The sequence below is a fragment of the Anolis carolinensis genome, unplaced genomic scaffold (assembly GCF_035594765.1).
Source record: "Anolis carolinensis isolate JA03-04 unplaced genomic scaffold, rAnoCar3.1.pri scaffold_10, whole genome shotgun sequence".
NCBI classification, from domain to species: Eukaryota; Metazoa; Chordata; class Lepidosauria; order Squamata; family Dactyloidae; genus Anolis; species Anolis carolinensis.
Window position 1 is genome coordinate 11474793 of NW_026943821.1, and position 144179 is coordinate 11618971.

The 144179-nt window shown below is 44.0% G+C and overlaps 3 protein-coding genes across 6 annotated transcripts; all 3 read left to right on the forward strand.

Moving 5' to 3' along the window:
* The first annotated feature begins 6962 nt into the window (after positions 1-6962).
* On the forward strand, positions 6963-29370 carry ccdc9 (coiled-coil domain containing 9). Of its 2 annotated transcripts, none has more exons than XM_016994793.2 (15): positions 6963-7079; positions 7198-7231; positions 10394-10498; positions 13367-13525; positions 15751-16029; positions 16879-16962; positions 17094-17273; positions 18958-19160; positions 20085-20140; positions 21221-21353; positions 21555-21648; positions 22486-22927; positions 24111-24290; positions 24401-24462; positions 28801-29370. In XM_016994793.2, the coding sequence occupies exons 2-15, from the start codon at positions 7229-7231 to the stop codon at positions 28804-28806; spliced, it is 1986 nt and encodes a 661-aa protein (XP_016850282.1). In that variant the 5' UTR covers positions 6963-7079; positions 7198-7228; the 3' UTR covers positions 28807-29370. The 2 variants fall into 2 exon arrangements, with proteins under 2 accessions (XP_016850282.1, XP_008112006.1); XM_008113799.3 differs by having other exon boundaries at positions 17097-17273.
* Positions 29371-45472: 16102 nt separating this feature from the next.
* c5ar1 (complement C5a receptor 1) lies at positions 45473-49888 on the forward strand. Its single transcript, XM_003222870.3, has one exon. The coding sequence runs from the start codon at positions 46072-46074 to the stop codon at positions 47131-47133; it is 1062 nt and encodes a 353-aa protein (XP_003222918.2). The 5' UTR covers positions 45473-46071; the 3' UTR covers positions 47134-49888.
* A 6793-nt stretch (positions 49889-56681) lies between these two features.
* dhx34 (DExH-box helicase 34) lies at positions 56682-78601 on the forward strand. Of its 3 annotated transcripts, none has more exons than XM_062962235.1 (17): positions 56682-56757; positions 57960-58635; positions 60236-60547; positions 63136-63393; positions 64216-64318; positions 64617-64834; positions 66210-66384; positions 66918-67117; positions 68077-68178; positions 68939-69157; positions 70338-70511; positions 70913-71030; positions 73069-73178; positions 73355-73633; positions 73800-73979; positions 75454-75601; positions 77429-78601. In XM_062962235.1, the coding sequence occupies exons 2-17, from the start codon at positions 58012-58014 to the stop codon at positions 77578-77580; spliced, it is 3372 nt and encodes a 1123-aa protein (XP_062818305.1). In that variant the 5' UTR covers positions 56682-56757; positions 57960-58011; the 3' UTR covers positions 77581-78601. The 3 variants fall into 3 exon arrangements, with proteins under 3 accessions (XP_062818305.1, XP_062818306.1, XP_062818307.1); XM_062962236.1 differs by having other exon boundaries at positions 56740-56757; positions 57166-58635; XM_062962237.1 differs by having other exon boundaries at positions 56743-56763.
* The last annotated feature ends 65578 nt before the right edge of the window (positions 78602-144179 follow it).

The following is a 144179-nucleotide window of genomic DNA, read 5'->3' on the forward strand; positions in this document are numbered from 1 at the left end:
GTCGCCCCAAAGGAGATTTATCAAAGAATGCAAGCTGTTTATGCTGATTGTGTTGATGTGAGTACTGTGCGTTGTAGGGCAAGTAAGTTTAAAGATTTTTAGGTGGGAACATCTGACTTGCGTGACAAACAAAGAGTTGGACGTCCTGTGACAGCAACCACCGAGTTTCACAAGCAAAAGGTGGACAGATTGATTCAGGACAATCGTCGTATCATGCAGAGAGAAATTTCAAGCATAATCGGCATTTCACAAGAACGTGTGGGTCACATTATTGCTTGGCTTGGCTATCGGAAGATCTGTGCACGATGGGTACCCAGGATGCTGACTCCTGAAATGAAAGCACAGAGACTTGAAATTTGCCAGGAACTCCTTTCATGTTACGAGAATCAAGGTGACGCCTTTCTCCTTTGGGGTGACACCTTCTGCTGTCAAGAATTCAATGACTGCACGTTGCTTAAGTCGCATTGACTGACCGTCTGCGCAGGGTTCCATACTTTGCATTTTAACAACACAACCATTCAATGCTAAGGCTTCCCACTAAATGGAACCATAGAGGAGAGTCTACTGAACATGCCAGGACCTGCCGCATACCAGTACTGCCATCTGTTGAGGAGTTACGAAGGTGGAGGCATTATTTTTCATTCAACCCTCATATAAGCTAAGGAAGTGACACTTTTGTTATTGCTGTAACATGCCAAAAATTTGAAGAAACCCTTTCTTCAGAGGTTTGTTCTTGCCTTCCACTTAGGGTTCCTTCGCTTGAGTGGGGATACAAACCCATGTCTCTCACTGCTCAAGTCCAATACAGTGTTCCCTCACTTATCACTGGGGTTAGGTTCCAGGACCACCCGCAATAAGTGAAAATCCAAGAAGTAGGGACACTATATTTATTTTAATATTTATATATTATTTTAGTAGTTATACACTATTTTAAGTCTTTATCAACCAATCGTATGTTGATAAATCACCTCCTTCTCCTCCTGTTGCCACTTGGGCTCCTTTTCTCTCCCTTCAACTTCTCCTTCCTCCCTTCCTTAGGCTGTAAATTGTAATTTTTTAATGATTTATAGTAGTCTTTTAGAGTTTATTGAAAAACCGTGAAACAGTGAATCTGTGAAAAGTGAACCGCGAAGTAGTGAGGGAACACTGTACTCCAACCACTATGGCTCTCAACACTTTTTATGGCTTCAGATTATGAAGAACTCTTTCATCTATCATTTTATTTGAGGAGCCTGTTTTGCTTTGGAAAGCCACATGCTTCTTCGAAGTCTGTTGTGAGACCAAAACAAAAACTGTAGCAATAACTCAACTACTTTATGCATCTCCCCCAAACTCCAGCTTCATATAGTTCCCACTCTATGCTGCAGATGTGCGAACCTATTTTGACCAAAGTTGGTATTTAGGCATCATGGATATCCTGAATATTTCCATGTAAGAAAAGGACCCACTGACAAATGTCAGGTGAGAATTAGCAAGTAAAAAAGATTAAGTTGTTACTGCGTTAGTAAACCATAGAGTTTTCTGAGGCTGAGAGTATATAACTTGCCCAGGGTTTTGAAACCTGGCCTTTAGAATTCTAGTCTGATACTCAAACCACTACTTCAGCATTGGGGATGAGTATTTTATTTCTATGCTTTACATTTATTTCTGTACTTTACATCTTCTGCAGCTCGGTACATGTGTTTGTGTGTCTTTAGTGCAGTGGTTCTCAACTCGTGGGTTCCAAGGTGTTTTGGCCCACAACTCCCAGAAATCCCAGCCAGTTTACCAGCTGTTAGGATTTCTGGGAGTTGAAGGCCAAAACATCTGGGGACCCACAGGTTGAGAACCACTGCTTCAGTGGCAGCGGATGGCTCTCAGGGTAGCATGGCAGTAAATCTGCTCCATATTTTAGGGTGCAATTAGCAGAAAACATCTGAACTGTTGGATGTGCCAAACTTCTTGAAAGTTTTGATCAAACTATGGCATCAATTCCTTGTTCTGATGACATGAAAGCAGTGGATGATAGCCCTCATTCAAGGGTTTGGCTTGCTTCAGAGACACTCTTCAAATTACAGAATTCATTCAAGACCACAGTTCAGCACCTCGGAGAGCTCCTTTAAAGCCTGAATTATAACCTAGAGTAGATTCACTGTCCCAAGGATATGGTGCTGTCATGGCAAGAAAGCCAACACTGGCCCCATCTGCACTGCCATATAATCCAGTTTCTGAATCCGGATTATCTGCTTTGAACTTATATGTAGACTCATATAGTCCAAAAATAATCTAGATTCAAAAACTGGATTATGTGGCAGTGTAGATCCAACCACTGTGGGTATATATCCATTTTTCTCACTCAAACACATACTCCGTGGAAAAAAAAAAGAATCAATACAGGTGTCTTAAATGCAAAGTCACTGCATATCTATGCTTAACCCTGCCTTGGCCAATCACTTCCTATGTGGAAGGAATCCTATTACACTTGAAGGGTGCTTCCAACTCTAGCATCATAAAAGCTCAAAGAAGCAAGTCTAATCAGGAAAGCCTCCAATAATGAGTTCCAATAAACTGCCAACTTTCGTGGTCCACCATGTGTGACTTTACATTGCAATCTGGGCCAATCTGCTGTGGCGCAGCTGGCTAGTAACCAGCTGCTATAAATCACTACTGACCGAGAGGTCATGAGTTCGAAGCCCGGGTCGGGTTAAGCCTCTGACCATAAAAACATTTTTTAAAAAAATAGCCCCGGCTTGCTGTTGACCTAGCAGCCCCGAAAGACAGTTGTATCTGTCAAGTAGGGAAAATTTAGGTACGCTTTATGCGGGAGGCTAATTTAACTAATCTACAACACCATAAAACTGCTCACGAGGAAAAGAATGAGGAAGAACAGCCACCAATGGACGGTGAAGCAACAGCTCCCCCTGTGGCCGGAATCGTGAAGTTGGAAAGATGTTAAAAATGCCTCTGTGTCTGTCTAAAACTGAATGTTGTTTGTCTGTTGGCATTGAATGTTTGCCATATATATGTGTTCATTGTAATCCGCCCTGAGTCCCCTTCGGGGTGAGAAGGGCGGAATATAAATACTGTAAATAAATAATAAATAAAAAGTGGAGAAGAGGACGTGATATTTCCAAAGAAGGTCCTTTGCAGAATCAGGTGGGAGCTATCCTGAGAGATCTTGCTTGTCCTGGAGACTTTTCCACTGCTGTGGTTCTGCAGAAGTCACACTCTGAACAGGACAGGAATTAGTAGCAGGATTTCTGCAGGAGAAAGACAACAACAGGCCATCCAAGTAGTCCATTCCTCTATATACTTATAAACCCATTCCCACAAATTGGTCTCTTGCTTTCCCCCAGAACCCTAGTTCAGGCTTCCTCCTTGCCATCCGATGCTGACATCTCGTGGGAAAGGGGGGCAACTACAGCCTTGAGATTATCTGGAACACATCTCACAACAACCTCCTCAGATCCAAGGGTGCATCTACACCAGGCAAGAGCAAACTTGGGCCCTCCAGGTGTTTTGAAAACTAGGTGAGTGGGGTTTATATATCTCTGGAATAATGTCCAGGGTGGGAGAAAGAATTCTTGCCTGTTGGAGACAAGTGTGAATGTTGCAATTGGCCAGCTTGATTAGTATTGAATAGCCTGGCAGCTTCAAAGCCTGGCTGTTTCCTGCCTGGGAAGAAGCCACTGACATCCACAAGCATGTGGACAGTTTCAACAGAAAGGAAGAAACAATGAAAATGAACAAAATCTGGCTACCAGTATTAAAAAACTATAAATCAGGACAGTAAATAAAGAACAATACTCAGAAAATAGGAATTCCAGGCGGGAAAGAATCAGGGTCAAATAACAACAACAACAACAACAACAACAACAACAACAACAATAAATGTGTCCAGTTTATATACTGCTGGCATCATAAACTGGACACATATGGAACTGGACAATTTGGACAGAAAAACAAGAAAACTCATGACCATTCATCATTCACTGCACCCCCGCAGTGATGTTGACCGGCTATATCTGCCTAGAAGATCAGGGGGCAGAGGACTCTTACAAGTAAAACAAGCAGTCAAAGAAGAAGAACATGCCCTGGCAGAATATGTAAAGCAAAGTGAAGAACCTGCTTTGACTGAAGTCAAAAATCAGAAACTCCTCAAAACACAGCAGACAAAGAATCAGTACAAGAAAATTGCACTACAAACTAGAGCTGACAGCTGGCACAACAAAACATTGCATGGAAAGTTCCTTGACAAAATTGAAGGAAAAGCTGATAAGGAGAAGACCTGGCTCTGGCTCATGAATGGGACCCTGAAGAAGGAGACAGAAGGCCTGATCCTTGCAGCCCAGGAGCAAGCCATCAGAACAAATGCAATTAAGGCCAAGATCGAAAAATGAGCTGATGACCCAAAATGCAGACTGTGCAAGGAAGCTGACGAAACCATTGATCATATCCTCAGCTGCTGTAAGATAATCGGACAGACAAGACTACAAACAGAGGCATAACTATGTGGCCCAAATGATTCATTGGAACTTATGCGTCAAGTACCACCTCCCAGCAGGAGGGATCACAAACCTGCAAAAGTATTGGAAAATGAGTACGCAAAGATACTGTGGGACTTCCGAATCCAGACTGACAAAGTTCTGGAACACAACACACCAGACATCACAGTTGTGGAAAAGAAAAAGGTTTGGATCATTGATGTTGCCATCCCAGGTGACAGTCTCATTGACGAAAAACAACAGGAAAAACTCAGCTGCTATCAGAACCTCAAGATTGAACTTCAAAGACTCTGGCAGAAACCAGTGCAGGTGGTCCCGGTGGTGATGGGCACACTGGGTGCCGTGCCGAAAGATCTCAGCTGGCATTTGGAAACAATAGGCATTGACAAAATTACGATCTGCCAACTGCAAAAGGCCACCCTACTGGGATCTGCACGCATCATCTGAAAATACATCACACAGTCCTAGACCCTTGGGAAGTGTTCGACTTGTGATTTTGTGATACGAAATCCAGCATGTCTATCTTGTTTGCTGTGTCATAATAATAATAATAATAATAATAATAATAATAATAATAATAATAATAATAATAATAAATTCTTATTTATATCCCAATTTTCACCCCAAACAGGACCCAAAGCAGCTCATATTATATAAAAGACAGTACAAAACAATATACATGTAGAACAATAGCTTATAAAAACAAAATCCCAATAAGAAATAAATAAACACATTGGATTGCTGTGAGTCTTTCGGGATGTATGGCCATGTTCCAGAAGCTTTATCTCCTGACGTTTGTCCACATCTGTGGCAGGCATTCTCAGAGGTGTGAGGTATACCTCACACCTCTGAGGATGCCTGCCACAGATGTGGACGAAACATCAGGAAAGAAATCTTCTGGAACATGACCATACAGCCCTAAAGACTCACAGTAATTCAGTGATTCCGGCCATGAAAGCCTTCAACAATACAATAAGCACATTTAAAAACATTAGTCTAATACAGTTATTGCAAGCGACTCAACAAGATAGATGGGGAGCTTAGCACAACTCAATAAAAGTTAGTCTTCCTGCTAAGTGTATTCATCAAAAGCTTGTGCAAACAGGAAGGGCTTTAGCTGTTTTTTAAAAGATGTCAGGGACGGGGCTGTTTTAACCTCCTCAGGGAAGGAGTTCCAAAGAGTTGGAGTGGCCACAGAGAAGGCCATCTCTTTCATCATCGCCAACTGCATTTGTGATGGCGGTGGCAAAGAGAATAGAAGATCTTAATGTTCAGGCAGATTGGTATGAGGAGATGCTGTCAGATAGGTAAGTAGGACCTGAACCATTTAGGGCTTTAAAGGTCAAAACCAGCACCTTGAATCGGGCCCGGAAAGGAATTGGCAGTCAGTGCAAGTGTTTTAGCAGAGGGGTAGTATGATCCCTCGGTCCAGCACCTATTAATAACCTGGCTGCAGACCTTTGAACTAATTGAAGTTTCTGGACACTCTTCAAGAGCAGCCCCACGTAGAGCCCGTTACAGTAGTTTAAATGGGATGTAACCAAGGCATGGACCACCATGGCCAAGTCCAGCTAACATCTCCCAACAAAGGATTCCCCCAGGCAGAAAGCAGCCAGGCTTTGAAGCTGCAAGGCTATTCAATGCTAATCAAGCTGGCCAACATTCACACTGGCCTCAAATAGACAAAGAGTTCTTGGACATTTTTCAGATACCGTTTCCCCTAAAATAAGACATCCCCAGAAAATAAGACTTAGTAGAGGTTTTGCTGAATTGCTAAATATAAGGCCTCCCCTGAAAGTAAGACCTAGAAAAGTTTGTGTTTGTAAGCATGCCTGCCGAACAGAACACCAGAGCATGCAGGATCGGTAAATGTACATACCATAGAGTGTTGTAAATGGAAATAATGGTAGTAACAAGAAATTCTTGATAGGATTCAGTTTGTCTGGTTATGCTGGTTTGTGATGACAACTACTGTACAGTATATAATAAACGTTCATTTTTTTGTTCAACAATAAATGTGAATTCTTCTTTAAGGAAAAATAAGAAATCCCCTGAAAATAAGACCTAGAGCATCTTTGGGAGCAAAAATTAATATAAGACACTATCTTATTTTCATGGAAACACGGTCTATAAACCCCACTTCCATAGTTCCTAACAAACCTCACAACTTCTGAGAATGCCTGACATAGATGTGGCCGAAACATTAGGAGAAAATGCTTCTGGAACATGGCCATACAGCCCGGAAAATTCACGGCCATGAAAGCCTTCGACAGGACAACTTTTCAAATGTTTTTGCGATAGAACCAATGAGGAAATGACAAAAAAGTGTTACATAGTGTTCTATATTAGTCTTCTCTGCAAAACAGGGCAGAGACAACTCCGAAGGTTCCATTGCATGGAGCGTTAGCAATTAAAGCGCGATCAAACTGCATTAATTCGGCAGTGTAGATGCACCCGTGACTTTGATCGCAGTCTCCTCCTCTTCTGTGGGAAAGGAAGCGGAAACGGAGGCCACGTGGGGAGAAGGAGGGAGGATCCAGAGAGGGAGGGGGGACGTTAATCCGGTTTCTGTTTCTCTTGCAGGGCGGGGGGCAGGTAAGGGCTTCCTCCTGGAGAGAAAGGGCAGGGATCGGGGGGCAGTTGGGTCCCCTTTCCCCTCCTTAAGGAAACCCTCCATGCATTGCTTCTGATCCTGCCTCCCTTTGCATTGCAGACCTGGCTGCTCCCTTTCGGGGAGGAAAAAGATGGTAAGGGGGGAAAGGGGCCTCGGTGGGGAATGGGCTTTGCATGGGCTCAGTCATGGCTCAGCTTTGCCCTCCAAAAGGGCTTTGTTTGAGGAGGAGACTTTCCAAGGGAAGGGTGCCCTCTGAGCCTTGCCCTCAAGGCCAAGCCAAGACCTGGGGAATTGCATCCACGCTGCAGGGTTAATGCACTTTGACACCGCGTTAATCAACGCAATGGTATATTGTTAGTATAGCACAGGGGTCTACAACTTTTCAAGTGGAGGGCCAATTCACAGCCCCTCAGACTGTTGGGGGGCCGGACTATGATGAAATAGTCCAAAATTAGGATTGTTGTTGTTGTGTGTCTTCAAGTCATTTCAGACTTAGGTCAATCCTAAGTCTAAAGTTTAGGACAGAGGCCAGGTCAATGACCGTACGGGGCCACATCCGGCCCATGGGCCTTAGTTTGGGGACCCCTGATCTAGACGATCTCATAAGACATAGGTAATCAAAGAGACCTCCAGAGGCCATCTAGATGGTCTCATAAGACCATAGATAAGGAAAGGGATCCTCAAAGACCATCTAGATCAGGGGTCCTCAAACTTTTTAAGTGGAGGGCCGATTCATGGTCCCTCAGATTGTTGAGGGGCCAAATTATCATTTGAAAAAAAAAACCCCGAACCATCATCATCATCATCATCATCATCATCATTTAATTACTTATTAATCGCCCTCCATCCACGATGCTCTAGGCGAACCAATTACTATAATAATAATTTTATTTTTATACCCCGCCCCATCTCCCCGAAGGGACTCGGGGCGGCTTACATGGGGCCAGGCCCGATAAAACAAACAAATAACAGTAACAAAGCAATAAAACAATTATCCCAGTAAAAAACATCAACATCAATAAAAACAATCATTAAAATCAACACGCAGGATACAGTGTTAAAAACAGGAGACTATGCTCACTGCACATGTCTTATTTGTAGTGCAAACCCCCCCCCCCCCCCAGCAACAATTACTTATTTATTTACTACATTTATATCCCACCATCTCTCAGCCCGAAGGGGACTCAGAGCTGCTTACAAGTTGTATGTACATACAATATATTATATTATTAGCATAGCACAATATTAGCATTATATATTACTATATTTTACTATACCATTATACTGTAATATTATTAGTAATATTACATTTAATATATAATATATAATTAATATTATTATATTATACAATATTATTATATTGTATTATTATTATTGGCCGCCCTGAGTCTCCTATTGGGTGAGAAGGGCGGGGTAGAAATACTGTAATAAATAAATAAATATTGTATTGTATTACATTATAATATTATTATCAATATTATATGTATACACAATATATTATATTATTATCATATCATTCATTTGCAATATTGGTAAATGAAAAAACAATACAATATTTAAAAATAAACATAATTTTAACCAACATACTGTAAACTTATTAGGATTTCAGTGGGAAGTGTGGGCCTGCTTCTGGCCAATGACATAATCAAGTAGGATTGTTGTTATTGTGTGCCTTTGTTATTTTCAGACTTTGGGTGAGCCTAAGTCCAAAACTGAGGGTGGGGGCCAGGTCAATGGCCTTGGAGGGCCGCATTCGGCCCCCGGGCCTTAGTTTGGGGACCCCTGATCTAGATGGTTTCATAAGACCATAGGTAAGGAAAGGAGCCCCCAAAGGCCATCAAGATGATCTCATAAAACCATAGGTAAGAAAAGGCACCCTCAAAGGCCATCTAGACGGTCTCATATGACCATAGGTAATGAAAGTGACCTCCAAAAGCCATCTAGATGGTCTCATACTTTTGGAAAGTGACCCCCAAAAGCCATCTAGTTGGCCGTAGCTAAGCAAAGAGACATCCAAAGACCATCTAGATGATCTCATAAGGCTATAAATAAGCAAAGAGACCTCCAAAGACCAGGTAGACTTAGGTCAACCCTAAGGTTTAGGACAGGGGCCAGGGAAATGACCTTGGAGGGCCGCATCTGGCCCCCAGGCCTTAGTTTGGGGACCCCTGGTATAGCACAACATTAGTACTATATTTTATTAATATATTGCAATATTAATAGTCGTATTATATATAATATATTAATATTATTTCAACGTTATTTCTAAATGTTATATTGTATTACATTACAATATTATTATTACTCTTGTATAATATATATGAAATATTATAATATTATTCTATGATATACTGTATTAGGTAAAGGTAAAGGTTTTCCCCTGACATTAAGTCCTGTCGTGTCCGCTCATCTCCATTTCTAAGCCGAAGAGCCAGTGTTTTCCATAGACACCTCCTAAGTCATGTGGCCAGTATGACTACATGGAGCGCCGTTACCTTCCCACAGAAGCAGTACCTATTGATTTACTCACATTTGCATGTTTTCGAACTACTAGGTTGGCAGAAGCTGGGGCTAATAGCGGGAGCACACTGTGCTCCATGGATTCAAACCACCAATCTTTTGGTCAGCAAGCTCAGCAGCTCAGTGGTTTAATCCGCTGCGCTACTGGGGGCTCCGTATACTGTATTATATTACAATATATACAATATATAATTAGTATATTTTACTATTAGGATTATATATTATGGAGCTCCTGGTGGCGTAATGGGTTAAACCTTTGTGCCAGCAGGACTGCTGAAAAAGGTTGGCGGTTCAAATCCAGGGAGCCGGATGAGCTCCTGTCTGACAGCTCTAGCTCTCCGTGCAGGGACATGAGAGAAGCCTCCCATAGGATGAAAAAACATCAAACATCTGGGCGTCCCCTGGGTAATGTCCTTGCAGATGGCCAATTGTCTTATGCCAGAAGTGACTTGCAGTTTCTCAAGTCACTCCTGACATGAAAAAAAAAACCTGCAGTGGAATCCTGGGCTTTGGTAGTTTGAGGATTTTTTGGCAGTGCTAAGCCCTTCTAAGTAATGCAGATAGAACTGCTACATAGTAGCTGAATACAATTCATCTGAATTCTGAAACAACACCATATGGCAGTGCAAATCCAGCCTGAAGCTACCACGCTCAGGATTCCATAGGAGGTAAAGTGGCATCAAACCACATTCATTCCTCAGTGTAGATGTACCTCTGGCTGAGCTTGGGTGTCTGCATGGGTTGCCACGTTTTTTCTTTCTGCCTTCTTCTGCAGTCAGCCTCTTTGGACTTGAAGTCGAAGGAAGAGAAGGATGCGGAGCTGGACAAGCGGATCGAGGCACTGCGGCGCAAGAACCAGGCGCTGATCAAGCGCTATCAGGTGAGCTATGCCAGAAATAAGGATACGAGTGGGAAAGAAACTTCTCATGGAGTCCACCAGGCATTGAGACTCATTGAGACTCTCCAGGTGTTTTGGACTGCAACTCCCACAGTTCCTAACAGCCTCAGACCCCTTCCTTTCCCGCCTCAGCCGCTTAAGGTCTCTTGGTGGGAATCAAACCTTACTCTCCAGAGCCGTTAGTTCAGTGGTTCCCAACCTTTGGGCCTCCAGGTGTTTGGGACTTCAGCTTCCACAGTTCTTAACAGCTGGTAAGCTCGCTGGGATTTCTGGGAGTTGAAGTCCAAAACACCTGGAGATCCAAAGGTTGGGAACCACTGCGTTAGTTCAATGCTCAAACCACTAGACTACACTGATAATATTGTAGCTTAATGCTGCAAAACGTGACCAAAAAAAGTGTTGAGAAAACAACAGGGTGTGTTTGTAGTATGTGCAGATGAAGCCACACCCTTCAACTCGTCATTGGAATCGAGTCATAATCACCACAGAGAGTGTGTGCATTGGAAGGGTCAACAAGTGATTTAGCACAGAATTCATCTTGTATGTATGGTGATGCAGTACATGTAAGCTGGGTGTACAAAAATGTTTTTGTGACTATGTCTAACTGCCATGATATTTTTATTTAAAAATAATAAATGTCTGTAGATACGCTGCACAAAAAAATTATAGTTATTTTGATGCCATGCCTTCTGGTGGTGTCACTTGGTTGATGCCACTGCTTCAGGACGAAGGGGCATGATTTGGGCTCTGGAATAGTGCGGCTTCTGCTGCTGAAGGCCAGCCTCATATCTAATGAGAGACTAGGACATGAGGCAATGGCTTCAAATTGCAGGAAAAGAAATTCAACTTAGCAAGAACTTCCTGATGATAGGAGCTCATTGACGGTGGGATGTGCTGCCTTACAGTTAGATGGAGTCTCCTTCTTTGGAGGTTTTTAAACAGTTTGGATGACTATCTGTCAGGAGTGCTTTGATAGTGTGTTCCTGCTTGGTGGAATGGGGTTGGACTGAGTGGCCCTTGCGGTTTCGTCCAATTCTAGGATTCTCTGAGTTCTGTAATGGGGCATCTGGTTGTTCTTTGGACCCTATGAATCAGAATACGCTTTGCTGGCTTGTGTGTCTGTTGGGAGTGTGTGCACGGCAAAGAAGATGAGACTCCTTAAGCTAATTAGTGTGGCACGTTGACAGGCACGTCCGCAGGCGCCGTGGCCAAAGGGGCAGCTTGTGCTGGACTGCCCCGTGACCTGGATCCCCTGCAGGCAGGAAAAGAAAGGCAAACCTACCAAAACCTGAACCTGGGTCAGAGTTGGGCCACCCAGACTTCTATATACAGTATTCCCTCACTACTTCGTGGTTCACTTTTCGCTCCCTCACTGTTTTGCGGGTTTTCAATTAATATTAATGTACACATTTATTGCAGTATTTTTGCTGCTTCACAGGTTTTTGCAGTATGCAAAGGGTTTGGGAAGGGAGGGGAAGGGAGAAATAAAGGGAGAGGGAGGAGGGTAGGGAAGGGTTGGAAGTAAAAAAGGATTATTTAGCTTCCATTCTTCTTCTCTGCCGGTGTACTGTATATTGTAATTTCTAAAATAAAGTACAGACTGCATTGTAGTAAGTGGTCTGTGATTTGCTCTCCTCCACACATAGAATAAATATAGTGTCCCTACTTCGTGGATTTTCACTTATTGCGAGTGGTCCTGGAACGTAACCCCCACGATAAGTGATGGAACACTGTAGTCAGGTTTTCCAGGCAGAACCAGACAGACGTTTTAGGAAATGATGCCATGCCCAGTTATATTATGCTGTTGTTGATATTTCCTTGGAATAGTAAAGGCTGACTAGAATCCCCCCGGTGTGTGCACTGATTCAGGAGTATGTGATATAGAGTACATGGATGACACCTTTTAAAAAAGCAGTGTTTTATTCCATATGATGATGATGATCTTGATGATGATAATGATTATTACAGTAGAATCTCACTTATCCAAGCTAAACGGGCAGGCAGAACCTTGGATAAGCGAATATCTTGGATAATAAGGAGGGATTAAGGAAAAGCCTATTAAACATCAAATTAGGTCATGATTTTACAAACTAAGCACCAAAACATCATGTTATACAACAAATTTGACAGAAAAAGTAGTTCAATATGCAGTAATGTTATATCGTAATTACTGTACGAATTTAGCACCAAAATATCACGATATATTGAAAACATTGACTACAAAAATGCATTGGATAATCCAGAACCTTGGATAAGTGAGTCTTGGGTAAGTGAGACTCTACTGTATTATTATTTTATTTCTTACCTGCCTCTCCTCGTGGCTTGAGGCAGATCACAGTACATTGCAAAAATGGTAAAACTACACATATTAAAATGTAGTTCTCCAATGGCAAAGAAGCAAGATTTTGTGATATAAAACTACATTGCTACATTCTACCTATTACTGCTAACTATAAGCCTACACCAAAACACAACATACAGCTGCACACATAAGCTAAATGAACTAACAAACAAACAAGAAAACAATCCTGCAAATCTCACATTCACTATCTGATGATTTTTATCCCTTATTATTATGAATTGCGTAACATGCATGGCAGTTTCCAGTTTCCATACCGCATGAGCATACATACTAATGGTAGGGGATATCTGTAAACCTGTAAATAGGGCCTGTGAAGAGTCAAAATGTTTGCCAATGTTGAGGGTCCCTCAACTGAAAATGTTGGATGAGAAGAAGGCTTTGATGGGTGGAACTATGACTGGGGACATGGATGTTCTTGTGAAAGGGTTAGGGTTTTCGATGAAGAGAAGCTTGGTTATGACATGCTTGATTCCTTTCACTACTAATAGGAGATTGAAGAAGACCGGAAGAAAGCTGAGCAGGAAGGCATTGCTGTGACTGGAGGGCGAAGACCTCGGGCTGCTGAAGGGGATGCCATCGTGCTGGAGAGGAGGCGAGGGGAGCTGGACTCCCCGACTCTGACTGTCCAGGTCTTGCTATCTCAGGAGGTGAGCGGTCCACTGTTTGCAGTGGAGGCAAAGCTAGTGCAACACTATTCTTTGACCACAGCGTATGTACAGTGGCTGTAGGACTGCAGTGGTTGCTTTAACGTAACATGGTGTCTGCTCATTGCCTTCCTCTAAGGCAGTGGTTCTCAACCTGGAGTCCCAAGATATGCATTGTTTAGCCATGGTTGCACTGGGGTTGGATCCTGGTCTTCCTAAATCCTAGCCCTACATTTAAAGCCACCACATTATGTTGCTTTGCAGTGTATAATTCATGTGTTGCAAAAGTTTTAGTTGCTATCAATCCATTTCTGGGTGCAATTCAATCCTGGTAGTAGTAGTAATAATAATATTTTTGGAAAATGGCATTCACAACCATTTGAAGATCATAACCTTTTGGAAAAGTTTGATCTTTCAGAGAAGAGCCAAAAACCCGTTTGAGTAGAATCTTCTCATATGATATACAACAAAGTGCAATATGCAAGACAATATCTTCACTTGTTAGACTGAACCTATTGTCTCTGATCTGTTAGGAAAACAGACAATATGCTAGTGCATAAAAACAGCAGAGTTTCAGAAGTGTTTTTCAGTGCCCAAAATATATATCTACCCTCCCATAAAACAACTGGTTTTATATCATGCACTGAAGAGACAAAAATGAAGTAGGCTTTGGTAGAGTAACATATTTGGTTTACTCACAACTTCATGTGTTCAGCGTGACACAGGTACCTAGCGTACCAGTACAGTTTCAGATATGTTTGAGATAATCTCTGTGCAGATGCACAGGGCATCATTTTTATAATCATCAATAAGTGTTTACTCATAGCAGTCCCAAGTCTATGAAGAAACTAAAATGGAGTCTGAGGTCTGAGCAGTCTCTGATCAGATCCCGTGGTCTGCAGCTCCTCCCACAACCTTTCAGGAAACATAGAGCAAAAGAAGCTGCATACCAGAACATACATACAAAACAGTAAGCAAACAGAATCACATGTTAACAAACTACTTGGAAAAGCTTACGCGATATGAGGATTTAAAGATCAAGCTGCAAAGACTCTGGCACAAGCCAGTAAAAGTGGTCCCAGTGGTGATCGGCACACTGGGTGCAGTGCCTAAAGAGTGGGCAGCACTTAAAAACAATTGGTGCTGACAAAATTACCATCTGTCAGCTGCAAAAGGCCACCCTCCCTGGATCTGCATGTATTATTTGCCGATACATCACATAGTCCTAGACACTTGAGAAGTGTCCGGCGTTTGATCCAATACAACAGCCAGCATAGTGATCTTGTTTGCTGTGTACTAATCTTGTTGTGTATCAAATAATAACAGCAGCAACAACAACAACAACAATAAGGCTTGTTACCTGTCTTTCCTCAACAGCTCAGGGCGGGATGCAGCACAATTAAAACACACTGCCATAAAATTAGTAACGTTAAATGGATACATTAGAATACATCATCACAAAATACATATACAGTAGAGTCTCACTTATCCAAGCTAAACCGGCCGGCAGAAGCTTGGATAAGCGAATATCTTGGATTACAAGGAGGGATTAAGGAAAAGCCTATTAAACATCAAATTAGGTTATGATTTTACAAATTTAGCACCAAAACTTCATGTTATACAACAAATTTGACAGAAAAGGTAGTTCAATATGCAGTAATGTTATGTTGTAATTACTGTATTTACGAATTTAGCACCAAAATATCATGATATATTGAAAACATTGACTACAAAAATGGCTTGGATTATCCAGAGGCTTGGATAAGTGAGGCTTGGATTAGTGAGACTCTACTGTATTAAAATATGTAGTACAAAGATTAAAATAAACAAACATATATTAAAAACTATCTTGTACATTAGTCGTAGGCCTTTACCCATAGATCTGTTCATATCCAAATGTAGGATATGAACAGATCCCATGTTTCTGTGAGGTTGTCTTTTTGCTATTTCGCCCCTTGTCATTTGAGCTTCTATTGTCAGCTTGTCAGCTGGAGCAGCCCAGCAAAACCTGTCCAGCCAGCATTGGAGAGATAATCCTTTGCATTTTCAAAGTCTTGCTATGTTGACACTAACAGCTCCAGTCCTAACTGACAACAAATCTTTATGTGTCAGGCTTGCATTTCCCCCGTCAGAAATTGGATAATATCGACAAAAGGTTCTGCCTTATTATTTAGAAGGTTAATCTAAAAACCTTTTACCTCCCCCCCCCCCACCTGTCCTTTTTCCAGGAAAAGCATGTGGTCAGCAACGAGAGGAAGCACCCAGCTTCCGCCAAGCCCCCCCGCAGTAGCCCCCATGGCCAGGGTTCCCTCCGTGGGGTGTTCTATTCGGGCAGCCGCTCGCCGAGAGGGGAATACCCCCCTGAACAACCAGAATGGGAAGAGGGGAGCACAGCTGGGCCTGGGGCCGGCAAGCGAGGAGGAGGCAGAGGCGGGGGACGTGGACGAAGGCCCTGTGGGGGACATGGGGGCCCCGGAGGAGACGCCGGGCCCGACAGAAGATCCAAGGTGAGGAGCCTATGGGTGCAAAGGTATGACTGATACAGGCAGCTCCTAAGTTACAAACATCTGGCTTACAAATGACTTCTAGTTAAGAACGGGGTTGAGACAACAGAAAGTGGGAGAAATCTACCCCTTGGAAGGGAAATTCACTCCTGGAAGAGTTGTTATCATGGGGGAAAAGTGTCTCCACTGAAACTTTCTCACCAATCCTTGTTTCAAAATCCAATTATCACTGGGACACAAAGTGAGGTGAAATCTGAACAGGCGCATAGACAGCACAGGCCACATGACCTTGAGGTATCTATGGACAATGCCTGGAATACTGTGTCAAATTCTAGGCACCACAATTTAAGGAAGACATTGACAAGCTGGAATGTGTCCAGAGGAGGGTGAATAAAATGATTAAGTGGAGAACAAGCCCTACGAGGAGCGGCTTAAAGATCTGGGCATGTTTAGCCTGCAGAAAAGAAGGCTGAGAGGAGACATGATGATGGCCATGTATAAAGATGTGAGGGGAAGTCATAGGGTGGAGGGAGCAAGCTTGTTTTCTGCTGCCCTGGAGACTAGGACGCAGAACAATGGCTTCAAACTACAGTAAAGGTGATTCCACCTGAACATTAGGAAGAATTTCCTCACTGTGAGAGCTGTTCAACAGTGGAACTCTCTGCCCTGGAGTGTGGTGGAGGCTCCTTTGGAGGCTTTTAAGCGGAGGCTGGATGTCCATCTGTTGGGGCTGCTTTGAATGCGATTTTCCTGCTTCTTGGCCGAATGGAGTTGGACTGGATGGCCCATGAGGTCTCTTCCAACTCTATGATTCAATCAGTCACAGGTACCTTACCTCTCTCTTCCATTCAGGAGTGGGAGGAGCGCCGGAAGCAGAACATTGAGAAGATGAATGAGGAGATGGAGAAGATCGCTGAGTACGAGCGTAGCCAGCGAGTGAGTACTGGAACATCTCATGCCTTATGCCCTGCCGTGCCCCATGTGGGATGAGGCCTGACCCACACCCTGAGTTCCATGCTCATCTGCTCTTCTTGAATTTGACGGTGACTATTGATCTCTCTTCTCAGCAGGATGGGGCACAAGAGAAGAATCCGGTCCGCAACTTTCTCGATGATCCGCGACGCAGCGGCTCCTTTGCTGAGACAGACAGACGAGAAGGGAGCCGCCGCCACATCCGCAATTGGGGAGGCCCCGATTTTGACAAAGTCAAGACCGGGATTGAGCAGGGCAAGGAGTGGCCCTCTCCTGTACGTATATATATTTGTGTGAGGTGTATATGAATGTAGGAAACTTCAGCTGATGTGGAAAGGCGTTTGTTGTCTCTTTCGCACCTCACAGTTCTAGCTCCTTATCTGTCGGAGCTCCTTCCTATTGAATCTTGGGATTTGTAGTTCAGGGAAGCCCTAGAGTTGTCCGGAGAGAATTGTAAATATTTTACAAAGCTACAAAGCCCAGGATTCCACAGCAGTTAAAATGGGATGATAAAATTCTGCATCTGAAGCTGTAATGGTGGAATGACATTGTTGACAGTTTACCATGCTGCTAAATTAAGACTTGTTTAATATGTTGTCAAAGGCTTTCATGGCCAGAATCACTGGGTTGTTGTGAGTTTTCCAGGTTGTATGGCCATGTTCCAGAAGCTTTATCTGCTGAGAATAGTAATAACAACAACAACAACAACAACAACTGCAAAAGGCTACCCTACTGGGATCTGCGCGCATCATCTAAAAATGCATCACACAGTCCTAAACGCTTGTGAAGTGTTCAACTTGTGATTTTGTGATACGAAATCCAGCATATCTTTCTTGCTTGCTGTGTCATACTATGTCATTGTGTCAATAATAATAACAACAACGTTATTCTTGTACCCCGCCTCCATCTCCCTGAAGGGACTCAGGGTGGGTCACATGAGAAAACAACATACCACAATGAAAATTAACATATCATTTAAAACATAACATCATCTTTATAAAACAACACAACATAATGCAATTTAAAAACCAAGACAACAATTGCTACGTATAGAAGGTGATTTGTACAAAAACTCTTAATAAGGTCCATGAAAAATAGTTGAGGATGAACGAGGAGGACACAGAACCAGCCACATTAAAATTCTAAAACCTGTAAAATGGGGAACAGTGATGAAGTGCAGATCAGTTTTGTAAACAAGTACATGTCTAGATAAAGGACTGGTGGCCTCTTCACTCAAAAGCGCACTGAAACATCCATGTTTTTAAATTCTGATGGAAGATGGACAGTGAAGGAGCCAGTCTAATTTCCCTGGGAAGTGAGTTCCAGAGTCAGGGGCCACCACTGAGAAGGCCCTCTGTCCCGTCCCCACTTGAGACAGAAGTGGGAGCGAGGAGGGCCTCCCCGGAGGATCAGGGTGGCCAATGGCAACATCCACACTTGCTGCAAACAGACAAGGGTTCTTTCTCCCACTCTGGACCTTACATGGATATATAATCCCACTTGCCTAGTTTCCAACAGACCTCACAATCTCTGAGGATGCCTGCCAGGAGAGAATGCTTCTGGAACATGGCCATACAGCCCGGAAAACTCACAGCAACCCTAACACTTGTTTCACAATAAGGGTTCTCAGTATGCATTGTGATATATTGCGCATTTGTCACGTTGCTGGCTCTGCTTGTGTATGTTTCAGTGGTGTAGGTATATATCTGCTTCTTTTTATAAAGTTCAAATTATTTAACTTTTTACAATTTACAGTGGTGTAACTTCTGAACAGAATGCTTATCGTAGTGCTGGAATTGTGTAGCATGAACTAAATATTGCTCTGGGTTGCACCAAAGGGACCTGCAGTGGTGTAGTTTTGCATGCTCACGTATGCATCTCATGGTTCTTGGGGTGTCTGCACTTTCCACTGAAGCTGGCAAATGACTACCTTTGGGTCTATGCACCTTTTCCCATCAGGGTCGCGGCGGCTCCCGACGCAGAGGAGGCCCACCACCCGCAGCATCTCTGGACATGACACTCTGCATGACAGGCCGGGAGCGTGCGGAATATATCCGCTGGAAGCAAGAGCGAGAACAGATTGACCAGGAGCGGCTGGCACGACATCGCCAGCCTACGGGCGAGTGGCGCCGAGAATGGGATGCAGAGAAGATGGATGCAGCGTAAGTGCCAGGAACGTAGTATATGCATGTGGGAGATGGTGTTCCAAGTGGTTGTACTGTAGGTGTAGGTAGATATATCAGAAGACCTGTGATCATGGGTTATGTCAGTGGCAAGTGGCTCCCATGCTGGTTGGGCGGTGAATCTCCTCCAGGCTTTAGCCCATTCGATTAAGCTGTAATCCAAATTGGTAGGCTTCTACTCTTAATCAGACCAAAACCCTGGATCCACCAGCTCTATTGATGCAGAATAGATTTATGTATGTGCAATTGCACACAAATAATTCAACCCTATTTTTAGTTGCCTATGTGTTTTGTTTATCATTTAATCATTAACTCAATGTATTGTTGTCAGCTTTCATGGCCGGAATCACTAGAGTGTTGTGTGGTTTCCAGACTGTATGGCCATGTTCAAGCAGCATTTTCTCCTGATGTTTTGCCTGCATCTGTGGCTGGTATCTTCAGAGGATCCTCATCAGGTGAAAATGCTTCTAGAACATGGTCACATAACCCAGAAATCAAATAAGACTCAAATCATTACTTCAGTGGGACTTACTAGATACCAGCCAGAATAGTTGTGCAGTTTTGAAATAACTGTTAAGGAAGGGAAACTTTATACATTAGGATTTATTAAGAACTTAAACCAAAAATGTTGATCAGTAATCCTGGTGGAAACAGGAGAAGCCCAGTTTTGCAGTTTCTAGTTTGCACAACATATTTAATGAGGCAGAAAGAGAGGCCTAAGTATTGCTGTCATGGCTTTAAGTATTTACTGACTTTGTGTATTTGGAGGAGTGTAGGTCAGGTATGTATGTAGCTATACTGAGGGATCATGGAAGCTGATCTCTTGAAATAATAGAAGAAGAACAAATACTGGAAGAGGTTTTTCTGCAATATCCTCATGTCTGTTTCTCTCACCCTTCCCAGGTTTAAAGAGGGCAGCAAGCCTGGAAGCTCTGGAGGTTCTGGAGGTGGTAAGCATGGTAAGGACCCCCCTGTCTCCCCACCTCTTAGGACCCTTCTAGAAAGGCCCTTTATCCCAGGATCTTATCCCAGGTTTTCTACTTTAAACTGGATTATATGAGTCTGCACTGCCAGATAATCTGGGATAAACAGAAAACCTGGGATCAGATTCTGGGATATAGGGTCTGTCTGGAAGGGTCCTTAGAGGGCAACTTGCCCCTAATCCAACATGGGTGTAAGAGGATACAATACTCCTTTGAATTAAGAGCAAGGGTGGAGGGTAAGGTATTGATTTCTAATAATAACAACAACAACAAAAACAACAACAATAATTGAACTTCAAAGACTCTGGCAGAAACCAGTACAGGTGGTCCCAATGGTGATCGGCACACTGGGTGCCGTGCCAAAAGATCTCAGCCGGCATTTGGAAACAATAGACATTGACAAAATTACAATCTGCCAACTGCAAAAGGCCACCCTACTGGAATCTGTGCGCATCATCCGAAAATACATTACACAGTCCTAAACGCTTGGGAAGTGTTCGACTTGTGATTTTGTGATATGAAATCCAGCATATCTATCTTGTTTGCTGTGTCAGACTATGTCGTTGTGTCAATAATAATAATAATAATAAATCTTTATTTATATCCTGCTTTTATTCCTCGTGGGACCCAAAGCGGCTTATAACATATTAAAATCATGTAAACAACAATCCAAATACATCGATAATAAGTATAAAACCTCATAAAATAAACGGTTAAAACAACAATAATATACATTCACATTTTTGTGGCATGTGCACACTTTGTTCCAGTCCATAAACATTCTGTTGTTTCTTATCACTCCACCTTTGTTTCCTTCACTAAAGGCCTGCCTAAATAGGAAAGTTTTTAATTGGTTCTTGAAACCAGTGTCTTGTAGACATCAAGATGGTAGATTGTGTGCTTGGGTTGGGGGTTATATCCAATGGCCCATGAAGACCCTTGATACAGACGTTGGTTCACCTTCGGTGGGGATCATAAGAGCTTGCAACTCAGATTGTGAATGGAGGCAGTGTTTGGCAGCCCTGACTACATCCACCTCCCCTTTGTCTCTCCTAGGTGAGTCCAAGCGGCCCCCAAAACTGCCCACATTTGGAGAGTTCCTGTCTGAGCAGCAACCAGATCGGCGCAGGAGGGGCAGAGGAAGGGGCCGTGGGCGCCCACGGGGCAGTGGGCCCTCCAAACCCTACAGGTGAGGCCCTGGCAGATCTTAGTAGGTAGCACTAGCTTTAGATCTGCATTGGGGACTGTTTCGTCTTTTATTTTAGCTCTTGGGGTGGGCCCAAATGAGTGACCAAGGAAGAAGCTGTGGGCTGGTCCCCTTCCTTGCTTGCTTCTAGGGTTGGAGGAAGGACAGTCCTTGCTGAGGTTGTTTTGGCTTTCCCTTGTGCAGCATGCATGACAATCGCTGGGAGAAGGAAGAGCCGGACCAAGCCACGCCACCAGCGCAGGTGGAAGAAAAGTCAGCCGTTGACACTGTGCAGCAGGTAAGGGACTTACAAAAATCAGATTATCCAGAATGCCTTTGTGGGAATTTGAGAATGTCTGTGTGGCTCTTGGTTATAGAATCATAGTCATAGAGTTGAGAGAGACCACAAGGGCCATCCAATCCAATCACCTACCATGTAGGAAAACACAAAGCGCTCCTGACAGGTAGCCATTCAGGATCTGCTTTAAAAACTCCAGAGAAGGAGACTCCAGAATGCAGAATATTCAACTGCTGAACAGCTCTATCATTGAGAAGCTCTTTCTCATGTTTTTGTGAAATCTTTTCACCTGCAATTTGAATCCATGGCTCTGTGTCCTAGTCTCTTTAGTGTGACATCTTTTCAAATATTTAAACATGGATATCATGTCATGGAGAATCATAGGATCATAGAATAATAGAGTTGGAAGAGGCCACATAGGTCATCCAGTCCAACCCCCGTCATGCAGGAAAAGCACAATCAAAGCACCCCCGACAGATGGCCATCCAGCCTCTGTTTAAAAACCTCCAAGGAAGGAACTTCCACCATACTCCGAAGCAGAAAGTTTCACTGTTGAGAACTGCCCTTTCATTCAGGAAGTTCTTAATGTTCAGGTGGAATCTCCTTTTCTGTCATTTGAACCCATTGCTCGGAGTCCTAGTTTCTAGGACAGCAGAAAACAAGCCTGACAGCCTTTCACATATGCTTATATTGGCTATCATGTCTCCTTTCAATCTTCTCTTCTGAGTCTAAACATACCCAGCTCTTTAAGACGATGTATGTGCCGTTCTGAGCTACAGAAGTCAAGCAGTGGTGGTATTTCTTTTACCCTTATTTACTTTTGGATTTATCCTGCAGGTGGAGAAACCTGCCTCTCCTCAGGTAGTTCTGGAAGAGGAAATGGTGGAAGGGGAAGAGGAAGATCAGTGGGAAGATGTCAGTGGCGGGGAGGAAGAGGAGGAAGAAGAAGAGGTAGAAGCTGGGAGCAACAACAGCCAGGGCTCGGACGCTGAAGAGGAAGAGGAGGGGAAAGAGGAGCAGCAGCCATCACCGCTGCCTCCTTCCACCAGCTCTTCTCAACCTCCTGGGAAGAATGGGCAACTGTCCCTAGCCATGCCTCCGCCTCCAGAAGAAGAGGAGGCTCCAAACACAGACGGAAAGCCCTTGACTCCGTTTTCACCAGCAGAAGGGTATCACCCTGTTTCTGATTGGGGCGAAGAGATGGAGCTGAACTCACCCCGGGCGAACCTAACCAAGAGTCCTTTGGCTGCATCCGAAGTGGGGCCTTCCGCCAGTTCTGGTAAAGTGCAGAGTATGCTGGGTGGGTGTGTCAGTGAGCTCTGAGTTCAAATTTGGAGTAGGCACCAAACTTAAAACCTCTTGGCTTCTAACATTGGCTGGTATCTGTCTGTCTCTTTTTCGATACTTATCACTTCTGAGAACGACACTTGGGAAGGTTGTGTGCGCCGGTGTCATGAATACTTTCTAAGCAAAGGTTTTTTTTATTGCAATTTCAGTATGAGTGGGTATATCAAAACTTTCACACTTTTACACAATGAATGACATTGGACATACAGATTCAATGTAACTACATTGGATTCACAAACCTACTGTTACATTGGCCAACAAACAAACAAACAAAGAGGGGTTTCATTTTTACTCAGCAGTCACATTCACATACATTCATTCATCCTCATGCATCCAAATATTACCATATTCTTTCTCCCTCCTTGGAGAAGCACCTTGTGTTGACTTCCTTCTAAACATAAGGAAACCTTGTAAACATTTCCTTTACTTGAAAGAGCCATTAATGTAAACACGTTGTTTCTCCCAAAGTTAATCAAGTCAGCAAATGTTGACAGTTAGTCATTGTCACTGTTTTTATCAATGTCAGCAGTTCAGCAACTTTTAATTACAGTTTCTGAGTTTAGTTAGTGATTTTTTCATTTCAGGCCTTAACCTTTTAAGAATGGGGCTTCCAAAATTATTTGCTCTCATTCATACACCTTTCATACAGTTCATTCATATCCACACATATTAAATCCACATTTATTAAATCTGCACATCATATTAATATGACACCGGTAGATCCAAATTGGTGCAGTTTATTTGGGGAGGACATGGATTCACATCCCTTCAGGGCTATAACATTTGTCTTGGCTGCTGCTTGTGTCTTAGGCCCCTTCTACACTGCCATATAAAATCCAGATCATCTGCCTTGAACTGGATTATATTGCAGTGTAGACTCATATAATCCGGTTAAAACCAGATAATCCAGATTTTATATGGCAGTGTAGGAGGGGCCTTTCTCTCTGCTTTGAGTCTTTTTTGTGGAGAGAAAAAGTGGAGTGTAGATAAAAAATAATAATGAGAAAGTTTTCCCCAAATTTGGTTGCTCTCCCTATGACAATCCTATATGTCTCCAACCATTCTTCTTGTAAAGGTTGACCTTACGTCTTATTGCTGTCCTACTCTTCCTTTAGGGCCAGCTTCCACTTACTCTCCTTCTGGATCAGGATCCCAACAGTCCACTGTAGAAGTGTCGGAAAAAGAGGCACCTCCTGTGCCTGGAGCCCCAGTGGCTGAGATGAGCAAGGAGCCAGAAGTAGACAATTTGAACAAACAGTCTGTGCAAGGGGAACCAGACAATCAAGATGACAACGGTAAGGGACAGGAGATTTGGCAAGCAGTTCAACAGGGCTATTGGGCCTCCACTTCATAGGTAGGGCATCACCATTCTTCCCTGATTCTGACCTTCATCTTGTCTTCCTAGGAGCTGCAGCAGGGACCTTGGCTACTGTGCCTGTTGAGGGAGAGATTACTGACATCCAGAAGGTGAGCGTCTCTTAGATGTTACCTTCCCCTTATGATGGGCACAGTGCCAGACATGTCTCTTTGCATGACTCTTTTCTACCCCTTTATGTTTACTTGCTGGCCAGCCCTCCTCTCTTTTCCCCTCCTGGATGCCAATGTCTCCTCTTTCTCCTCTTGGACATTTCTGCAAATCTGTTGCAGCTCAGAGAACTTCTCTTTCTGTGTTTTACATCCATTCAGCATATGCTTGTCCATCTCTCTGTCTGTCTTGGAAGGTAGAGGTCACTGTCAGCAATTCCTTTGCATAAACAAGGCAAGGGAGATGGCTCATGTTTGCTCTGGACATATTTTTGTTTCTCCCCTTTTCACCCTTTTTTCAAAAGTGCTTCCATCTCCCTTCCCTTTAGACCAAGGGTCCCCAAACTAAGGCCCGGGGGCCGGATGCGGCCCTCCAAGGTCATTTACCTGGCCACCGCCCTCAGTTTTATAATATAATATTTTTATATCAGTTTTAATAATATAAGATATTGTATATACATATAATATTGATAATATTGTTATACAATATAATACTAATAGTAATACCATATAATAATATTAATTATATGTTATATATTACATATTATATAATAGTATAGTGGTATAGTTCAATATAGTAATATATAATGCTAATATTGTGTTATGCTAATAATATAACATATTGTATGTACATACAGCTGCTCTGAGTCCCCTTTGGGGTGAGAAGGGCGGGATATAAATGTAGTAAATAAATGCAGTAAATAAATAATTAATTTTAGACTTAGGCTCAGCCAAAGTCTGAAATGACTTGAAGGCACACAACAACAACAGTCCTAATTAACTTGACTATCTCATTGGCCAGTAGCAGGCCCACACTTTCCATTGAAATCCTGATAGGTTTATGTTGGTTAAAATTGTTTTCATTTTTAAATATTGTATTGTTTTTTCGTTGTTGTTGTTGTTGCACTACAAATAAGACATGTGCAGTATGCATAGGAATTTGTTTTGTTTATTTCAAATGACAATTCGGCCCCTCAACAGTCTGAAGGATTGTGGACCGGCCCTCTGCTTCAAAAGTTTGGGGACCCTTGCTTTAGACCAATGGTTCCCAACCTTTATTTGACCAGGGACCATTTTGACCAGGGACCACTCTCCAACATCAGTACCAAAAGGGTTACGAAATCAGTTTTTGTTCAACTTTAGATTTGGTTTGGTTATTTGGGGTGCTGATTGAGAAAATTGCATTGGAGAGACCACATCAGCTCTAGTTTATGATACAGAACATATGCCATCCAATAGTCGCCATCTGCTCGCCCACAGAAAACCATATTTAATAATCTAGAGCTGATGTGGTCTATCCAATGCAATTTTCTGAATCAGCACCCCAAATAACCCCATGAACAGGCCTAAAAACAAAAACACCAAGGCGTCCTTGCTTCCAGGTGCCACATGGAACGGCTCAGCTCAGGGAGAGGGAGGGGGAGAAGGAAGCTTGTTGTTGTGCCTTTCTTGGGCACACAACTTCTCCCCTCTGACATCCCTGTTGCCTTGGCACTATAGGAGGGTTTTGTGGGACCAGTTGCTCTCGTTGTAACGGCATAGTAATGGTGAGGCTGTGGACCACATTTTAGTTCACGGGACCTTTAGTGGTCCGTGGACCAGAGGTTGAGAACCACTGCTTTAGACCCTTTGGCACTCTCACATCCTGCAAATGTTTAAAGAAAGCATTTCTTCTCCAGAAGAATTCATCTTGATCAAATGAACTTTCCCCCTTCAATCCCCAATATATGGCAAAAACTGAGCTCAAGGTTGCTGGGTGCCCTTGCTTTTAAGAGATGCCCTAATTTGAGGGCTTGGGAGTATCCCTTATTATACAAAATGTCCACTATTTAAATATTGGAAAGTGTTTGCTTTCATATAGACTGAATGAGATGCCAAAATTCAGAATTCTCAGGGAGTGGGCCTTTTCTAAGAAAGATGTGTGCATTATTTAATTTATGAATGTCGATAATATGTTCATATTTACAGAGAACACAAACTATGCTTTTGGTTGAAAGAAGGGCAGTGCTGCTCTCTGTTGGCACATAGGGACACTCCAGGCCTGGTGCTTTCATGCTTTTTTAGCACTACAGAAATTGGGTTGCTGTGAGTTTTTTGGGCTGTATGACCATGTTCCTGAAGCATTCTCTCCTGACTTGTCACCCATACCTATGGCAGGCATCCTCAGAGGTTGTGAGGTTTGTTGGAAACTATGCAAGTGGGGTTTATATATCTGTGAAATGTTTGAGGCAGGTGTGACTGTTGCAATTGATTAGCACTGAATAGCCTTGCAGCTTCAAAGCTTGGCTGTTTCCTTCCTGGGGGAAACCTTTGTTTGAAGCTGCAAGGCTATTCAATGCTAATCAAGGTGATCAATTGCAACATTCACACTTGCCTTTACCGAACCTGGTAAAAAGGTTGCAAACATAAAAATAACAATAGCACTATGTAACACTATGTTCCTGGGTTATTTATTTATTTACAGTATTTATATTTCGCCCTTCCTACCCCGAAAGGGGCTCAGGGCGGATCACATTGTACACATATAAGGCAAACATTCAATGCCATATAACCTAGAACAGAGACAGATGCAGAGGTTATTTAAACCTTATCCAGCTTCCAGCTTCCTGAGGGTGTGCTTGATTCTGGCCACAGGGGGAGCTGCTGCTTCATCATCCACTGCGACGGCAACTTCCTCATTCCAACAGCGGCTAGGTGATTTTTATGGTGTCGTAAATAAATGTAATTTCCTAATTGGTTCTGTCATAAAAACAGGGGAAAGTTTTATTAAGCTGCCAAAACTTTGTTTTTGCGGGACATCCTGCAGTGCATTTTTCTACAGTTTTTCAATGAATATCTCAAGTCTCAATTCAACATAGTTTGAGGCGGCCACAGAAGCAAAGTTTCTGGAATGTAACAACTACATTCAAAGTTAAGTACTTCACAATTCAACAGGAATACCACTTTCGAACCAGGAATAGATTTTTTCCAGATTTTGTTACATATTTTAGTTTTTGTTTGCTGTTTGAAAAGTATGGCTACATTGTAGAATTGTTGCAGTTTGACACCACTGTAACTGCCTTGGCTCAATGCTAAGTAAACAAGGCTGGAGCCTTGCGAAGCTACAAATCCCAGGTTTCCATAGCATTAATAATAAAGGTGGTCCCAAACTGTATTAAATCTTACAGTATAGATGCTACATTGAACATGGAAAGAAAGGGTGAGGAAGGAAGAAGTAGCAGCAGTGGCATAATGAGTTAAAGCCTTGTGCTGCTGAATTGCTGACCTGAAGGTTGGAAGTTTGAATCTATGGGACAGGATGAGCTCCCATTGTTAGCCCTAGCTCCTGCCAACCTAGCAGTTCAAAAACATGTAAATATGAGTAGATAAATAGGTACCGCTTTGGCGGGAACAGGCAAAGTGATGCTCCAAGCAGTCTTGCCAGTCACACAACCAGGAGGCATCTATGGACAATGCAGGCTCCTTGGCTTGGAATCAGAGAAGAGCACCTCCCCCAGAGTCAGGGATGAGCAGCGCCTCCAGAGCCGGAAATGAAAGGAGAAGCCTTTTCCTTTGTCTGTGTATTTATGTCACTGTATGTCACTTTAACAAGGCATTGTATGTTTGCCTGTGTCCATTTATATAATGTAATCCACTCTGAGTCCCGCTGGGGAGAAGGGCAGAATATAAATAAAGTGTTATTATTAATATATTAAGAAGAATGGTAAGAGGCACAGCACAAAGGAAAATAGTGTGAGGAGGGAAGAGGAAAAAGGCACTTTCCCCTAAAGAAGTGAATGCTAAAATTTTTGTTTCTCTTCTGTTTTGATGGCAAGGCACTCTTAAGCTATTCTTGCATGTGATAGGCCCCATCTACACTGACATTTTTATGCAATTTCAAATCATTATTGAAGAAAGTCGGTATGATTATATAGGAAATTCTGGCCTGGATGGTGATTATACAAAACACAGAACACTGAGGCACATTAGTGCAGGCATGGGCAAACTTGGGCCCTCCAGGTGTTTTGGACTTCAACTCCCACAATTCCTAACAGCCTACTGGCTGTTAGGAATTGCGGGAGTTGAAGTCCAAAACACCTGGAGGGCCCAAGTTTGCCCATGCCTGCATTAGGGTCATGCTTTTGTGGTCATTCATTCTGTAGTTGCCACAGTTTGAAGGTAGCTGCAAACTGCATTAAATGGTCAGTGGAGATGGGGCCACAGCCTTGCAACCTGCACAGGTCCCCTTGCATTTCAATCTTCCATTTCTCTGATTGCATGTGGTTCTCTTCCCTCTTCCAGGAGTAGCAGGAGGCCTGAAGCACTGGAGGGAATCTCCTATCTGCTTCCCTTGCCCAGGGTGGCCAAGAAGGAGACTGGCTTCTGGACACATCAGTGACCCTGCCCTGCCGCATCCTGCTTGCTTGTATTGCTCTTGGGCTTCCATATTTAGAGGAAAGCAACCCCTCTCCCAGCACGCCGTAGCCTGCAAAGCCATCTTTTAGTGCAGTGAACACTAAATCCATGTGCAGATGGGGACTGTGGCACCTGCCTGTATGTGATGCTTTTCTGACTGTTATTGTTGGTGGGGTCAGGTGCACTTGTGCATGTGGGAGGGGAAATCTTTTTGTTCATTTATCCACCCTTCTTCGGTACAGTATTTCTTAGAACAAAGGCGTCCTGTAAAATATGCACAAGTCCCCCTTGACACTTTGAGGAGAAAGAAAAGCTTAGAGTTTATCTGCCTTCACTCCTCTGCCCCACATGCTGCTGCTTTTTTCTTTCTTTCTCTGGGGTTGGGTAGGATTTGGCTGCTTCATATCATGTACAAAGGAAAAAGGGATTTTAAAAATAAAGTCATTTTGGTGGCCAGTTGTCTCCCAGGCTCTTCTTTAAAATTGGATGGAGGCAGAGGTGGGAAATGTGGACACGCCAACAATAGCATGTCCGTACTCATTGAAACACAGCACTTCTTCAGTTCTGAGAGACACTTTCCTCCTCATATAACATCTCTAAAAATAAGGTGTGTTGTAGAATCGGGAGTAAAGTGTTTTTTTCTGTTGGTGGTACTGAAATTAGTGTTTCATTTAGCAATATTCATGCCTCGGTTTAACATCATTGGGTATGATGCTGCTGCTGCGCAAAGCTGAAAATAGAGATAAGCACCTCCACGACAAAAGAAAAAGAAAAACATTTTCAACACATTCCAGATGTCAAATGAAATAGGCAGGTCAGTCCAGCATTTTAAACCTACTATTTCAATCCAACAAAGGTAAAGGTTTTCCCCTGATATTAAGTCTAGTCATGTCCAACTCTGGTGGTTTATTTATTTATTATTTATTTACAGCATTTATATTCCGCCCTTCTCACCCCAAAGGGGATTCAGGTCGTATCACATTACACATATAGGCAAACATTCAATGCCTTATAACATAGAACAAAGACAAGACAAACATTGAAAACATTGGCCTCGAACTCATGACCTCCTGGTCAGAGTGATTAATTGCAGTGATTCATTGCAGCTGCTCTCCAGCCTGCGCCACAGCCCGTTGGTGCTCATCTCCATTTCTAAGCTGAAGTGCTGGCATCTGTAGATGCCTCCAAAGTCATGGAGCACCATTACCTTCCCACTATTGGTCTACTCACATTTGCATGTTTTTGAACTGCTAGGTTGGCAGAAACTGGGGCTAACAGCGGGAGCTCACCCCGCTCCTCGGATTCAAACCGCCGACCTTTCATTCATCAAGTTCAGCAGCTTGGCAGTTTAACCTGCTGCGTCACTGGGAGCTTCAACCCACCTGAATACTCTGAAGTCATCAGATCCTGTCTGATTTCAGAAGCTAAGCAAGGTCAGCTCTGGTTAGTACCTGGAGGGAGAGAGCGCCAACAGATATCTGGTCTGATAGGCTGTATTTCAGAGGAAGGGAGACACTTCTGAGTATATTTGTTTTCTAAGAAAACCCCATCAAATGCATGAGATCGTCATGAGTCTGCAAGCAATTTTACAGCACAGACCATTACATATTCCATATCCTACAGTATAGACAGGAATAGGGTGAGCTCTCATCTGTAAGCTCCAGCTCTGATCAACGTAGGAGTTCGAAAACATGCAAATGTGAATAAGTAGATAAATAGGTACTGCTTCAGGCAGGAAAAGGCAAAGCAATCTTGCCATCCTCACAACTAGGCGGTAACAACACAAGCTCTTGGCTTGAAAATGGAGAAAAAAAGCACCTCTCCAGAGCCAGAGATTAAAGCCTCTGCCTTTGTGTTTGTCTATCCCATTGTATATGACTGTAAACGTATTGAATGTTTGCCTATGTATGTAAATGTTGTAATCCGCTCTGTGTTCCCTAGGGGAGAAGGGTGGAATATAAACAAAGTGTATTATTATTATTATTTATTACAGTATTATTTATTTGGGATTTGGGGATGAAGACAAATTATATTCTTTCCTGGGATGTGGGAGGGGATGGTTTGGGGCATCCAACCTTGCTTTAATGTTTGTTTCCCCTTTGGAAGTGTCAGAAAACATTGGAAGCCATTAAATGGAAGCATCACCTCACTTTGAATTGTTGGAGGAAGAAATGAACCTGGGGACTTTAGTGAAGCAGAACAAGGTGGGTTGATCTGCTTATTACCTTGACCTTAAAGCATCTGTTTATGAAAATATGGAGACGGATGCCTTATCCCATTACTGTGCATCTAATCCTAACCCCATTGCGTCTGAAACTACTTGGTTTCTTTCCTTTTGAGGTGAGATTTAAAGATGGGCTTAAAGCCAACCGTAAAAACTGTGGCATAGACACTGAGAACTGGGAAGCCTTGGCCCTTGAGTGCTCTAATTGGAGGTCAGCTGTGACCAGCAGTGCTGCGGAGTTCGGAGATGCACGAATGGAGGGCTTAAGGGAGAAACGTGCCAAGAGGAAGGAGCGCCAAGCCAACCCTGACTGGGACCGCCTTCCACCTGGAAACCGATGTCCTCACTGTGGTAGAACATGCAGATCAAGAATAGGTCTCTTCAGCCATCTACGGACACGCCCCCAAGACCCCACAGATGGAAGACAATAATCCTCGAACTACGAGGGATCGCCTAAGTAAGTAAGTAAGTAAAAGTTTCCAGGACAGATACCAAAATGTATGGATGCTCAATCCCCATGATCTATAATGGCATAATAAAGTTGTGTCCCTTATATAAAATGGTAAAATCAAGGTTGTTTTTTCTGATTTATTTTTCACGGTGGAACTCATGGATGCAGAATCTGTGGATACATCATCTTTGGTTCCAAACTTTAGTCCTTGACTTTACTGTTACTGGGGGACAATGACAAGCAAATCTGGCAGCTTAATTCCCTTTCAGAAGTGGTTTTTCAGGGATTTGAAAGGGAAACCTGTTCCAAGTTCAAGAATAAAGGCGTTCAAAAACGGAAGGCAACGGCGCATTTAATGACATGCCAATCCAGACCCCCAGCACTCAAACGGAGCAAATCTGGCACTGATGCAAATGCACATCTTACCATTTATAGCCGGTTTGGAAAATCCATGCAGCAACAGCATACAAGGACCTGAGAGCAAATCACAGGCGGCCACTAGATATATTTCAGCCAATCCTGACACAGCCATTGAGATAGCGGGGAAAATTACTTCACAAGCACCCAGTGAAAACTATTGTTGGACTCTTTCCTTATATTTCCGATGGATCTTGTTGCTAGCAGAAAGTGCCAGTTAGTTGAGGGTAGAGACAGAAGCTTCTGGAAATGCTTAATATGCCCTTCCTTCTGATTCATAAGAGCTTAATAATGCTGCAGCTTTTATAAAATGCCTGTCGCAGTATATCCTCCATCATTTTCCAGATGAAAACAGACACATTTCTGGCCAAGTAACATCAATGTGTAGGTTACAATGGCAAGAATTATTAATGATGAATGCACATAGACTAGGAGGTGATGAAGTAGTTTGCTTTTGTATAAGTCGGCTGGGAAATGCAAGACTTTGTTTATAGTTTGTAGGTTGTGTTTCTTCATCAGCTTCCCAATGCGGTCAGTGGTTTCCTTTTGAACTCTACAATCAGGACAGTAAATAAAGAACAAGACTAGGAAAACAGAGGAATTCCAGACAGAAAATTATCAGGGCCAGCTAATACCTCCAAACAAATGATTCCCCCAGGCAGGAAGCAGCCAGGCTTTGAAGCTGCAAGGCAATTCAGTGCTAATCAAGGTGACCAATTGCAACATTCACACTTGCCTCAAACAAACAAGAGTTCTTTCTTCCACCCTGGACATTCCAGAGATATATAAACCCCCTTTGTCTCGTTTTCAACAGACCTCACAACCTCTGAGGATGCCTGCTGTAGATGTGGGTGAAATATCAAGAGAGAATACTTCTGGAACATGGCCATACAGCAAGGAAAACTCACAATCATCTTAAGACTTGTTTCACAATAAGGGTTCTCAGTGTGCATTGGGATATATTGCACTTTGGCCACATCAACCCAAGGCTTAAGACCTTATGAACTACAATTGCATAATAGACTAGAGCAGGGGTCCCCAAACTAAGGCCCGGGGGCCGGATGCGGCCCATCAAAGCCATTTATCCGGCCCCCTTCTGCACAAGGGCAGAAGGGGGTTGGGCTAAATTACCCAAGAGGTCTCTTCTTCTCTTACAACCATTATTATTATTATTATTATTATTATTATTATTATTATTATTATTATTATTATTATTATTATTATTAACATTTTTCTGGGTGGCCATCTGTCAGGGGTGCTTTGTTTGTGCTTTCGGTGCACAAAGGCAGAGGGGGATTGGACTCAATGGCCCAAAGGGTCTCTTCCAACCCTCTTTTTGTTGTTGTTACTATTATTATTATTATTATTATTATTATTATTATTATTATTATTATTATTATTTATTGCTTGGTGGCCAACTATAGTTTGGCCCTCCAACGGTCCGAAGGATCGTGAACTGGCCCCCTGTTTAAAAAGTTTGGGGACCCCTGGACTAGAGCCTAGCAATTAAAGTGGTGTCAAACTGAATTAACTCTACTATGCAGATGTATCTTGAGTGAATTAAATGCAGATTACTTTCTCCCTTTGAACTCAGTCTGCTGCAATTGAAGGAAACTTGGGACCAAGGGTGGAGAAATGGGAAACGCAGAGACAGTCAACCCACTTTTTCCATTTTAAAAATGGAAAGGGGGGGGGGGGGGCAGAAACAGTGGATCTTTTGGGGGATTTTTCCTGCCAAATTGAGATATTAGAAGTATGCCTGCAGACTATGTGATTCAACTTTAAGTTCCTGCCCAGCTTCCTTTGTACGCTTTTTAGAAATCAGCTTTTCCTGATGAAGAAATGCTTGTTTTCAAAAGCTTGCACGTCAGTTGCTGTGCCTTTTTGAGTGGCACCTCGTAAACGCTGTCTGTGGGGTAACAAATGGACATGATGCCAAATCTATCACTCTATATCACCAGAAAAACTAACACATGAGGGCCTTCAAATCCTAACACATGAGGGTCTTTGCCTGCCAGTTATGAGTGGGACAACTTGGTTGCTTGCACTATATCAGCTATTGTTGCAAGTAATGACCTGTGAATAAAGTGTCAAAATTTGCTTGAGATCATGCTTGCCGTTTTGGGGGGCGGGGGGGGGGGCGTTTAATTTTTGCTTCTCATAGGCTTATCATGGGGATTTGGTTAGCCAGTTAAAATTCATGAGTAAACCAGGTTTTTTTTTCCAAAAATGTCAAGGGAGGGGGGGTTGAACTCCTACCCACTCTTGGCTATAGCCCTACATACATGGCATCATAAAGATGCATATAGTCATGCATTAAGTAATATCTTGTTGCACTGTGCAACTATGTCAGCATAGGTGGCAAAAGGAGAAAAAAGGCCACTAGCCAGAAAGGAAACCAGGGGCTGAACCATCTTGAAAAAGGGCAACCACAGCATTGCACTCTGATGGTATCATGGACATGGTGTCCAGGAAGTGGCTCTCTCATCATAAAAGTACCAAAATGCAGTGAGGTCATTCTATGGGAATGAACAGTGAGTGATTCAAGACAAACTAAAGGACGTTCTTCTCCAGAGTGGATCTGCAGAACTCATTGCCACAAGATCGAGTAAGAGCCACCAACGTGGACGGCTTTATCAAGCCCAGAGTAAACAGCCAGGTGCCCTAATACAAAATTATTGGTGGTGATGAAGGTGTATTGGGAAAATATAATACTTGTATTGGAAACTATATATTGAATGTAATAATATTAGAAATAGGAATAGGGAAAATGTAATCACAAGCAGATTGTGTGCATATAGCCCCAAAATACACTTTGCCTAGCAAGACCAAGCAGAGACCAAAGTTCACCCTAAGTGACAGAGACATATGTCAAGTGTCAACAAGAATAGATAAGCTAATAGACAAAAGACAAATTAAGGCTTTTGGGATGTCACGATAAGACCTGGCGCCATGTAGGAGTGCTAATGACTCTCTGACAAGCTAAGATAGGAATTCCTTAGATAAGAATTCCTTTCAAGACCTCTGATGGAGGGTCAGAGGTCTTGAAAGTAGCCTATATTTTAGGAAAATGCAAAAATAGCTTTCAGTAAAGTGCAAAGTAAGACTTTTTTGACACTAATTGTGATAGATAATGCCTATGTGACATAGATAGAGGAAGGCAAAATTAGTATATAAGGACCTGTGTTTCTTTGTTCTGTACCCTTTTTTCCTGGAGACAGGAGGGTCTATATTCTCTCTGGCCACTGAGAATAAACGTCTCTTTTTCTACAGCCACCAGAACTCTCTTTGTCTCATTACCTCAAACCTTTGTCTGCCATTTCAGTAGGGGGGGGGGGACCTCATCCTCTTACTTGTATTTTTCAGCAAATGTTTCTCGGAATTGCTTATTCTCTAAAAATACGAGGGTTGAATGAAAAGTAATGCCTTCACCTTCGTAACTCCTCAACAGATGGCAGTACTGGTATGCAGCAGGTACTGGCTTGTTCAGTAGACTCTCCTCTACAGTTCCATTTGGCGGGAAGCCTTAGCATTGAACAGTTGTGTTGTTAAAGTGCAAAGTATGGAACCCTGCACAGACAGTCGTTCAATGCGACTTAAGCAACATCATTGAATTCTTGACAGCAGAAGGTGTCACCCCAAAGGAGATTCATCAGAGAATGCAAGCTGTTTATGGTGATTGTGTTGATGTGAGTACTGCGTGTCCTTGGGTGAGTAAGTTTAAAGATGTTGAGGGGGGAACATCTGACTTGCGTGACAAACAAAGAGTTAGACGTCCTGTGACAACAACCACCCAGTTTCACAAGCAAAAGGTTGACAGATTGATTCAGGATGATCTTTGTATCACTCAGAGAGAAATTTCAAGCATAATTGGCATTTCACAAGCTTGGCTATCAGAAGATCTGGGCACGATGGGTCCTGTGAGACGCTGGTTGCGGAAACAGAGTGTCGACTTCTTCCGTGACGACTTCAGAAAACTTGTTCATCATTGGCAGAAATGTATTCAATTGTCTGGTGATTATGTGGAAAAGTGAATAGTGGTAGTTAAAGAGCACATTCTAAGGATTATTTCTGCGTTTGATTTATTAAAATATTCCCATCCAAATCGAAATAGCGAAGGTGGAGGCATTACTTTCCATTCAACCCTCATATGTCTTAGCTCACTCTTTAAATATGCCCACATTGCATGAAATCTGGGCAAGTTATCCCAACTTGAGGCATCTGTTCATCCCTTAAGTCCCAAATTTGCTCCGAGTAATGCACTCATCATTAAGCCAGGAAGTAGTGACAATATATTGAAATCATTAAACTTTTGCAAAACGAAGACAGCTGTATGCTAGATGGACTTTAGATGCTGACTTCTGCTGCACCGATGTCAATAAATGGTACAAACAATGAAGGCTTTTGTAATGCCTTGCTCCATTGCTTCCTTTTTAAAATGATATGTTTATCGACTTACACTAACCCTGTCCTAGAGTTTTATTGGCAAGCTTTATTTATAGCAGTTTTTCCATTGCCTTCCTTTGAGTTGATGGACACACACTCACTTTATGGAGCTCTTGCACCTTGTAGGAAATTGCAAGGAAGAGGTTTCAGAGGGAATTCCAATGGAGAATGTATATTTTCCAACTTTTCATAGATGAAAAGCTGAGCAGCAAGAGAGTACATTCAACACTGCAAAAAGGTATTATTGAAGAGGAACATTTTTTCCCAATTCTGGAGGATCCCTATGTGTGCTGATATTAAAAAGGGAGAAATCGATATTTTTTCCAGGCAGCTCATTATTTTCATGTAAAACAAGATAAAAGTTCCTCTTTTGCCATTTTTTTCTTCCTACAATATAATTCAGAGAGGAATGATGTGTTAGGCAGTCTTTATTACAATATAGTAATATACAACGCTAATATTGTGCTCTGTTAATAATATAATATATTGTAAGTACATATAATATTGATCATAATATTGTAATACAATATAATACTAATAATAATACAATATAATCATATAATAACTATATATATTACATGTAATATTACTAATGATATTACAGTATAGTGGTATAGTACAATATAGTAATATGATATTAATATTGTGCTAGGCTAATAATATAATGGGCCCCTGGTGGTGGTGCAGTGCGTTAAAGCACTGAACTGCTGAACTTGCAGACCGAAAGGTCCCAGGTTCAAATCCCGGGAGTGGAATGAGCGCCCGCTATTAGCCCCAGCTCCTGCCAACCTAGCAGTTCAAAAACATGCAAATGTGAGTAGATCAATAGGTACCGCTCCGGTGGGAACGGCTCTCCATGCAGTCATGCCGGCCACATGATCTTGGAGGTGTCTACGGATAAGAGGTGTCTTCTTTGGCTTAGAAATGGAGATGAGCACCAACCCCCAGAGTCGGTCATGACTAGACTTAATGTCAGAGGAAAACCTTTACCTACCTTTAATAATATAATATATTGTATGTACATATAATATTGATCATTATATTGTAGTACAATATAATAATATAATAATTATATATATTACATGTAATATTACTAATAACATTGCAGTATAGTGGTATAGTACCATATAGCAATATATGATATTAATATTGTGTTATGCTAATCATATAATGTATTGTATGTACACATAACTTGAAAGCCGCTTTGAGAAGGGTGGGATATAAATGTCGTAAATAAATAATTATAGAATGAGCCCCCAGTGTATTAAACCAGGTTAAATCGCCAGTGTATTAAATCGGGTTAAACCGCCACTCTGCTGAACTTGCTGGCCGAAAGGTCGGTGGTTCGAATCCAAGGAGCGGGGTGAGCTCCCACTGCTAGCCCCAGCTTCTGTCAACCTAGCAGTTCGAAAATGTGCAAATGTGAGTAGATCAATAGGTACTGCTCCAGCGGGAAGGTAAACGGCGCTCCATGTGGTCCAAGGCCACATGACCTTGGAGGTGCCTACGGACAACACCGTCTCTTTGGCTTAGAAATTGAGATGAGCACCAACCCACAGAGTCGGACACGGCTAGATTTAATATCAGGGGGAAAACCTTTAACTTTACTATAGAGTGAGATTGAGAAAAAAAGGGTGGGTTTGTCAACTTTGCTCAGCCTGTTCCTCTTTTGTGTTTCTTTGTCTCCTTTGCGCTGGTGGTACTGTGAGAGGCACCAACCGCTGCCTGGCTTTCTTTTTTTCTATCTATCAGGTAAGTTGCTGGCTGTGTGATGCTGAGCGTGATGCTATACATGTTCATATATGTGTGTGCATGTGTCTGGGGTCCTTCTTCCCAATCCTCATGATGTCTAGATGCAAAAAGAGTGGTGAGAAGCGGGAACTGGAGTAAGGGGAGTTGAATAGGGGTGGAGGTGAACTTGGGATCGGCTGGGAGATACTGATCAAGAGATATCAAGGTGAGGCAAGAGATACTGGATATCCGGGAGGTGGGAATGGAGCTGAAAAGGACAAACCAGGTGGAGTGTACTGCTTTGCTTGTGGCAGTATAACACTCACATTTAGTTTGGTGAAGAAGGCTAAAAGCATAGATCTGGGGAAGAAAGAGCACAAGGCTATATGAAAGAAAACACAACCAAAGCCTTGGGTTGTCGAAGGCTTTCATGGCCGGATTCACTGGCTTGCTGTGAGTTTTCCGGGCTGTATGGCCATGTTCCAGAAGCATTTTCTCCCAACGTTTCGCTCACATCTATGGCAGGCATCCTCAGAGGTTGTGAGGTCTGTTGGAAACTAGGCAAGTGATGTTTTTATATCTGTGGAAGGTCCAGGGTGGGAGAAAGAACTCCTGTCTGTTTGAAGTAAGTGTGAATGTTGCAATTGGCCAGCTTGATTAGTATTGAATGGCCTTGCAGCTTTAAAGCCTTGCTGCTTCCTGCCTGGGGGCATCCTTTGTTGGGAGGTGTTAGCTGGCCTTGATTATTTCCAGTCTGGAATTCCCGTTTTCTGAGTGTTGTTCTTTATTTACTGTCCTAGAATCATAGAATTATAGAATCATAGAGTTGGACAAGACCTCATGGGCCATCCAGTCTAACCCCCTGCCAAAAAGCAGGAAAATCACATTCAAAGTCTTGATTTTAGAGTTTTTTTAAAAAATACTGGTAGCCAGATTTTGTTCATTTTCATGGTTTCCTGTTGAAATTGTCTACATGTTTGTGGATTTCGGTGGCTTCTCTGTGTAGTCTGCCATGGTGGTTGTTAATGTGGTGCAGAATTTCTGTGTTCCCAAATAATATGCTGTGTCCAGGTTGGTTCATCAAGTGCTCTGCTATGGCAGACTTCTCTGGTTGAGTTAGTCAGCAGTGCCTTTCATGAAGCCCTCCCAACAGATGGCCTTCTAGCCTCTGCTTACAAACTTACAGAGAAAGAAACTCCACCATACTCCAATGTTGCATACTCCAGTACCAAACAGCACTTACTGTTAAGAAGTTCTTTCTAACATTTAGGTGAAATCTTTTCTCCTGCATTTGAATCCATTGCTCTGTGTCCTAAGTCTCTGGAGCAGCAGAAAATAAGCTTGCTCCCTCCTCAATGGGAAATCCTTTCAAATGTGGCTATAATGTCCCATTTCAGTCTCTCTCTCTCTCTCTCTCTCTCTCTCTCTCTCTCTCTCTCTCTCTCTCTCTCTCTCTCTCTCTCTCTCTCTCTCTCTCTCTCCTCCCCCCCCCCCCCCGAAGTTAAATATACCTAGACCCCTCAGCCATGTTTCATAAGACTTGGTTCCCAAAACATTGATCATTTTGATCATTCTTCACTGGACACTTCATCTTATCCATCTCCTTCTTGAATAATGATGCTCAGAACTGGACACAGTATTCCACATGAATTCTGACCAAAGCAGGATTGAGTGGGACTATGGCTTTTCTCAATCTAGAGACACTACTACTATGGATGCAGCCTAGAATTGCATTGGGTTTTTTAGCTGCCATATCACACTGTTGACTCATTCAGTTTGTGGGTTACAAAGACTCGTAGATCCCTTTCACATACTGTTTTCAAGCCAGGTTTCACCCTAGCACAGGCACGGGCAAACTTGGGCCCTCCAGGTGTTTTGGACTCCAATTCCCACAATTTCTAACAGCCAATAGGGATTTCAGCCCAAATGGTTCAGCAGATTTCCCTAGTTAGCCTACGCATTAAATGTACATGGTTCATTCTGTAAATGGGACATGAGAGAAGCCTCCCAGCAGGATGGTAACACATTTGTGTGTCCCCTGGGCAACGTCTCTGTAGACAGCCAATTCTCTCACACCAGAAGCACCTTACAGTATGTTCTCAAGTCACTTCTGACACAATAAAAAAACTCTGTAAGTACAGTGTGGTGTTTGGAGGAGAAGTTGCGGGTAAAGGTAGTCATCAGCAGCTTGGGGCATTGGTTGCTAAACCATTTGTGTGACGGAAAAATGCAATAGACACCAAAAAACAGTGTCCCATCAAAACAACTTGTGCTTGGTTGAAAACTTCTTGCTAATTCACAGTGGAAAACACTTTGACGTCATCATGATAAAGGAAATAAAAAGAAAGCAGAAGGAAACAGAAATAAACTTCTGCCAATTATGGAAACAATTGTCCTTTGTGGCCGACAAGAACTGACTTAAAGATGGAGCAATGATTCAGGACCTATTACCTGTGAAGAACCTTTGCACAATGATGGTCATTTCAGGTCCTTGTTGAGATCTCCTGCCAAATCAGGAGACATTGACCTCAAAAGTCATCTCAGAAAAAAAAAGCTTAAACCCCCCCCCCTGAATTTTTTTTCTGTCTACGGACCTGGTGTCACCCATCCTATAGCCATAATTTCATTTTTGTCTAAATCACTGTGACTTCTTTAAAAATAGCTTAGATGCAAGTTTGCTATTGCATCTCTCTTCCTATAAAAAAGGAGTTCTGCTCCTACAAGGAGAGGAGCTGCTATGCTAGGGGTATAGCTATGGAAGATGAATGCATTGCCCTTCAAATGGGAAGTCAGGACCCAATGATACCTTATTTATTTACTGCATTTCTATACTGCTCTCTTTCATCCCATATCTTCTCTTTATACCCCAAATTTCTAGCATTCAGTGAGACTTACACTCACCCCCATCTGTTAGTTCAAGTCCCTTCATTCACGTTGTTTGCCCCTTTTCTTTTGAGTGCCTAAATGCTATTTCTAAATATTCACATGAAGGATTAAGTTTTTGCAGTGCTAGAAATTTGGGAATTGAAAAAAAATGTCACTAGAGGCTGGAAAATTCTTCCTGGGCCATATGCTGGCATAGTAGTATTCTAGGGACAAAAATCTCTCTGTCACGCAGGAGAGGACTAAATATCTTGATTACGTGATGCTGCTTTTGCTTTTTTTGCAGAAAGAACAGATTGGGCAATACACACTTTTAATCTTCATTAGTTAAGACAATAAGACTTAATCAACATCTTTTTCTAGCTATCTACATTCATTTTACAGGCAATCTAGCCTAATTAAAAACATTAAATAATACATTATTTCTTCTTTATAATAAGGCACTCCTTCCATCTTTTTAAAACTTGGCTAATATCTTGTTGCATGATCAACTGTTCCAGAATCGCTACCAAAGTTTTATATAAGTCCCATCAATGAAACCTACTAGTTGATCTCAGGCAAGTCATGCTCTTTTTATCTTATGAATTCTTGGGGTTTGTAGTTTACTGAGGCCCCATCTACTCTGCCACATAATAATGATCAGAAGGAGCCATGGTGGCACAATGGGTTAAACTCTTGTGCCAGCTGAACTGCTGACCTGAAGGTTGGCAGTTCAAATCTGCAAGACAAGATGAGCTTCCATTTGTCTGCCCTAGCTTGCGGGGATGTGAGAGAAGCCTCTCAGCAGGATGGTAACACATCCGGGCATCCCCTGGGGAACGTCTCTGTAGATGGCCAATTCTCTCACAGCAGAAGTGACTTGCAGTATGTTCTCAATTCGCTTCTGACATGATAAAAAAAGGTCAGTGTAGACACATATAATGCAGACTGAACCATGTTGAACTGGATTATATGAGTCTACACTGCCATATAATCCAGATCAATGCAGTTTATCAGAACTCTCAATGCCGTTTTTCTTTAAATGTGAAGCTACCAAATCCCATCAGATCTGGGAGGCTAAGTAGGTTCCGGTATGAAGGCAGACTTTAAATATATTTTTGGCCTTGTTAGTACTTGGATGGAAAACTGGCTAGATCTACACTGCCCTGTATCCCAGGATCTGATCCCAGATTATCTTCTTATCCCGGATTATCTGGCAGTGGAGATGAGAGGAGTAGTGAACTAGCCCCTTCTACACTGCAATATAAAATCCAGATTATCTGCTATGAACTGGATTATATGGTAGTGTAGACTTAGATAATCCAGTTCAAAGCAGATAATGTAGTTTATGTGCTTTGATAATATGGATTATATGGCAGTGTATTAGGGGCCTGAGTATCCCTTGCCAAAATATAAGCCTATACAATTAATTAAGTTGACAGGGGGCTTGAAGGCACATATGCACATGCACAAACTGCAAATCTTTGGCTCCTCCAGGATCCAACCATAGCAGTTAAAGTGCAGTCACAGTACTATAATTATGTGAAAGGCCCTAAGAGTCAAAGTATTGTGGATCAGCTGTGCTTCTATTGTGAGTACATCTATGTTGTATAATCAATGCAGTTTGACACCACTTTACCTATCATGGGTCTATGCTATTCAGTCATGAGTGTTGCAGTTTTACATCATTAGCCTTCTCTCTGCCAAAGAGTACTAGTTCCTTATCAAACCACAAATCCCATGATCCCATAGAACTGAGCCATGGCAGTTAAAGTGTTGTCAAAGTGCATTGATTCTACAGTGTAGATGCATCCTGTGTTCAGAGAGCTCTGGGGATCTTGGTAGAGGACAAGGCTAAGAGACAAGAGGCAAGAGAAGTTGCGAGCAGACAAGGAAGCACAAATGAAGGAGCGGGGGGGGGGGGGGGGATTAAAATTCAGGCCTTCGGGGAAGTTTGCAAAGTCAGCTTAGTGAATTCCTTTTATTTGCATGAGTTTGCATAAGTGTTACAAAATGTTTCCAACACACTGCTGCTTTAGATCAAGAGCACCAGGAAAAGCGGGGGTCTCATTTCCTCCTTTTTTTTTCCTTAGAAAGGACAGGGAACTGATGCAAGAACTACTGACACAGCACCCCCTCCTCACCACTTTTGACTGCTCTTGCAAAATCTACCTTGTACACACTAGCACAGGGGTCCCCAAACTAAGGCCCGGGGGCCGGATGCTGCCCTCCAAGGACATTTACCTGGCCCCCGCCCTCAGTTTTAGACTTAGGCTTGCCCAAAGTCTGAAATGACTTGCAGGCACACAACAACAACAACCCTTCTTAACTTGACTATCTCGTTGGGCAGAAGCAGGCCCACACTTCCCATTAAAATCCTGATAGGTTTATGTTGGTTAAAATTGTTTTTATTTTTAAATATTGTATGGTTCATTCATTTACTAATACTGTGCTATGGTAATAATATAATATCTTGTGTATACATATAATATTGAGGTGGCGCAGTGTGTTAAAGCGCTGAGCTGCTGAACTTGCAGACCGAAAGGTCCCAGATTCAAATCCAAGGAGCAGAGTGAGCGCCCACTGTTAGCTCCAGCTTCTGCCAACCTAGCAGTTCGAAAACATGCACATGCGAGTAGATCAATAGGTACAGCTCTGGCGGGAAGGTAACAGCGCTCTATGCAGTCATGCCAGCCACATGACCTTGGAGGTGTCTACGGACAACGCCGGCTCTTCGGCTTAGAAATGGAAATGAGCACCAACCCCCAGAGTCGGTCACGACTGGACTTAATGTCAGGGGAAACCTTTACCTTTACTATAATATTGATAATAATACAGTAGAATCTCACTTATCCAACATAAACGGGCCGGCAGAATGTTGGATAAGCGAATATGTTGGATAATAAGGAGGCATTAAGGAAAAGCCTATAAAATATCAAATTAGGTTATGATTTTACAAATAAAGCACCAAAACATCATGTTAGACAACCAATTTGGCAGAAAAAGTAGTTCAATATGCAGTAATGCTATGTAGTAATTACTGTATTTATGAATTTAGCACCAAAATATCACGATATATTGAAAACATTGACTACAAAAATGCGTTGGATAATCCAGAACGTTGGATAAGCAAGTGTTGGATAAGTGAGACTCTACTGTATTGTAATGTAATACAATATAATATTTATTTATTACAGTATTTCTACCCCGCCCTTCTTACCCAGTATGGGACTCAGGGCGGCTAATAATAATAATACAATGTAATAATATTGTATAATATAATAATATTAATTATATATTATATATTACATATTAAATGTAATATTACTAATATTACATTTAATATATAATATATAATTATTAATAATAATAATATGGTATAGTGGTATAGTACAATATAGTAATATATAATGCTAATATTGTACTATGCTAATAATATAATATATTGTATGTCCGTACAACTTGTAAGCCGCTGAGTCCCCTTCGGGGTGAGAGAGGGTGGAGTATAAATGCAGCAAATAAATAAATAAATAAATAAATAAATAAATGATTGTTGTTTGGGGGGTGGGTTTGCACTACAAATAAGAGATGTGCAGTGTGCATAGGAATTTGTTCATTTTTTTTTTCAAATGATAATTCGGCCCCTCAACAACCTGAGGGACCATGAACCGGCCCTCCACTTTAAAAGTTTGAGGACCCCTGCACTAGCATCATCCTTCAAAGGTGGCATTGTTGTCTTCTGGTACATCCAGAAGGAAGAATGTCACTTCGACAAACACAGTTTCCACTTTTTGCTTATCTTCATTTTTTTTTCCCCTGGAGAACCCAAGCAGCTTCTGCTTGATCCCCTTCCACCTACTTTTTAAATTTTGTCTCTAAAGATAGAAATAAATGTATTGGTGTTTCTCTCTCCTTCCAAATCCAGCCAGGTTCACTGTAAGACTCAATTTTGGAAATCTCATTTCCCTTTTCCTTACGGCAGGCTATGGCACGGTGCAACATAGAAAAATGCTGTATAAAGTCTACCATATTACCCGGGACTATGATTTTACAAGTGGAGCCCCCGGTGGAGCAGTGTATTAAAGTGCTGAGCTGTTGAACTAGCAGACTGAAAGGTCGTAGGTTTGAATCCAGGGAGCGGAGTGAGCGCTCGCTATTAGCCTCAGCTTCTGCCAACCTAGCAGTTCGAAAAAATGTGAGTAGATCAATAGGTCGGGAAAGTAACGGTGCTCCATGCAGTCATGCCGGCCACATGACCTTGGAGGTGTCTACGGACAACGCCGGCTCTTTGGCTTAGAAATGGAGATGAGTACCAACCCCCAGAGTCAGACATGACTGGACTTAACGTCAGGGGAAACCTTTACCTTATGATTTTACAGAAACTGTCCAAAAGGGTTGTTGTGTGTTTTCCGGGCTGTATGGCATTCACTCCTGACATTTCGCCCACATCTATTGCAGGTATCCTCAAAGGTTGTGAAGTATATACTTTATGATTAGGATTGCATGATTTTAAGTTTTAATAACTGATGTTTTAATTGCTGGGATTTCAATTGTATTTGTTTATTTTATGAATTTGTATGTGTATGGCATCAAATCACTGCCTGTTGTAAGGCCGGCCTGAGTCTCTTTTGGGGTGAGAAGGGCAGGGCACAAATGTGGGAAATAAATAAATCAATTCTACCTGTATCATATCACCTGATTTCATCTCCATGTATTCTCCAGTGTTTCAATGGGCAATATCTAATTCTGCTGGCATGTTTCTGTCTGTCTCTTATGCCTGCTGTAGCTGCAGTTATAATGTGTTTGCATTTTTGCCTTGCTGTAAAGATGCTGGGTGGGCTGCTATTTATAATACAGCAAAGGAGTTAACAGTTAGTGCAAACTGGGTTGATGCTTACATTGGATGTAACTCTTTTCCTTTTTGATTTTTTAGAAGCAAGGCCCAAACACTCCAGTTTGGAGGCCTTTAGCTCAAGCATCACGAAGCTTCTCCTCTTGTGTGTCTTTGAAGTTTTTCTTGTCCACGATGGGTGACAATATAATCATGGATGACAATTATGATTATTCAGACTATACTCCTAAAGAATTTGAAGAGGTATTGAGCAATGAAATGAGCTCCATCATCTGGGTAGCACTGGTCCTTTATGCTCTTGTATTCGTGTTGGGCATAATAGGCAACGGGGCGGTGATCTGGGTGATGGGCTTCCAGATGACGCACACAGTAAACACAGTCTGGTTCCTCAATCTCTCCTTTGCTGACCTTCTCTGCTGCCTGTCCCTCCCTTTCCTGGCAGTACCACTGGCATCCAGCAACCACTGGCAGCTAGGTGAGTTCGCCTGCAAGCTCTTGCCCTCTCTGATGATCCTCAATATGTTTGCCAGTGTCCTCCTCCTGATGCTCATCAGCATGGACCGGTGTGCTCTGGTCATGAAGCCCATCTGGTGCCAGAACCATCGCTCAGACCATATTGCTTGGAGCCTATGTGGGGCAGCTTGGATTTTGGCCCTGATCCTCACCCTGCCTTCCTTCTTCATCCGACAGCTCGATCCCAAGTCTTTCAACTTGACCAGCTGTGGTCTCAACTATGCTGTCTTTGGTGGGAATCACCGCAGTGTGGAGATCTCTGTGTCAGTCACTCGCTTCCTCTTTGGCTTCCTGATCCCCTTTGTGGTCATCAGTGTTTGCTACGGCTTGCTGGTCTCCCGGGTGCAAAGCAGCCGCTTCATGCGCTCCAAGAAGACTATCATAGTTGTGCTGGTGGTCATCGTCAGCTTCTTTGTCTGCTGGGCTCCCTACCATGTGGTTGGCCTGATCCTTGCCAATGAGCTCCCGAGTAGTTCTCTTTACAATTCTGCAAGTGAGGCTGATCCACTTGTGGTGGCTCTAGCCTACATCAACAGCTGCATCAACCCCATTATCTATGTCATTGCTGGCCAGGACTTCAAGTCCAAGATTCAACGCTCCCTGAAGGTCTTGCTACGCAACATCTTGAGCGAGGAGGCCATGTTGGCCAATTCCATGACCAAGGGCCAGACACAGGGTGCCGGCACAACCACAGAGGACCGGAGCACAGCTACGACCTTATGATATGAGCAGTGGAGGTGGGCTCGTCCTTTGCAATACAGGTTCAATGGTCACATTTGCTTTCAGCCTGTCACCCAGTTCCATGGTGGGGAGTGATAGAGGCTATGAATCACTTTTACACATACTTGTTACGATGCTTCTCTTGATGGGGTTATTCCTCGCTGCCTTTGTCAAGAGTGGCAACTTGCATATTTTTTAACATGAGAAGACAGTGAAGATGACCAAAAATGACACATCGTTTCCTACAAAGTGTATATGCCAGGGTATATGTTTAGATGGAAAATGTGTAAGGTTGATGTGAATTCTTGTGTAGTTAACTAAGGAGACATTTATATTGTAGAATTCATGCAGTTTGACCCCACTTTAACTCCCATGGCTCAATGCTATATAGGCTGTTAGGAATTGTGGGAGTTGAAGTCCAAAACACCTGAAGGGCCAAAGGTGCCAGAATCCCCATTCAAGTTGCTTAGCCTAGGATCTACACCAGTGGTTCTCAACCTGGAGTCCCCAGATGTTTTTAGCTTACAACTCCCAGAAATTCTAACAGCTGGTAAACTGGCTTGGATTTTTGGGATTTGTAGGCAAAAACATCTGGGAATCTCAGGATGAGAACCACTGATCTACATCCTTTATGTTCCAAAGTGTTGTGAAGAAGGACCATGGGCTAAAATCCAACCATTTCCAGTACTTTGGTCCACAAACGTGAACTTGCAACTTCACATTTTTTCACTGGACATGATGAAAGAATAGATGAGACCTGGAACTGATTGGAGGGAAGACATGGAACGATGGATCACTCTGTGAAATTGGACTCAGATGAAGACTGAAGATAAGACTTTACCAGCAGTGGAAAATTTATCCCTAGTTAAAGCACTTGAGAATAATAATAATAATAATAATAATAATAATAATAATAATATGAAGAGTTTGTCTAAATTATCTTTGCTTGGCTACGGAACAATACCAAGACAGGCCAGTATTAAATAGTGACTTTCAAAATGTTTTGTGATGTACAGTGTTCCCTCACTTATCACTGGGGTTAGGTTCCAGGAACACCCACAATAAGTGAAAATCTGCAAAGTAGGGACACCATATTTATTTTAATATTTATACATTATTTTAGTAGTTATACACTATTTTAAGTCTTTATCAACCACTCATGTGTTGATAAATCGCCTCCTTCTCCTGTTGCCACTTGGGCTCCTTTTCTCTCCCTTTGGTTTCTCCTTCCTCCCTTCCTTAGGCTGTAAATTGTAATTTTTTAATGATTTATAATAGTCTTTTAGAGATTATTGAAAAACCCCGAAACAGCGAATCCGCGAAAAGTGAACCACGAAGTAGTGAGGGAACACTGTATTTCAAAATATTATTTACTGCCCTTATAGTGGTTTCTTTCTATTCAAAAATAAAAAAAGAGAAGTAAGAAAGGGGATAACTGGGTGACTTCCATCTCAGGCTGGCTCTACATAGTTCTATATTCCAGGATCTGATCCCAGATTATCTGCTTTGAACTGGATTATATGAATCTACACTGCCAGATAATCTGGGATAAGAAGCTAATCTGGGATCAGATCCTGGGACATAGAACTATGTAGAACCAGAAACCCAGTTTGAAGTTCCTGTTTGAGTCATCATGTGGATTTCCAGTGAAAGACAGGTGTGATGAGTGGCAACTTCAATCAAGACAAGGGACATACCGTGTTTTCCCGAAAATAAGACAGTGTATTATATTAATTTTTGCTCCCAAAGATGCTCTAGGTCTTATTTTCAGGGGATGTCTTATTTTTCCATAGAAAAGAATTCACATTTATTGTTGAACAAAAAAAAATGAACATTTATTATATACTGCACAGTAGTTGTCATCACAAATCAGCATAACCAGACAAACTGTGAATCCTATCAAGAATTTCTTGTTACTACCATTATTTCCATGTACAACAATCTATGGTACGTACATTTACCGATCCTGCATGCTCTGGTGGTCTGTTCGGCAGGCATGCTTACAAACAAAACCTTTGCTAGGTCTTACTTTCGGGGGAGGCCTTATATTTAGCAATTCAGCAAAACTTCTACTAGGTCTTATTTTCTGGGGATGTCTTATTTTAGGAGAAACAGGGTATGCTATGTTAGCCTGAGCTTTAAGTATTATTGTTGCATATCTTTTAATAATATCTTGGTGTAATCAATAAACAATCTTCTTACTAAACTTGTGACTTTGTGTCTCTTTGATGTTCCAGCTGGAATCTGATTGAATCAGGAGCCCAAAACTACCAACAGCTAAAATTCCCAGGTCATGATTCTCTGAGGGCCCTTCCACACAGCCTTATATCCCAGAATATCAAGACACAAAATCCCACATTATCTGAGTATGGACTCATATATCCCAGTTCAAGGCAGATATTGTGGGATTTTCTCCTGTTTTGTAGCAGATTTCCTATGAAGTGGGTGAGGTGGTAGTGTGATCGAAGGTGACTGATGATTTAAGGAATTAATAGTTTTGACAAGGACATCAGGCTGGATGTCTTGGTTAATTTGCAAAGACCACAATAACAATAACAAGGACTTTTCCCATGTTAGATAGTGTGTACATTTTAATCAAGGCTTATGTCCCACATTTCATATATTTATAGCAGAAGGTACAAAATGTATTACTGGAAACCATATCACAAAATGTATTTGACCTCTTTCACTGTTGCATGTATTACTATGTATCTCTCCTTTCTGATTCTGGGGTTCGGGATTCCCTTCCCTCCCTTTGAGCCCCAAAAGGCGCTCTCTCTCTCTCTCTCTCTCTCTCTCTCTCTCTCTCTCTCTCTCTCTCTCTCTCTCTCTCTCTCTCTCCCCAGCACCCATTCCGGGCTGCACTAACCCTTGGGAAACTATAACTTACCCTCCACCCTGCTTTTTCTTTCAACCAGCTCCATGGACTCCATATCAATTTTTTGGCTTTTTATAAACTTTTACGAACTTTTTATAAACTTTTATGAAGTATCAGGGACCTTCCTTCCCCCTTCTGCCATGCCTGTAACCCCCTCTCCTTGCGTTGTTCCAAGTTTCAGGGTACCCCAACCTGGCCCCTTTGCCTGCCTGGGCTGGAAGGGAAATCCTGGGATACCCTTCTAAAGAAGCTCCCTGGAAACGCGTCCAGGGGTGAAGCCTGGACAAACGGCCATGGAAATCATGTGTTTGTCTCCCCAGCCCCATGGGATGTTGGATTTATCTGGAAATTCTCCCCAGATCTGGGGCTCCCTTGCGTGTCACTATCATAATATTACATTACTATTGTTTCTTATAGCCAATATTATTTCCTTGTGTAATGTCTTTCCCTCCATGTATGCATATATCAAATTGAAGCAAAATGACCTCGCGGTGAACTGGCCAAACATGCCTCGACCTGGCATGTTTGGCTTGCCCCAGGCTCATGCTAATGAAACTGTCTCAAAACAATGCCATCTTCCTCTCCTTGGATTCTGAATATCACTATCTACAGTGCACAATGGATTTCCCCAGACCTCGGAGGACATTAATGTCAGGCCACCTGGGAGAAACCCCTTTGGACATTTTGAAAACTATTCATCTTAAAAAGACTCATCTTCCTGGAAAGGAGAGGCAAGGCTTGAAAAGCCACCGTTTTCCTCGGACCTTGAGTCACAGAAATAATCCCATCACGGATCCTGTTTCCACAAGAGATACAAGCCAGCAAGGGTCAGACTCCCATTCATGGAACTGGCCAAATCAATCAATGGATCCACAAGCATCGTTGAGTCACCTATAATCTTGTTTACTGTTATCCTGTTGCCGCACCTCCACCCCCCCCCCCATTGGCCAGCGAGGGAGTGAGGTCACAGATGGGGCTCATGCCCTCATTGGAGGAGGCTCCTAGTGGCTCCCCCTCTGCTCTAACATCAGAGCCAATCAACACAGAGCTGGCCGGTGGGTAGGTAATTCAAACTAAAACTGTATAAAAGTGTGTGCTTTGCTATGTTATGGATCTCAGCCTATTTTTGGCGAACTATCGCAAGCTGGCATTACTTTCAGCTGAAATTAAATAAAATCCTTTGGTGGCATCTGCTTCAACCTGGTGAGTTATATTCTGGAAATTATTGGCTTCTATTCTCACCAGGCCTAACCCACAGCTTGGATCGTAACAGACTAGAGAGATGGGCCGAAACTAACAAAATGAAGTTCAACAGGGATAAATGCAAGATACTTCATTTCGGAAGAAAAAATGGAATGCAAAGATACAGAATGGGGGACGCCTGGCTAGACAGCAGTACATGTGAAAAAGATCTTGGAATCCTTGTGGACAACAAGTTAAACATGAGCAGGGCCGGCCGGAGATATTTTTTTATGTAAAGCGGGGGTGCTGAAAAGCGCCCCCGCCACCGGCGCCCTGGCCCCGCCCAGCGTGCCCTGGCCCCGCCTCCCACGCTGCGTGGGAGGCGGGGCCAGGGCGAATAGTGAGGGGGCGGGGCCAGAGTTGGCCCCGCCCCCCGTGCCCTGGCCCCGCCTCCCACGCAGCGTGGGAGGCGGGGCCAGGGCACGCTGGGCGGGGGGGCGGGGCCAGAGTTGGCCCCGCCTCCCACGCTACCCCCGCTCGCCCGTCTGGCCTTTTGTAGCAGGCCAGACTCAGTCTGGCCTGCTACACAAGGCCAGACGGGCGAGCGGGGGTAACGTGGGAGGCGGGGCCAGCTCTGACGCCGCTCCCCCCCCCCGCCCAGCGTGCCTTGGCCCTGCCTCCCACGCAACGTGGGAGGCGGGGCCAGGGCACGCTGGGCGGGGGGGGCGGCGTCAGAGCTGGCCCCGCCTCCCACGTTACCCCCGCTCGCCCGTCTGGCCTTGTGTAGCAGGCCAGACTTAGCGGAGGTTTCTCCAGGCCGCGATTGCGGCCTGGAGGAACCTCCGCTAAGTCTGGCCTGCTACACAAGGCCAGACGGGCGAGCGGGGGTAACGTGGGAGGCGGGGCCAGCTCTGACGCCGCTCCCCCCCCCCCGCCCAGCGTGCCTTGGCCCTGCCTCCCACGCAGCGTGGGAGGCGGGGCCAGGGCACGCTGGGCGGGGGGGGGGGGAGCGGCGTCAGAGCTGGCCCCGCCTCCCACGTTACCCCCGCTCGCCCGTCTGGCCTTGTGTAGCAGGCCAGACTGAGTCTGGCCTGCTACAAAAGGCCAGACGGGCGAGCGGGAGTAGCGTGGGAGGCGGGGCCAGCTCTGACGCCGCTCCCCCCCCCCCCGCCCAGCGTGCCTTGGCCCCGCCTCCCACGCTGCGTGGGAGGCAGGGCCAAGGCACGCTGGGCGGGGGGGGGGGGGAGCGGCGTCAGAGCTGGCCCCGCCTCCCACGCTACTCCCGCTCGCCCGTCTGGCCTTTTCTAGCAGGCCAGACGGGCCAGGGCGCACTGGGCGGGAGGCGGGGCACCGTCAGGGCGGTGCCCCGCCTCCCGCCCAGCCTGACGGCGCCCCCCCGGGCCTGCGCCCGAGGCGGCGGCGTCAGCTGCCGCATGAGTGGGGCCGGCCCTGAACATGAGCCAGCAATGTGATGCGGCTGCTAAGAAAGCCAATGGGATTTTGTCCTGCATCAATAGGGGTATAGTGTCTAGATCCAGGGAAGTCCTGCTCCCCCTCTACTCTGCCTTGGTCAGACCACACCTGGAATACTGTGCAATTCAGGGCACCGCAGTTGAAGGGAGATGTTGACAAGCTGGAATGTGTCCAGAGGAGGGAGACTAAAATGATCAAAGGTCTGGAGAACAAGCCCTATGAGGAGAGGCTTAAAGAACTGGGCATGTTTAGCCTGCAGAAGAGAAGGCTGAGAGGAGACATGATAGCCATGTACAAATACGTGAAGTCATAGGGACGAGGGAGCAAGCTTGTTTTCTGCTGCCCTGCAGACTAGGACGCGGAACAACGGCTTCAAACTACAGGAAAGGAGATTCCACCTGAACATCAGGAAGAACTTCCTCACGGTGAGAGCTGTTTGGCTGTGGAACTCTCTGCCCCGGACTGTGGAGGCTTCTTTGGAAGCTTTTAAGCAGAGGCTGAATGGCCATCTGTCAGGGGTGCTTTTGTGATCGAGATGACCACCCTCCCCCCCCCCCCCAGGACTTTGTAAAAGATAGTTCAAAAGTCAAGACTTTATGTTCTATATTCCATATATTTATAGTAGAAGGTGATTGAGACTTTTTACTGGAGTTTACTGTGGATTATCCCTGCACTCTGAGGCAAGAGATAACAACTTCATGAATTGTAAGATCATGCTGCTAAAACTCCACTTTTATGAATTTCCATATTGGGTTCCCCAGATGTTGTGAACTTCGTTCTTATCAAATGTTTTCAATTGTTTATATCATTCATGATTCCCCTTTATGCAATGTAACCCACCTTTATGGATTCTCCCTTATTTCCTCGAAATCTATCTATCTGCCTATATGTGTTTGTACTCTTTGGGATCCCCGGAAAACATGCATTTTTCCCAGCTGGGTTTATATTCCAACTTTATTTTATTTTTCATTTTATTTCATATAATTGCCAAGTCATGAAATCAGATAGGGAATATTTCGAACTCAACTTGAACCTCAGGACCTGCCCCATTTTCTATGACCCAGGCTTACCTTCCCAAAAAGAAAAGGATAATCTGCCACATCTTAACCCAATCTAATTCAGATGGCATGGACAATATAAGGCTTGAGTCACCAAAATTCGGAGTATTGTCCAAAGGTGATTCGCCCCCAAGGCAAACATTGTCATATCTCATCTTAAGGAAATTCCAGGACACCTCAAGAAGGCGCCCTGTGGAGCCTGTCAATTTTGGCTCATCAACACCCATCACCACTTCCCCCTGACACCCCAAGGCATATCTAAAATCAGTGTACATGACAGGAACCCCTGATGGCTGTCATTAATCCCTTTAGAAATCGGCCGGACAGGAATTAATCTGATCTTTCCTGCCCTGTCACTTCATTGTTCCAATAACTCCCGCCTTCCCCTTCCTGATTGGCCCGGGTAGAGACAAAAAGCAGCTTCCTATTGGGCCATGCGGAGCAAGGCGGGAAACGAAAGCCCGCCTCGTTCAACACTCTAGCCTATCCGCGATCAGATGGGCGGGGGAGCGGGGCGGGAAATTCAAGGGGCTGTCAGACTGAAACATTGTATAAATATGGCTTTATTTTGGATATATGGTACGCTAGTTGGCTGAATGATCGCTACTAGTGTCCTTTTCAGCTGAATCGCTCAATAAAGACTCCTTGGCGGATTTTCCTTCAACTTTGGCGGACCTTCTTCATTTCGGCTCCAGGTTGTATTGCGGCTCATATTCTCCTATTGGCTCCGCCAAGGTCCGTTCTCTCAGGACCGGATTGGCTCTCTCCTTAAGGGGCCCGATCCCCCAGAAACGCGGTCGACAACACTTTGAATGCGATTTCCTGCTTCTTGGCAGGGGGTTGGACTGGATGGCCCTTGAAGTTTCTTCCAACTCTACTATTCTATGATTCTATGATCTCACTGTCCAATGCTGCTCTAAATTGCTCTATAACAGTAGTCCTTTGTGATACAATATTTTTTCTCAGTAAAGACTAAAGACTTGCAGTATTTTATAATAATAATTTTATTTCTTAATCACCCCCAACCATGGCTCAAGGCGGGTTTGGATTATATGAGTCTACACTGCCATATAATCCAGTTCAAAGCAGATAATGTGGGGTCAGGTCCAGGGGTATAGGGCAGTATAGATCCAGCCTGACCCTAAGAACTGGGGACCCTAGTTAAAGTATCCAAAATGCAACTAACTTTCTCCTTGTCAAGTACTTCTTTTGTGCAAGAATGGCAACACATGGCAATCCATGTGTGATCCATAGGACAGCGCTTCAAGAAAGCCATGCATGGCCTGTCCTATGTATGCAGCAACCCCTTCCAGAAATACAGAACTGCTAAGATCTGCAGTTGAGAATCAATGCTGAGTGATGGCTTTTAAAGCTCATTTTGTTTAACCTTGGTTGTTAGGGAGGCAGCAGTGACCCAGAATTTGTTGTGGCACAAAAAGCAGGAAGCAACAGCTGATGGTGCAATGTATCTGGCTTTAGATGTTAACCACATCATATAGCAAATGACACGGGTGATTTTGAGTTCTGCAGAAAATAAGAGGCCCTTCCACACAGCCATATAACCCAGAATATCAGGACAGAACATCCCACTATATTTGCTTTGAACTGTGTTATCTGAGTCCACACTGCTATATATTCCAGTTCAAAGCAGAAAATGTGGGATTTTGTTTAACTGTGTGGAAGGGGCCAAGATCAAATAAAATACCAAACAGACCAGGGTATCTAAAAAACAAGGCCTATGCAAGATAAATAGGCATGCAAATGGAGCAATTGTTATCTTCAGCGGGATTATATCGTTATAAAATAAATTCTTCCCAGCTAACAAAAGAGTATTGTGAGGATAAATTATTTTTCTGGAATTAAAGGTTGGCATCCCATTAGGGACCCATGCCAGCATATTTTGGGTTGCGCATAAGGAGTGATTTTGTTAGACAATGCAACCAAAATGTGTCAGAAGCAGATGGGCCCCTATGCATAAAGCAGTGCATTGAAGTGGCAGAGCAACACATTGCTTTAGCACATTGCGATTTCCCATTGGATTGTTAGCCATATTCATAGATAATGGGTCTACATTCAACGTGCTATATTGGTACTCATTAGATTCAGTGCTATAGGACATTAATTAGACTCTCCTACCATCTGGACACACAAATGAAAAGACTGAGATAAAAAGTGGAATTTAGCAATATATTTAAGCTAAAAAGTGCTGCTAAATTCCTTTTCTTCTATTATTTTTCTCTCTCTACGATCAAATAGGATATTATTTTTAATGGACGTTCAGACCCTTTCTACACTGCCATATAAAATCCAGATAATCTGCTTTGAACTATATGGCAGTGTAGACCCATATAATCCAGCTCAAAGTAGATAATGTGGATGATATGCTTTGAAAATCTGATTTATATGGCAGTGTCGATCCAGTCTGAGTCTACACTGCCATATAATCCAGTTCAAAGCAGATAATCTGGGTTGTATATGGAAGTATAGAAGGGGCCTCTATGAGCATCTACACTGTGGAATTAATAGTTTGATTTCACCTTAAATATCATGGCTCAAAACTGTGGAATCATGGGAGTTGTGGTTTTACAAGGTCTCTGGCCTTTTCTGCCCAAGAATGCTGGTGCTTTCCCAAACTACAGTTCTCAAAATTACATGTCATTGAGTCCAGGCAGTTAAAGTGTTTTCAAACTGCATTAATTCTACAGCGTAGATGTCCCCTTTAGCTGCCTGGGCTCAATGCTATGCAATACTAAGAGTTATAGTTTGATAAGGCTCCAACACTCTTTGGCAGAGAAAAGAAGAGCTTGTAAAACTATAGCTCCTAAGATATAGCATGGAGACATGACCATTAAAGTGCAGTTAAATTGCATTCCTTCTTCAGTATAGAACCAATGTTTGGGCGGAAAACGGGCAAATTTTTTCTTTTCGCAGCGTCAGTAACGGAGACTGCGCATGCTCGGCGGAGACCAGCGACGCATGCGCAGTAACAGCAAGGTCTCTTGCCCGGTAGCTCGCAGGCGGGATAGAGAGAAAGAGGTGAGGGTGCGTGTCGTTGGTGAGCGTAACGTGAGAACGCAGACTTGCGGGAGATTGGGGTGTAGGGGAGGAACACCCCAAGGGGCTTCTGTTTCCAGATCTCTTACAAAAGCGAGCTTTTCCAGAGGGTTTCAGTCTTTTCCTTGTTATTATTATTGTTCATTTATATCCCAAATACGTATCTCTATTGTAGAATGAATGCAGTTTGATCGCTATGGTTCTGTGCTGTCTCATAGTATAGTTTCGTGAAGCACCATCATTTCTTTGGCAGAGAAGGCTAAAGGCCTTGCAAAACTATAACTCTCAAAATCCCACAGCATGGAGCTATTTGCAAGTGATGTCAAACTGCATTAATTCTACAGTGTAGATGCATCTCAGGATAGTGATTCCCAATATTTTGTTTTTCAGGTATTTTGGACTTCAATTTCCAGAAACCTCAGCTGTCTGGGCCAATGATCAGGGATTCTGGGAGCTGAAGTCCCAAAATATGGACGACCAACGTTTGTGGCTGCATCTACACTGTAGGATTAATGCAGTTTGACCCCACTTTAACTGCTATGGCTCAGTGGTATGGAGTCGTAGGAGTTGTAGTTTAGTCTTTGTGCTGGTTTGTTAGTTTTGTTCTTTTTTGCACATGTGCGTGTCTTTGTTTGCTTTATTTTTGTGTTTATGTATGTTTGTTACTTGTAGCAGGTATTTAAGAGTAGGGTAATATTAGTAGGAGGGGTCCCCAATGGCACAGCGGGTTAAACCGCTGAGCTGCTGAACTTGTTGACCGAAAGGTTGGAGGTTTGAATCCGAGGAGCGGGGTGAGCTCCTGTCGTTAGCCCTAGCTCCTGCCAACCTAGCAGTTCGAAAACATGCAAATGTGAGTAGATCAATAGGTACCGCTCCGGCGAAAAGGTAACGGCGCTCCAAGCAGCCACGCCGGCCACATGACCTTGGAGGTGTCTATGGAAAACGCCGACTCTTCAGCTTAGAAATGGAGAGGAACATTAACTCCCAGAGTCGGACATGACTAGACTTAATGCCAGGCGAAAATCTTTACCTTTACCTAGTATTAGTAGTTGTTAGAAGTTAGATAAGCAGTTCATTGCCTAGCTCCGCAGTTAGTAACACAGCACTGCACTTTCATCCCATGCCCTTGTTCCTTAGCTACAACTTGCACTATCTTTCGCTCATCTCTACTAATCCTTTCTCAGTTTTGCATCTCTGCCCTTCCTTCCCAACACTGACTTGCTCTATGCTCTGGAGATGGCATCGGAAGAGGAAGAGAGAGGCCAGGCGCACAGCAAATGGGACTGGGGCACCCGGGAGCGCTTAGAAGAGGTTTACCTCAGGGGCCAAAGCCGAGAAGAACGGAGCGAGTTCTGGGCCTTCTTTGAGCGGCTGGAGCGCTACCGCAGCCTCAAGGCCACCCAACGTCCAGCAGAGAAAGGCCACCGGGCACCCAAGTCCGAACTCAGCCCCGTGGCAGGGCTGCCGCAGGAATACGACTCCCGTTACCGCACCAACCTCTGGCTGCCCATAAAAGAGGTGTCCGGCTTGGACCCAGATCAGGTGCGGGCCTTCCGCTTGGCATTGCTCCATTTCCTGGACTTCCGGCAGAAACAAGGCTTCGCCTGCTTGGCCCGGTTGCAGCGGGAGCGGGCCGCTTTACCCATTGCCCGTTACAAGGACCGGTTGCTGAAGGCTGTGGCCACTAACCAAGTGGTGGTGGTGGCTGGGGACACCGGCTGCGGCAAATCCACCCAAGTGCCGCAGTACCTTCTGGATGCCGGCTATGCCCACGTGGCTTGCACTCAGCCCCGGCGCATTGCCTGCATTGCCCTGGCCAAGCGAGTGGCCTATGAGAGCCTGCAGCAATATGGAGACCAGGTGAGGGATTGCAGGAAAGGACTTCTTGGCCTGGAAATGGGGAGAACAAGAGCTCCTGGGAGCATGAACAAATAGCAGTTGTAAAATAGCAATAGCATTACAACAAGTGATCTTTAAATAAAAAATTAAATAATTAAAATATTATTTAAAAACTCCAAAAGCAGGACAGTAAATAAAAAACAACACTCAGAAGACAGAAATTCCAGACAAGAAGCAATCAGGGCTAGTTAACATCTCCCAACAAAGGATTCCCCTAGGCAGGAAACAGCCAGGCTTTGAAGCTGCCAGGCTATTCAATGCTAAACAAGCTGGCCAATTGAAACATTCACACTTGCCTCAGGCAGACAAAGAGTCCTTTCTCCCACTCTGGACATTCCACAGATATATAAACCCCACTTGGACAGTTTTCCCTGCACCTAATATCCGACAATATAAAAAGAGACTGTTAAACAGCAGAGTAATCATAAGATGGGCTGTGAAATCAGACATAAGGAACAAGGGAAGGCAATGCAATTGTATGGGTTCTCCATGTGCTGAGACTGAGTTCCAGACATTCTGAGATATGGAGATTCCACACAAACATTAGAAAGAGCTTCATGATGGGAGTTATTTGACTGTGGAATATGCTGCCTTGAAGAGTAGAGTCTCCTTCACTGGAAGTTTATAAACCAAGGCTGGATGATCATCTGTTGGGAGTACTTTGATGGTGTGTGCCTGCATGACAGAATAGAGTTGGACCAGGTATGGGCAAACTTTGGCCCTCCAGGTATTTTGGACTGCTGGCTGTAGGGAATTGTGGGGGTTGAAGTCCAAAACACCATGCCAAGGTTGGTTTTGTATAGTCCTGATGGTCATAGTACGATTCTATGATTAATAATACAGTAGAGTCTCACTTATCCGACATAAACGGGCCGGCAGAACATTGAATAAGCGAATATGTTGGATAATAAGGAGGGATTAAGGAAAAGCCTATTAAACATCAAATTAGGTTATGATTTTACAAATTAAGCACCAAAACATCATGTTATACAACAAATTTGACAGAAAAATTCAATATGCAGTAATGCTATGTAGTAATTACTGTATTTACGAATTTAGCACCAAAATATCACAATGTATTGAAAACATTGACTACAAAAACATTGACCACTAAAAGACAGATTGTGTTGGACAATCCAGAATGTTGGATAAGTGAATGTTGGATAAGTGAGACTCTAATAATAATAATAATAATAATAATAATAATAATAATAATAATAACAACTTTATTTTTATATCCCGCCCCATCTCCCTGAGGGGACTTGGGGTGGCTCACATGAGGCCAAGCCCAACAACATAATAAAATACAGCAGTATAAAATACACAATATAAAATGCAACAATATAAAATACATAACAATCACAGCAGATTAATATATCAACTCTACAACACAGCTTCAACAGAGTAAAAAACATGGCCATTAAAAAGCGGCGATATCATGGCACTTCAGTATGTATGAGTTTGGGACAGCTGACAACATGTGGGGATGTACGGTATGGTATCTCTGTGTTCTCCACATGAGAAACTCATGTAGAGTTGCTCCTTCCTCCTCCCCATGCAGGTTGGCTACCAGATCCGCTTTGAGAGCACATGCTCATCCGCCACACGGATCGTCTTCCTGACAGAAGGCCTGCTCTTGCGCCAGGCCCAGCGAGAGCCCACTTTGCCCGGCTACCGTGTGCTGATTGCCGATGAGGTCCACGAGCGCCACCTCCATTGCGACTTCCTCCTGGGTGTCCTCCGCCGCCTGTTGCCCGTCCGCCCTGACCTCAAGTTGGTGCTCATGTCGGCCACTATTAACATCCGGCTCTTTGCCGACTACTTTGGTGGCGCTCCAGTGGTACAGGTCCCAGGACGCCTCTTCCCCATCACGGTGAGATGGATCAGTGGGATCAGATCCCTGACTAGGGCATGAGTTGGGGATGCAACTACCTTTAGGGCTGGAGAACAAACAGATTGTGAGTGTATCATTCAGTTCCATAGAGTAGGAGTTCTGTTCTTCATTGCAGCTTCTCTAGCTGTTTCAGTTCTGTGACCTTTTCAGGAAAACTTGAACATTCGAGGAGTGGTGTGTTTAACATTTTTGTTAAGTATTCAGCCACAAAGGCTCTCTGGGGGGCTTACAAATTGCTAATTTGGCAGTTCAAATCGACAGAGGCTTATGATCTAAACAAGGAAAAGGGAATGAGAGTTGGGGCTAGTGAATTCTGCTGGTTCTTCTTTTACTTCAAGACTAGGAAGTGGCAGTTGGGATGGATGGAGGGCCTTTGTATTTTTGAGCCTTGAAGCTTTGTCTGTCCCTTCTTCTCTCCCTCTGAGGCTGGATCTACACTGCAATCCAATGCAGTTTGAAGTGCATTATATGAGTCTGCAGTGACCATATAATGTAGTTCAAATTGCATTATATAGTAGTGTAGATCCAGCCTGAGACCAGAGTAGTGACAGTTGGGATGGAGGGACAACCTTTTATCTACAGTTGTTAGATGAAGAGTTCTCTTCGGTTCTATATAACCACATGTACTTATGCATGGCACTTTGGCGTCTCAGTGGTTAGACTATTTATTGATTTTTCCCCCTGGCGGAGGACAGAGACAGGAGCGAGGAGGAGATGCGGTCATGGGGAATCCCTCCCCTCCTGGATGGGCTTTACCGTCCATGTCCAGCCTTTGGATGATGACTCCCAGATCCACTTTGTTGGGCGTGTAGCCCAGGGAGCGCATGGCCATTCCCAGCTCCTGCTTGGAAATGAAGCCGTTGTTATTACTGTGTGCCTTCAAGTCATTTCCAACTGCTTGAACGCTATCATTGGGTTTCCTTGGCCATATTTTTTTCAGTGTGAGTTTGCCTTTTTCGCTGAGGCTGACAGAGAGTGATTTACCCAAGGTTACCCAATGTCCTTTCATAACCACATGAGGATTTGAACCTTGGTTTCTAGTGCAACATGCTACCACTGCACTATGCTGACTCTCAGGGAGTGTGAGAAGTCTGAATGATGGGGATATTTTTGCTTTTATTTACTTATGGGGTTGGGGTGGGTACAGATCGTGGCAAGAGGTAATTGCTTATGTGTGGGGCATATATTTTTGGATCTTACTGCCGGCTATCCTTCCTCATCCTTTGCTCTACTCGCCATTTTCAGGCTTTCAGCAGCAGCTCTATTATGAACACACATCAATTTCACTTTGACAGTTTTTATAGAAATACTTTGATCTTAAATTAGAAAATAAAAAGCTTAATGGACTTCTGCATGAGTTCATTAAACTAAGAAATACAGATGTTAATTAAAAAAACCTTAGATTTACATTAGGAATGATTGCCCAAGGCCACTGGATGACATTCTCCCCAAAATATTATTTTAATAGCCAATAATGTTGAATTTAGATGGTTAGGACAGTCGTTACTGATTGGCCCAGAGAACGAGTGACAAATTCTTCTACAAAATAGAATTGATAAGAATAAAAAGGAGACCGGTTAAAAGAAAAAACACATCCCTAGGTGAGGTTTGGAAAACATTTTAGCTGTCTCTAAAAGACTCAGTATGTTTTCTTATCTGAGTTGATTCTTTCACTTCAAATGGGCATCTTGTTTTTTTGTCTGTAGGAGGCAAGTGGGAATGTTGCAATTAATCACTTTGATTAGCATTGAAAGGCCTTGCAGCTTCAAGGCCTGGCTGATTTCTGCCTTGGGGGAATCCTTTGTTGGGAGGTGTTAGAGGTTTAACACATTCCCACTTGCCTCCAACAGACAAGAATTATTTTTCCTACCTTGGACCTTCCACAGATATATAAACCTCCCTTGCCTAGTTTCCAATATATAGTACCTCCCAACCTCTGAGGATGCCTGCCATAGATGTGGGCAAAACATCAGGAGAGAATGCTTCTGAAACAGCCTGGAAAACTAACAGCAACCCAGAGATTCTGGCCATGAAAGCCTTCGACAATACTTTCCACATTATTTCTTATTTTGGTACCATTTTTTTAAATTAATGAAGCAATGCCTAAGAACGCACCTACTTTGTTTAATGCTGTAAAGAGGTTGAGTATTCCTTATCTGAAATGCTTGGGACAAGCTGGATGTCAATATTTGCATATTTATACAAATTGTGTTCTTGGAGATAGGATCCAAGTCTAAATTGCATGTTTCATGTAAACCTACATTATACACACAGTCTGAAGGTAATTTTATACATAATATTTTAATAATGTTGGGCATGAAACCAAGCTTGTATGTATGTACTGAACCATCAGAAAGCAAAGGTATCAATACCTCAGCCACCCAATTTTGGCTTGTGGGGTATTTTGGCTTTATGGAGAAGGGGTACTTAGCCTGTACTTGTAAAAAGGACAGAAACATAGCTTAAATAAGTTGTTTTCTTTCTCTAGTGTTGGCAGATTTTAAAGTGAAAGCACAAATCATGTAAATCAAGTATATCAAACCTCTTGTTCTACTTTCTTGGTGCAGGTCTTATACGAGCCCATCCGTCCAGAGGAGAGTGCCAGTGGGCGGAAAGAGCGGCTGGACCCTCGGCCTTACCTGCGTGTCCTCCAGGCCATCGATCACAAGTACCCTCCCGAAGAAAGAGGGGATTTGCTCATCTTCCTTAGCGGCGTGGCTGAGATCGGGGCCGTGATGGAGGCTGCGCAGACTTATGCCACCCACACCCAGCGTTGGGTGGTCCTTCCTCTTCACAGCACCCTTTCTGTGGCTGAGCAAGACAAGGTGGGTCTGTGGCCTGAGTAGCCAGGCTTGGAGTCCCTTCTCACTAACCAATTTCTTAGCTGGAGAGCTCTCATGCCTCCTCTAACTACAAATCCCAAGATCCCATAGCCGGCAGTTGTAGCTTGGAATCATAGAGTTGGAAGAGGCCACATGGGCCATCTAGTCCAACCCCCTGCCATGCAGGAAAGGCACAATCAAAACACCCCAAATAGATGACCATTAAGTCTCTGTTTAAAAGCCTCCAAAGAAGGAGACTCCACCACACTCTGATGCAGAGAGTTCCACTGTTGAACAGCTCTCAAATTCAGGAAGTGGAATCTCCTTTCCTGTAATTTGAACCCATAGCAGTTAAACAGGAATCATCGTGCTATAATTTGATAGTGTGAAAGGGCCCAGGGACAGAAAATTCAGGAATTCATGTCTTGGTACATTTAATTAATCAAAGAAGCATCTCATTCAGGTGCATTTGGAGCATTCCTGGCAGTGTGTAAGCATTCAGCAGGATGAGCCAACACAGTGACTGTGATTCAGGAGAGGGCCACACAAAGACTCTGGGAGACCAGGGTTTGAATCCTTGCTCAGTCATGGCAACCCACTGGGTGACTTAGAGCAAGTCACATACTCTCAGCCTCAAGAGAAGGGAGTGGCAGCTCACCACTGAATAAATCTTGCCAAGAAAACCCCTTGATAGGGGACAGCCTTAGGGTTGCTATATATCAGACTATACGATATAATATATTTTTTCTCTTTCTTTTGATATGGAGTGGGGGATAAATATTTTAGTAACTTATGAGTAAATTCTTCTCTTCCTTTTCCTGGCAGGTGTTTGACTTGCCTCCCCCAGGAGTCCGTAAGTGCATCGTCTCCACCAACATTGCTGAGACATCTGTGACTATCGATGGTGTCCGGTTTGTTGTAGACTCAGGTGAGAGTAAGCCATCATGAGCTTTCTCTGTCTTTTGTCCCAGCCTGCATATGGGTCTGGTGGGTTAGGGGAACATGAATAGGTCAGCAAATTTTCAGCCTGTTTGCAAGGCAGAATTTGGAAATGGTTCAGGGGGAAAGATTATTTTCTTTGAAATGGAGGTGTTACAATTACTTTGCATTAAGCCAGCTTAAGGCTGGATGCTTGCTTGTTATACATTAAATGACATCCCAGGCTCCAACATGGCTCGCAGGTAACCCCTGCCACTGCTTCCTTCTTACATCTCTCTTTCTTGTAGGGAAGGTGAAGGAGCTCAGCTATGACCCCAAAGCCAAGCTGCAGCGGTTGCAGGAGTTCTGGATCAGCTGTGCCAGTGCAGAGCAGCGCAAGGGCCGTGCGGGTCGGACGGGGCCTGGGGTCTGTTACCGGCTCTATGCCGAGTCTGATTATGATGCCTTCGCCCCTTACCCTGTGCCAGAGATCCAGCGGGTGGCACTTGATGCCTTGGTTCTTCAGGTAGGCAAAGAACATTGTGTGAAAAATTGACCCGATTCCTTCTGCATTCACCCACCACTGAGCAGACAGACCCCAATTTAGCCTGCTATAAGGCTTTTTTCAGTGGAGCCCACAGTGGTGCAGCAGATTAAACCACTGAGCTGCTGACTGAAAGGTCAGCGGTTTGAATCTGGGGAGCTGGGTGAGCTCCCGCTGTTAGCCCCAGCTTCTGTCAACCTATCAGTTTGAAAACATGCAAATGTGAGTAGATAAATAGGTACTGCCCCAGCGGGAAGGTAACAGCACTCCATGCAGTCATACCAGCCACATAACCTTGGAGGTGTTTGTGGACAACACCGGCTCTTCGGCTTAGAAATGGAGATGAGCACCAACCCCCAGAGTCGGACACGACTGGACTTAATGTCAGGGGAATCCTTTACCTTTACCGAAGACTTTTTTCATGGCAGGATGTGGACACTTCTCAGAGGGTGGGTTCTTCCCTCCTCTTGGCTGCTGATTTGTTTGTGTGGATGCCACCAAAATGGCGACTGTGCTTCCCTATTTTGCTAGCCTTGCATCAGAATTTCTATACTTTTATTAGAAGGTGGATAAAACCAATCTTATTTATCTTCTACCACCCTACTAGTATATATCTAGTATTCATGCTTTTCTCCCAGTATGGAATCCATAATGGGCAATGACATCATTTAAAACAAGACAGCCAGAAAACGAAAATGTAAGGAACTACAACAGACTATCTTCATGATGAATCATTTAAAATAATATTGGAAATAGAGGTACAATTGTTTCTGGAGAGTGCGGAGTGAGAGGGAGATGGAGCGGGGTAAAACTGATTGAGCTAAGTAGTAGATATGTATGGAAATGGAAAGGTCAAGAGAATAGAATATACCAGAACAAACGAAAATTCAATGCAAAATCGTCTTGTTTATTTCTTCTGACTTTTCAGTGATTGTGAATTGAAATATCCTACATACATAGTCAATGGAAAAATAAAAAACCAAAACAAATAAGATAGCTAAAGTAATACGTCATGCCTAACGTGAAACGCCTTTAAAAAGCAATCCAGCTAAAACATTAGAATAATACAATTAAAAAACATTCAAACAACTGTAAAAAAATACAGTACTCCTTGTTAAAACTATTGAAAGCTGAAGTCCTGTTTAAAGGTTTTTGTCTGCTAGTGAAAAGAGAAGGGGCCAATCAAGTCTCCCTTGGAAGGGAGTTCCATTTCCAAGAAGGTTCTGTCTCATGTTCTCACCAGATGAGCCCAAGAGGAAGATCTCTTCCCAAGATTATAAGACCCAGGTAAGTTCCTATGGGGAGATACAGTTCTTTTGATAGTTTGGATCTGACTATCCCTCCTCTTTGTGCCTAGATGAAGAGCATGGGTCTGGGTGACCCCCGGGCTTTCCCTTTCCTGGAGCCGCCCCCACCAGCCAGCCTGAAGACAGCTGTAGGCTACCTGAAGCACCAAGGTGCCCTGGATGCAGAGGAGAGCCTCACTCCCATCGGGAGCCTCCTGGCTGAGCTGCCAGTTGACGTTGTGATTGGTGAGTCCTTGCTTCTTGGGATGTCAGCTGGGCCATCCCAGGTCTTGTTAGCTTTTCTGGTTTTTGTGTCTGTAGGAATGCAATTTGACCCCTTACTAGAGCTTGAGTAGTGAACCTTTCTCTCACCACAGATCAGCTTATTGCTGACATGCCTCAAAAGGGCAGGCTGTGAACTGTGCTTAGAATCATAAAACTGAGCCCAATGCCAGAGCTTTAGCTAGAGCTTCTCGAGCAGGCAGATGTTGAGGTTCTTTTTGAAGATGTCCCGAGAGACCTTGCCATCTCTGGGCCATTCTTTCCATTGCTAAACTGCTCCTACAGTTGAGATGTTTCTTCTAATGTTCAGCTGAAATCTATCCTCTTGTAACTTCAAGCGGTTGGACTTGGTAAACAGAACAAAGCTGCATCTTATGGCATATGCACTAAAATCTTGTGTGTGTATCTGGCTAGCCCCTCAAATGTTGCTGAGGGAGAGCAGGACAGAGGAAAGGAGTGGTCACTGCATCCTCACTTTTGCTGTTGTCCTTTTGCAGGGAAGATGTTGGTGCTGGGGACCCTCTTTGGCTTGGCGGCACCCACCCTGACAGCTGCTGCGGTGCTCAGTGTGCCCTCCCCTTTCCTGCGTAGCAGCAGTGGACGGAGTGACCCCGACTGTGCCACCGCCCGGCGTCCTCTGGAGAGCCCCTTGGGAGACCCCTTGACCCTGCTCAATGTCTTCGATGCCTGGGTGCAGGTGAGTGGGCATGGTCTGGAGCATTGTGACAGGCCCAAGAAACAGCACAGATCTGTGCCCCACAATGTGGAAGCCCCATTGTTGCAGAGGTGTGGTGTTCCCAGTTGAGATTATTACCCCACAATATAAGATGGGTTCTGTCTCTAAGGACTTCATCCCCAAGTCTTCGGCCTCCGTTTCCATGTGGGAGGGAACGTGGTAAGACATTTATTTATTTATTTATTATTTAATACATTTATATACCACCCTTCTCACCCTGAAGGGGACTCAGAGTGGCTTACAAATTAAATTTGCATACAATATTATATTATTGACATAGCAAAATACTGGCAATAAATTACCATATTGTATTATATCTATATATTGTAATATTATTAAAAATATTACATGTAAAGGTAAAGGTAAGGTTTTCCCTTGACGCTAAGTTCAGTCATGTCTGACTCTGGGGGTTGGTGCTCATCTCCATTTCTAAGCTGAAGAGCCGGCGTTGTCCGTAGAGACCTCCAAGGTCATGTGGCTGGCATGACTGCATGAAGCACCGTTACCTTCCCGCCGGAGCGGTACCTATTGATCTACTCACATTGGCATGTTTTCGAACTGCTAGGTTGGCAGGAGCTGGGGCTAACAGCGGGCGCTCATTCCGCTCCCGGGATTTGAACCTGGGACCTTTCGGTCTGTAAGTTCAGCAGCTCAGCGCTTTAACACATTGCGCCACCACCAGGGGACCAATATTACATGTAATATATAATATATAATTAATATTATTATATTGTATTATTAGTATTATATTGTATTACAAAATATTATTCATATTATATGCATATACAATAATTTATAATAATTTATAATAATTTCCCTTTGCTTCCCTCCGCCCCGCCTCCCGACTGTCTGATGAAGTCCTTTGTGAGTTTTTGCACATGCGCATGCTGATGACATTGTTTGGCTTTCTTTTCTGGTAGGAGAAATCGGACAATCGTGGTGGATCCCGTCGCTGGTGCCGTCGTCGGGGCCTGGAGGAACACCGCCTATACGAAGCAGCAAATCTTCGGCGCCAGTTCCAAGTACATTTGAAATTGGGGGTGGTGTGGGGGTAGTGAGGTGGTTGGGGTCTGCCAGGTTGCATGTGACAATTGCATCAGGGATTATGATAATAATAGTAATAATAATAATAAGAGCCATAATAATTTATTTGTACCCCATCCAAACTCCTTGAGGGGACTCAGGGAAGTTTCCAGCAAAAGTAACAAAATGGCAAACATTCAGTGCCGAAACCAGACAATGATAAATCAAATCAAAACAGTGGATAAAGCAATCTCAAAACAAACTTGTAAAACTAAATAAAAATAATACACAATTGAACTTAAATAAACATAATAAACATAATTAAATAGTATATTTCGCTAAGCTCAGTCATGAGTGATAAGCATGAGCCAGCGAGAAAATTAAGAAAAGTCTCCACAAAAATCGTATTAATAATATTATAATAATAATGTAATAATTAAAAAAATCTGAAAACAAAATAAAAGAGACGAGCCTATTGTTAATGGTGAACCAGAGTATAAATGAGTGGCAGTGGTAATACCTGTGGAGGGATACTAGACCTTATTAGCAAAGGGGCTGGAATGTTTCTTGACTGTATACCATCTGCTACATTGAGTCCCACCAGTAAAGCTCATCTCATAGCAATAAGACATGTCTATGTTTGGCACTGAATGAATTCTTGGGGAAACCTGGAACTAAGCTTATTTCCAGAAACAAAATGTAGGCTTGTCTGATGTTTGGCTAATATATGCCGCTGCCATTTTTTGATTACTCTGCTAGGAACTGCTTCGGGACCATCGGTTGCTGGAACCAGCCAGCCGGCCCAGAGATTCCTACACACGGCAGAGCCGCCACCGCCACCGCCGAGAGCTGCACAAGATCAAGCGGGAACATGAACAGGGAGAAGGACGCCGGCGCAAAGTGCTGCGGCTTCAGGAGGAGGAGGGCGGCTCTTCTTCAGGAGATGAAGGCGATGCCAAACGTGGGCCAGACATCCAGGTAGAACCCCGGGAGAGCCGTGGTGTTCTTAGACTAACACATGGACTGGAAACAAGACTCAAGATCCTCACTGTTATGCAGTGTTGCCTGATCTGAATTCTAAAGGAAACCATTCTCTGATTTGAGGTCCACAAACCATGAAGTCATATTTGAGACCTTGTCTGCCTTGCTTGTGAGATTTCTCACACTGCTGTTTCTCACGGAGTCTCTGTGACTTTCCTAATTTGCTTGCTTCTTCCCTAAGATGAAGCCTGAGATTTCTGCTGACCACAGGCATGTTTTCAGGTGAACTTTCTCACCCATCCAACTCCTAACCTGGTGTTGCTATGAGAAAAGTCTTCGCCAGCCGATGCAAATTCCCTCTCTGAGGCAGTTTCACTTTCAGGCCCATTCTCACAGTCAGGATCCAAACCCCTCCTTTCTCACATTGAAAAACCCAACCACTCTCTCAGGTTATGGAATAACAATCCCCTCATCATCATCAAATGGCTGAACCACAACAGGCAATACATTTTGGGAAGACAAGGGAGAAGGCCTCTTCTGTGGTGGCACCTTGGATCTGGGTTATTTAGATTTCTACGTATCTCCATGTATTAGCCCAATCTTCTGGAGAGGCTGTTTTCTCTGTCCCACCAACTTATCAGGTTCATTCACTGGAAATAAGAGAGATGATCTTCTCACTGGCTGCTCCCAGGATTTGGAACTCCCTTTCCTAGGAAAGCCAAGATAGTCCTATCCTCACTCACCTTCTGTTAGCAAGTTAGAACTTTGTTATGACATCAGACTTTTAGAAAATGATTGGGATGGGCTGTTGGTGCTGTGCAGTGATGTTTTTATGGTTTTTATATTGTTTTCAGTTAATGTTAATGTTTTTCATATAAAAATTGTTCATTTGTTTGTAGATAACTATTATATGTATGCTTTTATTGAATTTTTTGTATAGTTTTAACTGATCCATGGGAAAAGGCATGTTTGAAATCATCACCGTCACCAAACGTATTTATGTTTTTAAATTGTTGTTAGTTCCATTATTGGTAGAAAGCCAGTATGTAAATGAATAAAACAATGATGATAGTGGTGGTGGGAATGGTGATGATGATATTAAGGTTGCAGTCTTAATTTTTCTGGGGAGTTCTACAGCAACCAGCACACATGCCCTTGCCATCTTCTATTTTTGTAGGATGTGAAGTTCCAGCTGCGGCACAATGTGGATGAGCTGCGGTCGGCAGCTTCCCTTGGCCAAGCCCTTTCATCCGGGCAGCTCTCTCTCTTGCAGTTGGTGTTGGGCCGTGGTCTCTACCCACAGCTGGCGGTCCCCGACCCTTACAACAAAACCCGCAAGGATTCAGACCAGGTGAGTGTTTGCCTTCAGGGCATTGCACTCCTATTTCCTTTGTTGAGCTGCTGGTAGAATCAGGGCTGGGAACTACAGTTCTGCTTGTGTCCCTTGGCTTACACCACTAGAAACATTACACAACAGCACAAGTAATACAACTGCATGCCGTATGATTCTGGCATTGATTCTTACACATATGCAAGGGTCTTTCTGAAGATGTTTAATAACTCAATGTAGTTATTGTTATCTGCCTTGAGATTGTTTCCAGCTTATCCTTAAGATGAACCCATCACTAGGGTTTTCTGGGGCTGAGAGGGTGTGATTTCCTAAGGTCAACCATTGGGTTTCCATGACTGATTGATAGATCAAATCTTCCCTACCCTACATTCTGATTCCCTGCCCTGTTCTTTCTTTCACAGATCTTCCACACCAAAGAGAAGGTGGGGGTTGTTCTTCATCCCACCAGTGTCTTTGCCAGTTCTCCTGAGTTGCTCCAGGCCTCTCAGGAAAGGGGCTTTGAGCACCAAGCTCATAGAGGTAAGGGGACACTGTTGAGATTCCTAATAGAGATATTGATCCCCTTTATATTGGTTTTGGTGGGATAATTCAGGGAGCAAGAAAAGGGCAAAAAAAGGGCAGGCTGGAGGCTTGTCTTCAAGAGGAGAAACTGAAGACACTGGGGTCATAAGTCAAACATTTCCTCTTGCCTCAGTCGTGGCTGCTTGTTAAGCTCCCTTTTTCTGTTTGACTCCTGTGGCTTCCTTTTTTGCCCTTTTTTGCTATTGTGGTATGTAGCGCTTTGAGTGACAGAATTTTGGTCATGGAAAACTACTGCGTAAACTTGGGCAAGTCACACTCTCTCAGTCCATACCAAGGAATACTTGTCAAGAAAACCCTAAGATGAGTTTGCCTTAAGATGGTCACAATTAGAAATGACTTGAAGGAAATAACAGAATTGAGAGCAATGCTGTTGACAATCCTTCATTCTCACAGACCTGGGGACTTGTACCAAATTTAGGCCCACTGTCTACAATTTTTTTTTCAAGTATCCAATGAATGAATGAGTTGTACTAGCCATAGGCCATAGCATCAAATAATATACAACTTTTAAAAATACAGTATACACTTTCCATTATAAACATTAAAACTTATTCTGTACACTAGCTCTTTCAAATTACAATAGCAGTGACAATCCACGTAGACATGGTAACAATAACAAAATCTGATTTGTATTATCCCAAACTGTTTCCAAGTCCATATCTGTGGACTTTGCAATTTTTTTTGGACTGCAATTGCAAATATGGCGACCTTCAATGTTATATTTTTGGAATAATCTGCTAACAGGTCACAGATAAAAGCTGACTGTTGCCATGCTGCCCTTTCTTCCAGAAGGGCTCCCAGGAGATTGTTTCTGGGGACATTATAGAAAGTGCAATGTAACAGATAGTGTATTAAATCTTCTCTTTCCTCCGACCCACAAATACAAAGTCTTTGAGCATGCGGAATCCCTCTATATCTCCCCGCTAGCCAGTCTGATGGCATTGTCTGGAAGCGCAGGGCTGTAAATCCTTTTTTGAGGGCTACAGACGTGAAGTCTTGAAGATACTGTTTGCAGTATTGGCCTTGTGCTGTCAGGACTGATGACTTGAAGGTTGGGTTGCTGACCTGAACGTGGCTAGTTTGAATCCAACATGAGGAGAGCGCAGATGAGCTCCCTCTATCAGCTCCAGCTCCATGCGAGGACATGAGATAAGCCACCCACAAGGATGGTAAAAACATCAAAGACATCTAGGCGTCCCCTGGACAAAGTCCTTGCAGATGGCCAAGTCTCTCACACCAGAAGCGACTTGCAATTTGGACTTGGATTATCCAACGCAGTCTGCCTTTTAGTAATCAATGTTTTTGTAGTCAGTGTTTTAAATTCATTGTGATATTTTGGTGGTAAATTTGTAAATACAGTAATTACTACATAGCATTACTACGCACGGAACTACATTTTCTGTCAAATTTGTTGTATAACATGATGTTTTGGTGCTTAATTTGTATAATGATTACCTAATTCCTCTCCCTCTAATTAGGACTTTATTTTTCTTTTCTTTTTGTTGTATCAACCTAGAGGCATGGATGATGGGTTGTATTGTCAAGTTTCGAGGTTGGGGGGCCTGTAGTTTTGTTGTTTTGTCCGCTGCCGTGATTCCATCACTATATATATAGCCTTCTTGTCCAACTGCAATAGTGTTGTTGACTCATCAAAGTATCCAGGAAGAGGCAGGAGATGTCTTGTGGACTTGCACCAGTCCATGGGCCATCCTTTTGAATCACCTGAGATGAACTGGCTGTGCTGCTTTGGTCACTGTAGATTGCCTCCTATACTTCTAGCAAGGATAGGGATGTTGATAAATAATCTACTGCTGTTCTTTCCTGTGAAGGAGGAAGAGGAGGAGAAAGGGGAGGGAGAGAGGGAGGGAGGGAGGGAGGGAGGAAGGGAGGGAGGAAGGAAGAAAGGGGGAAAAAATAAGCAAACAAGCAATTTGGAAAGAGTCTCAGACATTCACCAGCTCTTCTTGCTTCTTAGATGCTGCAAAGGAGGGACTCAGCAGCCGCCACCAGATCCTGGCCTTTGTCTCGCTGTTGGAAACCAACAAGCCCTACTTGGTAAACTGCCTCCGGCTACCAGCGTTGCAGGTAATTGGCCCAGGACTCTGACCCTGGAATGTAATTTTTCTATAACTTGATTTTTGGAAGACTTTTTATCCTTTTATCCGTACTCTCACCTTCCTCTCTCCAAGCTAATGTGCCTTGGTAGGAAGACAAAGAGGCCGGATGCCCACGTTTCCGCTACTTTTCATTTTGCCCTCCAGGCCCTGCTGCTCTTGGCCCGCTCCCTTGACACCAGTGCCGATTGTAATCGCATAGTGGCTGATTCGTGGCTGGAGCTGCGGATCCCTGCAGCAGAAATGGCCCTGCGGCTGCTCAGAGGAACCCTTCGGCTCCGCGCCTCCTGGGAGAAAATCCTGGACCGGCAGCTGGAGAGTAGGGCAGGTCAAGGCAAAGATGAAGAGGAAGCTGAGGAGAGGAGGCCTAGCGCTCGAGAGGTGCACCGGCTCACGCAGGAGCTGCTGGAGTTCCTGAAGACAGAGGTAGGTCTGTGTGGGAGGGAGGGCTTGTTGAGGGAAGATGCTCATGAGGTTGGAGAGGGAGGGGAGATAACAAGGCTTCATAATAGAGCTCCTTCTTTCCATTCAGAAAGCTCAGGCAGTCCCTGCATCGGGATTTATTCACATGATATCTTCTCTGTCTGGTTAGGTGCAATACAGCCTTCGGCGCTTGACTCCCCTGGAACAGCAGAACCTCTATGTGGGGCCTCAGATGGTGGCTGCAGGCAGAGAAGGTCTGTCTCAGCTCTTCCAAGGGGCAGAGATGATCCCGGACGAGGTGAAGGGGGGCTACAGGGTCGGCGACTTCCTCACCTTCAATTGCCTGGCGGTGAGTTATTTTGGGAGGGTTGAGAAGCATTATCGACTGTATGCATGTGTCTTCATGCCTGCACTCCCTTAACTGAGAGACATGAAGATGCCACTAATACTTTTTAAACAAATGTTGTTTTTATTGTAATTTTCAGTGTGAGAGGGTATATCAGAACATTTACACTTTTACACAAAGAACGACAGCAAACATACAAATTCTATGTAACTACATGATTCACAACCTACAGTTACATTGGCTAACAAACAACCAAAGGGGAATCACATTTTCACTCGGCATTCACATTCACACACACATTTAGTCATCCTCATGCATGCAAATATTACTATTTCTCCATTCTTCTTCCATGAAGAACACCTGTTATGCCAGACTGCTTCCTTGCAAATCTGCCAGTGCACCGTTCCAAAACTTCCAGAACTTATCTAAAATGCCAAAACGCATCCTTTTCCTAAGAACAATGCCAAGGATCAGATCCCTTTTTTCCATACAGCAGAATCTGACTCCCTGCAATACATATCATGACTCCAAAATGCACTCCTTTCTCTTCCTTTGAGAAAAGAAGGCCAAGTTTTTTTTTCCCGTGTCAGGAGCAACCTGAGTCACTTCTGGTGTGAGAGAATTGGCCTCTGCAAGGACGTTGCCCAAGGGACGCCCGGATGTTTTTGATGTTTTTACCATCCTTGTGGGAGGCTTCTCTCATTTCCCCGCATGGAGCTGGAGCTGATAGAGGGAGCTTATCCGCGCTCTCCCCGGGTGGGATTCGAACCTGGCAGCCTTCAGGTCAGCAACCCAACCTTCAGGTTACAAGGCTTTAACCCATTTCGCAATTGGAGGCTCCAGAAGGCCAAGTGACCAGACTGCGTTTCATTGCAGATCTGCCATTCACAAATACACCATCTCTCTCAAGCATGGCGGGTGAACCAGACTCCTCCGGTCTGCCATACTTTTTGGATTGTAATAAGGTCTATTATATAGTGATATTTTGCTGATATTGCTCCGAAGTTGCAAATGTATGATAGACGTTTTCCATCTTGAAACATCCTGGCTCCATCTCAGTTTCCTGGCAGATGTTGACTGTCCTTGTTTGGTGTTAGCAAACGCAAGCAGCCTTGTGTTGTCTTCCTTCTTAACATAACATAGTGTAAACAAGTTGTTTTCCCCAAAAGTTCATCAAGTCAGCGAATGTGGACAGTTAATCATTAGTCACAGTTCTTATCAATGTCAGCAGTTCAACAACTTTTAATTACAGTTCCTGAGTGTAGTTAATTATTTTGCCATTGCAGGCCTTAATTCCTTAGAATTGTGTCTTCAAAATTATTTGCTCTCATTCATTCACTTTTTGGGCAGTTCATTCATACTATACATCATATAAAATCCACATTTATCAAATCTGCACATCATATTAATGTGACAAAGACCTTTCTGTCAGCCCTGCTTGGTGGGTTCGGAACTCATCCTGATGGTTGTCTTGCAGGGCGAGGGGGACCTCTACAGTGAATGCCTACGCAGTTTCTGGACATGTTCACGTTGTGGCCTCTACATGCCCTTTACTCCTCTGGAGCGGGTGGCCCATGAAGACACTTGCCAAGTTCCAGGCCCAGAAACCGAGACCAGCCCTGGAGGTGAGGCCCTTGTATTCGGAATTCAGACATTCTTTTAACAGTTGGAAAAAAACCTCTTTGATGGGGATTAAGATCTTGTCAGGAAAGGGATGGAAGGGGAAATCTTCCCAATGTTGGTATTTATGAATGGAGGCAATAGTGAATTGAAGACATGGTGCCAGTCCAGATGTCAGTATTCTGTCTGAGCAATCTGGCACCAAAGGAAGCATATGCTTTACTGTTTATAACAGTTTTGGAAATTTTACCTAACAACGGCATTCAACAATGTATAGGAGGATACCAGAGATATGTTAACCAAGCATGAAACACCAGTCGTTAATCCTTAGTGTAAAATTACCAAGTGAGTCATGAACATTATTTGTCTTGAACCTTTTCCTTACAGTTCAGAACATTATTGATATTAATAGAAAGTGCCAGTTAGTTGGATTCTAAGGTCAAGATGGTCTGGAAATACCTGACCTGCTTTTCCTTGAGATTCTCAAGAGCTTAAGAAAACTGCAGTTTCTAAAGTTTTCCTTGAATCAGAATACTTAGAATTTAGCATGTCTGTCCTTTATTTTGACCTTATGGTCAATCCTTGACTTTCCCCTTCAAGATGTCAAGGGAGCATGCAAATCTCACATTTTGTATACCAATGTGTATGTTACAGTGACAGTTGGAGTTGTTTTGAAAAGCAGCTGATCCCCATTACTTATCACAGTCCCCAAAAGGCAACTGATTGATGTTTCAGTGAGTTAACCTACTACCGTTACCCTACTAACTTGCTATGATGCTCAGTCCTTTTCTGCTGCCTTCCTTTAGATTTTCATGTTATTTAATATTTTTTGTGGGAAGAACCCGAGTGTTAGGAGAAGAGAAATGGGATAAAACATGATAAAATCCAGTTGTGAAGTTTTTAAAAAGGGATTGAAAAGGATCTTTTAAAAGCAATCAGCAAAATATGATTCGTTACCTTGCTATTTGTCTTCCTTTCAAAATATGGTATTGTTTTCATAGAATCAGAGAATAATAGAGTTGGAAGAGACCATGTGGGCCATCTAGTCCAACATGCAGGAAAAGCACAATCAAAGTATCCCTGAAAGAGGGCCAATCAGCCTCTGTTTAAATGCTTCCAAGGAAGGAGCTTCCACCACACTCTGAGGCAGAGAGTTCCACTGCTGAACAGCTCTTATAGTCAGGCAGTTCTTCCTAATGTTCAAGTGGAATCTCATTTCTTATAAATGGAAACCATTGTTCCAAGTCCTAGTTTCAAGGGCAACAGAAAACAAGCCTGCTCCTCTTCCTTATGGCATCCTTTTACATATTTATACATGGCTATCATGTCTCCTTTCAACCTTCTCTTCTGCAGGCTAAACATACCCAGTTCTTTATGATACTCCTCACAGGGATTAATGGTCTCCAGACCTTTAATCATTTTAGTTGCCCTTCCTCTGGATGCCTTCCAGCTTGTCAGTATCTCTTTTGAACTGTGGTGCCCAGAATTGGACACAGTATTCCAGGCAAAGAGGTCTAAGCAAAGCGGAATAGAAAGGCACCATGACTTCCCTCGATCTAGACCCTATATTCCTTTTGATGCAACCCAAAATCCCATTGGCTTTTTAGCTGCATAACATTGCTGGTTCATGTTCAACTTGTTGTCCATGAAGACTCCAAGATCTTTTTCACATGTACTGTTGTTGAGCCAGGCATCACCCACCTGTATTCCTTCCAATAATATGAAAGAAATGAAATGGAAAGTCACTGGTTTCTTCCAAGCTCTATTTTTTTTTCTTGATAGCAGTGGGGAGGCATTTGCTCATCCCGCTTTCCTTCTGTCTCCTCCAACAGACCCTACAGAAGATGCGGCAGTGGCACCTACTCCTGGCGCTTCCTCCGCCTTGCAGCAATCGTACCACTGTGCCGTCTGCCAGCAGAACCTACTTCTCACGCCCACAGAGATCCTGCGGCACCGGAAGCAGCACCAGACGGCACCCTCCTGAGAGCGACAAAGGGAGAGAGACACTGCTATGGAAACCCGGGTGCAGGGTGCTTTTTTCAAACCATCTGGAAGTCACTCCCTGTCTCTTCCCTTTCTCCCAGTACTGGTTGGGGCTGAGACCAATCTGGATTGTTTTGGGAATAGGGCATTGCGAAAATGTGTCAGTGTTATGTGTGCATAGGAATGAATGTCTGAAATTGCCTGCTGTTATCATTCTGGCAGGTCCTTTGATGGGATGCCTCCTGCTGGGGCAAAATATTTAGCTCAGACCTCTTCAATCTGTGGCCCTCCAGATGCTTGAGCCTCATAACTCCCAGAATTCCTGATCATTCAACAAGCTGGGGGTTGGCTTGATTTAGGTGTTTTGAGTCCTCCTGGCTCTCCCACCACCATTCGTGTTGGACCAGTGCCTTGCAGGAGCTCCTTCCTTCAGCTGGGGTTTGTGCCTCTGTTTCTGGCAGTGGCATCTTCTTCTCTCCTGCTGCACTGTCTGATTTTGGACACTGGGTGGCAGGCTTGCCCACATATGGGCTTGGAGACAGCTCCCTGTACTGTCTGCAGATTTCTAGTCTCTATGTTTTGGATGGGAATGAATTCGGGATGTGGAATCTCTATTTTTTTGACCTGCAAGAGCAAAAAATGTGCTTGATTGTAGTGGAGTTTATTCTTGGATCCTTCAATTTGATATGTCCCCAAGTGTAACTCTATGGCAGCTTCTGGGGGAAACGTGCCATAGGGTGCCTGAAGAACGTAACAAATTCCTACAGATGCTATTTTCTTCTCCTCGGTGGCTAAGGAAAACCATGGATATGGATTCTGGGAGGGTTACTGTACTTTAAAACAGTGTTATTCAATGTCAGTGGTCAGTGTACTGATCCTGGTGCTTAACCCATTGGAAAGAAAGAAACAGCTGTAGTCAAACAGCACACATTTAGTGCTGGGACACTGGAAAATAATGGTGAGCGGTCTTTCATGTCAGCCAGCCTGAGAAATACTGCTTTAAAAGAAATTGCACCAATTTACATCGGGTTCCTGTGTTTGAAGTTACTTTCTTTTTCTCTTTTTTGAGTCCCATGGGAAGTAATGGTTGAAAACTCTTGAATTTTGCTGTCAAGGTGTGGATTTTGGTCCTTGCACCGGTCCCACTTTGGTCCTGGAGGTGGCGATGTTGCCAAGCCAGAACCAAAGCATTTCCTTCCACTCGCCCATCCCAAAGTATCCTTCGAAAACAGCCATGGTCATTACGATTATTATCATCGTAATATTTATTTATGTTCCACCATTTCCCCAGCCTGGGGACACAATGGAGCTTGCAAAACCTGAAATGGAGACAGCTCCAACTTTACGTCACACCAAAGTTATAATTAGACCATTAAAAGCGCTTGAAAACCAAACCCATTAAAAAGGATAAAAAATGACAAATATGGCTGTTATAACACATTATTAAAGGCCTTGAGCAATAATTCCTCAAAGACCTGTTTCACGTTGCAAGATGGAATTCTGCCACAGCCGAGCCATGAATGAATGTGAAACAATGTGAGCTAAGGCAGTGAAAGGGATGACTATATTTTTGTATATGGACTATTTCAACAGAAAAGGCTATTTAAAAAAAATTCGTTTTGTTAGCTAGAATAAACCAATGTGGTATATTGGTTTAAGCATTTTACAAGGCTCTGGAGATAGGTTTGAATCCCTACTAAGCCATGAAAGCCTACCTTGGGCAGGTCACACTCTCTCACTCTTAGAGATGTTAGGAATAATGCTTGCCTATAAATCCCTGTGATGTGGTCACCATAAGCCAGAAGCAACTTGAAGGCATACAACAACAAAGTTAGATATAACTACAAAAATGGAAGACTTGTGGTGGAACCCAGGAATGGGCAAACTTTGGCCTTCTAGGCCAGGCATGGGCAAACTAAGGCCCGTGAGAACTCTCAGCCACTGCCTGTCTCACCTTTCTCCTGGCATAATGGCAAGAGGACAGTCCAAGGATTGGGGGAGGAGGATTGGGGCAGTCGAATGGCCCCATTCCTGGCTGGGCCTGCAGTGTGGCCCCAAGGCAAAAAAGTTTGCCCATGCCTGTTCTAGGTGGTTAGGAGTTGTGGGAGTTGAAGTCCAAAACACCTGGAGGGCCAAGGTTTGCCCATTCCTGGTATAACCTCTCAGTTTTTAGAAAATGATGGCTACTGTCCTGATAATTAGCTGTACCCGTCCCTATAAAGAAATGCAGGCCTCCTTCCCTCCCAATCCAGAGAAGCTCCCTGTGATTGCAGAAGAACCCTTGGCTGCAAGAAGGGCTCTGGGGGAACATAAACGAGAATGGATAGTTGTGGAGATTAAGGGCAGGTACATAACTCATCGCCCTGCTCTGTTGCAGTTGACAGGTTTAGAGAGGTGGCAGGATAAATCTCCGCCAAGGAACGCTGCATGTCGAGGGAGGAATCAATAGCGAGCACATCGCTGTTGGTGTCAGAGGGCTGGCACAGGTCCCTTACTGTGAAGAGAGGAAAGGGGTGCAAACACTGATAACGGGTGCCAACATGGCGCCCTAGACCTGGAGCTGGCCTTTACTCAAGGTGATTGGGGTAGAACTGGGTTTGGCATTGCTTTCCAAACATTCCTATAGAGTAGACAAACCATATCCAAAGTCAATATTGGCGGCTGCCTGGTAGGGCTCATGAGCTATTGAATTTGGGTCTCACTGAAGCTCAGGTGCCAGCCAAGCAGCTTGGTGAAACTATGGAGTAGAGGGCCTCTGAATGGGGTGTTTATTCATGTCTGTACTGGCGTTCCTTCTTTTCCAGCATTTCCTCTCCTTGTTGACTTGGCTCTTCTTCAGCTCATTGGGAGAAAAGCAACCAAAATAGCAAACATGCTTCTTCTCTCCAGGAGAATTTCTGGCATCTGCTTGTTGTGTTATTTAAGCATTCAGAATAGCCCCCGCCCTTTTGAAGAAAGCATTCTGCAAGGTGGCATGTGTATGTGGATGCATTCATATACATACCCAAAGGATTAAGCAGTAATAAAAGATCCCGCTGCTTCCAGCGATGCAGGCAAGCTGTTGCGAAAGAGACACACCTCCTAGCACAAGGCTGTTAATTTTTCCCATTCAACCAGGACAGAAGCACCACAAATGGGACAATTCTATTTATGCAAGCAGCTTTGCTGTGGACGAAGGAGTAGACAGCGACAGAATAGAGAAGAATGGATATAAAGAGGAATCATCAGCCTCTGTAGTCAGGGATTCATAAGGAAGCCCCCATTTCTGTTTTACACATGGCATTGAGCACTTCTGCATGTCAGTCTTAAGCAAATGGCAGTTAGCAAGGATCTCTGAATTTTAGGGCGCTTGGAGCGAATCCTGGGGAAATGTGATTGCACAAAGTAAATCAAGTGAGCACTGCCAGCATTTTATGCAGAAGCAGATAGATTGTAAGAAAGGCTGTCATTGAGATCTTAAATCTCTGAGCACAAAAGCTGTGTTCTATCTGAAATGTGAACAAAAATCCATTTTTGTGCAAAGTACTAAATGCCTGACAGTCTGATGTCATCTTGGACATATAATGAGATGGTGTTATTCATTGGAAAAAGTGATAACAGTTAATAAAGTGGAAGGCAGAACAGGAGAAGATCACACAACAGGTGAGCAGATTCAATCATGGAAGCACATGCCATTGGTCTGCAAGATCTGAGCAGCGCTGTTGTTGCTGTTTTTGTGTGTCTTCCAGTTGTTATTGATTTATGGTGACCTTAGTAAAGGTAAAGATTTCCCCCTGACATTAAGTCTAGTTGTGTCCGACTCTGGGGGTTGTTGCTCATCTCTAATTCCAATCTGAAGAGCTGGCGTTGTCACCTTCAAGGTCATGTGGCTGGCACGACTGCATGGAGCACTGTTATCTTCCCACCGGAGAGGTTCCTATTGATCTAATATTTGCCTGTTTTCAAACTGGTAGGTTGGCAGAAGCTAGGGCTAACAAAGGGAGCTCACCCTACTCTGTGGATTCCAACTGCCGGCCTTTCAGTCAGCACGTTCTGCAGCTCAGCGGTTTAACCTGCTGCGCCATTGTGGTCCCTAAGGTGACCCCAATTGACCCGATTTCATCTGTACTGGGAAGCTACACTGGTTAAACCTGACTAGTACTTGGATGGGAGACTGCCAATGTAAACAAAATGCTGTAGGGCGTATTTAAGAAAAAGGAAGTGGCAAAACCACCTCTGAGGATGCCTTTCCTATGAAATTCATGGGGTCACCATAAGTCAGTATGTGACTTGAAGGTACAGGTGCACACTCTTTGAATATCTTTCCAAAATTCATCCACATATTTGAGTAAAGTCAGGCACCTGTAAGGGATCGTTTAAATACTGACAGTCTTTTGGACAAATTGGGCCCAGTAACACACATCCATACAGAGCCTAAGGGAAATTTTATCGAATGCAGAGGAATCAAAACATGCACAGTGATTATATGGGGAAACAGCAATTACCGCAGAGCTTCATAAATGGCAAGTGATAAATGGATAGCACAACGAATAAAACGAACTTGCTTTGGCCTAGAGAAATATTAAACTCAAAGGAGCCGGCTGGCAAGGCAGACGATGCTAAGATTCAGGGTGAAATTGTAAAGGCCCAAGGGCTCAATCTGAGTCACTAGAAGAGGAAGGGTTTAAGACCAAAGCAATACAGGGTTCAAGGGTTAATAAAAAGAGAAGAAAAAAGGTTAGGAAGAGGGAAAGCCATCAAAAATTTTCTCCTAAGACATACATTCATATTAGTGTGGTTAAGAGCCAGCTGATCCATTGCAGTTTTTGTTAGGAGCTGGGTTGCTGTGAGTTTTCTGGGCTGTATGATCGTGTCCCAGAAGCATCATCTCCTGACGTTTCACTTACATTTATGGCAGGCATCCTCAGACAGATGTGGTTGAAACGTCAGGAAAGAATGCTCCTGAAACTTGGCCATACAGCCCAGAAAACTCACAGCAGCCCAGTCATCTGGCCATGGAAGCCTTCGACAACACATTTAAAGGAAATATCCAAAGTTCTGAACTTATTTAAAAAGAGTGCTATCCAAGGTGATGAATATATAAAGGAATAGAGTTCGGTGCCTTGGAGAACTTCTTTAGAGACGTAATTAAAACTTGGAGTAGATTTGCTGTTTTGCTGCCTCTGATTTAGGCCAAATAAGGAGGGAAAGATAGTGGTGCAGCTATCTTGTTCTATAAGGATGGTAAAGGCAGAAAGTATTCTATAAGTGCTAGATATAGATATGGATATATATTCCATTACAGTAGGTCATAGAGTTATAGAATCATAGGCTTTCGTGGCAAGCAGAAATTCCAGGGGAGACGTAAGGCTTTCATGTCTGTTTATTAGGAACTAACGGGCACTCTGATCTTCAGTTCAGGCAATGTGGTTTTCAAGTACAGCCATAGAGTTATAGAATCATAGGCTTGGAAGGGTCTTTGTGGGTCATTCAGTCCAACCCCTTCTCAATTGTAATACAAAGGAACCAGCAGGGTGTCTGGGTGCCCACCTAGCTTTGCCAACAGAGGGCACTTGATTAAACAAAAAGGAGTAATATCTGAACCGATCACCCTGCTGAAAAGTGGCTTTCGTATCAATCTAGCTGTACTACAGATGCAGGGAGGGTATACTGTAATACGAGAATGAGATTTTGTGTGTGTCCACTCTACATAATTGCATCATTTTGGTATCACTTTAACTGCCAATGCTCAATTGTATGGATTTTTTATTTGGTGAGATCGTATGCACATTCCCAAACTGCAATTTTGTCGCTATATGCCTTAAAATTGACTTTAATGTATGGTGACCTTTAGTTTTCTTGGCAAGATTTATTCAGAGGGGGTTTGCCTTTAGGGCTAAAGAAACATGTCTTTTCCAAGATCAACTGTAGGTTTTTATGGCTAAAATTGGATCCGGACTCTGGTCTCTCAGCATCTTGCTCGATATCACTCAAACCCATCCCATTACGGCTTATATTCATCCATCACCAAACTATAAATCCAAGAATCTATTAGATGGAGCCAGGACTGTTGAAGTGGTGTCAAAGTGTAGTAACTGTATAGTGTGGATGCGCTATCTTTTTCAAATTTAATAGCACCATTTAGAGCTATATTTCTACCAATCCTCCCGGGAGGTTTGCAGAATGATAAGAGAAACTTTATTCCCTGCTAACTGCTGGTTTAACCCTTCTCTGTCCTAGATTCCATATCCTCCTTCTGTTCAGCCTAACACTTGTTGAACAAGCTGTTTCCACATAACACACGCTGACGTGCACATAAGTATTTGCAGGGCTGTTATTAAAAAGGCAAATAACTTGGAGGCAGGCCAGATTCAGTGCACAACACCAGCATGAAGCGATAAGGTATTTCAGCGACCTCGCTGTGCCCAAATACTTCTAAATTTCAAGATTGCTTTTCGGAGCACTGCAATCCGTTCTTATTGGCTTTTAAAAATATCTTCTTTTAATTTGTTTCCATCTCATTTTAAATAATTTTAAACATCTCTTGGGCATTGTCTTGCGAGTCCTAGTGGGCTGGTAAAACAATACTTTAAATAACGACATCCTTTAATGGCAGCATAACTCAGAGCGAACTCTTTTCCTACCCTATCCCACCCCAGTGCTGCTCTACATGGTGGGTTCCCCTCCTTTCTCCCCACCTCCCAGCAGCTTTCCCCAATTCTCTTCACCCAAGAGTGACATTTCCCATTTGTCTGATGTGCCATTGCAGTTGGGAGATGTTTTGTACTAGGGTAATGCTCATGCATTTTTAATTAACAAATGGTAAATAATTCACAACAATTGATTTTGTATTAATAAACTCTTGTGAGGTGGATGATCTCCTGCCAGGGGCTGTCGGGGAGGTGGAGGTAGTGGGAGGCATGGAGTTTATGCAAGACAAGCCAGCAATTCCTCTCCCTCCTCCTCCTCCTCCTCCTGCTTTTTCCCCTCCTCCTTTTACTTCCTCTCTTCCTCTGTTTCTTCTTTCCCGCTCTGTTCCACTCCGCTCCTTGTCTTTCCCCTTCCCCTTCTTCTCCTCTTCTCCTTCTTCCCTACTTCCCTTTTCTCCTCCTCTTTTCCCTTTTGCTTGTCTTCCTCTTTCCTCCTTCTCGTGTTCTCTGCCTTTTTCTCATGCAGGCCCAGAAAGTGAAACTATTTTAGATAGAGATACAGGCCCAGACGCAGGCTCTGAGAATGTAATTGCCTCTGAACCTCAAGGCCAGTCATAGAAGTTGGAATCATCCTCTTCATATAAGGAGTCTAGCGAAGACAAATTGATGAGAAACTCCTTGGTGATACTGACCTCGCCAAGGAATAATAATAATAACAACTTTATTTTTATATCCTGCCACCATCTCCCCTCAGGGACTCAGGGCGGCTTACATGGGGCCAAGCCCGACAACACAGTTAAAATAGCATAAACAAAAACATGAGATAATACACAGTGTAAAAACAGATAAAAACAGCATATAGTATAAAACAGATATAATGAGCAATGCTCAATAATATCAACTGAAAACCAGACACAGTTGCTATCATCTTCATGGGTGGGAGGAGTAAAGCAGTAATAGAATAAAATGATGGCTAAAGTACAAAAAAGGTAAGGACCCAATAAAGGGCAGGATAGATTATTAATACCCTCTGGAGCTGGTTATTTAATGACTGTCTCACCAAAAGCCAGGCGGAACATCCAGGTCTTTAATTCTTTTCTGAAGGCGGATAGGGAGGGAGCTAACCTAATCTCCCTGGGGAGGGAGTTTCAGAGTCGGGGGGCCACAGCCGAGAAGGCGCTCTCTCTCGTCCTCACCAGTCATAACTGTGAGGAAGATGGAAGAGAGAGGAGGGCCTCTTCAGAAGATCTTAGAGGAAGCATGTTTGCAGATTTGAGCAGATAGCCAGCTTCGAAGATCAACACAGCTTCGTGGGAAGCAGACATTCCAGGGTAAATGTAACGCTTTCATGTATGTTTATTAGGAACTAACAGGCACTCTGATCTTCAGTTCAGGCAACGTGATTTTCAAGTCCAGCCAGGCCTGGGTTCTCTAGTTCTTGTCTTGGTTTTGGGATTCAAGTATTCTGGGAGTTTTGTTGTGTATCCTTGTTCAAGTTTTGCTTATGGACTGACGCTGCCTTCGGATTTTGGGACTATTCTTGGATTATATTGCTTTTGGATTTTATAAGAGACAATTGATTACTGACTGCTTTGATTCCACACCTTAATCTCTTACCCCTGCTTTTCTATATATAACTTTTATGTGCTTTTTACAATAAACTGCCTTTACTCTGGACACTTGTGTGATACTGTGGTCATAAGTAGCTTCAAGACTGGGGTGCAGAGCCGGCCCTAGGTATTTTTCAAGTGTAGGCGAACAGAATTTTGGCACCCCCCCCCCCCAACCAATCACTGAAAAATAAAAGCATTGGAGAAGCGAAAATGTTTGATAATAAGGAGTGATTAAGGAAAAACCTATTAAACATCAAATTACATTAAGATTTTACAAATTAAGCACTAAAACATCATGTTTTACAACAAATCAACAGAAAAAGCAGTCCAATACCTTGCGGAGGCAGGCTGCAGGAGACAGGAATTGCCTCGATGGCGCCCCCAACAAGATGGTGCCACAGGCAACTGCCTAGTTGGCCTGGTGGTTGAACCGCCTCTGCTGGGGTGCGACACTCCCTGCATCTCTCTCCTTCCCCTTTTCCTTCTTCTCCTTTCTCTCCTTCTTCCCAATTCCACCTTTCCCCTTTGCTTATCTTCCCCTTTTCTCCTTCTCACCTCCTTCCCCTTTCCCCTCCTTCTTTTCATCTTTACTTTTTCTTTCACCTTCTTTTTCCTTTCCCCAGTTGCCTTCTTTGTCCTTCCCCTCCTCCTTTCTTATTTCCCTTTCCTCTCCTTTCACTTTTCCTCTCCTCTTTCACCTTCCCGCTTCCTCCCTTCTGTCCTTCTCAACTTTCCCCTTCTTCCCCACTTTCTTCTTATCTTTCCTTTTGCTTCCCTTCCCCCCATTTCCTTACCCTCCTTCTCTTCCTCCTCCTCTTTTCCTTTCTCTTCCCTTTTCCTTATTACTCCCCTCACTTTTCTCTGCTTCCTCTCTCTTCTTCCCCTCCTTTTCCTTGTTCCACTGTGATAAATCTTTCCTGCAGCTCCTCCAGTCACTTATACTGGTTTTGGGCTGGGATGCCATTAGTGTATCTTTAGCCAAATAGGGGAAGTTTTGAGGAAGCCAGAAAGGACCCTGCCCTCTTTCTTCTCCACCTCCTTCACCGCCACCAGCTCCCCCTTTTCCCCTCCTCACCCGAAGCACCAGTGCTTTGTCCTAAGCTTCAATCTGCCTCTGGCCAGCTCTTTTTCATTCTCTATAGAGAACCTAATTAATTATTATTGAGAGAATGTTGGGATTAATTAATTATCCCACCTGTCTCCCAATTAATTAATTAACCCCACCTGCCTTCAGCCCTATCTCCAGGACTGGAGATAGCTTCCAATTGAAAACTAAAACAAAGCACAGCTCCAAATGAGGCCAGAAAGTTAAAAACAAGCAATCCTCTTAAAGCACCATAACACAAAATGAGATAAAAGCAATAAAAACCCTCATAGATATAAGTCCTTGTAAATATGAATTCCCCCACCCTCTTACAAGAGCTTTCTGCACCACCATATGCCTATTACCCGAGAGCCGACGTCAATTCAGTCTCCAAAAAGGCAGTCAGTGACTTCTTTCATCATTACTGGGCTTCTGAAATTGTTAGGATGTCCATGGTCCCCGAAAGTCGTCTGCTGACCTGGGCTTTGTCTACAACTGGAAATCCCACAAAAGACCCAGTAGGCTCAAGTCCTCCCTCCACATTGCAATGTTGACTTTTCTGGATTTGATTATTCATAGATTTGATTAAAATGTACTTTATAGGAATCTCTAGTCCTCCAGTGCAACTGTATGGTCAACATCTGCCAGAGGTTGATCACAGAGTCATACTACAGGACCTAGCGATTCCAAAAGAGAACACTTTCCTAGGAATCTCCAGGTTGATCAATGTGATGATCCTGGCAGAAACTATGCAGGAGAACCTAGAGATTCCTAGGCGCCATCTACACTGCCATATAATGCAGTTTCAGAATGCAGTTTATTTGCATTCTGAAACTGCATTATATGGCAGTGTCGATGGGAATTTAGAGGGGTGTTTTTTCAGGTTAAAAAAGTAGCAATTTTTAATTCACATTTTTTTTTACCTTTTCTGGTGGTCCTATGTCCCTAATCTGAACAAATGTGGAAGGCCAACTATAGTGCTTCTATGTGCATAAGAATAGTCCATTGGAGAGAAAGCCTAGCCTGGAAAAGCAGCTGGCATCCTGAGACATCCTCCTGAGATCTGTGAACTCAGACCAAAATGGGGGCAATCACAACTTGGCTTTTCAATGGGGGCTTTTTCACTTGGCAAATAAAAACACTTAATTTCAGTAGACAAAGTGGAGAATCAGGGAAAAGCCAACCATCTTCCTCTGTCCCAAAGTGAGCCTCATTTCCATAGAAGGATATTTTGGACCACAGTCAGCTGTAGAAGAGCCCACGTTATTCAGGGTGTTGGCAGCAGTGGCTGAGCAGAGGCGGAAGTCTGTCTGTGTCAGTCCCTGAACTGGCAGAGCGAAACCATCCAGGGCTGCGTCTCTGGCATCAATAATGGACTATATTTTAATTGGCATAATTAAAAGCTACTCTGTTCATCTCATTTACAACTTATTTGTAGCAAAGGATAATTATCCCAATTGCTGCCTGGGGGGACATTAGGAGAGGAAGTTGTGGGAGCAGCTCTCCCAGTGGAAGCCAGCGCTGCGTGGCGTGAAGCGGCTTTTGACTCCTCTCGTGATGCAGACCTCCCCCATTTGCCGCACATGCGCTTGGAGCCATAGGGGCCTTCCATTGTACCTACCTGGTCTTTGTGCTTCAAGGGAGATAGAGGCATTTTCTAAGTTTCTGGTTTGGTCCATGCCATGGAAGAGGCTGTTCGCGTGGCATAACCCTCAGTGCCAAGCGCATATTTGGGAGCATTTCACATCAAGAAGATCCTCTGGCATCAAGAAACATGACCTCGCAAGGGGACCTTTCAAACCCCTTCACAGAAAATATTTTAAAATGCATTACTGGGTTTTAAAAGTATTATTACAAAGGAAAAAAGAAAGCCAAAAAGAGAAGGGATATAAATCATCATCATCATCATCATCATTTAATTACTTATTAATCGCCCTCCATCCAAGATGCTCTAGGCGATTTACAAGATAAAATTGTAAAGGATAAAAACATATATACAAATACTAGCTGTGCCTGGCCACGCTTTGCTGTGGCGTTGTCTGGTGGTGTTTGTATTTTATAGGCAGTGTGGAAGAGGCCTAAGTGAGGCCTAACTTTGCCTGTCCCCTGGGCTGAGTGGCTTGCTAGGAGACCAAGTGGGCAGAGCTTAGCCTTGTAACTGGCAGCAATTGGATAAAAACAATTATTCCTCTCCCTCTAATTAGGACTTTATTTTTCTTTTCTTTTTGTTGTATCAACCTAGAGGCATAGATGATGGGTTGTGTTGTCAAATTTCGAGGTTGGGGGGGCCTGTAGATTTGTTGTTTTGTTGGTCGCCGTGATGCCATCACTCATTTAAATATATAGGTTGATAAAATTATCAAAAGCTCTAGTAAAGAGCCAGATCTTAAGTGCTAGGGTAAAAGGCCCTAACTCACGCATGGCTCTCATGTAGGGCGGCAAGGCATTCCATAAGGCAGGGGCAGAAATAGAAAAAGCTCTGTGTCTGGTCCTTTCCAAGTGCACTTCTCTAAGACCCGGTATATAAAGTAAGTCGCGTTGGGATGGTCGTTGCGACCTCTGATGATGGGAGAAGGAGAAACGGTCCCTAAGGTACGATGGGCCCTGGCCGTAAAGAATTTTAAAGGTCAGAACTAGCATCTTATATAGACCACGGTAATCAGTTGGAAGCCAATACGAATGCTGCAGCCCTGGTGTTATGTGGCATTTCATGGGTGTTCTTGTGAGTAGCCTGGCTGCCGCATTCTGAACAATACGGAGCTTTCAGGTTGTGGACATCGGAAGGCCAACATACAGGGCGTTGCAATAGTCCAGCCTAGACGTGACCGTGGCATGGATGACTGTTGCCAGAGCCTCATCAGATAGATAGGGTGCCAGTTGCCTCGCTTGTCATAGATGGAAAAAGGCCTGTTTGCTGGCAGCAGCGACCTGAGCTTCCATTGTCAGCTGCGAATCCAAAACAACACCCAAGCTCTTAACGGTGGGCGAAGGAGATAGGGCAGCACCATCGAAGGTGGGTAGCAAGTGGGTCAGACCAGTCGAGCGGCCATGCCAGAGAATCTCAGTCTTTGCCGGGTTCACCTTCAGTCTACTAGCACGTAGCCAGTTCGACAGAGCCTCCAGACATGAGGTGTAAAAGTCTGGTATAAATGAGGGCTATGTCTGTCTGTCTGTCTGTCTGTCTGTCTGTCTGTCTGTCTGTCTATCTATCTATCTATCTATCTATCTATCTATCTATCTATCTATCTATCATTATTCTCATGATAAAAGTGAAAATATGTACAGTAGAGTCTCACTTATTCAACATTTGCTTATCCAACGTTCTGGATTATCCAATGCAGTTTGCCTCCCGCCCCGATCCACAGCTGTTTCTCTAGGTAGCAAGGATTGATTTTTTTAATGGATTTAATTACTGACAATGTTGCTACTATAAGTTCATTTTCTGCAATTCACCCCTGGTAGTGGCACAGTGTTAAAGCGCTGAGCTGCTGAACTTGCAGACCGAAAGGTCCCAGGTTCAAATCCCGGGAGTGGAATGAGCGCCTGCTGTTAGCCCCAGCTCCTGCCAACCTAGCAGTTCGAAAACATGCAAATGTGAGTAATCAATAGGTACTGCTCCGGTGGGAAGGTAACGGCTCTCCATGCAGTCATGCCAGCCACATGACCTTGGAGGTGTCTACGTACAACACTGGCTCTTCGGCTTAGAAATGGAGATGAGCACCAACCCCCAGAGTCGGTCACGACTGGACTTAATGTCAGGGGAAAACCTTTACCCTTTACCTATCTTTATTTGTAATCACTTTTTTGGTAGCCAATTTTTTTTAGACAATGTTTTCAATATATTGCGATGTTTTGGTGCTAAATTCATAAATACAGTAATTACCATATAACGTTACCATCTTTTGGACTGCTTTTTCTGTTAATTTGTTGTGAAACATGATGTTTTTGGTGCTTAATATATAAAATCATAACGTAATTTGACGTTTAATAGGCTTTTCCTTAATCCCTCCTTATTATCCAACATTTTTGTTTACCCAACGTTCTGCCGGCCTGTTTATGTTGTGTATGTGGCTGAGATGCCCACTTCCACAGACAGGCTCCCGCTTCCACAAACAGCTATAACCCACAGTGATGAGGAGCCACAAAAAGCACTCCCTCCAATGACATTTCAGGTTATAGGGAGTGCCATGAATATGTAGCCCAAACCCTGCCAATGTCCTCCCCAAATAGAACTGCCCACCACCCAAGGAAAGCTTTCATTTGAAGACAATTTCATCCTAGATTTTACGTGTTTCCTCTCCCACAGGCAGGCATCTCAGTGTTCCTTCCTCTCTTCATTGGTGTGGAATTTGCATGACCCCGCCCACTGCCTCTCCCTTAACCCTTTCCTACAATTTGCAACTCTGTCTGCATAACAAACAGAGCAGAACTGAGCAACAACTAAATATACTGGAGGTGTTTGTGGGATTGACTCCATATGATGGAAGTTGTAGTTCACTCTGCATCAAGTCGGAGAACTGTGATCCACACTGACAATGGACCTGGACCACATTTGGCACACAGAACCCCCATGATCAAAGAAAAATACTGGAGAGGTTTGGGGGGAATTCACCTTGATATATAGCCGTTGTAGGTACTGGGATTTATAATTCACCTGCAATCAGTGAGCACTCTGGATCCCATCAACAATGGCTCTGGATCTAACTTAGCACACAGAACCCCCATGATGAAAGAATAATGCAGGAGGGTTTTGGGGGCAATTCACCTTGATTTATAGGAATTGTAGTTCACCTACATCCAGAGAGCACTGTGAATGCAAACAACAATGGACTTGCACCAAATTTGGCACACATACCCAATGTGCCCATATTTGAATACTCATGGATTTGGGGTGGAATTGGCCTTGACAGATACTGGGATTTATAATTCACCTGCAATCAAAGAGCACCCAGAATCCCGCTGATGATGGACCTGGACCTAACTTGGCACACAGAATCCCCATGACCAACTGAACATACTGGAGGGATTAGCCACATCTAGAAGGTTTGTTTTTTGATTAGCCACATCTAGAAGTTTTGTTTTGTTTAGTCAGGGGAGTGTGGTCTGAGTTTAGATACAAGGTGTGTGGACATGATGCCTGACTTGAAAATGTCCTTTAACCTTTCCCCAACTTCAGAGCCACATGTGCTTTAAGATCGCCAATCCCTTTATCCCAGTCTGCATCAATAACATCTGGAACTCAGTGAAAACTAAAAATTATAGTTGACCCTCTGCATCCACAGATTCTTCAAAAGCCCTTTGAAGGCCACCATAAGGTTGATGTGGCCCTTGATGAAAATGTGTTTGACACTATGCCCTAAAGGCACCAGATCCTGCCTTGGAAACTATGCAGGGTCATCTCTGGTTAGTACCTGAGTGGGATGCCACCAATAAATACCAGGTGATAAAAACTGTGTTTCAGATGAAGGCACTGGCAAAACCATATCTGAAGGTTTTCTTCTTACCTAAGAAAACCCCAGGAAATTAATATGGCCGCCATAAGTCAATAGGCAACTTGAAGGCACACATGCATACACACAGTACATTTCCTTGAAGTTGATGAAATACACATTCATGTGTAGCAAATGCAGTAAGAGCCTCCAACTGTGCAATGACAGATGGCAAATGTTTATTTTTTCCACAGCCTTGGATTATTAAGTCTTTTTAGCAGCTCTAAAAAAAAACCATAAGCTCCAACCACATTGACCATCAGTCAAATTCCCCATTCCAGGGATACATTTGAAGAAAGAACATGTGCATCTGCTAATGCCAATCTTTCAAAATACAAGCTCGATACATTGTCACATTTCCAACTAAAAAGGGATAATCACTAAAAACACCCTGAGGAGCTTGTAGCACAAAAACTCCATATTTCGGTAGACATTCACACACTTAACTTATGAGATGCAGTGTGGTGCAGTACTTTTAGTGCTGGAGTAGATCTCATAGGTGCATCTACACTGTAGAATGAATGCAGTTTGATATCATTATAACTGCCTCAGTGCTGTATAATCATAGTGTGATCGAGGTGACCACCCCCCCCCCCCAGGACTTTGTAAAAGATAGTTCAAAAATCAAGACTTTATGTTCTATATTCCATATATTTATAGTAGAAGGTGATTGAGACTTTTTACTGGAGTTTACTGTGGATTATCCCTGCACTCTGAGGCAAGAGATAACAACTTCATGAATTGTAAAATCATGCTGCTAAAGCTCCACTTTTATGAATTTCCATGCTGGGTTCTCCAGATGTTATGAACTTCGTTCTTATCAAATATTTTCAATTGTTTATATCATTCATGATTCCCCTTTATGCAATGTAACTCACTTTTATGGATTCTCCCTTATTTCCATGAAAGCTATCTATCTGCCTATATGTATTTGTACTCTTTGGGATCCCCGGAAAATATGTATTTTTCCCAGCATGGTTTATATTCCAACTTTATTTTATTTTTCATTTTATTTCATATAATTGTCAAGTCATGAAATCAAATAGGAAATATTTTGAACTCAACCTGAACCCCAGAACTTATCCCATTTCCTGTGATGTCTCATGGGCCATGTAGTCCTGTTCCTAGTACTGTTGTGACAGATGAAGAGGAAAACTTGGGTTTCCCACCGTTTCTGCCAGATTTGGAGCCCTTGCAGCCCTTGCAGCTGCAGGATGTTTGCCCACAAGAAGACAGCCAAACAAGCCTTGAGTCGAAATCTCCCCCATTTTCTCGCCGCCTTTATTATAATCAAGATAGACACGCGCGGGAGGCGACTCGCAGAAGCGCTCGGATAGCTGCCAGACAATTAGATGATTAAGTCTATTTCCCTTGGGAAAGTTTAAGGAGTCTTGCATCTGGACAGTATAGGTTTCGGTTCTTGTTCCCCAGAGAAAGTGTGCTTTGGCGGGAAAACAAGATCCTATATAGATGTTGGCCGCAAAGAATTCCTTGTGGAGTCAATTCGTCAGCTCGTGGAGTGAGATCGCGTGTAGACTACGTACTCCAGTTCCCAGCTCCTGAATCAAGTTCCCAGCCCTGCCTTGTTCCACGGATCTCTATGGACTCAGTTCTTGTTCCACGTTTGCCTTGTTTCTAGTTGGACCTTGCCAAGCCTCAAGTTTTGTCTTGCCTTGCATTTTAAACCCACGGACCCTGTTTCACGGATTCCAGCCTTGTTTCCTTGATCCGGATTTACCTTAAGCCTCAAAGACTATGGACAGTTCCCCACACTATTGCTTGCAAAACAGTGTGTGTTTCGGTGAAGTGGATTATAACTTTGGACTTTAATATCATATATTGGACATTGTTTTTCTGGACTATATTTGACCTTTCCTGAAAGGTCTACTTCTGAACTATATTCTACACTTATTTTTATTGACTTTATATATTTCTTTGATAAAGATATTAGATAGAATCTGGCCTCTGTGTATGGTTATTGGTGCTCTGCAGCCTGGGTCCTGACATTTCCTATGACCCAGGCTTCCTTTCCCAAAAACAAAAGGATAATCTGCCACCGCAAAACCCAATCAAATTCAAATTGCATGGACAATATAGGGCTTGAGTCGCCGAATTCGGAGTTTGCTGACCTAAAGGTGATTCGCCCCAAGGCAAACATTGTCATATCTCACCCAAAGGAAAAACCAGGACACCTCAGGAAGGCGCCCTGCAGAGCCTGTCAATATGGCTCATCACCACCCATCTTTGCTTCCATCTCTGACACCCCAAGGCATATCTAAAATCTGTATACGTGACAGAAACCCGGACACCCTTGATTGCTGCCATTAATAAATTAAGCACCCTTTAGAAATCGGTCTAGCAGGACTTAATCCGCCAGTTCCTGTCCTGTCACCTCATTGTTTCAATAACTCCCGCCTTCTCTTTCCTGATTGGCCCGAGTAGAGACAAAAGGCAGCTTCCTATTGGGCCAACGGAGCAAGGCGGGAAACGAAAGCCCGCCTCGTTTAACCTTCTAGCCTATCAACGATCAGATGGGCGGGGGAGCAGGGCGGGAAATTCAAAGGGCTGTCAGACTGAAATTTTGTATAAATATGGCTTTATTTTGATTGTATGGTTACCCTAGTAGACCGAATGATCGCTACTAGAGTCCTCTTCAGCTGAATTGCTCAATAAAGACTCCTTGGCGGATTTTCCTTCAACTTTGGCGGACCTTCTTCATTTCGGCTTCAGGTTGTATTGCGGCTCGTAATTCTCCTTTTGGCTTTGCCAAGGTCCGTTCTCTCAGGACCGGATCGGGTCTCTCCTTAAGGGCCCGATCCCCTAAAACGTGGTCGACAACAATAGTAGCTGTAGTTTGGTGAGGTGCCAGTACTCTTTGGCAGAGAATATTAATGATCTTGCAAAACTACAACTTTCATGGGTTGCTGTGAAGTTTCCGGGCTGTATGGCCATGTTCCAGGAGCAGGGCCGGTCCTAGGAAATTTTCAAGTGTAAGCAAGCAGTATCCCCCCCCCCCCCGACAAACCAATCACTGAAAAATAAAAGGTAGAAGGTAGAGGTGAATAGAACACACACACGGCACATATGGTCCCTGCATATGTGTTTGTATGTGTGTGTGTGTATCTTATATATACATACACATATACGCAATGTGGAAAATATGTGGCAAGGTAGATAGATAGGTAGGGAGCCACAGCAGAAGAACCTTCCCCGGAGCAAGGCCTAATAATAATAATAATATTAATAAATCATCCCAACAAAGGATTCCCCCAGGCAGGAAGCAGCCAAGCAATTGAAACATTTATACCTGCCTCCAACAGACAAGAGTTCTTTCTTTCTCCCACCCTGGACTTTCAGCAGATATATAAACCCCACTTGATTAGTTTCCAACCTCTAAGGATGCCTGCCATAGATGCAGGCGAAATGTCAGGAGAGAATGCTTATGGAACATGGCCATACAGCCCAGAAAGCTCACAGCAACCTACTTGTCTTTATTGTATTACACAAATGTAATGTGCACCTCAATTTTGGAATAGTCATTTAGGCAAAAAAGATTGAGATTGATGTAAATATGGTAATTTTAGCCTTCTTACTCAGATAGAAGCTTCAATAGGGCTACAGTAGGGTTTGGCATTTTAGAGAATATACTCAGCATGATAACTATGATACTTGTCCTCTGCTGAGCATGAGAATGATGAGCAGACCTTTTTAATCTCTGACAACTCTGATGGCAAAGCTGGGGTGATTTACTTGAAGTGGGGACAAACTTAGTAGATGTGGGCGAAACGTCAGTATTTTAAAAACTCTAAAATCAGGACAGTAAATAAAGAACACCACTCAGAAAACAAAGGAATTCCAGACAGGAAACAATCAGGGCCAGCTAACACATCCCAACAAAAGATTACCCCAGGCAGAAAGCAGCCAGGTTTTGAAGCTGCAAGACTATTTAATGCTAATCAAGGTACCTCAGGCAAGAGTTCATTTTCCAACCCTGAACATTCCACAGATATATAAACCCCATTTGCCTAGTTTCCAAGAGACCTCACAAAAACTGAGAGAAGGAGTGAGGGAACGAGGGAGGGAGGGAGGAAGAAGAGGGGGATCCTCAATCAGGGCAAGCTAACACCTCCCAACAAAGGATTACCCCAGGCAAAAAGCAGCCAGGCTTTGAAGCTGCAAGGCTATTTAATGCTAATAACGATTGCCATTTGCAACATTCACATGTGCCTCAGACAAGTTCTTTTCCCCACCCTGAACATTCCACAGATATATAAACCCCACTTGCTTTGTTTCCAACAGACCTCGCAACCACTGAGAGTGCCTGCCATAGATGCAGGCAAAACATCAGGAGAGAATGCTTTTGGAACATGGCCAGACAGCCCATGGGAACTGCCATCTTGATTGGGCCAAGCGCGGGCTACAGAGGGAGTGGGGCCAAAGGGCACTTCTAAGGCACTCCTTCGGAAGCAGGGGGCGTGGTCTCCTGGGAGGGGCGTGCCCTCCGTGCCCTTAGGCCCTGGCCCCACCCCCTCCGCAGCCTCAAAGCCTGGCTGCAAGGCAGAAAGGGAGAGCAGGTAAAAGAGGAAGGAGGGAGGGAGAAGAGGGAGTGCGCTTCAGCCGCTTCAACGTTTGTCTGGCCCTCATTGCAACCCTGACTGGAAGGAGGAGGCAGGGGTGCGCGCATGCGCAAGCACACGCACAGGCGCCTCTGGCGCCCCTGGGACAACAGCGCCACCTGCGGCCACGTAGTTGCGTATAGCCTTGAACCGGCCCTGTCCAGGAGCATTCTCTCCTTGGTGTGGAGAGCCATGTCTTTCTCAATTTTTCTGTAGGTGCGGTTGTCTATTTTATCCCAGTCCTGGGTATTCATTTTTTGGCTGGTGTTGTTATGAAGGTACAACAGTTCCTTGTCTGTGTTTCCGAGTTCTTTGCAGATGGTGTGAATTCTCTCTTCTCTCTTGTATGAGGTTGCGTTTCAGGAGGTCGTAAATTTGGTGAGCCTTTGGTGTTAGGAGAGAGAATTCACACCATCCGCAAATAACCCACAAAAACAGACAAGAAACTGTTGCACCTCCATATCAACACCAGCCAAAAGATGAATACCCAGGAATGAGATAAAATAGACAACCTTGCCTACAGAAAAATGGAGAAAGACATGACTCTCCACACCAAGGAAAGAATGCTTCTGAAACATGGCCATACAGCCTGGAAAACTCACAGCAACCCATGAAATCCTTCAACAACACATACAAGTCTCATGCTTCCATAGCATTCAGCCATAGCACTTAATGTGGTGTCAAACTGTAATAATTCTACAGTGTAGATCAGGAGTCCCCAAACTAAGGCCTGTGGGCCATATGCCGCCCTCCAAGGTCATTTACCTGGCCCTTGTCCTAAACTTTAGACTTAGGGTTGACCTAACTCTGAAATGACTTGAAGGCACACAACAACAACAATCCTAATTTTGGACTATTTCATCATACTCTGACCCCCCCCCCCCCCAAACAGTCTGAGGGACCGTGAACTGGCCCTCCACTTAAAAAGTTTGAGGACCCCTGGTGTAGATGGACTCCTACTTGGGGGGCCTTGGGCAAGTCAGACTCTCTCAACTTCAGAAAAAGGCAATGGCAAACTCTTTCTGAAACAATCTTGCCTAGAAAACCCAGTCATAGGGTTGACACAAGTCCACACAACAGCTATTAGTTATTTTGCTTTGTTCCTTAGATCCCAATGTGCAACACAGAAAGCTAGACCTACACAAGCCAGGCTGACTTTTGTCACTGGAGTTGATAGGGATGAACTGGACGAAGACCTTCTACATGACATTACAATCCATTGTGATCTCCAGGAGTTTTCATAACCCTTGCTTTGGGGTTGGCTATCACATTCTGGCTGAAACAGTTGTGATTTGTACTGAGTCTGCACTTATGGGGTACTTCACCTGCCTCGCTCCCAAAGCAAATGTCAGTGTCACCTGCTGAGGATTTCTATGCAAAGCCATCAATGCAGCCCGTGTAGCATTCAAGTAGGTTATTAGCAAAGTGTCTAGCTCGAAATTTCCTGCTCATTAGCGATCGTTTTTAGTTTTGACATGTTACATTACATTTTATTTTAATTTTATTTACTGTGAAATGCTGAGATGTTTCATGCCTCACCTGCTGGCTAGAATTTCACAATTAGCATTTGTTCCCGTCTCTCACCTGCTGCCAGTGTAGTGCTTACAATTAAGCGGTTGTCGTAATTGGACCGAGGAAGGCTGCTCTCTGGAGACAGTTGGGCCTTTTTCTTTTGGAAATGGTTGCATTTTCTTCCTCCTGTGGAAAATAGGTCAGTGATAATGGTGATCAAGGCAAGACCATGGATTGAATTCCTAAGGTCCTATGCTCAACCATCAGGTAAAAAGGGTACCTTGAGATAATGCATGGCCAAAGCCATGGAGAACTTAGATCTATTATGCCATAGTGAGCTCTGTGTTGGACTTGAACTTGGAGGTCTAGATTCCAACCCCTCACTCAGCTATCAAATTCTCTGCATGACCACATATAGCTATTTATTGTGAGGATAAAATGGGGCTGATGAGAGTCATGCATTCCTTCTTAAACTTGGAAATGCAGTCCTAAAATCCTAAAGCAGAAACCTAAGTTCTAACCTGAGTAGATTCATTGAGTCAGAGAGACTTACCTGTGTATTGACTTCCCAGTGTGAAATTGATTCAACAAGTCTATACAAATTCAGACTAACCAACAGGATGGTTATTATGTGCCTTCCAATTGATTCCAGCTTATTGGCATCTTTGTTATATATCTGGTATCAAGTCAGCTTTGACTTATGGTCTGAGTGAGAGACCTCCAAAGTCATGGTCATGATTATAACACTCAGAGTATAGTAATTGCTTTGGGAGACGGTGGTCAGGAACGTGGCCAATCCAGCGGAGTTGATGGCGTAGGAGCATTGCTTCAATGCTGGTGGTCTTTGCTTCTTTCTGCACACTGGCATTTGTCTGCCTGTCTTCCCAAGGCAGACAAATACTATACTCCCAACTCAAGAATAGGAAGCATAATGTTGGTGGACAGGAAAAGAGATAAAATCTGTGACACAGACACCGAGAACTGGGAAGTCCTGGCCCTTGAGTGCTCCAATTGGAGGTCAGTTGTTACCAGCAGTGCTGCAAAATTCGAAGAGGCACGGATGGAGGGCTTAAGGGAGAAACGTGCCAAGAGGAAGGTGTGTCAAGCCAACTCTGACCGGCACCGCCTTCCATCTGGAAACCGATGTGACGTCTTCACTGTGGAAGAACATGCGGGTCAAGAATAGGTCTCCACAGCCACCTACTCATCCACCGCCAAGACACTACACCTGGAGGACCATCATCCTCGAGCTACAAGGGATCACATAAGTAAAAAGTAAATAACACTCAGTTTTTGAATTTTGGAGAAGCCACAGCTTCCTGGCCTGACTGAATCAATCTGCTTGTAATGTGTCCCTCCTTTTTTCCAGAACCAATTTAAAATAAACTGATTGTTGTTAATTCAACCCTAGGAATAAGAGATCCTTAACAGTCATACTCAGGTCTTGCAGACTCAGGATAACTGTGGTTTGCTTACTTGAGTCTATCCATCTGTAAAGCAGTCTTCCTCTTTTTCTGCTGCCTTCTGCCTGTCCAAGCATTACACTCTTTTTCAGTAAGGCATGTATCTCATATGTCCAAAGTACAAAACCCTCAGTTTATTCATCATGGTTTATAAGGAGAGGTCATTCCTGATTTGCTCTAGAAACTATTTGTTTTGTTTTTTAAAAGCATATAATATGTAAAACCCCTTTATCACAGGTCTTACTTAACAAGATTTATTCATATGTGGCCTACCTTTATCTGAGACTGAGAGAGTGGGACTTGTTGAAGGCCACTCAGTGGGTTTCTATAGCTGAGTTTGGTTTCTAGTCCAGCACTCAAACTACTATGCCACACTGGGCCTCAAACATTAATACTCAGGCAAATACATTACACACATTGGAATTAATCCTTTTGTTAGTCCTATTAGGATGCAACCATTGAATAAATGGCATTTACGTTTGTGTTGGGAGCCCCTGATGGTGCAGTAGGTTAAACTGCTGGGCTGCTGAACATGCTGACTGAAAAGTCGGTGGTTCAAATCCGGGGAGCGGGGTGAGCTCCCACTGTTAGCCTCAGCTTCTGCCAACCTAGCAGTTCAAAAACATACAAATGTGAGTAGATCAATAGCTACTGCTTCATCAGGAAGGTAATAGTGCTCCATGCAGTCATGCCAGCCACATGACCTTGGAGGTGTCTATGGAAAATGCCGACTCTCGGCTTAGAAATGGTGATGAGCACCAACCCACAGCGAGAGCTCACCCAGCTCCCCGGACACGACTAGACTTAATGTCAGGGGAAAACCTTTACCTTTTCTACTTATGTGTTGATTCCTTGAATGCAATCCAGTTGGAAGCAACAATTAGAAGTCAAGGTATAAAGTGTTGCTGCTATAATTAGTTTGCTTAGAGTCCATAGAAGGTATTTGGTAGCCAGACGAAAGCACCAACCTGCTCCTCACCTTACTGCCATGAAAACACACAGTACATAGGATGTCACAGTTCAGGGTCCATTAATGCTGTCCCCATCTTCCTTGTCTCCTGGGCTCTGAGAGACTTTCTGCTTCAGCACCACAAACAGAGCCATCATGGGAATGGGGATAAGGAGAGGAGTAGAGGGAGAGGCTGTGGGGTGGAATGGGGTGTGTGTGTGTATATATACATTCAGGCAGGTCCAATGTCTAGCATTTATGCAGATCAAGCTTTCTTGCTATATCTCTACTTTTGTGCAAGTAATGCTAGTAGCTTAAGGAAGATGCATTTGTGTGCTGGCATGTGTGTGTGCACACCTACAAAGACTTTTTCTACAGCTGGATTTCTATCTGGGAGCCATGCTATGGAAACTGGGAATGTTCCTCCTCTTCCAGCAGGTTGGAGTAAGTTGCCTTCCAGTGGTGATAGAAACAGCAAGGAGTCTATCAACAAGATGGGAATGCACGCAGAGTCAGCCGGCAGTTGTGGGATTTTGAATCAGCACTTTTGGAGTGGCAGAACTCTCCATTGTTTCCAGAAACAGCATCAGTAAACTAGGCTTATAATGGATCCAATCTTTTACTCCTGTGGAGAGAAAGGGATAAACAGCTATGACCACTGAGCTCTTTTTCCTTTCTTCTCCTTTGGGCTTCTGGTGCAGCAAGAAAAATGGTCCCCTCCTGCAATGTTCTTATTTCTTTCTTTGTGACTTTATTCTCGGCACCATTCCTGTGCTTTTGCTTGTTTCAAAGTGGCATAATGCACTGCAAAAACAATGTTTGGAATAAAGCAACCATAAAATGCAGATCAATATACAAAACAGAAGCAGATGACTGCCACCTAACTTTATCAAAGTTTTTACTATTTGGCAAGTCAAAAAAGTTACCACAGCCAAAAGAGGACTACCAATTAATTTATCCTTAATGAGTGGCAGTGAGAGAAAGCCAGTGTGCTCCACAGCCTTTGGGCTACCGCAGTAAAGTCTCCTTTTCTCCTCCTAATACATGGTGCCTCCAGCTGGGATATGGAGTATATCCTCTCTCTGTTCCAAACTAAGGAAGGAGCAGGATAGTCTGCATGAAGTTAATGTTCCCTGACGTGTCTTGGATCTACACTGCTTGGGTTTCTTCAAAGTAAGTGCCAATTTCTTTGAATGCTTCTTTCTTTCTGGCAAGCTCACCAGAGACTAGAAGCCAATGATCTGGAAGCCAGCACCAGTTGAGGAACTATCACTTTAAGTAGCATTGTTGTACACAATGTCCACTCCGATAATTAAAAATGATTATTATATTACATTTCAATTGCCTTTTCCCCAAATTAAACATGCCCAGTGTGGCTTCCAAACTTTTTGTTACTTTTGTCTGGACACATTCTAGATTGCATATACCATTCTTGAACTGTGGTGCCCAAAACTGGACACAGTAGGTGAAGTCTGACCAAAGTAGAAAGCCATTATTGTGTTATGTCCCCCATTTGGAGATGACACTTTTTGGTTACTGTCTCACACTGTTGGTTAATGTTTAGCTTGTGGTCTATGAAGACCCTGGATCTTTTTCAGGCCAGGTATCAGCTATCCTTTATTTCTACATTTTATTTTTCTTGCTCAATTGTATTAATTTACATTTCTCCCCATTGAAATTCATTTTGTTGGGAGCTGTGGTGACACAATGGGTTAAAACCCTTGTGCCAGCTGAACTGCTGACCTGAAGGTTGGGTTGCTCACCTGAAGGTTGCAGGTTCAAATCTGCAAGATGGGTGAGCTCCCGTCTGTCAGCTCTAGCTTGTAGGGACATGAGGGACGCCTCTCAGCTGAATGGTAATACATCTGGACGTCCCCGGGCAACATTTCTGTAGATGGGCAATTCTCTCACACCAGAAGCGACTTGCAGTATATTCTCAAGTCCTTTCTGACACGTTTAAAAATAATTTTGTTAGTTTGGGCATGTTTTTTCAACCTGTGAAGATTATTTTGATCCCTGATTCTGTCATTTGTACTATTAGCTGCTTCCCCTCATTTGGGGATATCTCCAGATTTGATCATTCTGCCCTCTCCTCACTCTGCCCAATCTTCTCTTATAATATTTCTTTCTGGAGGCTTTGGGAATTCAAGACATTTACTTTAGGTTTTTCTCAGCATAATTTGCCATTTTGCCTGCTGTGGGGTCACAGCGGGTTTGCAAAGGTCATTGGTGTGCAAGCAGATTCTTCGTTTTTGTAGATTCCCTTGAGCTGGGATGGAAGAGAAGGTAAAGTAAGCGGGCAAGACAAGAGTCACTGGCATCATCAGGGCAAGGCTATGGGGCACAGGTTTGGGACCAAACTAAACCTATGAAGGGTGTGGCCATCAAACCTAAAAGGGCAAGCTTGCTCCAATTACAATATACAATACATCAACAAACAATAACATGCACCAGTAATAGCATTTACACATTAACCAGAAAATTAAAAACACTTATTAAAAACATAGAATTAAAAACAGTGACACCGTAATAGTAGATCAGCAAAGTATAAGTTGCAAATTAAAATCTAGATAAAGTGCAACAAGTTCATTTGGGGTCAATTTGGGAAGAGAGGACCCTGAGACCAATGTCAAGTAACCAGGAGAAGTGCGACCAATATAAAGGTCGAGGAATATAATTATGATTATAATGGGGATGGGCGATCTTAACCAAAGGCCTGCGTGAAGAGCCAGGTTTTCAGCCTCTTCCGAAACGCCATCAGGGTGGGGGCTTGTCTGATCTCCCTAGGGAGGCGAGTTCCAGAGCCGGGGGGCCACCACGGAGAAGGGCCTCTCTCTCGTCCCCACCAACCTCCCGCTTGTGACAGATGTGGGAGCAAGAGGATGGCCTCCCCCCGACGAACGGAGAGATCGTGCAGGTTCGTAGGGGGAGAGACGATCACAAAGGTAGGTGGGTCCCAAACTGTTCAGGGCTTTGTAGGTAATCACCTGCATTTTGAATTGGGTCTGGAAAGTGAACGGCAGCAGTGGAGCTCCTTAAACAGGAGGGTTGACCGTTCCCTGTATTGGGCACTTCAAAGGCAGCCCCACGTAGAGCACATTGCAATAGTCCAATGTAGAGGTAACTAAGGCATGGACCACCGTGGCCAAGTCAGACTTCTCGAGGTACGGTCGCAGCTGGCACACAAGTTTTAATTGTGCAAAAACCCTCCCGGCCACCACCGACACCTCGGTATCAAGCGTCAGCGTTGAGTCCAGGAGGACCCCCAAGCTGCGGACTTGCGCCTTCAGGGGGAGTGTGACCCCGTCAAGCACAGGTTGCCACCCAGACATCCGACTGACCTGGAGGACCTCTGTCTTGTCGGGATTTAGCTTCAGCTTATTCACCCTCATTCAGCCCATCACAGCCACCAAGCACTTGTCTAGTATCTGAGGGGCTTCCTTGGAGTTTGATGGAAAAGAGTAGTAGAGTTGGGTGTCATCTGTGTAGAGATGGCACCGTACTCCAAAACTCCGGATGACCTCTCCCAGTGGTTTCATGTAGATGTTAAAAAGCATGGGGGACAGAATGGAACCTTGCAGGACCCCACAGGTCAATGGCCAGGGGTCTGATCAGGTGTCCCCCAGCTTCACCATCTGGGTATGGCCCTCCAGGAAGGACTGGAGCCACTGCAGAGCAGTACCCCCAAGGCCCATCCCAGAAAGCCGACCCAGAAGGATACCATGGTCGATGGTATCGAAAGCCGCTGAGATGTCCAAGAGAACCAGCAGGATCATACTCCCCTTGTCTAGTTCCCTGCGGAGGTCATCCACCAAGGCGACCAAAGCCGTCTTAGGACTATGACTAAAGCCGGACTGAGATGGGTCCAGAAAATCGGTGTCATCCAGGAAACCATGGAGCTGGGAGCCGACCACCTGCTCCAGGACCTTGCCCAAAAAAGGTAGGTTCGAGATTGGTCTGTAATTGCTCAACGTGGTCGAATCAAGAGAGGCCTTCTTCAGAATAGGCCTCACTATGGCCTGTTTAAGGGCAGATGGAAATTTACCTTGAGCCAATGAGGAGTTAATTATCTTCACAAACCAGCCTCCCAATCCTCCTCTGGCCAATTTAATTAGCCAAGAGGGGCAAGGATCCATGGCACAAGTAGTCGCTCTCACAGCCCCAAGGATCCCGTCCACGTCATCCAGGTGAACAAGCTGAAACGAATCCCACAAAATAGGACAGAACATGTGCCTCGGTTACCTCACTTGGCATTGCCTCAAAGCTAGCATCCAAGTCATGACGAATCTGAGCGACTTTGTCTGCAAAATGGTGCGCGAACTCGCTGCACCGAGTTGCTGAGTCTTCGGGTGCCTCCCTACCCTTAGAAGGGTGGAGGAGCTCCCTGACGACACGGAACAACTCCGATGGTCTATTAGTTGCAGACGCTATGCGGGCAGTCGTGAAGGTCTTCCTGGCTGCTTGCAAAACCACAGAGTAGGCCTTAATAACGGCACTAGACCGTGCTCAGTCAGAAACGTCCTGAGTTTTCGGCCAGCAGCACTCTAGTCTTCTTCTCGAGAGTTTCATCACTGCCAACTCCTCTGAAAACCAGGGAGCTGAAGTGACTCTTTGCAAGGAGAGGGGACGTTCGGGGGCGATCATGTCAAGTGCCCTGGACATCTCGCTGTTATAGCAGTCCACCAAGGCATCAAAAGGATCGTCAGCCTCCATGACAGAAGAAACCCCAAGAGACCTCAGGAATCCATCAGGATCCATAAGTCTCCTGGGGCGGACCATCTTAATGGGTCCACCACCCCTGCGGAGGTTCGAGGAGACATCTAAGACATCTAGATGCTATTAGATGCTCTCTGCAGTGAATCTCTCTCCAACTTCACTGAAGTGGCCTCTAGCTTTCCATTTGGAGTCAAGAAACACTCAAGATCCACAGCATGAGAAATTTCAAAACCTTCCATAGTGTTTTCAGCTAGTATATGTGTCAACATCCAAATACAGTTATATTCCTAGATCTTTTTCAAGATCCACAGATTCCTTCTCTAGAGAACAATAGCTTCTAATGTCCGGTGTCTCTAAAAGGATCTCATCCTGGCTCCAGGATCTTTTGCGGTGCAATAGGTGAAACCCTTGTGCCAGCTGGACTGCTGACTTGAAGGCTGGGTTGCTGACCTGAAGGTTGCTGGTTTGAATTTGTGAGATGTGGTGAGCTTCCATCTGTCAGCTCTAGCTTGCGGGGACATGAGAGAAGCCTCCTAGCAGGATGATAACACAGCCTGGCATCCCCTGGGCAACGTGTCTGTAGATGGCCAATTCTCTCATACCAGAAGCCACTTGCAGTATGTTCTCAAGTTGCTTCTGAAACAATGAAAAAATGAAGGCCCCAAGGACCTTCAGTCCCATCACATCTCTCCTTTCAGTGGCTATTCTGCTCACAGCGCATTACAGCTCTACTGCCAGAAACTGAATTTAGGAATTAAAAAAAGGCACACACAGGTCCCTCTTTTGTTGGCAGGAAAAGATAGCTGCATGGCTCAAGGGAGCTATTAGCAAAAATGCAGTTGGGAGAGAGGTAGGACTTAGATCAAGATGACACAAAGCTCTCTGGAGAGATGATAGTACCAGGGAGGAGGCTAACTGATCACGAGGGATGAGGCCCTAAATCAGGATGTGCTTAATGTCTCAGGCCCCACGTACATTGCCATATAATCCAGTTTCTGAATCCAGATCATCTGCTTTGAACTGAATTATATGGTAGATCCAGCCTCAGGTGAGTGGCACAACTTTTGTGCTGAACAACAACAATAATGCCGAACAAACTCAAGACACCAACTGCAACCCAACACACAACCTTTTGTGCACAATGCGTATTTGCATGTGAAATGGCACAGTATTGTCAACACCAACTTCTGCAACATTGAAGTTAAGACACATATTCTGCATCAGACAGAATTATTTCACAGCTTCTATGTGGGAAGATTTGTCATTGTTCTTGCGTCATGCATTCAAGTCATTTCCAACATATAGTGTGCATTCAGAAGAAGACCTACAAGCCGCTCTAAACATCTTTGCAGACACATATGAGAAGCTCGGCCTCTCATTTAACATCAAGAAAACCAAAGTGCTCTTCCAGTAGTCACTAGCTAAAACCTATGCAATGCCAGAAATACAGCTCAATGGCATAACATTAGAAAATGTTGACCGTTTCTGCTACCTTGGTAGCCACCTCTCCACAAAAGTCAACATTGACACTGAAATACAACATTGCCTGAGCTCTGTGAGTGCATCATTTCTGTTTGTGGATCGGGACATCCGTAGGGACACAAGGTACTTGTTTATAAAGCTATTGTCCTCCCATCCCTGTTATACGCCTTTGAAACGTGGACTGTCTACAGATATCACACTCAACTCCTGAAAAGATTCCATCAGCGTTGCTTCCAAAAAATCCTGCAAATCTCTTGGGAAGACAGGTGGACAAAAGTCAGCATGCTGGAAGAAGCAAAGACCACCAGCACTGAAGCGATGCTCCTGTGCCATCAACTCTGCTAGACCGACCACGTTGTCTGAATGCCTGATCACCGTCTCCCAAAGCAGTTACTCTACTCCCAACTCAAGAATGGGAAACATAATGTTGGTGGACAGGAAAAGAGATTTAAAGATGGGCTCAAAACCAACCTTAAAAACTGTGGCATAGACACTGAGAATTGGGAAGCGCTGGCCCTTGAGCACTCTACCTGGAGGGCTTAAGAGAGAAACGTGCCAAGAGGAAGGCGTGTTAAGCCAACCCTGACTGGGACCACTTTTTGTCTAGAAACTGATGCCTTCACTGTAGAAGAACATGTGGGTCAAGAATAGGTCTCCACAGCCACCTACGCATCCACTGCCAAGACACTACACTCAGAGGAAACAATACAGAGAAGGGATTCCCCAAAGTACAAAGGCAAGAGGCCACTGCAAACAGAAATATAATCCAATAATATAAATTTTAAGACAGTTTTTCATCTATATGCTATAGTCATGGAACATTAATGTACAGACAAGGATTGTAGAGGTTCAAATTATCCTAAATGATTCAAAATACACGTCTCTAAACCAAAATCATCCTTATATAGGAAAGGCAACAATTCCTAAAGCAGAATCCAAAACAATATAATCAATGTGTTACAATTACACATGTTCATAGAAAGCATAGCTCTTATACTCAAGGTTTGTGAATCCTATGACATACAAAGTTCATGTTCCACATAGAAGACTGTGCATTCAAACCTATATGTCCAAGTTTGTAAATCCTTTTTGAATCCAAAATTTTAAATAAATCCAAAGTTTATAACCATCCACGACTGGTTTCGACTGTGTAGTCTTCCTCAGGTGGTGCTTTATGAGGTACAGAAAACCTAGAATAGCCAATTTTCCACTTTAGCAAGTTCTTCAAGTAAATAAAACCAATGTCTGAGTATCATCGATGGAGTGGACCTACAGGGAATGCACATGAGTGGCTAGAAACACTTGTACAGGATAAAAATTACAAAGTATAGTAAAAACATTAAAGACAGGAGCATGTATACTCACATAAACTCTCCTACAAAGGTGCTCTGCTACTAGTTTGATTCCTTAGGCAAGCACAGGAGAAGCAGGTAGAACCTACTGTATATAGAAAGAATTTTAAAGGAGCCTGGTATGGATATAGGTGTGGCTATATCCCAGCCATCTGTAACCGCCATATAAAATTCAGATTATCTGCTTTGAACTGGATTATATAGCAGTGTAGACTCATATAATCCTGTTCCAAGCAGATAATGTGGGTTTTCTGCTTTGATAATGGGGATTATATGGCAGTGTAGAAGGGACATTGATCTCCTGAAATCCCATTCCCTGTTCTCAGTATCATCCGATTCTCTTAGGGAACATATACATGTGAAATATACTAACTGGATTCTAACACTTGGGTACTTTATGTTCATGACAAGGTCCTCTCTCTCAGTTCTCTTGTTGAACTGCCTTTTGCTAATCTGAGAGGCAAGTCAGATTACAATTTAAGGTCTCATCTCCCATTTTCAGCCAGTGCAGTATACTGGTTTGAGCATTAGATTACAACTCTGGAAAACAAGCTTTAAATCCCCACATAGCCATGGAAATTATCTGAGTGACCTTGGACAAGCCATAAACTCTGTCCCAGAGCAAAGCAAAGGAAAATCTTCTTGGAGAAAATCTTGCCAAGAAAACCCTTTAATAGGTTCTCATTAAGATAACCATTAAAGAGAAATGACTTGAAGGCACACAACAACAATAGTTTCTTATCTTCATATAGAAAAGTAAACTTGGCTGGGGGTACTGAGAAAACAGCTTCTGGGAGAAAAAAGCCAAGCTCAGTACTGAAGATAGCTCAGTCTGCAAACCTACTCATCGAAGGACAGATGTATGAATAAGATAAACTGCATGAAGGAAATGCTTGCCACAGATAAGATCGGAATATACTGGGACAAAATTGCAAAGAGGTCCAAGTAGCAAAGGAAGTTCTATTTAATCATCGTGATCATTGGCTTTTCAAGAACAGAGAGAAACAAGTTGGATAAGAAAGAGATAGGACTGTATGAGCAGAAGCCCAGCATATGAAATAAAAGTAGAAAAGATCATGGGAAATCCCTGAATATCAACTGGTTGCATACTATCCTTTTCTGAGCCTAGAGCTTTACCCAATTACTTGATTGGAATGGCGAGTAGTTAGACTGCTGTTGCTCAATGTCATGCAATTGTGGGTGTTGTAGTTTTACAAAATTGCAAGCTTTCTCTGCCAAAGAGTGTTGGTGTCTCACCAAATCCCATGAGTCCATATCATTGAGCCATGGCCAGTAGTGGTGTCAAGTTGCATGAATTTTACAGTGTAGATGCATGCTATGGGTGAATTTGAGTAGAAATGTTATTTTAATGTGTTGTCGAAGGCTTTCATGGCCGGAATCACTGGGTTATTGTGAGTTTTCTGGGCTGTATGGCCATGTTCCAGAAGCATTCTCTCCTGATGTTTCACCCACATCTATGGCAGGCATCCTCAGAGGTTTTGAGATCTGTTGGAAACAAGGCAAGTGGGGTTTATATATCTGTGGAATGTCCAGGGTGGGTGGAAGAACTCTTGTCTGTTTGACGCAAGTGTGAATGTTGCCAGCTTGATTATCATTTAATATCTTTGCAGCTTCTTGCCTGGGGAATCCTTTGTTGGAATGGACCTGATTGTTTCCTGTCTGGAATTCCCCTATTTTTTTTAGTGTTGCTCTTTATTTATTGTCCTGATTCTAAGTTTTTTTTAAAAAAAATACTGGTAGCCAGATTTTGTTCATTTTCATGGTTTCCTGCTTTCTATTGAAATTATCTACATGCTTGTGGATTTCAATGGCTTCTCTGTGTAGTGTGACATAGTGGTTGTTAGAGTGGTCCAGCATTTCTGTTGTGACTGCGCCTTCGGGGATTATGGTTGATGGGGATGGAATTCGAAGAGGAAGAAAAAACCCTCGTGATGAGGGTTCACTGGAGGAGTTGCGCAGGAAGCGACTTAGAGAGCTATATGGGGGATCTTCTGAGGAAGATTCAGATGGGGAGATGGATGCTGAGGAACAGGTGGTGGCTGTGGAAGCGGGCACTGAATGGGCACAGCCACCGGAGATGTCTGGGGATTTGGGGTCTATGGATACTTCTGAACCTGGGGTTTCTGCAGGAGCTGATCCCAATTGGGATGCTTGGAGAAGGGAGGATGGTTCTTTAAGTGTTCATGGGGCTAAGTGTGGGCAGGATGATTGGGACTCCGATGAATTGCTAGGTACTCCAGATCCACGAGCTCTAGCTGTGTGGAGCTCAGACTCTGAGTAGATTTGGGACACCTGGTGTTTGGGTGTGAGTGTTTGGTCACCCAGGAGGAAGGGGAATAAAATGGGAATGTTTGGCCACTGCACCTTGCGTGTGGCAAGGTGTTGCTGAGGCGCCATTGGGATCTCTGTGTTTCCATGAAGACTGGACGTGGACTATCATTTGAATCTGCTGTTATCACCTAGCTTGGCTCTCGCTGTGTCTTATCTTGGACCTGTTTTGGATGACTGCACCCTCTTCAGACCTTGGATCGGAATTTGACCTTGCTACTGCCTTCGCCCTGTGATTGATGACTACTATCGGCTTTTGACTCCTGGCTTGCTCTTTGGACACCACTGTTATCCCCTGACCTGACCTTGGAATCCCGGACAACGTCTTTTCACCATCCTTTTGGAGCCTTCGGCTTTATCCACATTGTGGAAGCAGTCTACTGCATTCTTAGTTTGTTTGTTTGTTTCCTGACCAATTTGGTGTTTTCTTTTGGGAACTGTTCCTTTGAAAACTACAGAGCCAGCTGGCAGGGCTTGGACTCAGAAAGTGCAGTTTGCACTAAGTTTGTTTAGCTTTGTTTTTACCTGCTTGTGTTGCTGAATTATATTTTTGTTTGAACTGCTCTTGAAGCACTGATAGTGAAGTGTTTCAAGGTTTTTTCTGTGTTATCATTACTTTTTGGCTTATCTGCTGAATAAACTCTATTTTTGTTCGCTAATTGGCGTCTGACTCTTGACAGATTGCCACACGCCTAACAACAACAACAAAGGGCCAAGTTAACATGGCTGGGCTGGACGCCAGAGTGGCAGCTTTGGAACTGGAATTGGAAGCCTTAAAGAAGGCACAGCAGATCAAAGGACAAGTTATTGTTCCTGAACGTTTTGATGGAGCCAGGGAGAAACTCCCAACCTTTTTGGCTCAAGTGGACCTATACTTTTTGCAAATATCTGACCTCTCGTTTCCTACAGACACTAACAAAGTTGCATTTATTTTGAGTTTACTAACTGGGCCAGCGGGGCATTGGGCAGTTAATGTAATTAGGGGCAATAGCCCAATTAAGAATAATTTGGTGGACTTTAAGGCAGCTCTTACTGAGACTTTTGGAGATCCTTTACAAAAGGAAAATGCGGGTTGGGCTTTATATCGGTTAAAGCAGGGTAAAGGATCTTTAATTGACTATTTGAATAAGTTTAATTTGCTTAAGCATCAGTTAGACTGGGGAGAACATGCTTTTATGTTGGCATTTACTGCTGGGTTGAATGATGGTTTGCAGGATGAACTGTCTCGTGTGGAACCAGCTCAAAATTGGGATGAGTTGGTAACCAAAGTTTGTAGAATTGAGGCTCGGTTGGAGTTTAGAAAGAAAACTCACAGGACTCCAGTTGTGGAGTATCATGCTAGTGCCCCTGTGAACTCTGGGGAGGAACCCATGCAGCTTGGAGTGCAACGCAAACTGTCCCAAGAGGAAAAAGATCGACGAAGACGATTAAGGCTGTGTTTATACTGTGGAAATGAGGGGCATTTTGCTCATAATTGCTCTTTAAAACTGTCTCAGCTGCCGGGAAAAGGGAAGCCCTAATGCACCATGAGTCCAGCGCATTAGGGCCTATGATGCAATTGCCTAGAGGAAATAAGCATGTGTTTGTGGCCATACAATTAAGTGTAATGGGTCAGAGACCAGTTAGTACTCAGGCATTTTTGGATTCAGGGGCTACCGTTTCGTACATAGACCAAAGTTTTGCAGAAAGGAATAAGATCTCAATATTGAAGAAAAAAGTCACAGCTTGGGTGGAGGGTGCTGATGGAAGGTTGTTGCATTCCGGGATGGTGGATCAAGAAACAGCGGGTGTAACCTGGCAAGTGCAAGGGCAAAAGGGGACGTTAACTTTTGATGTCACTGCACTACCTAGATATGATGTCATCTTAGATATGGACTGGTTGACACAGGTCAATCCTCGGGTGGATTGGGCTCGCAAAACTATTAGCTTGGACCCGCCAGTGTGTTTAACTCTAAACAAAGTGGGTGGGGATATGGAAGGTGTTCCATCTTGTTATCGGGACTTCTGGGATGTGTTCTGTCAAAAAGAAGCGGATAAATTACCACCACATAGGCCTTATGATTGTGCAATCAACTTGGTGGAAGGAGCTAAGTTGCCTGCAGGCAGGTTGTATGCGCTCACGGTACCTGAAAGAGAGGCTTTAAGGGAGTATTTGGATGAGAACTTGCAGAAGGGTTTCATTAGACCTTCTAACTCACCTACGGCCGCTCCAGTCTTTTTTGTGGCAAAAAAGACAGGCGACTTGAGACTTGTGTGCGACTACCGTGTGCTAAATAAGTACACTGTTCGGGACAGGTACCCTCTACCTCTAATTCCTGTGTTATTGTCTCGGGTTCAGGGAGCTTCCATCTTCACTAAATTAGATCTGCGCGGGGATTACAATCTGGTGCGTATAAAGGCTGGGGATGAATGGAAGACCGCATTTAACACCTGTTATGGCGCTTACGAAAATTTAGTAATGCCATTTGGGTTGTGCAATGCGCCAGCGGTATTCCAACGGTTCATTAATGATGTGTTCCGGGACCTTTTGGACAAATTTATGGTGATTTATTTAGATGATATATTAATTTATTCAAAAAACGTTCGTGAACATGGGGAACATGTGCGTCAGGTTCTGTCTAGGCTCAGGGCAAATGGGTTGTTTGCTAAGGCCTCAAAGTGTGCCTTTCATGTGTCTGAGGTGGAGTTTTTGGGACATGTTATATCTGGGAGGGAGCTAAAAATGGACCCGCGAAAAGTGGACGCTGTCAATACCTGGCAAGAATTAACCTCCAAAAAAGTTGTGCAAAGGTTTTTGGGTTTTGCCAATTATTATCGGGAGTTCATTCCCCATTTTGCACAATTGACGGTGCCTTTAACCCAACTCCTGCAAAAGAAGCATTCATTTGAATGGACTACAGAGGCCAAAGAGGCATTTGTACAACTGAAACGTAGCTTTCAGAATGGGAACATTCTGGTACATCCAAATGTGAATAGACCATTTGTTGTTGAAGCAGATGCTTCTAATTATGCGCTGGGAGCAGTGCTCTCGCAGAAGGACCCGTCCGGTAGATTAAGGCCTTGTGGTTTCTATTCTAGACAACTCACTGCGTTTGAACAAAACTACATGATTTGGGAGAAAGAGTTGCTAGCTATCAAGGTGGCCTTCGAAGTTTGGAGGCATTGGTTGGAGGGGGCTAAACATCAGATAGTGGTCCTGTCTGATCATAAAAACCTGGAGCATTTGCAGACTGCAAGGAAATTGAACCAAAGGCAAATTAGGTGGGCATTGTTCTTTTCCAGGTTTGACTTCAGAGTGCAATTTGTAGAGGGGAAGCAGAACTTGAGGGCTGATGCTTTGTCTAGGAAGCCTGAGTTTAAGACTGCTGAAATATCCTCTGAGCAAACCATTTTACCTGTTTCATTGTTAAATATGGTACAGGACAGGCAGGATCTTCATGACCGGGTGTTGTCCTCTCAAAAAGAGGATAGGTGGACGCAAGAACAGCTGATATTGCTCTCTCAAGATATGAGGACTATACTGCCTAATTTACAAGATGAGGACGGGGTACTATCACGTAATGGGCAGATTTTTGTACCGCCTGGTAAATTACGCTTGGAAATCATCCAAGCATATCATGATGAGCCAACTGCGGGACATTTTGGGAGATTTAAGACTGTACAAGCCATCACTCATCATTACTGGTGGCCCAAAATGAGGCAGGACATTTTAAAGTACTGTGATAGCTGTGCTATTTGTCAGCAGTGTAAACATCCAGTGGGTCGACCTTGTGGTTTATTATCGCCTCTACCCGTCCCTGAAAAGCCCTGGCAGATTATTTCTATGGACTTCATTACTAATTTGCCTAGGGTGGGTGGATATACTTGTATTTGGGTGGTGGTTGATTTCTTTTCCAAGATGGCTCATTTTATTCCATGCTCTAAAGTACCGGCGGCTACTACTCTAGCCAAGTTATTTGTGCGCCATATTTTCCGTTTGCACGGTGCTCCAGAAGTTATTATTTCGGACAGAGCACCGCAGTTTGTGTCGCAATTTTGGAAGCAGTTCCATGCGCAACTTGGAACTAAGCTGAACGTCTCCACTGCGTTCCATCCGCAGACTGATGGACAGTCTGAACGGGTAAATGGTCTGCTGGAACAGTATTTGTGCTGTTTTTGTTTACAGCAAGCTGGGGATTGGGTTCAATGGGTATCGGTGGCAGAGTTTGCGTATAACGCGGCGACACATAGCGCTAGCCAATATTCGCCTTTTGAAATTATGTATGGTTGCCATCCACGTGGGGTAGTAGCGCCTGCGCAGAATACAGTGTCGCCTGATCCAGTATATCGTTCCAGTGAACTCAGGGCCTTGCAAGACGTTGCAAGGAAGCTTCTGCTGGGGATTATGGTTGATGGGGATGGAGTTCGAAGAGGAAGAAAAAACCCTCGTGATGAGGGTTCACTGGAGGAGTTGCGCAGGAAGCGACTTAGAGAGCTATATGGGGGATCTTCTGAGGAAGATTCAGATGGGGAGATGGATGCTGAGGAACAGGTGGTGGCTGGGGAAGCGGGCACTGAATGGGCACAGCCACCGGAGATGTCTGGGGATTTGGGGTCTATGGATACTTCTGAACCTGGGGTTTCTGCAGGAGCTGATCCCAATTGGGATGCTTGGAGAAGGGAGGATGGTTCTTTAAGTGTTCATGGGGCTAAGTGTGGGCAGGATGATTGGGACTCCGATGAATTGCTAGGTACTCCAGATCCACGAGCTCTAGCTGTGTGGAGCTCAGACTCTGAGTAGATTTGGGACACCTGGTGTTTGGGTGTGAGTGTTTGGTCACCCAGGAGGAAGGGGAATAAAATGGGAATGTTTGGCCACTGCACCTTGCGTGTGGCAAGGTGTTGCTGAGGCGCCATTGGGATCTCTGTGTTTCCATGAAGACTTGGACTGTTTATTTATTTATTTATTACATCACTTCTACCCCGCCCTTCTCACCCATCAGGGGACTCAGGGCGGCTTACAGTATAACCATACACATTAAAAACAGTTGTCATCAAATTTAAAAATCCATCAAGATTAAAAATTACAATAAAATTAAGAATATCCATAAAAATATACATAATTATACATTTAAATATACATTTAAGGCGCTTTCCATGTTCATGTGGGGTCTGTCAGTAGGTCATATATTCTTATCTCATTTTTGCTGCTACTCATGCTCAAATGCCTGGTCCCATAACCACGTTTTTGTCCTCTTTCGGAAAGACAGGAGGGAGGGAGCCTGCCTGACTTCAATGGGGAGGGCGTTCCATAGGCGGGGAGCCACCACTGAAAAGGCCCTGTCTCTCGTCCCCGCCAGCCGCACCTGTGAGGCTGATGGGACCGCGAGCAGGGCCTCATCTGACGATCTTAAGCTTCGAGGTGGGTCGTAGCGGGAGACACGTTCGGACAGATAAGCTGGGCCGGAACCGTTTAGAGCTTTATAGGCTAAAGCCAGCACTTTGAATTGTGCTCGGTAGCTAATTGGCAGCCACTGGAGCTGGCGTAACAGAGGAGTAGTACGCTCCCTGTACGCCGCCCCAGTTATTAACCTGGCAGCCTCCCGTTGGACTAATTGAAGCTTCCAAACAGTCTTCAAAGGCAGCCCCACGTAGAGTGCGTTGCAGTAGTCTAAACGAGATGTAACAAGGGCGTGTACCACCGTGGCCAAGTCCGGCTTCCCAAGGTACGGTCGCAGCTGGCGCACAAGTTTTAATTGTGCGAAGGCTCCCCTAGCCACCGCTGAGACCTGGGGCTCCAGGCTCAACGATGAGTCCAGGATCACCCCCAGACTGCGCACCTGCGCCTTCAGGGGGAGTGTGACCCCATCCAGCACAGGCTGTAACCCAGTACCCTGTTCAGCCTTCCGACTGACCAGGAGGACCTCTGTCTTGTCTGGATTCAATTTCAATTTGTTGGCCCTCATCCAGTCAGACACAGCATCCAAGCACCGGTTCAGGACCTGGACAGCCTCCTTAGTGACAGGTGGGAAGGAGTGACAGAGCTGGACATAATCTGCGTACAGATGACACCGCACCCCGAAACTCCTGATGATCTCTCCCAGCGGCTTCATGTAGATGTTAAACAACATGGGAGATAACACAGAGCCCTGCGGGACCCCACAAGTCAACGGTTGTGGGGCCGAGCAGGCATCCCCCAATGACACCATCTGGGACCGACCCTCCAGGAATGAGTGGAGCCACTGCAAAACAGTACCTCCAAGTCCCATTCCCGCGAGGCGTCCCAGAAGGATACCGTGATCGACGGTATCGAAGGCTGCTGAGAGGTCCAGCAGAACCAGCAGGGACACACTCCCCCTGTCCAGTTCCCGGTGTAGATCATCGACTAAGGCGACCAAGGCTGTCTCAGTACCATGCCCCGGCCTAAAGCCAGACTGTGCCGGATCCAGAAAATCAGTGTCAACCAAGAAACCCTGGAGCTGCGAAGCAACCACATGTTCCAAGACCTTGCCCAAATAGGGAGATTGGAAATAGGCCGAAAGTTTCCGAATTGAGTGGGATCCAATGATGGCTTTTTCAACAGCGGCTTGATCACAGCCATTTTTAGGCTCGCTGGAAACTTGCCCTCCCGAAGGGAGGCATTTACCACCACCTTCACCCACTCGGCCAAACCCCCTCTGGCTTCTCTCACCAGCTAGGATGGGCAGGGGTCTAGGATGCATGTGGTCGGTCTCGCCTCTCCCAGGATCTTGTCCACATCCTCGAGCTCAACCAATTGAAATGAATCCAACAAAACTGGACAAGCAGGTGCACTCGTTACATCCTCAGAGACTGCCGTTAATATGGTGTCAAAGTCGGAACGGATCAGAGCGACTTTGTCCGCAAAGAACCGAGCAAATGCTTCACAGCGAGCTGCCGAGTTATCAGGGCTCCCACCTTGATTGGTGGGAGTGAACAACCCTCTGATGACATGGAACAGCGCCGCCGGACGGTTCTGTGCGGATGCAATGTTGGCTGCAAGGTGGACTCTCCTTGCAGCTTTGATTGCCGCGGCATATGCCCTAAGATAGGAGCCTAGCCGTGTTCGGTCTGACTCGTTATACCCTGATCTCCACACGCACTCTAGTTCCCTCTTCTTTCGCTTCATCGCTGCCAGCTCCTCAGTAAACCAAGGAGCTGGTTTAGCTCGGTTACTCGAGAGGGGACGCTCCGGAGCAATCGTGTCTATTGCCCTAGTCATCTCTCCATTCCAGAGAGAGACCAGAGCATCAACAGGATCACCTGCCGAGGAGGCGGGAAATTCCCCAAGAGTCGTCAGGAATCCTTCTGGATCCATAAGTCTCCTGGGGCGGACCATTTTAGGTCCACCACCCCTGCAGAGGTTGGGGGGCGCAGTAAGTCTAAACCTGATCAGGTGATGGTCAGTCCATGGCAACGGAGCGATGGTGAGCTCCTCCACACCGCCACCTTCCTCCCATCCCTGACAGAAGACCAAGTCCAGTGTGTGTCCCGCACTGTGGGTGGGGCCTGTTACTAATTGGGACAGCCCCATGGTTGCCATGGCGGCCATGAAGTCCTGAGCTGCACCTGAGAGGTTGGTCTCGGCATGGACATTGAAGTCCCCCAGCACTATGAGCCGCCGGGACTCCAACGCCAGGCCCGAGACCACCTCAGCTAGCTCAGGCAGGGAGACTGTAGTGCAGCGGGGTGGTCGGTACACTAACAGAATCCCTAATCTGTCCCGGTCTCCCACCCTCAGGTGGACACATTCAAACATGGTCGACTGTGGGACGGGGCACCTGGTCAGGGGGATGGAATCCTTATAGACCACCGCGACCCCACCTCCCCTCCCTCCAGATCTCGGCTGGTGCTGTACGGAATAACCCGGCGGGCAGAGCTGGGTGAGATTAACTCCTCCCATCTCGTCCAGCCAGGTCTCCGTAATACATGCCAGGTCTACATGCTCATCCAAGATGAGATCTTGGATGAAAGATGTTTTTCCGTTCACTGACCTGGCATTAAACAGCACCACCTTTAACCTGGAGGGACCGCCATCCTGGCTACCCAGATTAGCTATGTCAGGAGACCGTTTTGGAACTATTAATGTCCTACCAAAAACCCTAGGCCGAATTAAATGATTTGGTCTCCCTTTCCCGTATCTCCCCCTCCCAGACACCACCTCTATAGGGGCTCCCCACCCATCAGAATACCCTCCTCCCCTATCACACTGTCCTTTCCCTTTCTCTTCCCCTGGTCCAAACGATGTTATTTGGTTTACTAGTTTTCTGTTATAGATTGGCATCCTTTCACACCCATTCCCTTCCCCCACCCTGCAGTCCCCATAACCCTCCAGCCTCCCCCACCCCCCTCCAACAATACAAAGTGCAAATGCAGTTGTAAAGTGCAGAGGGTGCATGAGCAGCATAGGTATAGGGGTCTGAGCTGACTAAAGTATCATTTGAATCTGCTGTTATCACCTAGCTTGGCTCTCGCTGTGTCTTATCGTGGACCTGTTTTGGATGACTGCACCCTCTTCAGACCTTGGATTGGAATTTGACCTTGCTACTGCCTTCGCCCTGTGATTGATGACTACTATCGGCTTTTGACTCCTGGCTTGCTCTTTGGACACCGCTGTTATCTCCTGACCTGACCTTGGAATCCCGGATGATGTCTTTTCACCATCCTTTTGGAGCCTTCGGCTTTATCCACATTGTGGAAGCAGTCTACTGCATTCTTAGTTTGTTTGTTTGTTTCCTGACCAATTTGGTGTTTTCTTTTGGGAACTGTTCCTTTGAAAACTACAGAGCCGGCTGGCAGGGCTTGGACTCAGAAAGTGCAGTTTGCACTAAGTTTGTTTAGCTTTGTTTTTACCTGCTTGTGTTGCTGAATTATATTTTTGTTTGAACTGCTCTTGAAGCACTGATAGTGAAGTGTTTCAAGGTTTTTTCTGTGTTAACATTACTTTTTGGCTTATCTGCTGAATAAACTCTATTTTTGTTCGCTAATTGGCGTCTGACTCTTGACACTTGATCTTAGTCAAAAGGCCAAGAAGCCTTGTTAATTTCATTAACCTGCATACCTTGTACACCTATAGTGCAATAAGGGTCTTGGCCCATAATCAAATGATGTTATTGCTGTTGGTGATACTTACTTACTTACTCACACAAGCCCTCATAGTTCAAGGATGATGGTCCTCTAGGTGTAGTGTCTTGGCAGTGGATGCATAGGTGGCTGTGGAGACCTATTTTTGCCCCGCATGTCCTTCCACAGTGAAGACATCAGTTTCCAGTCAGAAGGCAGTCCCGGTCAGAATTGGCTTGACGCGCCTTACTCTTGGCACATTTCTCCCTTAAGTCCACCATTCGTGCCTCTTTGAATTCTACAGCACTGCTGGTCACAGCTGACCTCCAGGTAGAGTGCTCAAGGGCCAAGGCTTCCCAGTTCTCAGTGTCTCTGCCTTAGTTTTTAAGGTTTGCTTTGAGACCATCTTTAAATCTCTTTCCTCGTTCTTGAGTTTAGAGTATAGTAACTGCTTTGGGAGACAGTGATTGGGCATTTGGACAATGTGGCCAGTTGGCAGAGTTGATGATGTAGTAGCATTGCTTCAACTCAGGATTTTTTGGAGGCAAGGCTGATGGAATCTTTCCAGTAATTGAGTGTGATGTTTGTAGACAGTCCATGTTTTACAGGCGTATAACAGGGTTGGGAGGACAATAGCTTTATAAACAAGCACCTTGGTGTCCCTATGGATGTCCGTATCCTCAAACACTCTCTGCTTCATTCTGAGAAAGGTTGCATTCACAGAACTCAGGGGGTGTTGTGTTTCAGCATCAGTGTTGACTTTTGTGGATAGGTGGCTGCCAAGGTAGCGGAAATGGTAAACATTTTCCAATGTTACACCATTAAGCTGTATTACTGGCATTGCAGAGGGATTGGATGGTGCCTGCTGAAAAAGCTTCTCGTATGCTTCTGCAAAGGGGTTTAGAGTGGCTTGTAGATCTTCTGAACGTGCACAGACTACGTTGTCATCAGTATATTGGAGTTCTATAACAAATGTTATTGTGACTTTGCTTTTGGATTTCAGTTTGCTGAGGTTAAATATGTTGATACATAGATCTTGGGGTTAATACAAGTCAGAAATGAAGACACACAATCATGACACTGGAATTATTATATGCCTTTCTTTCACTTGCCCAGGTTATCCTCAAATAACAGTTTTTCTTATTAGCATACTTTGCAGGTATGCTGGACTACAAGTACCATTATCCCCAGTCAGTTTGGCTACTAGTTCCACAGAGTGGGCCAAGAAATAAAAAGGAAGCATCAGAGCTCCAAAATCAGGAATTCACAGGATGCAGCCATTATAGTTAAAGTGGAATCAAAGCATTGTTATTGAGTAGTCTGAAAGGACACCAGATCTGTCTAATTCCCTGGGTTGCTGTGACCTGTTTTCTTCCATAGGAAGAAAGATCCAAGCCAAGAGGAATTTCAGAAAGCATTTTAGCTGCTAATGAAAACCGAGTCCTCAAATACTTAATGCCAGCTGTGCTTCTAATTAAAGATAACCAAGCGAGCGGCACTTTCCAAGTCTATGTAATTATGCTTGCTCTACACGCACCCACAGAAGCAAACATTTTGCGTGGCAGCAAATGCGTGCAGACATCTACAAGCTCAGCATCGAGGAAAGATGAGCAACAAAGCCGGGCTGCCTTTCCTGTCGTCCTCCTGCCTCCCATCTGTTGACCAAAGTGCAGAGGAAACACACCCAAGCAATGATCTCGCATTAAAAGGAAATAGGTATCCACACAATATTTGCCTCCTCGGCACGATTAGTGAGAAGCTTGGCATGCGCCATTTACATAACAGAAAATTAAATAAAGGTTACTTGCCCATAAAAGCTGGATTAATTTCACCCAAGTGTGGATAATGAAAGCAACAAATTCCAGCCTGATGCAATAATAAAAAAGGCCGAGATTTGGCTCTTTAATTAATCAATAAATCGTGTCGTCCTTTCAGGGATGGGAGCTCATATCTGCTGATCTTGTAAAAAAGGAGAAATCTGGGGAAATGGGCTGGCTGGCAATGCCAAGAGACAGAGAGGGAGGGATATTGATATAGAGAGGGCAAAATGTGGGCACTGATGCCCCAGTAAGATCCCTCTTCCATGGAATATTCTTTCAATCATCAAATTCCTAGCATTGTAGAGACTGAGGTATTGAAAATCATTTGCATCTAGAACTCTTTGCTAGATTTGTTAAGTGTGACCAAGAGGTCACACTTAACAAAGGGCCCATTCAGGCAGGCTTTTAACCTGAGACCTGTCTCGGCTTTACCAGAGGCATCCAAATGATGCCTCTGGTAAAACCAAATTAATTTAGGACAAAGCAGGGTTTACTTGCTTTGTCCCAAATTATTTAAATACCTGGTAAGACCCAGATCTTTGATAAGATCCGGGTCTTTCCAGGTGTGGATTGGGCCCGTGGACTACATCATGCAATCCCCTGGCCCAATCCACACAGCTGTCTCAGGTTTTTCAGGCTCTGTTAGAAATGTTTTATGCTTGCTGAGCTCTCTCTTTATAGTTCATTCTCTATCTATTTGAGTAGGGTTTTTTTTGAAGTGGCATCAGCACTGGATGATGGCACAAAAAGGGTTGAGAAATGCAGACTTTCAGTGTGCCAAGTTTCAGTAAACAATTCAACAAACAAAATTTGACCCAGGGAAAATGTGGGGTTCTACTTTAGCTGATCCTATTGTGCTCATGTGTGCCTGCCTACAACAGGCAAGGAAAACAGCAGCTGCCTTCAGAATCCCCTACAAGAGTTAAAAGCAAAACAGAGAGGAAAAGGAAAGAGCCATACACTTCTCCCAACAGCTATGTTAAGTACATAGATGTCTATGTTTGGCCACCAAAAGATGAATCCTAAGAAAAATGGAGGCTGGTGAAAGAAATATACCTTTGGAAGTGCTTTCAAATGTTTTTTAGAAGACTCAAAATGTTTTCCATTATTTATGAAAGATTCACGTCACTTGGTCGATTAATTTTACTTGTACATATTAGTTTGTATTTATTAGCTTTCTAAATCATGGTCAAATGCTTTCCTTTTATTTTCTTTGTGATATAGGAACCTAGCCCTAAAACCCCCATGTTGTATCTGCCTCAGGTACCATATCTCTTAAAGCATTAACATCCAACAACACATATATTTCAGTAACTCAAGTATACATGCAGTTAAGATTAAATTAAAATCAGAACTCTTTCTTTTGGGATTGATGGCTATGCAGCTGGAGAAAAGCCACAGGATTATTGGAATATATGATCACTGCAGTGATATTGCTATATGCACAAAGATAGAAGGACACAGATTTACAGACTAATGAATACCAATATTAGGCAACTGCATTCCCAGTCAAATGGACAACCAAATGTATAATCGCTACATCTACACATGGCATTGGCGACTACTGCAGATGGCTACTACTAGAATCTTCACATGGCTACTTTCCTTGCAGGAACTTGAATTGAATGTGGATGTTCATTCTTAGTCCTCATTCTCAATTCATTATACCCATTGCATAGTGTAAATACCTATATATGGACATATGCTGCAGCAGTATTATGCAGCGTTTATGCAGAATAGCAACACTGTGCAACATATGTCAGTGAATGAATACTGTGAGCAACAATATGAAACATAAGATACCACAACCCATGGTCATGATGCTAAGTGCAGGATGCACAATCACCGCGTTGAATGTGCAACTTGTCAAGGCAGGGGATAGATGCTATTCTTTTCAAACGGTGTTTCTGTCACTATTAGCAAAATACTTCAATTGCACACAGTTCTATCTTTTATGCATGTGTATAATGGTTTAAATATGTGCATGTCTCTAATTGAGTTCTGGCTAATGTCTAACTTTTTGCAGGATAATTTAGACATTCATGAGACCCCAAGAGTCTTTTGACCCCTGTGTGTGTATCTCTCTGTGTGTATTTGGGAATGTCTAGGGCAGGATAGCTGGGGCAAAGCCCCCCTCCCCCGAAACATCATGGTAATGGGTCAGCGACTTGCCTTTTGGCAGTTCTTATTGTTCCTCATAAACTCCCACAGTAGCAAACTTGACTGTGTAAATGTTGCTGATTCTTTAACAAGCTTTTGGGGGAATAATGAGGAGGAAACTTATTGGTTCCTGCCCCCTTCAAAGGGAAGTGGAAGCGGGGAATCTCTCCCACTCCCTGCGACCTTCCTCTTCATCAAGGCAGGAGGAGGAGCAGACCGTGTGGGGAAGAGGGAGCCTTTGAAATTGGAACAAATTACGCAACTTCATGGCCGAAACCAGCCGGAGAGCAAATCCATGGCAACGTGTATCTAGAGGCTCTTCAAAAGGAAGATCTTCCTGCTTCCTTTCCATCTCAGCAGCTTCAGTCCTTGCCTCAATGAAGACTTAAGAAAAAAGTAAGAACAGGCAATGTACAGTCACAGAACACTTTTTTTGGAGACCCTTCAACATTTCACTGGTGAAAACAAGAATATATGTGTGGCCAAGAATTATCAAAGTATGGCCAAGAAGGCAAAAGGAACAAGGAAGAAGACACAAACCAGGAGAAGCTTGGGGCCAGGCTTTAGCATAGCAAGCTAAACTGCTTTGTGGCAGAAAGATCCTGCTGATCAAAAAAGGACAGCAGTTCGAGACCAGGTTGGGGATAAGTACCTGCCGCTAGCCCAACTCACCTGTCCACCTAGCAGGTCGAAAGCAGACATACGAGTAGATAAAATAGGTACCACTTTTAGCAGGAAGGGTATAAAGGCCCTTTTAAGGACATCAATTGGGAGGAAGCTCCTCGCTCTGGAAGATGGAGCAACAGCCGGAGTCTCGAGCAGAGCCTCCAAGATGCTGGAAATAAGATGGGGAAAATGGCCTTTCCCTTGTCTGTGTTCTAAATCCTGTATAATTGGCATTGAATGTTTGCCATATGTGTGTTCAGTAAAACCGCTCTGAGAAGGGTGATGTCAGGATGTCAAAGCCCAGCATTCATAGCAACTGTACTCTCCACATCCTGCCAGAGCAATGGGGGGTGGGGTGGTGGTGGGAAATAATCTAAATGATAAGAGTCATTTGACCAGGGATGGGTTTTATGGCCAGCTCTGGTTTCGCAAGCCTGGGAAAGGACTATATAACAGATACGTGTGAATGTGAGGTGGGGGGAAGGTAGGAGGTGGATATACTCGGGGTTTGGCGGGAATACGTCAGTTCTAGCTTCGTTTTCGCCTTGTAAAGGTCTTCAATAAAGCGTTTCCATGGAACTGCCTGTGTGAGCCTGCTTGAGTCCTATAGCTTTCAAGAGCTGACGGGCGGAGTATAAATACTGTAAATAAATAAATGTCATGGAGCCAAATCCCAGGGCTGAATTTCCAAGCCCTGAATCTGGCTTCATAACATAAATAACCCTGCACCTGGCGGGAGAAGATAAAATGAGCCTGGGAACTCAGGGTTGAAAGTATAAACAATTAGAATTGTTGTAGTGTGTGGGAATGGTAGTAATGTGATCCAGAGGGTGGGGTTTGATGATGATATTTACGTGTGGTATTACGTTGCATCAGAAGTGATAAAATTGAGTGTATGTAAACATTAGGTCATTCTCGACTTTTCCAAAGTCATGTATTCTTCAATAAAGATTGGATTTGAGAGCAGCTATCTTTGATCTGCGTTCAGACTGATCCTTTGAAGTGAGCGTGACATTTAAGTCGAGAATCCCGTTCTCACCCTCCTGCGGAATTCGCAGTGAAGTGATAATGAGTGGAGAAGGAGATCAAAGCCCAAATGGAGCAGGGAGGCCTTTGCAAGGGGCCCGGCCGTTGGGAGAAGAGACGCTGCAAGCCATAGCTTCCTCTACGGGGTACCCCAGGCCGGACGGCGTGACCCAGAGGATTCCCAGGGGAGGAAGAGGCGTCTCTGCGGCTGCGGAAACCAGTTGGGGATCTGGAGGAAGCATGCCGGAGACCGTGGCCCTGCGGTTATCCATCCTGGAAACAAATTTATCCAGGCTGTCGGAAACCGTAGGGAGGTTGGTGCCACTATTGGAAGAGAATCTCCAAAAGGAGCCCATCAGATATGGCGCCGAGAGAGAGCCAAGTAAAGAAGGAGATTGGAGCCAGAGGGGCCAGCGAGCATCAACGCAGAGTCCCGTGGCCGCGAGGGGCGAGGGAGATGAGGAATATTGGCAGGAGCTGGAGTTCCGAGACAGAATGGCACGCGAAGTGGAGCGCCAGCGAGCTCTGGGAACTCCGAGGCCGCCATCTCCAACAGAGCTCCCAACCCCCCGAATGGGCGTCGGGGTGGAAAGACCACTGGGGCCAGGGATCGGGTCCAGTGGATTAGCAGACGAAGGCGGAGAGGAGCAGGAGATCCAGGAAGAGGAGGAGAATGTGCTGTACGACGAGGGAAGACGAGATGCGGGGGCTACAGCGAGGCCCGTATGCGGATGGGTGGAAGGGCCGACAGCGGCGGCAGAATTTCGGGAGCCGCGCAGAATGACTACCGGAGTGGGGCGCGGCGTGTTCAGAGGGGCCGTCCAAGGAAACCCGATGCAACCCTTCCCCCTGCCTCCCAGACAGCACCAACGGGCTGCAGAATGGATGCCAAGGAGGGAAGATCTCAAACTAGAATACGGAGGGGAATCAGCTGAATTGAACTTTTTTCTAATTAGCATCAGAGGATACATGGAAGACAATGCACACACATTCCCCTCCGAAGCAAGCAGGGTTCGAGCCATCGGCAACACACTAAAGAGAGGAGCTGCAAGCTGGTATGTGCAACTACATGCCAGACGCGACCCATGCCTGAGGTCAGTGCCCCGCTTCCTCGCCGCACTGGAAAACCGGTTCAGAGACCGGCTAGAGCAATTGAGGGCTCGAGACCAGCTTAAAGGAATAAAGCAGAGGGACAAAACGGTGCCCGAGTACGCAGAGGAATTTCTCCACCACGCGGAAAGGGTACCAGAGTGGTCTGAAGTGACCAAAGTGGAAATATTTAAAGAGGGACTACGCCCCGAGGTTTTCAGCTGGGCAGCGCACAGAGATGACCCCGAAACGCTCCAGGGATGGATTCAACTAGCGGGGCGCGTTGAGTCCACCCTGGCCCAAGTGAAGCGCTTCAGGAGCAGCGGCGGCCAGCAAAGACCGGTGGCAAGAGGCCGAGGAGAAACGAGGAAGCAGGAAAGGTCCGGAGGGAGGCCGGGGATTCCCTCCAGAGGAGACGACAACAAACCTAAACCGGGATGCTTTGTGTGTGGGAAGACGGGCCATCGAGCAGCAGAATGTTGGGCACGGAAGGGGGAGCCACCGAAACCCCCAAAACCCAAGCCAGCAACCGGGAGGCGTGCGGAGGAGGAGGTGCAAGCCCCAGAATCTTCGGAAAAACTGGTGAGTCGGGACAAACGCATGATAGTAGTGCCAATCTGCATCTCGGGGCTAGAGAATCGGGCCACCTGCAAGGCATTCGTGGATTGTGGTTGTTCTAGGAACATTATAACTCCGGAACTAGCAGGAGCGCTGAAGTGCCAGCAGATGGCACTTGACTCCCCAATTGCATTTTCGCAGCTGGATGGATCAGTTGCTACTGGGGAAGTATCGACAAAGGAAATACGGGGGGTCCCATGTAAAATAGGCAAATGGGAAGGAAGAATATCCTTTGTGATAGCCCCTATTGCCGCATACCACGTAATATTAGGGATACCATGGCTCGAACAGGCTAATCCTGAAGTAGATTGGAGAGGAAAGAGCCTAGAATTTAAAGAACAGCAGACGCAATGGGAGATAAGCAAAATTGCAGAAGAGGAGGACGAGGGAGATGAAGCAGATGAAATAGACCCACAGCTATTGCCACCTGAATACAGAGACTTTGTGGATGTTTTCAATCAGAAAGAAGCAAGTAAATTACCTCCCAAAAGGAATATAGAAGTAGAAATTGAAATAACCCCAGGAGCAAACTTACCAAAACCAAAAGTGTATCCCATGTCTGTGCAGGAGAAGGAGGAATTGAGGAAATATATTGATAAAAACCTGGCGCGAGGCTTCATTAAGCCATCCAATTCTCCTCTCGGGGCCCCAGTGTTATTTAGGAGAAAGAAAGACAACTCCCTAAGATTGTGCATTGATTATCGAAATTTAAACGCAATTACTAAGGACAATAAATACCCTATGCCCTTAGTAAAGGATTTAATTACCGTATTGAAGAAAGGGAGCATATTTACTAAACTGGATTTAATTGAAGCATATCATAAATTAAGAATCAAACCGGAGGATACTTGGAAAACTGCATTTTCCTGCGCATTCGGCCATTTTGAATATAAAATTTTGCCTTTCGGTTTAAAAAACGGAGGCGGTTGCTTTATGCAGCTTATAAATGAAATACTACACCCATTGTTGTACAGAGGGGTATTCATATTCCTTGATGATATCTTGATTGTGAGTGAAGATAAGGAAAAGCACGTGAAATTGGTCCGGGAAGTGTTGCAGAGACTAAGAGAAGCAAAGCTGTACGCAAAACTGTCCAAATGTGAATTTAATAAAACTCAAATTGACTTTCTGGGGTATCGGATATCTCCAGAAGGGTTAGCTATGGATCCAGCTAAAGTATCAGATGTAAAAGAATGGGGAGTGCCTCAAACAAGGAGGCAATTGCAATCATTTCTGGGGTTTGCAAATTTTTATAGATCCTTCATAAAAGGCTTCGCGCAAATAACCGCACCCCTTACTGAACTTTTAAAAACAAAAGGGAAAGGGGAGACAGCAAAAGTAAAGGCTCCTGGCGCCAAACTGAGTTGGACGCCAGAATGCCAAAAGGCATTTGAAACCCTAAAAGAACGCTTCACAGAAGGACCCATCCTAAAACACCTCGATATCAGGAGCCCTTTCATAATCCATTGCGATGCCTCAGACTGCGCGTACGGGGCAGTACTATTGCAAAAAGATCAAAATGGGAACTTAAAACCCTGTGGATATTTGTCCCGGAAGTTCAGCGAAACTGAAAAATGTTGGCCAATATGGGAAAAAGAGGCATTAGCCATATTAAAAGCCTTAGAATGCTGGCGACACTTCCTTGAAGGAAGCGGAATCCCATTTGAAATTTGGTCTGACCATAAGAACCTCCAGTATTTAAAGTCTCCTCGAAAATTGTCCCCCAAACAAATTAGATGGGCGCAATACTTCAGCAGGTTCGATTTCCAATTAAAGTTTTTTCAAGGGAAGCAGAATGTCTTAGCAGATGCTCTTTCACGCATGCCTCAACACGAAGGCATAACCACAGCAAAAGAGGGGACAATATTCTCTGATAAACAATGGGGCTTAGCTGTCAGGACAAGAGCGCAAACCCAAAAGGAGAACACGGCTATGGTTGAACTCGACGGAGAAGATAATTGGGGAAACGAACTGAAACAGTCTTATGAAGGAGATCAGTGGATCGCATCCAACGCAGAAAAGGGGGAGCAGAAGGGGGGATTTTGGTTTGTAAACAAGAAACTGTATATCCCAGCAATATTAAGGATTAAGATTTTGCATCGTTTTCACAATAACCAGAGCGCTGGTCATACAGGAATTACAAAAACAACAAAGGCAATAGCAAAACATTGTTGGTGGCCAGGAATGAGGAAGGACATAAAGAATCATGTTGTTCAATGTGATGATTGTGCCAGAAATAAATCGAGAGGAGGGAAGCCTATGGGATTATTACAAACAGTAGCGGAACCTACCAGGCCTTAGGAATGTGTAGCTATGGACTTTGTGGGGGAACTGCCGGTTAGCAAAGGACATCGTTATATTTGGACAGTATTAGACCTGTTTTCTAAACAGGCCCACTTTATAGCACTGACGAAACTACCATCGGCCGAGAAACTGGCTGAATTGTACATAAACCATATTTACAAACTGCATGGATGTCCCAGTAGAGTGGTCAGTGACAGAGGAGTACAATTCACAGCAAAATTTTGGGAAAAATTCTTGGAAATGCTAGGAGCAGAAAGGAGTCTAAGTTCTGCTTTTCACCCCATGACGAACGGGGCGGTAGAACGTACTCAGCAGACACTTGGGCAATTCCTTCGAATGTACTCTAACATGAGACAAAATGACTGGTCTAGGTGGTTGGCTTTTGCCGAACTAGCTTTTAATTCGACTATACATTCAGCAACAAATAAAACCCCCTTTGAAGTGGTTTACGGGTATGAAATACAGCCTTTGCCCCAGTTACCAAGATGGACAGAGAATGAGGAAATAGAGGCAGGGAAATGGAAAACACAAATGTTAGAATGCTGGAGTCAAGTGACTGCATCCTTAAAGGAAGCACACAAAAAGTATAAAGCGTTCGCAGACAGAAAGAGGGTGGAAGGTGATAAATTGGATAAAGGAGATCTAGTGTGGTTAAGTACCCAAAACATCAAATTGGGGCTACCTTCGAGAAAGTTGGGCCCCAAATATATTGGACCATTCAGAATACAGGGTGTTATCAATGAAGTAACTTTTCAGTTGGCATTGCCAAAAAGTTTAGGGAAAATACACCCAGTATTCCATCGCAGCTTACTGAAAAAGTATATGGGGACTTTGGACAAAATGGACACATAGAGTTGTTGTTTGATTTGTTTCAGGACTATGATGAAAAAAGAACCGAAGAGGAGGACGAAGAAAACGAGGGCGCCATGTCATGGAGCCAAATCCCAGGGCTGAATTTCCAAGCCCTGAATCTGGCTTCATAACATAAATAACCCTGCACCTGGCGGGAGAAGATAAAATGAGCCTGGGAACTCAGGGTTGAAAGTATAAACAATTAGAATTGTTGTAGTGTGTGGGAATGGTAGTAATGTGATCCAGAGGGTGGGGTTTGATGATGATATTTACGTGTGGTATTACGTTGCATCAGAAGTGATAAAATTGAGTGTATGTAAACATTAGGTCATTCTCGACTTTTCCAAAGTCATGTATTCTTCAATAAAGATTGGATTTGAGAGCAGCTATCTTTGATCTGCGTTCAGACTGATCCTTTGAAGTGAGCGTGACAAATAAATAAGTTGCAACAGTTTGCTTTTGCCTGACTCTACCGAAAAGTGACTTTTCTCCTTCAGGCAGAGCGCAGTTCTGATCTCAGTTTCCAGCCATGGAAATACGTGGAGGCTAAAAGCAGAAAGCGGGAGGAGGAAAGATCAACTGGGACATTTGAAAAGTAGCTGAAAAGTGGGATGACAGAAAATTAAGTGTTCTTGCTTTGCCTGCTCTGTTGATCATAATACATTTCAATTGTCAATCAATTACAATTGATCTTTCCATATCGGGACTGTTGGAGGGTATGTTTTGGGGCTCCTTAAGTGACACTCTGGTCCCGCAAAACCTTCCAACCTCCCCATTATTTTTAATGCAGTGTGACTTTTAAGCTATGCAAGTGTAGTTAGGTATAACAAAAAAGAAATCAGTTTTTCATTAACCTAGCTTACATCTATTCTGTCAATATACTTACATGACTAAAACTCTAAGACAATTCACTTTCTGAACCTTTGAACACATATATGCTTAGTCAGAGCTGTCATTAATACCCAATTACCATGAATTTGGAATGATGTGGTTTCATCTGTATGTTGTCAAGCATGGACTATTTTTTTGTTTGTTGTTGCTCCTGGTTTTCTATGCTTGTTGCCCCCCCCCCCCCAAAATGATCTGGTATTTTAGCTACAATATTATGATCTAATCTAGTTCAGGAGGAGGCCTATGCAGGTGACTCTATACATTACGGTATTAGGTGGCACAAATCCTGGTGATACATTGACATGATAGGACTCACATCTCAATGTGCAAGCACTCCAGAACCCAATATAACTTTCAGATACCTATATTTTCCTCTGTAGTCCCTCAAACCAGCAATAGAAAATCATTGTTTTGGGCATGGCCCCAAAGTCCCCGTTGGGGAGATGGTGGCGGGGTATAAATAAACGTTTATTATTATTATTATTATTATTATTATTATTATTATTATTATTATTATTATTGTGAGAGGGACTGCAGAGGTAACAGGAGCTATCTGGGTTTGCTGTGCATGTGTAGATGGTTTATGGGTGGGTTTATATATAAGGAATCCAGAACAAATAGTTTTGTTCTACAAGCTTGGGATGCATGTCAAGAATTCTCAAGGCTGCTGTGTGGAGAAGGACCTCTTCTTGCTTTTACATTCAGGTCCTCAAAGGCCAGGCAAGGCCATATCACTTTGCCTCCAGAGGAGCACTTGCCGACACGAGCGGGAGGATATGTATATTGCCTTAGACGAGATGTTGATTCAGCCAAATGCCTTCCTTGGCAATTATACCAATCAGTATGAAGATGTGCTATGTAAACAATAATTTGCATTCATTTTAATTGTGCAAAATCCTGTTCCAGCTGTAATGGAAACTGACCTGCTTTTGCAACCCCATGAGGATTGTGGGGGAAGAGTGTGAAAAAATGAATGCATTTGGCTCAAAACTCCCAGGCTGGATCTACACTCCCCTATATCCTAATATCCGATGGCAGATTATCTGCTTTGAACTGTCTTATATGAGTCTCCACTGCCATATAATCTGGGATAAATAGATAATCTGGGATCAGATCCTGGCACATAGGGCAGTGTAGAAGGGGCCCCAGTTCTATTTTTGAAAGCAGTGGTAAATTCATTCCAAAGTCTGGAAATGGGTGCATGCCAAAATTTTGGTACAGGACAGGAATGGAGGCAGTTTTTCTCCTTGTTGCTGGTTCTCTCTCCCTTGATGCTGCTCTCCAAGCAGATCCTTGGCATGGACAACTACTCCATTAAGATGCCTCCTTGCTTTCTTTCAAAGCCATCCACAGAAATGTCAGGAGGGAGAGCAATTGGTCAGAGGATTGTCTAGATCAGGGGTTCTCAATTTTTTATCCAGTGAGTTTCCATGGCTGAGTAGGCATTTGAACCTTTTCCTACAGATTTGTAGTCCAGCACTCAAGCCACTACACCACACTGGCTTTCCATCTTGCACAGCCATGGTTGAAGCTCTTATCCCAGCACATATTGCAATTTCAATATTATCTCCTTTGTTTATATCTTGTGAGGTGACTTTTTCTTGGAGTATTGTGTGGTTGTTTGCCTTTCCCTCATTTATGAGATATGGCAACCCTAAAGGGAATGAATTGGGTGTTTTCTTGGCAGAATTTATTCAGAAAAGATTTGCCCTGGCCTTCATCTGAGGCTGAGAGAGTGTGGTTTGCTCAACATTATTTGGTAGGTTTCTATGGCCAAGCAGGGATTCAAACCCTGATCTTGCAATGTTCTATTCCAATGCTGACTCACCTGGGGCACCTGGGTGAGATAAAATATTGAACTAGAGCAACTGATTTGTTCTGATCTGTCCCCAGAGATCTTGTTTGGAATTAATGTTTGATGCACATTTAAGTCTCCTTGAAAAGCAGTTAGATTTTTTTATCTGTTCTGTCTGGGAATTGGGTATATTTCCAGACCTCCCAGAGATTTTGTTTGGTGCCAAACTGATAAATGTTACTGCTATAAGATAAACCGTATTGAGAGTAAAAGATGCAGCAGATGGTAGATGGAGGAGATACATTCCAGGCCTCTCACTGGCAGGGTCCAGCATCTCCTCACTGCCAAAGGTAGACCAGGGCCTACAGACAATTAATTCTACCATTTTCTAATTCTAGCCTTTTAATGCTCCAGTGGGTCGATAACATCACGTGTGATTACTTTTTCTGAAAAGTGAAGCAATCTGATTGTGGTGAGAGCTCATATCTTGAATGGAGGGCTGATCCCATCACCTCTCCAAATACTTTTTGTTTCCCTTGGCATCAGGGTATATGGGGAAGGAATAAGTGGAGAGTCCACTTTTTCTTGTGTGGTTTTGAGTGCTGGACTATGACTCTGAAGCCCAGGGTTTGAATCAGACATGGAAGTCTGGTGGCTGACGTTGGGCAAATCACATTTTCTCAGCCTCCGAGGAAAACAAATTTAGTCAAGAAATCTCTATGGTAGGTTCCAATACTCAATACTCAGTCAAATACACTATCCATCTGGCTCTCACTGTCAGTCCTTGGAAGGTATAGGACACAAAGGTAGGCTCACACAGCTGGTGCTATGGAAACTTTATTGAATCCGTCTTGCCAAGATGATCACAAAGCTTACACTGCCCCTTTTCCGCCAGACCCCCAATATATCAAGTTGTTTCTTCCCTCCCACTCCCACGTTTCCCCTTTCCCTTTCCCGTCAACAGTCCTTTCCCATGTTTGAAAACCAGAGCAGGTCATAAGTCAGTCTTTCCAAACAAATGGTCTTCCTCATCCGGCTGTCTCCCCCCCCCCCCCCATGCTCTGGTCGGATGTGTGAAAAGGTCAGTTGGGCAAATGCTGAGCTTTTTGCATCCTGACACTCATAAGTGATTATGTATTTGAAAGATATTCTTGGTTGGAGGGGATCTCACAAGAAGTCAGCTCCATTTAAGTCTGAGAATTGATGGTCTCACCTCCCATTTCCATTCTTTAATACAACAGTGTCAAATTCATTTTCATCGAGAACCACATCAGCCTTAAGGTTGCCTTCAAAGGGCCATTGAATCCATGGATGGAAAATCTGTAAATACAGAGGGCCAACTATAATTTTTTACATAGTGTTCTTTAATTTTTACCCAATTTGGGTCCCCAGATGTTATTGAATGACCCTTATCACTTTTGATTATCCACCATTTAGACTGGGAATAATGGGAATTGTAACCCAACAGCACTTGTAGTTTTGAGGCTGGGAAAGAATTAAAGAACATTTTAAAGTCAGACATCAAATCCACAAGCCTTGTATCTAAATCCAAACCCTTGACTAAGCAGAACAAACTGCAGCCTTCCAGATGTTACTGTATCACAACTCCCATCAGCTCTAGTCATTATATCTAATGATGAGGAATACAGGAATTGAAGTCCAGTATCTAGAAGGCCAGATAAAATGACTTGGAGGGCTGGATTTGGTTTGACAAATGTGCTTTAATAGGGTCATTTTAGAGTCACCATAAATAAGAAAAGTCTTGAAGGCACACAACAACAACAACAACAACAACAACAACAACAACAACAACAACATATAGTTTCAAAATCTAGCCAATCAAATCACTTGTAGCACTGGGGGTGCCTTCTCTCTCATGTCATAGGCACTGGGGACTTTCTGGAGGTTTAAGATTTAGAGAAGCTCTGCTCTCTCTTCACCTCCCAGTAACCTCTTTCCCCTCCTACTTTGCTTTACTTTGAAACAGGCACCATCCCCTCCTCAATCTTTTGGGCTGATTAATTGGCTGTCCCCCTTTTCCCTTCTTTTCCCTCCCTTGTATTTTGACCATGACCCTCCCTCCCATGTTTATGGTTGCGTGGATTGTCTCGCAGGATTGAGGAAGCGCAGTTGGAGAGCAATTTGGGGAACAAAGCAGAATAATTGCTCGCTCCGGTTGTATCCAGGCATTATGAGCCCAAATAACCTTGAGCAGACAATGCGCTCCATTACCTCCCTGCACGTGTCTGCTCGGTTGTCACGGATTTTGCTCAAAAGAAAGAGCCCACACACCCCCCCCCCCACGCAAACATGGAGGTGTGTGCATGTATGGATATAAGTGGCAGAGGAATAAACAAGCCCATTGACCTCTCTTGCTCTCCAGGAAGAGGAGTGCAGTGTGATCACCAACAATGAAATGAGTGTGTATGAGAGATGCTGCTGTCATCCCCATACACTCCATATATAGGGTGGGAAAAAGAGTTGCCAAGCGTCCCTCATTACAAGGAATGTCCCTTATAGAGCTGGCAGGTGTCCTTCTTTATATGGGATTTCTCTTGCACAAAGGCCAGGGAAGCTGTACTTTACAGGACTGAGGGGCTTCTTTCATTAAAAGGGATGCCACTCATTTTAGGGCCATAACGTCTGTTCCTTATAGGGCTGATGGATGTGATGCATTATAAAGGATGTTCTTTACCTAAGGGCCAGAAAGCTTGTCCCTAATAGGGCTGGTGGGTGTTCCTCATTATAAGGGATGTCTCTTACTTAGGGCCAGAAAGCCTGTCCCTTATAGGACTAAGAAATGTCCCTCATTATAAAACATGTCCCTTACTTCCGGGCCTAAAAGCCTGTCCCTTCTAGGGCTGGGGAATGTTCCTCATTATAAGAGATGTCTCTGACTTGAGGGCCAAAACTGCTGTCCCTTATAGGCCTGGCAAATGCCTCTCATTATAAGAGATGTCCCTTGATTGAGGACCAGAAAAACCTGTCCCTCAAAGGGCTGGCAAATGAGCCTCATTACAAGCAATATCCCCAATTTGAGCATTGTAGACCATCTCCTTTTAGATACTGAACCAAATGTAAAACAAAACCCCAATATTTTGTTGTAGTCCCTTTATAATGGCAGAAATGAAAGGGACTAATGTGGACAATAGATTAATTTTCCAAAGAAGCACTTAGCAAACTGAAAAATATGATTTCCACTGGGTGTTACGGAAGAATACAAATATGTCCCCAGTTTCCAAAATTGCTTGCCCTCAGTGTTATGGCTCTTCTGCAAATCTGACCACACTAGACCTGTGGCTTATTCAGTGGTGCAAGAGTGCCACCAACTGAAAGGAGAGCCAATGGTTCCGGCCCAATCTACTTGTCCAAACGTATCTCCTCCTATGAGCCAGCAAGATCTCTGAGATCCATCTAGAGAGGCCCTGCTCTCGGTCCCACCTGCCTCCGAGGCGCGGCTGGTGGGAACAAGGGACAGGGCCTTCTCGGTGGTGGCTCCCTGGCTGTGGAACACCCTTCCAAGAGAGATGTGTCAAATCCCAACCCTGTTGGGCTTCAGAAAAGCCCTAAAAACATGGCTGTGTGCCCAGGCTTTTAATCAATAAATGGCGAAGATGACACAGACCGAACTATGGACAAAGTATGAGGATGAACGGATTTGATTTTGTGTTTGAAACATATATTTTAATTTACAATGTATTTTAATAGTTTTATGTGCTGTTTTATATTGGTTTGTATGGGCATTTAATAGTTGCCACTGTTGTAAGCCACCCTGAGTCCCTTCGGGTGAGAAGGGCGGGATATAAATGTGATAAATAAATAAATAATAAATAAATTGGGAGCAAAAGGGACTTTTTTCTTCCAACTTCATGCTGCCTTGGCAGGTAGGACAGAGTGAAGGAGGCTGGCACTGCATCCTGGTGCACTCCTGCCCATTCTAGGCTCATACCTTCAGGATTTGAACCCACCTTTAGCAGGATTTGCTTTCTCTTTTTGCCAGCTGGAGAACGCTGCTCCTGCATACACACACATCCCCATCTTTAGCTGCTGTTCTCCCTTCCCTTTCTCAAGCCACTGAGCTGCATAATCTAAGGCGAAGTGGAGGAGAAGGGAATCATGCTGCCGGCACTGGGAATAGTTTTGACAGAGTGTGAAGTGTGGATGAGGCTCCTCGGGGGTCCCGACTGATGCTTGGTTGTGTTGCCAGGGGCAATGCAATTGTGTCCATGAGAGCACGCGAGGTGTGGTTGGGTGGGTGGGCATCCCTTTCTCTTCGCCTGTCATGGTGAATGGAAACTGGCTGGCAGTGTCAAGCTTCCCTTCTGCCTGATGCATTCTTGCCAAGGAAAGAGAGGGGGCTTCTTTGCTCTTTCTAGTTTAAGCTGTGCCCCCCCCCCATCAGAATCTACCAGAATTCAAAGATCTGGCTATGTAACTGCCTTCAGATTGCCTGTTGACCTATGGCGACCTCTATGAATGTCAGAGGGCTTTCTTAAGCAAGGGATACTTAGAGGTAGTTTTCCTTCTCTGAAATGTCCCTCCAACACTTGCTATTCATTGTTGTTCTCCAATCCAAGAACGAAGTTGGGTTGGGTTCCTTTAGTATCCTATTATCTATGGGAGAAGGGTTTTCCTGTCCAGTAAACCTCATAAGTTCATATTTGGGGATTGGAGGGATATTCCTTTGCAGAATTTTCATTTGTAGGGGTAATGTTGTAATTTTGCCATTCTCCAAGGCTACACTCCTCAGGCTCCTAGACAACAGATGCCATAGCTTCCCTGTCCTATGATCCAAAGACTCAGAGATGAACTGCCCACTGGGGTCATGGGAGAGGTGTGTAGTAATCCTTCATTGCTTTGTCTTGAGCCAGTAAGCCTCCTTCCTTTATGAAGGAAAGATTAATCAGCCTGTGTATATGGGTGTGTCTGAGTGTGATTGTGTGGGTGGTTGGCATGAAGCTCAGCTCTCCATGAGAGGATTGAGTTTCCCATTTTACCTTTGGTCTCAGGGGCTTTACTCTTGTCTAACCTGTGGGTAGAGACTGTTTGACTACACTGTCCATAGTTAATGGATCACTAATGCCCTGAGATAACTAATAGTGGGTTATTGACCTTTTAACAGAATAATCAATTGATCGGTGACCTTTAAATGTATTTCTATCCCACCAAAGCATTAATATTAGTTCTCTTCCAATACCTGTCTTCCAGATATTAAATCTGAGGACCTGTGTTGAATAAAGAAAAGCTGTGGTGAGAAGGATGAGAAGGAACCCTAATCAACAACCCACCAACGGAACCTAAATAGTCAATAGGAAAATAATTAATGACTTAAAAAAATAACTATAAGGGAGACTGGTATTATCAACCTTGAGAATGCAATTTGCCTTTCTTGATTAAAACTGCCCTCCAACCATTAATCTGCTGAGTGAGCTTGTGCCCAGGCATTGCCAGGCCTTGAATCTGCCATTCCCAGCAGGAGGCCTCTGGTCTCTCTGCATTATAGATCCCCTTAAAACATGATGGGTTAATCATGCTTCTAGTGCAGCTGGCACTTAGCTGTTCCTTTCCTACACCACTCACGAGTGAATTGGCAGATCTTACTATTCAAATCACACCCTCTGTTCGCAGGGCCTTGAACTGCCACATCCCGACCTTACTTTGTCAAATGTTGACACATCATCCTGGAACTGAAAACAGTCTCAAGGCAAAAGTTGACTTGTGTTCCAGGTGCGTCATTGCTTTGGTTCAGTTCAACAAACTGCAGGTAAAGGTTTGCCTGATGCGTGTTCATAGAGATATCTGAGTCAGCACCGGATAATGAAGACATCCTTATCAATAAAGACACGTTGAGTTTGGCACATTGCCTTAATGGAGATGTTGACAGGTACTGTTAAATCAATGAGAGAAAATAAGATGGATGATAAATTTTGTACAACGTTCTATCTGTTTATTCAGCATGCAGATGCAAACTTGGAAATAATAGAATGGCTGAGCCAAGTCACTCATCTTTGTCAATATATTTTTGAAATAGATAGATCTACTTGTGAAGCAAATGAAATTTAGAAGAAAAAAAATAAGGGCCATCGGACAGACATGAGTGCATAACTTGGAGATATTCATTTCAGACTGTTTCATATTCGTAATCCTTACATAGCCTATAATGTAAGGACATATGAAACTCTTCCAATCTCCACTTAACAGGAAGCAGTTGATGTGATTGACTCAGATCTGTTTCCAACAAATCAGGAAATAATTGGCTGATTATCCCACTCCTTTCTCATGCAAGCAATCTTCCATATGAGGAAAAGTTATGACAGGGACCCCATTTTTGGCTGTTGAGATACAGATTGCCTATAGGAGAGGGTGGGGAGGGTGGGAACAGATCTCTATTGATCCCATCATGTATTTCCCAGCAAATGGAGATTTAAGGGCTGGGACAGGATTTTCTGCATAGTAACTATAGCGTTTATGTGGATGTTAATCTCCAATGCATTCTGGTCAAAATTTGGAGAAGCAGAGAGCTGATAAGCAATGTTGAATGGTATAATTGAAATGGATAATAATGATAATGATAATAATAATAATAATAATAATAATAACAACATAAAATCTTTATTTATATCCCGCTTTTCTCCTTCAGGGGACCCAAAGCGGCTTACAACATATTAAAATCACATAAACAACAATCAGATTACATCAATAATTACCCATAATAAGATAAACATATTAAGAAAAACAACTACAGTACACATTCAAGTTCATGAGGCATCATATCGAGACATATATTGTACTATACTCCAGTCCATAACATATGATGTTCCTATCATTCCTGATTAATTAATCTTCTCTAAATGCCTGTTTAAACAGGAAGGATTTTAGTTGACTCTGCCCCTAGATAATTTAACAGAGATTGCTTATAGGAAGTACTTCCTGATTAACAGAGGAACAAACTTCTGTAGATTGCAGCTACTGCTTCTTGATGTGAGGAAATGTATTTCTTTGCACAGAGTTGGACTGTTGATTCACCAACTCTGGTCTTCTAATTTCTCCTGCAATTAATCGGAAAGGGAACTCCACTTCAATAGCTGGTGTTCTTCCAAGAGATAGATTGGCCCCTTCCTAGCCTATGTCTTAGCTACAAAGTCAGTGGGGTGGTGAATCTGATTTGTGTTTTCTTTCAAAGTTCTGAACCTTAGCCACATATAGGGTTCAGCACCTTGGAGAGTTCCTTTCAAATTCAGATTCACTGTCTGTCCAGCTGCTAATCCTTGGAATAGGAGTAGATGAAGTGTGATCCACAGATACATGTGGTACTGGGGATCCCTACTTGTGGTCATTGGAGCTGTTAAGATGCCCAGAAAACTCAACCTTCCCCCAAAACTTTACAGTATTTTTTCAGGCTAATTTTTGTTGTTGTGCTCCAAAGACCAAAATCTTTCAAAATTGCCCAGAAATATAGTGGACCCCCCCCCCCCCAAACCTTCCTATAATACTAATAAGAGAAATCAGCAGTCACAAGTGATGTTATGTCCCTTTGGGCATGCTGAAATGTGCTTGGTAGGCCCAGGGAAGAAAAAAAAATACTCTCTTCACTGGTGGAGTTACAACAAGGACGAGGAATGCCATATTCTTCCTGCCTGTGCCTTTTGGTGGATTATACCTTTGCATTTTAGGATTTTGCAAGTGATGCAATATCACCTCTCCAAGTCATTTGAGCCAATTTCTTTTTAAAAATGAGTTTGTGGATAAAGGACCTGTCACTCTGACTGTGTGAGGGAGAGGGGGGATTAAGAGGAATTGCACTGCTGCACTTATGAACGGTATTTTTTGACTGGTTTTAGAGCAAAAGCATGCTCTTCACAGTAGTCTAATTCTGGAGGTTTTCAAGAGGGTTCTGGGAATGGACTTTGGGGTCCAAAGGGGTGTGTGTGGCCTTTGGGTCATGCTTTGTCCCTCTCAACTCCTAACAATGCCCATTGGCCTTGGGCAAGGTCTTTTCTCTATTGTGGAGCTGTCCCTCTCTGAGTTAGACAGCTAGTTTAATGGTGATAGATGAGAAGAGATGATAATTTGGAACGTCTGTCTATCTGACCGAGAGACTTACCAGTGAGAGAAGGTGACACTGCCTGCAGCTTAAGTAAGGAGGGAGTATTTGTGTGTATTGGGGTTTGTGTGTGTGTGGAGCAACAGCAAATTGCTATTTGGAAAGGACAGAATCATCAGTGGCAGGGAGAAGTGAGTTGGCCTTGAGACCCTACGACTTTACTCTGGGGGTGAAAGCTCTGCTTGGAGGTATCTGTGATTAAAGCAAATATTTATAGAACAATATCACATGTTCTTTCCAGTGCTCGCCTATCCAAATAGAAAGCAAATCTGGGGAGTAATATGCTCACTGGTTGTTTTCCAACATCCCCTTGCCTTAGCCTAACTATCCTCATGCTGAGACATGTTGCATCAGCTATGTGCAACGCCCTCGTGCACATTAGCAGCAATGTGCAGCAGATGTGAATGTCTGTGACCTTGTTGTGTCATGTGCAATGCATAGATGCAGTAAGCAATGTGAAACTGCAGGATACAATGTTCACAATGTACAAACCTCAGGGTTTTTGTATGCACAAGTTAGTGGAATCTATCTGTTGCACTGTGGTGAATATTTCACCCTGTATACCAAGTGCAACTTACACATGAGTATCTCATTAATGGAGTTCCAGTCACTGACTGACCTAGGACCTGCCACTAAAGAAGCAGAGAGGATAAAACTGTGAGGTCACAGAGCATTGTTCTTTAGGCAGACAGCTCAGAAAGAGACTTAGCTAAGAATTCTCCTGTAGGTATGATCCACCTTTGCTGGGGATTTGCTGTTTCGATTAAGAGTTCTCTCTGCTGAGCTGTCTTTGCAGATTAGTGGGGAATATGTTCTGATGCTCTCCTTGGCCCAGCAGGAGTTATCTCAGAGCTCCTGTGGAGCATTAGAATTATAAGACTCTTGAGAGCAAGTATGGGAATCACACTGTGATGGAAACCCTATTCAGGTTGGCCTTGCAGTTCCAACCCTTAGGCTCCTATTGCTTGCTTTGGGTGCATTTATTATTTATTTACTTATTTATTTACAGTATTTATATTCCGCCCTTCTCACCCCAAAGGGGACTCAGGGCGGATCACAATGTACATATGCATGGCAGACATATGCCATATGCCATACAGATAGAGACAGAGACGAAGACACAGAGGCAATTTAATATTTCCAGCTTCTAGGCTTCATGAGGGTATGCTTGATTCCGGCCACAGGGGGAGCTGCTGCTTCATCACCCACTGTGACACCAAGTCCTTGATAGATTACTTCCTCATTCCTTTCTGCACACTGCTGGATGATTTTTATGGTGTTGTAAATTAGTTAAATTAGCTTCCCCACATAAGTGATACCTACATTTCCTACTTGATAGATGCAACTATCTTTCGGGTTGCTTAGGTCAACAACGGGCTGGGCTATTTTTAATGGTCGGGTGCTCAATCCGACACGGTCTGGCTTCAAATTCATGACCTCTCGCTCAATAGTGATTTATTGCAGCTGGCTACTAACTAGTTGCACCACAGCCCAGTGCATTAATACACTCTAGAATTAATGCAGTTTGGCACCACATTTACTGTCATGACTCAATGTTATGGAATCCTGAAATTCATAGTTTAGTGAGGCATCAGCACTCTTTGGCAACTTTAGCTGGAAAACTATTCAAGGTGTCCTGGTTAGTACTTGGATGAGAAACATCCAGGAAATACAAGAACTCTCAGTGCAGAGATAGAACACGAATCCTCTTGAAACCCTAGAGAGCTCTTACTGCCAGCTAGGTTTTACAATACCTCCATGGTGCTGACTCAGTAGAAAGCAATAGCCTGTATTTCTCTCCATCTCCATCCATCTGCCTGTCTATGTTTTCTGTCTTTCACACAGAATCCAGACAACAGCATCTCCCATGGAGGCCCATAATTTCAATCCACCAGTTCTCCTTAAAGCCATTGCAATACCTTCCTCCCAATTATGCATATAACAAGGAATTCAGCAAGAGTGATTCAACGACAAATTTAACCATGACAGTGGGGAAGTGCAGGGAGGTGAGAGAATTATTGCACTTCACTACTGCCTGCCTTTGACATGTGGTGATTTGTGCCGAGTCTCAACTTCCATGTTAGCGTGAAGATGGAACCTGCTGCACCTAAGATATGAACAGCTGCAATACCGGGCCAATTTTAGTGCTCATCTGTGAACTGTGAAGTGGCTGTTGCGTTAAACCTTGCAAGATTGCACAGATGCTCATCCACTCATGCAAGCGCTAATCCCCTTTAGAATGCGCATTTCCCCCCTTTAATGTATATCAAGGGATTGCAAGAGCCTTGCCCTATGGGGGAGATTTTGCTAAGCAGAAGTTGTTCAGAGGAAGAAATCAGCCCCGAGAACACAAAACAGCAAAGAGAGTGAGTCATCTTTGCCACAGAAATGATCATCCAAAGAGTGCAAAGGAGAAGGCTTCTGGACAAGGATGTAATTTTTCATCAGATATAATCTTGAACAAACCAAGAAGTAATTTTCTTCTTGCTCTAAGAAAGTTTTGAATCCTGTTTGCAGTTTGGGATTTATTCTGCACAGAATCTATACATTGATCTGAAAACAGGTGTTTTTGCGTAGGAAACAACATTTTTCGTGCAGAAAATTATATTTCTATGTACAAATATTTTCTTTGCTATTTCTTATGCAGAAAAACCAGTTTACTATCCAAATCAACCACATATGAATTATACATTCAATAAGTACTGAGCTGCAAAGATTTGCATCAGTCCAAGATTCTTCATGTTAGGGCTCCATGTCACTTGAAAAACACATTTGTCCACATTTAAAAATATTTCTCCACTCTTATATCTGGGCGGGGAACAAAGTAGGTCTGTAAACACATTATACTACTCTGAAAGCAACTTGTGGACATTATTGAAACAATCTTTAACATTGTCGAAGGCTTTCATGGCCATAATCACGGAGTTCCTGTGAGTTTTCTGGGCTGTATTGCCATGTTCC

Excerpts from the sequence above, each read along its gene's own strand:
- ccdc9 (XM_016994793.2), top strand. Across the intron at positions 20,141-21,220 it reads TTCTGGAGGTGGTAAGCATG|GTGAGTCCAAGCGGCCCCCA; the intron begins GTAAGGACCCCC and ends TGTCTCTCCTAG. Across the intron at positions 21,649-22,485 it reads CCGTTGACACTGTGCAGCAG|GTGGAGAAACCTGCCTCTCC; the intron begins GTAAGGGACTTA and ends TTTATCCTGCAG.
- c5ar1 (XM_003222870.3), top strand. The coding sequence starts at position 46,072 with ATGGGTGACAATATAATCATGGATGACAATTATGATTATTCAGACTAT.
- dhx34 (XM_062962235.1), top strand. The coding sequence starts at position 58,012 with ATGGCATCGGAAGAGGAAGAGAGAGGCCAGGCGCACAGCAAATGGGAC. Across the intron at positions 69,158-70,337 it reads AACGTGGGCCAGACATCCAG|GATGTGAAGTTCCAGCTGCG; the intron begins GTAGAACCCCGG and ends CTATTTTTGTAG. Across the intron at positions 75,602-77,428 it reads AACCGAGACCAGCCCTGGAG|ACCCTACAGAAGATGCGGCA; the intron begins GTGAGGCCCTTG and ends CTCCTCCAACAG.